We start from the raw sequence: 128974 nt of genomic DNA, 5'->3' as shown, positions 1-128974 counted from the left end.
GAGGAAAGCTGCCAGCAACTGACTCAACCCCCCTCCCTCACCCCGTCAATCCCTCACTCCCTCCCTCCCTCCCTCCCTCACCCCATCAATCCCTCACTCCCTCCCTCCCTCCCTCCCTCGCTCACCCCGTCACTCCCTCCCTCCCTCCCTCTCTCACCCCGTCACTCCCTCCCTCCCTCACCCCGTCACTCCCTCCCTCCCTCACCCCGTCACTCCCTCCCTCCCTCCTTCACCCCGTCACTCCCTCCCTCCCTCCCTCCCTCACCCCGTCACTCCCTCCCTCCCTCACCCCGTCACTCCCTCCCTCCCTCCTTCACCCCGTCACTCCCTCCCTCCCTCCTTCACCCCGTCACTCCCTCCCTCCCTCACCCCGTCACTCCCTCCCTCCCTCCCTCCCTCACCCCATCACTCACTCCCTCCCTCCCTCACCCCGTCACTCCCTCCCTCCCTCTCTCCCTCACCCCCGTCACTCCCTCACTCCCTCCCTCCCTCACCCCCGTCAGTAACATCAGCGAGGAAAGCTGCCAGCAACTGACTCAACCCCACTCCCTCCCTCCCTCCATCCCTCACCCCGTCACTCCCTCCCTCCCTCCGTCACTCCCTCCCTCACCCCGTCACTCCCTCCCTCACCCCGTCACTCACTCACTCCCTCCCTCACCCCGTCACTCCCTCCCTCCCTCCCTCCCTCACCCCGTCACTCACTCCCTCCCTCCCTCACCCCGTCACTCACTCCCTCCCTCCCTCCCTCACCCCGTCACTCACTCACCACGTCACTCACTTCCTCCCTCCCTCACCCCATCACTCCCTCCCTCCCTCCCTCCCTCACCCCGTCACTCACTCCCTCCCTCCCTCACCCCGTCACTCACTCCCTCCCTCCCTTCCTCACCTCATCACTCACTCCCTCCCTCACCCCGTCACTCCCTCCCTCCCTCCCTCACCCCGTCACTCCCTCCCTCCCTCCCTCACCCCGTCACTCACTCCCTCCCTCCCTCCCTCACCCCGTCACTCACTCCCTCCCTCCCTCCCTCCCTCCCTCACACTGTCCCTCCCTCACCATGTTACTCACTCCCTCCCTCCCTCACTCCCTTCCTCCCTCCCTCACCCTGTCACTCACTCACTCCCTCCCTCACTGCTTCCCTCACTCACTCTGTCCCTCCCTCAACCCGTCACTCCCTCCGTCCCTCACTCCCTCCCTCCCTCCCTCACTCATTCTGTCCCTCCCTCACCCCGTCAGTCCCTCCCTCCCTCAGTCACTCATGCCTGCCCTCCCTCACTCCGCCCCTCCCTCACCCCATCCCTCACTCACTCTGTCCCTCCCTCACCACGTCACTCACTCACTCCCTCCCTCACCCTGTCCCTCCCTCACCCCGTCACTCACTCCCGCCTTCACCCCATCCCTCCCTCTCCCTGTCCCTCCCTCACCCGGTCACTCACTCCCCCTGTCCCCCACTCCCCCTGCCCTGAGTCACTGACTCACCCTTGGCCCTCGATCCCACAGCCTGTGTGCCATGGAGGCTGTAGGAGGAGGATCTGCACTTTCAGGCTGGCAACGCTGTGGGCTGCGGGAAGGTAACATGATTGTGGGAAACCAGCATCACCAGGGGGAGGACAGTGCCGAACGACCCGAATCAACTTCCTGGTCACAGGAATGATGTGTGGAGTAAGTCACACAAGGAGCAGCTGAGGACTCAGGGTCAGCAGAGTCATAGAAAACAGCCCCAGCCTATTCAACCTCTCACTGTACGTCAAACCCTCCAACCGTGGCAACGTCTTAGGAAATCTTTTCTGAACCCTTTCAAGTTTAACAACATCTTGCCGAAAGGAGGGAGAATTACACGCAATATTCCAAAAGTGGCCTCACCAATGTCCTATACAGCCGCAACATGACCTCCCAGCTCCTGTACTCAATACTCTGACCCTCCGACAGTGCGGCACTCCCTCAGCACTGACCCTCCGACAGTGCGGCACTCCCTCAGTACTGACCCTCCGACAGTGCGGCACTCCCTCAGTACTGACCCTCCGACAGTGCGGCACTCCCTCAGCACTGACCCTCCGACAGTGCGGCACTCCCTCAGCACTGACCCTCCGACAGTGCGGCACTCCCTCAGTACTGACCCTCCGACAGTGCGGCACTCCCTCAGTACTGACCCTCCGACAGTGCGGCACTCCCTCAGTACTGACCCTCCGACAGTGCGGCACTCCCGCAGCACTGACCCTCCGACAGTGCGGCACTCCCTCAGTACTGACCCTCCGACAGTGCGGCACTCCCTCAGTACTGACCCTCCGACAGTGCGGCACTCCCTCAGTATTGACCCTCTGACAGTGCAGCACTCCCTCAGCACTGACCCTCTGACAGTGCGGCGCTCCCTCAGTACTGACCCTCCGACAGTGTAGCACTCCCTCAGTACTGACCCTCTGACAGTGCTCCACTCCCTCAGCACTGACCCTCTGACAGTGCGGCACTCCCTCAGTACTGACCCTCTGACAGTGCAGCACTCCCTGAGTACTGACCCTCAGACAGTGCTGCACTCCCTCAGCACTGACCCTCTGACAGTGCTGCACTCCCTCAGCACTGACCCTCCGACAGTGCAGCACTCCCTCAGCACTGACCCTCTGACAGTGCAGCACTCCCTCAGCACTGACCCTCTGACAGTGCGGCGCTCCCTCAGTACTGACCCTCCGACAGTGTAGCACTCCCTCAGTACTGACCCTCTGACAGTGCTCCACTCCCTCAGCACTGACCCTCTGACAGTGCGGCACTCCCTCAGTACTGACCCTCTGACAGTGCAGCACTCCCTGAGTACTGACCCTCAGACAGTGCTGCACTCCCTCAGCACTGACCCTCTGACAGTGCTGCACTCCCTCAGCACTGACCCTCCGACAGTGCAGCACTCCCTCAGTACTGACCCTCAGACAGTGCTGCACTCCCTCAGCACTGACCCTCTGACAGTGCTGCACTCCCTCAGCACTGACCCTCTGACAGTGCGGCACTCCCTCAGTACTGACCCTCCGACAGTGCGGCACTCCCTCAGCACTGACCCTCTGACAGTGCTGCACTCCCTCAGCACTGACCCTCTGACAGTGCGGCACTCCCTCAGTACTGACCCTCCGACAGTGCGGCACTCCCTCAGTACTGACCCTCCGACAGTGCGGCACTCCCTCAGCACTGACCCTCTGACAGTGCGGCACTACCTCAGTACTGACCCTCTGACAGTGCGGCACTCCCTGAGTACTGACCCTCCGACAGTGCGGCACTCCCTCAGTACTGACCCTCCGACAGTGCAGCACTCCCTCAGTACTGACCCTCTGACAGTGCGGCACTCCCTCAGTACTGACCCTCTGACAGTGCTCCACTCCCTGAGCATTGACCCTCTGACAGTGCGGCACTCCCTCAGCACTGACCCTCTGACAGTGCAGCACTCCCTGAGTACTGACCCTCCGACGGTGCTGCACTCCCTGAGTACTGACCCTCCGACAGTACCGCACCCCCTCAGTACTGACCCTCTGACAGTGCGGCACTCCCTCAGTACTGACCCTCTGACAGTGCAGCACTCCCTCAGCACTGACCCTCCGACAGTGCGGCACTCCCTCAGTACTGACCCTCCGACAGTGCGGCACTCCCTCAGTACTGACCCTCTGACAGTGCGGCACTCCCTCAGTACTGACCCTCCGACAGTGCGGCACTCCCTCAGTACTGACCCTCTGACAGTGCAGCACTCCCTCAGTACTGACCCTCTGACAGTGCGGCACTCCCTCAGTACTGACCCTCCGACAGTGCGGTACTCCCTCAGTACTGACCCTCTGACAGTGCAGCACTCCCTGAGTACTGACCCTCCGACAGTGCGGCACTCCCTCAGTACTGACCCTCTGACAGTGCAGCACTCCCTCAGTACTGACCCTCTGACAGTGCGGCACTCCCTCAGTACTGACCTTCCGACAGTGCGGCACTCCCTCAGTACAGACCCTCTGACAGTGCAGCACTCCCTGAGTACTGACCCTCCGACAGTGCGGCACTCCCTCAGTACTGACCCTCTGACAGTGCAGCACTCCCTGAGTACTGACCCTCCGACAGTGCAGCATTCCCTCAGTACTGACCCTCTGACAGTGCGGCACTCCCTCAGTACTGACCCTCTGACAGTGCAGCACTCCCTCAGTACTGACCCTCTGACAGTGCGGCACTCCCTCAGTACTGACCCTCCGACAGTGCGGCACTCCCTGAGTACTGACCCTCCGACAGTGCAGCATTCCCTCAGTACTGACCCTCTGACAGTGCTGCACTCCCTCAGTACTGACCCTCCGACAGTGTGGCATTCCCTCAGTACTGACCCGCCGACAGTGCGGCACTCCCTCAGTACTGACCCTCTGACAGTGCGGCACTCCCTCAGTACTGACCCTCTGACAGTGCGGCACTCCCTCAGTACTGACCCTCTGACAGTGCAGCACTCCCTCAGCACTGACCCTCTGACAGTGCTCAACTCCCTCAGCACTGACCCTCTGACAGTGCAGCACTCCCTGAGTACTGACCCTCTGACAGTGCGTCACTCCCTCAGTACTGACCCTCTGATAGTGCAGCACTCCCTCAGTACTGACCCTCCGACAGTGCAGCATTCCCTCAGTACTGACCCTCTGACAGTGCGGCACTCCCTCAGTACTGACCCTCCGACAGTGCGGCACTCCCTCAGTACTGACCCTCTGACAGTGCGGCACTCCCTCAGTACTGACCCTCCGACAATGCGGTGCTCCCTCAGTACTGACCCTCTGACAGTGCGGCGCTCCCTCAGCACTGACCCTCTGACAGTGCGGCACTCCCTCAGTACTGACCCTCCGACAGTGCGGCGCTCCCTCAGCACTGACCCTCCGACAGTGCGGCGCTCCCTCAGCACTAACCGTCCGACAGTGCTGCACTCCCTCAGTACTGACCCTCCGACAGTGCGGCACTCCCTCAGTACTGACCCCCCGACAGTGCGGCACTCCCTCGGTACTGACCCTCCGACAGTGCGGCACTCCCTCAGTACTGACCCTCTGACACTGCGGCACTCCCTCAGTACTGACCCTCCGACAGTGCGGCGCTCCCTCAGCACTGACCCTCCGACAGTGCGGCGCTCCCTCAGTACTGACCCTCCGACAGTGCGGCGCTCCCTCAGTACTGACCCTCCGACAGTGCGGCGCTCCCTCAGTACTGACCCTCTGACAGTGCGGCACTCCTTCAGCACTGACTCTCCGACAGTACCGCACCCCCTCAGTACTGACCCTCTGACAGTGCGGCACTCCCTCAGTACTGACCCTCTGACAGTGCAGCACTCCCTCAGCACTGACCCTCTGACAGTGCGGCGCTCCCTCAGTACTGACCCTCCGACAGTGCGGCGCTCCCTTAGTACTGACCCTCTGACAGTGCGGCACTCCCTCAGTACTGACCCTCCGACAGTGCGGCGCTCCCTCAGCACAGACCCTCTGACAGTGCGGCACTCCCTCAGTACTGACCCTCTGACAGTGCGGCACTCCCTCAGCACTGACCCTCCGACAGTACCGCACCCCCTCAGTACTGACCCTCTGACAGTGCGGCACTCCCTCAGTACTGACCCTCTGACAGTGCAGCACTCCCTCAGCACTGACCCTCTGACAATGCGGCACTCCCTCAGTACTGACCCTCCGACAGTGCGGCGCTCCCTCAGCACTGACCCTCTGACAGTGCGGCACTCCCTGAGTACTGACCCTCCGATAGTGTGGTGCTCCCTCAGCACAGACCCTCCGACAGTGTGGCGCTCCCTCAGTACTGACCCACCGACAGTGCGGCACTCCCTCAGTACTGACCCTCTGACAGTGCAGCACTCCCTCAGCACTGACCCTCTGACAATGCGGCACTCCCTCAGTACTGACCCTCCGACAGTGCGGCGCTCCCTCAGCACTGACCCTCTGACAGTGCGGCACTCCCTCAGTACTGACCCTCCGACAGTGCGGTGCTCCCTCAGTACTGACCCTCCGACAGTGCGGCACTCCCTCAGTACTGACCCTCTGACAGTGCGGGCCTCCCTCAGCACTGACCCTCTGACAGTGCGGCGCTCCCTCAGCACTGACCCTCTGACAGTGCGCCACTCCCTCAGTACTGACCCTCTGTCAGTGCGGGCCTCCCTCAGCACTGACCCTCCGACAGTGCGGCACTCCCTCAGTACTGACCCTCCGACAGTGTGGCACTCCCTCAGTACTGACCCTCCGACAGTGCGGCACTCCCTCAGTACTGGGAGACGGATGCAGTTGAGGGGAGGTGTGGGGTGTTGGGGGATATGGTTGGAGGGAGGTGTGGGGAGATGGGGGACAAAGTTGGAAGGAGGTGTGGGGAGATGGGGGACATGGTTGGAGGGAGGTGTGGGGACTTGGGGAACACGGTTGGAGGGAGGTGTGGGGAGATGGGGAACATGGTTGGAGGGAGGTGTGGGGGGATGGGGGACATGGTTGGAGGAAGGTGTGGGGAGATGGGGACACGGTTGGAGGGAGGTGTGGGGAGATGTGGGACATGGTTGGAGGGAGGTGTGGGGGGATGGGGGACATGGTTGGAGGGAGGTGTGGGGAGATGGGGGACACGGTTGGAGGGAGGTGTGGGGGGATGGGGGACATGGTTGGAGGGAGGTGTGGGGAGATGGGGGACATGGTTGGAGGGAGGTGTGGGGAGATGGGGGACATGGTTGGAGGGAGGTGTGGGGGGATGGGGGACATGGTTGGAGGGATGTGTGGGGAGATGGGGGACATGGTTGGAGGGAGGTGTGGGGAGATGGGGACATGGTTGGAGGGAGGTGTGGGGAGATGGGGGACACGGTTGGAGGGAGGTGTGGGGGGATGGGGGACATGGTTGGAGGGAGGTGTGGGGAGATGGGGGACACGGTTGTGGGTAGGTGTTGGGAGATGGGGACATGGTTGGAGGGAGGTGTGAGGAGATGGGGGACACGTTTGGGGGAGGTGTGGGGAGATGGGGGACAATGTTGGGGAGTGAAGTGAGGGCAGAGGTGGACACGTTTGGAGGGAGGTGTGGGGAGATGGGGGACACAGTTGGAGGGAGGTGTGGGGAGATGGGGGACATGGTTGGAGGGAGGTGTGGGGATATGGGAGACACGGTTGGGGGTAGATGTGGGGAGATGGGGGGACATGGTTGGAGGGAGGTGTGGGGATATGGGAGACACGGTTGGGGGTAGATGTGGGGAGATGGGGGGACATGGTTGGAGGGAGGTGTTGGGAAATGGGGGACACAGTTGGGGGGGCGAGGTGTGGGAAGATGGGGGACACGGTTGAAGGGAGGTGTGGGGAGATAGGGGACACGGTTGGAGGGAGGTGTGGGGAAATGGGGAAAATGGTTGGGGGGATGTGAGTGGAGATGGGGGATATGGTTGGGGGGAGGTGTGGTTAATGGTGTCACGGTTGGGGACTGAGGTGTGGTGGGATGGGAGACACGGTTGGATGGGGGGTGTCAGGAGATGGGGGACAAGGTTGGAGGGAGGTATGGGGAGATGGGGGACATGGTTGGAGGGATGTGTGGGGAGATAGGGGACACGGTTGGAGGGAGGTGTGGGAAAATGGGGAAAATGGTTGGGGGGAGGTGAGTGGAGATGGGGGATATGGTTGGAGGGAGGTGTGGTTAATGGTGTCACGGTTGGGGACTGAGGTGTGGTGGGATGGGAGACACGGTTGGATGGGGGGTGTCAGGAGATGGGGGACAAGGTTGGAGGGAGGTATGGGGAGATGGGGGACATGGTTGGAGGGATGTGTGGGGAGATGGGGGACATGGTTGGAGGGATGTGTGGGGAGATGAGAGACGTGGTTGGAGGGATGTGTGGGGAGATGGGGGAACACAGTTGGAATGAGGTGTGGGGAGGTGGGGGGACACGGTTGGGGGTAGGTGTGGGGAGATGGGGGGACATGGTTGGAGGGAGGTGTGGGGGGATGGGGGACATGGTTGGAGGGATGTGTGGGGATGTGGGGGGACATGGTTGGAGGGAGGTGTGGGGCGATCGTGGAAACGGTTGGCGTGAGGTGTGGGATGTGGGGGACACGGTAGGGGGGAGGTGTGGGGAGAAGGGTGACATGGTTATAGGGAGGTGTGGGGAGATGGGGGACACGGTTGGAATGAGGTGTGGGGAGATGGGTGGACATGGTTGGAGGGAGGTGTGGGGAGATGGGGGACACGGTTGGAGGGAGGTGTGGGGAAATGTGGGACACAGTTGGAGGGAGGTGTGGAGAGATGGGGATAAGGTTGGAGGGAGGTGTGGGACGATGGGGGACACGGTTGGACGGAGGTGTGGGGAGATGGGGGACACGGTTGAGGGAGGTGAGGGGAGATGGGGGACACGGTTGGAGGGAGGTGTGGGGGGATGGGGGACATGGTTGGAGGGAGGTGTGGGGAGATGGGGGACACGGTTGTGGGTAGGTGTTGGGAGATGGGGACATGGTTGGAGGGAGGTGTGAGGAGATGGGGGACACGTTTGGGGGAGGTGTGGGGAGGTGGGGACAGGAAGGAAGGGGCGAGGTGTGGGGAAATGGGGGACAATGTTGGGGAGTGAAGTGAGGGCAGAGGTGGACACGTTTGGAGGGAGGTGTGGGGAGATGGGGGACACAGTTGGAAGGAGGTGTGGGGAGATGGGGGACATGGTTGGGAGGTGGTGTGGGGAGATGGGGGACATGGTTGGAGGGAGGTGCGGGAAGATGGGCGATATGGTTGGGGGAGGTGTGGGGAGATGGGGGACACGGTTGGAGTGAGGTGTGGGGAGATGGGGGACATGGTTGGAGGGAGGTGTGGGGAGATGGGGGACACGGTTGGAGGGAGGTGTGGGGAGGTGGGGACAGGAAGGGAGGGGCGAGGTGTGGGGAAATGGGGGACAATGTTGGGGAGTGAAGTGAGGGCAGAGGTGGACACGTTTGGAGGGAGGTGTGGGGAGATGGGGGACACAGTTGGAAGGAGGTGTGGGGAGATGGGGGACATGGTTGGGAGGTGGTGTGGGGAGATGGGGGACATGGTTGGAGGGAGGTGCGGGAAGATGGGCGATATGGTTGGGGGAGGTGTGGGGAGATGGGGGACACGGTTGGAGTGAGGTGTGGGGAGATGGGGGACATGGTTGGAGGGAGGTGTGGGGAGATGGGGGACACGGTTGGGGGTAGATGTGGGAAGATGGGGGGACATGGTTGGAGGGAAGTGTGGGGAGATGGGGGAATATGGTTGTAGGGAGGTGTGGGGAGACGGGGGACACAGTTGGGGGGCGAGGTGTGGGGAGATGGGGGACACGGTTGAAGGGAATTGTGGGGAGATGTGGGACATGGTTGAGGGGGCGAGGTGTGGGGAGATGGGGGACACGGTTGGGGGGAGGTGTGGGGAGATGGGGACACGGTTGGGTACGAGGTGTGGGGAGATGGGGGACACGGCTGGAGGGAGGTGTGCGGAGATGGGGGACACGGTTGGGGGGAGGTGTGGGAAGATGTGAGACACGGTTGGTGGGAGGTGTGGGGAGATGGGGACACGGTTGGGTACGAAGTGTGGGGAGATGGGGGACACGGCTGGAGGGAGGTGTGCGGAGATGGGGGACACGGTTGGGGGGAGGTGTGGGAAGATGTGAGACACGGTTGGTGGGAGGTATAGGGAGATGGGAGACACAGTTGGAGGGAGGTGTGGGGAGGTGGGAGGCATGGTTGGAGGGAGGTGTGGGCGATGGGGTCACGGTTGGAGGGAGGTGTGGAGAGATGGGCGTACGGTTGAAGGGAGGTGTGGGGAGATGAGGGTATGGTTGGAGGGAGGTGTGGGGAGATGGGGGACATGGTTGGAGGGAGGTATGGGGGGATGGGGGACATGTTTGGGGGGATGTGTGGGGAGATGGGGGACATGGTTTGAGGGAGGTGTGGGGAGATGTGCGACACAGTGGGTGGGAGGTGAGGGGAGATGGGGATATGATTGGGGGGAGATGTGTGGAGATGGAGGATATGGTTGGAGTGCGTGTGGGGAGATGGGGGACACGGTTGGGGGGGGGAAGTGTGGGGAGATGGGGGACATGGTTGGCGGGAGGTGTGGGGAGATGGGCATACGGTTGGAGGGAGGTATGGGGTGATGGGGCACAGGGTTGGAGGGAGGTGTGAGGAGATGGGGACAAGGTTGGAGGGAGGTTTGGGAAGATGAGGGTATGGTTGGAGCGAGGCGTGTGTGGATGGGGGATATGGTTGGAGGGAGGTGTGGGGAGATGGGCGACACGGTGGGTGGGAGGTGAGTGGAGATGGGGGACATGGTTGGAGGGAGGTGTGGGGATATGGGGGACAGGGTTGGAGGGAGGTGTGGGGATATGGGAGACACGGTTGGGGGTAGGTGGGGGGATATGAGGGACATGGTTGGAGGAAGGTGTGGGGAGATGAGGGTATGGTTGGAGGGAGGTGTATGGGGATGGGGGACTTGGTTGGAGGGAGGTGTAGGGAAATGGGGGGGACAGTTGGAAGGAGTTGTGGGGAGATGGCGGACAATGTTGGGGAGTGAAGTGTGGGCAGAGGTGGACACGTTTGGAGGGAGGTGTGGGGAAATGGGGGACACGGTTGGGGGGAGGTGTGGGGAAATGGGGGACACGGTTGGGGGGAGGTGTGGGGGGATGGGGGACATGGTTGGAGGGAGGTGCGGGGAGATGGGCGATATGGTTGGGGGAGGTGTGGGGATATGGGGGACAAGGTTGGGGTGAGGTGTTGGGAGATGGGTGACATGGTTGGAGGGAGGTGTGGGGACATGGGGAACACGGTTGGAGGGAGGTGCGGGGAGATGGGAACACGGTTGGGGGTAGGTGTGGGGAGATGGGGGACATGGTTGGAGGTAGGTGTGGGGAGACGGGGGACACAGTTGGGGGACGAGGTGTGGGGAGATGGGGGACACGGTTGAAGGGAGGTGTGGGGAGATGGGGGACACGGTTGGGTACGAGGTGTGGGGAGATGGGGGACACGGTTGGAGGGAGGTGTGGGGAGATGGGGGACATGGTTGGAGGGAGGTGTAGGGATATGGGACACGGTGGGAATGAGGTGTGGGGAGATGGGGGACATGGTTGGAGGGAGGTGTGGGGAAATGGGGGACACAGTTGGGGGGGCGAGGTGTGGGAAGATGGGGGACACGGTTGAAGGGAGGTGTGGGGAAATGGGGAAAATGGTTGGGGGGAGGTGAGTGGAGATGGGGGATATGGTTGGAGGGAGGTGTGGTTAATGGTGTCACGGTTGGGGACTGAGGTGTGGTGGGATGGGAGACACGGTTGGATGGGGGGTGTCAGGAGATGGGGGACAAGGTTGGAGGGAGGTATGGGGAGATGGGGGACATGGTTGGAAGGATGTGTGGGGCGATGGGGGAACACAGTTGGAATGAGGTGTGGGGAGGTGGGGGGACATGGTTGGAGGGAGGTGTGGGGCGATCGGGGAAACGGTTGGCGTGAGGTGTGGGGATGTGGGGGACACGGTAGGGGGGAGGTGTGGGGAGAAGGGTGACATGGTTATAGGGAGGTGTGGGGAGATGGGGGACACGGTTGGAATGAGGTGTGGGGAGATGGGTGGACATGGTTGGAGGGAGGTGTGGGGAGATGGGGGACACAGTTGGAGGGAGGTGTGGGGAAATGTGGGACACAGTTGGAGGGAGGTGTGGAGAGATGGGGGACACAGTTGGAGGGAGGTGTGGGGAGATGGCGGATATGGTTGGAGGGAGGTGTGGGGACATGGGGGACACGGTTGGGGGTAGGTGTAGGTAGATGGGGACACGGTTGAAGGGAGGTGTGAGGAGATGGGGAAAATGGTTGGAGGGAGGTGTGGAGAGATGGGGGGACATGGTTGGATGGAGGTGTGGGGAGATGGGGGACACGGTTGAGGGAGGTGAGGGGAGATGGGGGACACGGTTGGAGGTAGGTGTGAGGAGATGGAGAAAATGGTTGGAGGTAGGTGTGAGGAGATGGGGAAAATGGCTGGAGGGAGTGTGAGGAGATGGGGGGACATGGTTGGAGGGAGGTGTGGGCAGATGGGGGACATGGTTGGAGGGAGGTGTTGAGAGATGGGGAAAACTGTTGGAGGGAGGTGTGGGGAGATGGGGGACATGGTTGGAGGGAGGTGTTGAGAGATGGGGAAAACTGTTGGAGGGAGGTGTGGGGAGATGGGGGACATGGTTGGAGGGAGGTGTGGGGAGATGGGGGACATGAGTGGAGGGAGGTGTTGAGAGATGGGGAAAACTGTTGGAGGGAGGTGTGGGGAGATAGAGGACATGGTTGGAGGGAGTGTGGGGATATGGGAGATATGGTTGGGGGTAGGTGTGGGTACATGGGGACATGGTTGGAGGGAGGTGTGAGGAGATGGGGAAAATGGTTGGAGGTAGGTGTGGGGAGATGGGGGGACATGGTTGGAGGGAGGTGTGGGGAGATGGGGGACACAGTTGGAGGGAGGTGTGGGGAGATGGCGGATATGGTTGGAGGGAGGTGTGGGGACATGGGGGACACGGTTGGGGGTAGGTGTAGGTAGATGGGGACACGGTTGAAGGGAGGTGTGAGGAGATGGGGAAAATGGTTGGAGGGAGGTGTGGAGAGATGGGGGGACATGGTTGGATGGAGGTGTGGGGAGACGGGGGACACAGTTGGGGGGTGAGGTGTGGGGAGATGGGGAACACGGTTGAAGGGAGGTGTGGGGAGATGGGGACACGGTTGGAGGAACGTGTGGGGAGATGGGGGACACAGTTGGATGGAGGTGTGGGGATATGAGGGACACGGTTGGGGGGAGGTGTTGGGGATATGAGGGACACGGTTGGGGGGAGGTGTGGGGAGATAGGGGACACGGTTGGAGGGAGGTGTGCGGAGATGGGGGACAAGTTTGGAGGGAGGTGTGGGGAGATGGAGACATGGTTGGAGGGAGGTGTGGGGACATGGGGGACACGGTTGGAGGGAGGTGTGGGGAGATGTGGGACACGGTTGGGGGGAGGATTGGGGAGATGGGTGGACATGGTTGGATGGAGGTGTGGGGAGACGGGGGACACAGTTGGGGGGGCAGGTGTGGGAAATGTGGGACACGGTTGGGGGGAGATGTGGGGAAATGGCGGACACGGTTGGATTGAGAATGGGGGACATGGTTGGGGGGAGGTGTGGGGAGATGGGGGACATGGTTGGGGGGAGGTGTGGGGAGATGGGGACACCGTTGGAGGGATCTGTGGGGAGATGGGGAATATGGTTTGAAGGAGGTGTGGGGAAATGGGGGACAAGGTTGGGGGGAGGTGTGGGGAGATGGGGGACACCGTTGGGGGGATGTGTGGGGAGGTGGGGAATATGGTTTGAAGAAGGTGTGGGAAGATGGGGGACAAGGTTGGGGGGAGGTTTGAGGAGATGGGAGACGTGGTTGGAGGGTGGCATGGGGAGATGGGGGACACGGTTGGAATGAGTTGTGGGGAGATGGAGGGACATGGTTGGAGGGAGGTCTGAGGCGATCGTGGACACGGTTGGGGTGAGGTGTGGGGAGATGGGTGACATGGTTGTAGGGAGGTGTGGGGAGATGGGGGACATGGTTGGGAGGGCGAGGTGTGGGGAGATGGGGGACACGGTTGGAGGGAGATGTGGGGAGATGGGGACACGATTGGAGGGAGTTGTGGGGAGACGGGGGCATATTTGGGGGGAGGTGTGCGGAGATGGGGGATATGGGTGGAGAGAGGAGTGGGGAGATGGGGGTCACGGTTGGAGGGAGGTGTGGGGAAATGGGCGACATGGTTGGAGAGAGGTGTGGGGAGATAGGGGACACGGTTGGAGAGAGGTGTGGGGAGATTGGGGATATGGTCGGAGGGAGGTGTGGGGATATGGGAGACACGGTTGGGGGTAGGTGTGGGGAGATGAGGACATGGTTGGAGGGAGGTGTGAGGAGATGGGGAAAATGGTTGGAGGGAGGTGTGGAGAGATGGGGGGACATGGTTGGATGGAGGTGTGGGGAGACGGGGGACACAGTTGGGGGGTGAGGTGTGGGGAGATGGGGAACACGGTTGAAGGGAGGTGTGGGGAGATGGGGACACGGTTGGAGGAACGTGTGGGGAGATGGGGGACACAGTTGGATGGAGGTGTGGGGATATGAGGGACACGGTTGGGGGGAGGTGTTGGGGATATGAGGGACACGGTTGGGGGGAGGTGTGGGGAGATGGGGGACACGGTTGGAGGGAGGTGTGCGGAGATGGGGGACACGGTTGGAGGGAGGTGTGGGGAGATAGGGGACACGGTTGGAGGGAGGTGTGCGGAGATGGGGGACAAGTTTGGAGGGAGGTGTGGGGAGATGGAGACATGGTTGGAGGGAGGTGTGGGGACATGGGGGACACGGTTGGAGGGAGGTGTGGGGACATGGGGGACACGGTTGGAGGGAGGATTGGGGAGATGGGTGGACATGGTTGGATGGAGGTGTGGGGAGACGGGGGACACAGTTGGGGGGGCAGGTGTGGGAAATGTGGGACACGGTTGGGGGGAGATGTGGGGAAATGGCGGACACGGTTGGATTGAGAATGGGGGACATGGTTGGGGGGAGATGTGGGGAGATGGGGGACATGGTTGGGGGGAGGTGTGGGGAGATGGGGACACCGTTGAAGGGATCTGTGGGGAGATGGGGAATATGGTTTGAAGGAGGTGTGGGGAAATGGGGGACAAGGTTGGGGGGAGGTGTGGGGAGATGGGGGACACCGTTGGGGGGATGTGTGGGGAGGTGGGGAATATGGTTTGAAGAAGGTGTGGGAAGATGGGGGACAAGGTTGGGGGGAGGTTTGAGGAGATGGGAGACATGGTTGGAGGGTGGCATGGGGAGATGGGGGACACGGTTGGAATGAGTTGTGGGGAGATGGAGGGACATGGTTGGAGGGAGGTCTGGGGCGATCGTGGACACGGTTGGGGTGAGGTGTGGGGAGATGGGTGACATGGTTGTAGGGAGGTGTGGGGAGATGGGGGACATGGTTGGGAGGGCGAGGTGTGGGGAGATGGGGGACACGGTTGGAGGGAGATGTGGGGAGATGGGGACACGATTGGAGGGAGTTGTGGGGAGACGGGGGCATATTTGGGGGGAGGTGTGCGGAGATGGGGGATATGGGTGGAGAGAGGAGTGGGGAGATGGGGGTCACGGTTGGAGGGAGGTGTGGGGAAATGGGCGACATGGTTGGAGAGAGGTGTGGGGAGATAGGGGACACGGTTGGAGAGAGGTGTGGGGAGATTGGGGACATGGTCGGAGGGAGGTGTGGGGATATGGGAGACACGGTTGGGGGTAGGTGTGGGGAGATGAGGACATGGTTGGAGGGAGGTGTGGGGAGATGGGGAAAATGGTTGGAGGGAGGTGTGGGGAGATGGGGGGACACGGTTGGAGGGAGGTGTGGGGAGATGGGGAAAATGGTTGGAGGGAGGTGTGGGGGAGATGGGGGGACATGGTTGGAGGGAGGTGTGGGGAGATGGGGGACACGGTTGGGGGTAGGTGTGGGGAGATGGGGACATGGTTGGAGGGAGGTGTGGGGAGATGGGGAAAATGGTTGGAGGGAGGTGTGGGGGAGATGGGGGGACATGGTTGGAGGGAGGTGTGGGGAGATGGGGGAACAAGGTTGGAGGGAGGTGTGGGGATACGGGGGACACCTTTGGGGGATGAGGTGTGGGGAGATGGGGGACACGTTTGGGGGATGAGGTGTGGGGAGATGGGTGACACGTTTGGAGGGAGGTGTGGAGAGATGGGGGAAACGGTTGAAGGGAGGTGTGGGGAGATGGGGACAGAGTTGGGGGAGGTATGGGGACATGGGGGACACAGTTGGAGGGCGGTGTGGGGAGATGGGTGACACGGTTGGAGGAAGGTGTGGGGAGATGGGGGATATGGTTGGAGGGAGGTGTGGGGAGATGGGGGACATGGTTGGGAGGGCGAGGTGTGGGGAGATGGGGGACACGGTTGGAGGGAGATGTGGGGAGATGGGGACACGATTGGAGGGAGTTGTGGGGAGACTGGGGCATATTTGGGGGGAGGTGTGCGGAGATGGGGGATATGGGTGGAGAGAGGAGTGGGGAGATGGGGGTCACGGTTGGAGGGAGGTGTGGGGAAATGGGCGACATGGTTGGAGAGAGGTGTGGGGAGATAGGGGACACGGTTGGAGAGAGGTGTGGGGAGATTGGGGATATGGTCGGAGGGAGGTGTGGGGATATGGGAGACACGGTTGGGGGTAGGTGTGGGGAGATGAGGACATGGTTGGAGGGAGGTGTGAGGAGATGGGGAAAATGGTTGGAGGGAGGTGTGGAGAGATGGGGGGACATGGTTGGATGGAGGTGTGGGGAGACGGGGGACACAGTTGGGGGGTGAGGTGTGGGGAGATGGGGAACACGGTTGAAGGGAGGTGTGGGGAGATGGGGACACGGTTGGAGGAACGTGTGGGGAGATGGGGGACACAGTTGGATGGAGGTGTGGGGATATGAGGGACACGGTTGGGGGGAGGTGTTGGGGATATGAGGGACACGGTTGGGGGGAGGTGTGGGGAGATGGGGGACACGGTTGGAGGGAGGTGTGCGGAGATGGGGGACACGGTTGGAGGGAGGTGTGGGGAGATAGGGGACACGGTTGGAGGAAGGTGTGGGGACATGGGGGACACGGTTGGAGGGAGGTGTGGGGAGATGGAGACATGGTTGGAGGGAGGTGTGGGGACATGGGGGACACGGTTGGAGGGAGGTGTGGGGACATGGAGGACACGGTTGGAGGGAGGATTGGGGAGATGGGTGGACATGGTTGGATGGAGGTGTGGGGAGACGGGGGACACAGTTGGGGGGGCAGGTGTGGGAAATGTGGGACACGGTTGGGGGGAGATGTGGGGAAATGGCGGACACGGTTGGATTGAGAATGGGGGACATGGTTGGGGGGAGATGTGGGGAGATGGGGGACATGGTTGGGGGGAGGTGTGGGGAGATGGGGACACCGTTGAAGGGATCTGTGGGGAGATGGGGAATATGGTTTGAAGGAGGTGTGGGGAAATGGGGGACAAGGTTGGGGGGAGGTGTGGGGAGATGGGGGACACCGTTGGGGGGATGTGTGGGGAGGTGGGGAATATGGTTTGAAGAAGGTGTGGGAAGATGGGGGACAAAGTTGGGGGGAGGTTTGAGGAGATGGGAGACATGGTTGGAGGGTGGCATGGGGAGATGGGGGACACGGTTGGAATGAGTTGTGGGGAGATGGAGGGACATGGTTGGAGGGAGGTCTGGGGCGATCGTGGACACGGTTGGGGTGAGGTGTGGGGAGATGGGTGACATGGTTGTAGGGAGGTGTGGGGAGATGGGGGACATGGTTGGGAGGGCGAGGTGTGGGGAGATGGGGGACACGGTTGGAGGGAGATGTGGGGAGATGGGGACACGATTGGAGGGAGTTGTGGGGAGACGGGGGCATATTTGGGGGGAGGTGTGCGGAGATGGGGGATATGGGTGGAGAGAGGAGTGGGGAGATGGGGGTCACGGTTGGAGGGAGGTGTGGGGAAATGGGCGACATGGTTGGAGAGAGGTGTGGGGAGATAGGGGACACGGTTGGAGAGAGGTGTGGGGAGATTGGGGACATGGTCGGAGGGAGGTGTGGGGATATGGGAGACACGGTTGGGGGTAGGTGTGGGGAGATGAGGACATGGTTGGAGGGAGGTGTGGGGAGATGGGGAAAATGGTTGGAGGGAGGTGTGGGGAGATGGGGGGACACGGTTGGAGGGAGGTGTGGGGAGATGGGGAAAATGGTTGGAGGGAGGTGTGGGGGAGATGGGGGGACATGGTTGGAGGGAGGTGTGGGGAGATGGGGGACACGGTTTGGGGGAGATGTGGGGAGATGGGGAATATGGTTGAAGGGAGGTGTGGGGAGATGGGGGACACGGTTTGGGGGAGATGTGGGGAGATGGCGGACACGGTTGGAGGGATGTGTGGGGAGATGTGGGATATGGTTGGGGGCGAGGTGTGGGAAATGCGGGATATGGTTAGGGTGAAGTGTGGAGAGATGGGTGACACGGTTGGAGGAAGGTGTGGGGAGATGGGCACATGGTTGGGGGGAGATGTGGGGAGATGGCGGACACGGTTGGAGGGAGGAGTGGGGAAATGGGGGACACAGTTGGAGGGAGGTGTGGGGAGATGGGGGATAAGGTTGAGGGGAGGTGTGGGGAAATGGGGGACATGGTTGGAGGGAGGTGTGGGAAGATGTGAGACACGGTTGGAGGGAGGTGTGGGGAGATGGGGGACATGGTTGAAGGGAGATGTGGGGACATGGGGGACATGGTTGGAGGGAGGTGTGGGGAGATGGGGTACACAGTTGGAGGGAGGTGTGGGGAGATGAGGTCATCGTTGGAGGGAGGTGTGGGGACATGGGGGACATGGTTGGAGGGAGGTGTGGGAAGATGTGAGACACGGTTGGAGGGAGGTGTGGGGAGATGGGGGACATGGTTGAAGGGAGATGTGGGGACATGGGGGACACAGTTGGAGGCAGGTGTGGAGAGATGGGGGACAAGGTTGGGGTGAGGGGTGGGGAGATGGGGGACATGGTTGGAAGGATGTGTGAGGAAATGGGGACACGGTTCGGGGCGAGATGTGGGAAATGCGGGATATGGTTAGAGGGAGGTGTGGGGAGATGGGGGTCACGGTTGGGGAGAGATGTGGGGAGATGGCGAACTCAGTTGGAGGGAGGTACGGGGAGATGGGGGATACGGTTGGAGGGAGGTGTGGGGAAATGGGGTAATTGGTTGGAGGGAGGTGTGGGGAGATGGGGGACACGGTTGGGGGGAGATGTGGGGAGATGGCGGACTCGGTTGGAGGGAGGTACGGGGAGACGGGGGACATGGTTGGGGGGAGGTGGAGGGAGATGGGGGACACAGTTGGAGGGAGGTGTGGGGAGATAGGGGACACGGTTGGAGGGAGGTGTGCGGAGTTTGGGGATATGGTTAGAGGGAGGTATGGAGAGATAGGTGACACGGTTGGAGGAAGGTGTGGGGAGATGGGGGACACGGTTGGAGGGAGGTGTGGGGAGATGGGGTACACAGTTGGAGGGAGGTGTGGGGAGATGAGGTCATGGTTGGAGGGAGGTGTGGGGACATGGGGGACACAGTTGGAAGGAGGTGTGGGGAGATGGGGGACACAGTTGGGGGGAGGTGTGGGGAGATGGGGGACAAGGTTGGAGGGAGGTGTGGGAAAAATGTGAGACACGCTTGGAGGGAGGTGTGAGGAGATGGGGTACACAGTTGGAGGGAGGTGTGGGGAGATGAGGTCATGGTTGGACGGAGGTGCGGGTGAATGGGGGTCATGGTTGGAGGGAGGTGTGTGGATATGGTAGACATGGTTGGGGGTAGGTGTGTGGAGATGGGGACATGGTTGGAGGGAGGTGTGAGGAGATGTGGAAAATGGTTGGAAGGAGGTGTGGGAGATGGGGGACATGATTGGGGCGAGGTGTGGGGAGATGGGGGACACTGTTGAAAGGAGGTGTTGGGAGATGTGGGACACATGTGGGGGGAGTGTGGGGAGATGCGGGACACGGTTGGGGGGAGGTGTGGGGAGATGCGGGACACGGTTGGGGGGAGGTGTGGGGAGATGGGGGACACGTTTGGAGGGAGGTGTGGGGAGATGGGGGATACAGTTGGAAGGAGGAGTGGGGAGATGCGGGACACAGTTGGGGGGAGGTGTGGGGAGATGGGCGATATGGTTGGGGGAGGTGTGGGGATGTGGGAGATATGGTTGGGGGTAGGTGTGGGGAGATGGGGACATGGTTGGAGGGAGGTGTGAGGAGATAGGGAAAATGGCTGGAGCGAGGTGTGGGAAATGGGGGATATGATTGGGGCGAGGTGTGGGGAGATGGGGGACACGGTTGAAAGGAAGTGTGAGGAGATGTGGGACACGGTTGGGGGGAGGTATGGGGAGATGGGGGACACGGTCGGGGGGGCGAGGTGTGGGGTGTTGGGCGACATGTTTGGAAGGAGGTGTGGGGAAATGGGGGACAATGTTGGGGAGTGAAGTGTGGGCAGAGATGGACACATTGGGAGGGAGGTGTGGGGAGATGGGGAACACAGTTGGGGGAAGGTGTGGGGAGATGGGGGACACGGTTGGAGGAAGGTGTGGGGAGATGGGGGACACGGTTGGAGGGAGGTGTGGGGAAATGGGGGTCACAGTTGGAAGGAGGTGTGGTTAGATGGGGGTATGGTTGGAGGGAGGTGTGGGGAGATGGGCGACATGGTTGGAGTGAGGTGTGGGGGGATAGGGGACATGGTTGGAGGGAGGTGTGGGGACATGGGGGACACGGTTGGAAGGAGACAGGGAGATGGGGGACTGGTTTGGAGGGAGGTGGGGGACACGGTTGGAAGGAGGCAGGGAGATGGGGGACATGTTTGGAGGGAGATGGGGGACACGGTTGGAAGGAGGCAGGGAGATGGGGGACATGTTTGGAGGGAGGCGCGGGGAGATTCGGTACATGGTTGGAGGGAGGTGTGGGAAGATTGGGGACACTGTTGCAGGGAGTTGTGGGAAGATGTGGGATATGGTTGGGGGAATGTGTGGGGAGATGGGGGACACGGTTGTGGGGAGATGGGGAACACTGTTGGGGGGATGTGTGGGGAGGTGTGGGATATGGTTGGGGGGAGATGTGGGGAGATGAGGGACAATGTTGGGGGGAGGTGTGGTGAGATGGGGACACGGTTGGAGGGAGGTGTGGGGAGATGGGGGACACAGTTGGGGTGAGGTTTGGGGAGATGGGGCACATGGTTGGATGGAGGTGTGGGGAGATGTGGGACGCAGTTGGAGGGATATGGTTGGGGGAGGTGTGGGGAGTTCAGGGACACGGTTGGAGGGATGTGTGGGGAGATGGGGAACGTGGTTGGGGTGAGGTGTGGGGAGATGGGGGATATGGTGGGGGGCGCGAGGTGTGGGGAGATGGGGACATGGTTGGGGTGAGGTGTGGGGGGATGGGGGATATGGTGGGGGGCGCGAGGTGTGGGGAGATGGGGATATGGTTGGAGGCAGGTGTGGGGAGATGGGGGACACGGTTGGAGGGAGATGTGGGGAGATGGGGGACACGGTTGGAGGGAGGTGTGGGGAGATGGGGGACAAGGTTGGAGGGACGTGTGGGGAGATGGGGGACACGGTTGGAGGGAGGTGTGGGGAGATGGGGGACAAGGTTGGAGGGACGTGTGGGGAGATGGGGGACATGGTTGGAGGGAGGTGTGGGGAGATGGGGGACATGGTTGGAGGGAGGTGTGGGGAGATGGTGGGTAAGGGGGAAGTCTATGAAGAGGGCCACCCACGATGACTGAATGTATGGACAGACGAGAAGAGAAGAGAAGAGAGCATCGCTCCTGCAGTGAGTTGGGGGAATGGTCCCTCCCCCACCCCCCGGACACTGGCGCTCTAGCTGCCGGGTTGAGGGAGCCCCCAGATGGGGAGCCCCGCTTCAGGCAGCCAGCATGCAGCGTGGAATCTGGGAAGCAGTGGGGGGAGGAGGGTCTTCCCAGAAGCTCTGACTGCACCACTTTAACTTGCTGTCGCCCATCCTGTCTCTCCTGGGGCAGAGCAAGACTGCAGATTCTTCCCTCACAATCTTCATGCCAATTACAGAGAGAGAGAGAGAGAGAGAGAGAGAGAAGAGAATATGCCAGTGTCAGTCCCACCTACCGCAAGTGCCTGTCTGGCAGTCTAAGGTTCACAGAATCATACTTATCCAAAAGTCTTCAAATGTTGCTCTGTGTACCCGCGTCTACCACTTCCTCAGGCAGTTTGTTCCACAGCCTCTGTGTGAAAAAGTTGCCCCTCAGGTCTCCTTTAAATCTTTCGCCCTCCCCCCCTCACCCTTAAACCTCTGCTGGACCGGAGAGTCGGACAGCTTAGAAACAGACCCTGTGAACGTTGCAACTCTTTTGTCATGTTGTAGAACCAGGCTACTGGGCCCATCGTGCTTGCACCTGTTCTGTCCCCCCAGGTGCCATTTCCCAGCACTATCCAAATAGCTAGCCAATGCCCTCAATCAAACCTGCCTCCCCCACATTTCCAGGCAGGCGTCAGGAGGTGGAGATGTCAACGTTTCGGGACCTTGAAGAGGGGTTCTACTCGAAATCTCCACTTCCTGGCTTGCTGTGATCTTCAAGCCTCCTGCTTGTCTACCTTGGATTCCGGCATCTGCAGGTTTTCCTGCTTTCCCCACATTTCCAGGTAGGGCATTCCGCACCCTAACCACTCTCGTGGGAAAAGCCCTTGCTTTGTTTGAAGATCATTGCCCCTCTTTTGTTCTCAATCCCTTTTATGAGCAGGAACAGCTTCACCCTATCTATGCTGTCCAGCACTCGCTCAGATCTCCGCCTCAGCCTTCTTCTGTCAAAGGAGAACAATCCCAGCTTCTTCACCCTATCCTGGTCATCGAAGCTACTCATTCCTGGAACCAGGAACTGTCAATCCTGGCACCTTTCCCTGCCACAGCAGGAAGTGCAAACCCTGCACCCACACCACTCCCCTCACCCCACCATCCAAGGCCCCAAGGGAATCCTTCCACATCCATCAGAAATTTACCTGCACCTCTCCCAATGTCACCTACTGCATCTGTTGCACCCGGTGTTGTCTCCTCTACATCGGGGAGAGAGGACACGTTTTTGCGGATCGTTTCAGTGTACGTCTGTGGGACACCCGCACCCACCAACCCCACTGCCCCGTGGCTGAACACTTCAACTCCCCCTCCCACTCCGCCAAGGACATGCAGGTCCTGGGCCTCCTCCACTGCCAAACCCTTACCACCCGACGCCTGGAGGAAGAACGCCTCATATTCCGCCTTGGGACCCTGCAACCAAACAGGATCAATGTGGATTTCAACAGCTTCCTCATTTCCCTTCCCCCCCAACATTATCCCAGTCCCAAGCCTCCAACTCAGCACTGCCCTCTGGGCCCGTCCATCACTGCCCCCCTCTGACCTATCACCTTCTCCCTCACCTTCATCCACCTATCGCTTTCCCAGCTACCTCCCCCCCAACCCCACTCCCCCCTCCCATTTATCTCTCAGCCCCGGCCCACAAGCCTCATTCCTGAAGAAGGGCTCATGCCCGAAACGTCGATTCTCCTGTTCCTTGGATGCTGCCTGACCTGCTGTGCTTTTCCAGCAACACACTCTCTGATCTCCAGCAGTCCTCACTTTCTCCACAGTCACTTTAAAATCCTTATACTCTGATGATTGAGCTCTCTGCTCAGGGAAATGTGTCCTTCTGAGTCTGACAGAGCCACTCAGAATTTTATACAGCTCCATTAAATCTCCCTCAGTTCCCTGTTCTTCAGAGGAAATCACCTCAGCCTGTCCAACCTACCCTCAAAGGTAAAATTCTCCAGTCCTGGCAATATCTACTCTGTACCCTCTTAGTTCCTGAGCAAAGAGACCTTGGGGTGCGTGGTTCCTTGAAAGTGGAGCCACAAATAGACGGCGTGGTGAAGAAGATATTTGGTACACTTGGTCCATGCTTTGAGTATAGTTGCGATGTCATGTTGCAGCTGTACAGGATATTGGATAGGCCACTTTTGGAAAACTGCATTCAATTCTGGTCTCCCTGCTATAGGAAAGATGTCGTTAAACTTGAGAGGGCGCAGAAAAGATTTACGAGGATGTTGCCAGGGTTGGAGGGTTTGAGCTGTAGGGAGAGGCTGAATACGCTGGGACTGTTTTCCCTGGAGCGTCGGAGGCTGAGGGGTGACCTTATCGAGGTTTATAAAATTGTGAGGGGGCATGGATCAGGTGAATAGCCAAGGACTTTTTCTCAAGGTAGAGGGGTCCAAAGCTAGAGGGCATAGGCTTAAGTTGAGAGGGGAATGAGGGACCTGAGGGGCAACCTTTTCACCCAGAGGGTGGTATGTGTATGGAATGAGCTGCCAGAGGAAGTGGTGGAGGCTGGTACAATGACAACATTTAAAAGGCATCTGGATGGGGACATGAATAGGAAGGGTTTGGAGGGATATGGGCCGGGTAGATATCTGGGATATCCGGTTGGCATGGACCAAGGGGTCTGTTTCCGTGCTGGACAACTCTAGGCGTCAACTTCATTACTGTGGGTCTGGGGTCCCATGTAGGCCAGAACAGGTAAGGACAACAGTTTCCTTCCCTAAAGAGCATTAGGGAACCAGTTTGGAATCCCTCCCCCCCCAGTTTCGTGATCATCATTCATCCCAGATTTTTATTGAATTCAAATTCCATCATGTACCAGGACAGGATTTGAACCCAGGTCTCTGGATTAATAGTCCAGTGATAATTCTACAAAGCCACCAATTTGGAAAGATCCTTCTGATGTCTGCCTTTTAGCATTTAGTGAGAGCAGCAGAGATTCTTTGTAGATCATGTAGGGTCTGGCCACATTGGTGTGGAGGGTGGAGTACCCAGTTATTTGCCCTTCTTCTACGGTTATATCAACACTCGGGTGCCCTACTGGCACGACAGAGGACTTTCGAGACTGATTTTGGGGTGTATCATAGCCCTGGAGTAGGTTATTCTGATTGGATAACTTCTGTGCATTTGAAATTGACTGTCAGATCTTTTGTTACAAAGCCCCACTAGTTTAACTTATTGTTTTAAAACAGTAGAAAGAATATTGGAGTTACTGCCTTCAGGAATCATAACTTGTCGGCTACAACATGTACGTGCAATGCATGTTGCTACAGCATCACAGACTCTCTGAGGGAACTAACATGCAATCTATTAGAGTTTCATATATTTACAACAGGAGATAAACAGGGCGGCATGGTGGCTCAGTGGGTTAGCACTGCTGCCTCCCAGCGCCAGGGACCTGGGTTCGATCCCATAGTGCCCAGGGACGTGCAAGTTAGGGTGGATTGGCCGTGCTAAAATGTCCCATAGCGCCAGGGATGTGCAGGTTAGGGTGGATTGGCCGTGCTAAATTGTCCCATAGTGCCCAAGGATGTGCAGGTTAGGGTGGATTGGCTGTGCTAAATTGTCCCATAGTGCCCAGGGATGTGCAGGTTAGGGTGGATTGGCCGTGCTAAATTGTCCCATAGTGCCCAAGGATGTGCAGGTTAGGGTGGATTGGCCATGCTAAATTGTCCCATAGTGCCCAAGGATGTGCAGGTTAGGGTGGATTGGCTGTGCTAAATTGTCCCATAGTGCCCAGGGATGTGCGGGTTAGGGTGGATTGGCCGTGCTAAATTATCCCATAGTGCCCAAGGATGTGCAGGTTAGGGTGGATTGGCCGTGCTAAATTGTCCCATAGTGCCCAAGGATGTGCAGGTTAGGGTGGATTGGCCGTGCTAAATTGTCCCATAGTGCCCAGGGATGTGCAGGTTAGGGTGGATTGGCCGTGCTAAATTGTCCCCATAGTGCCCAGGGATGTACAGGTTAGGGTGGATTGGCCGCGCTAAATTGTCCCATAGTGCCCAGGGATGTGCAGGTTAGGGTGGATTGGCCGTGCTAAATTGTCCCATAGTGCCCAGGGATGTGCAGGTTAGGGTAGATTGGCCGTGCTAAATTGTCCCATAGTGCCCAGGGATGTGCAGGTTAGGGTGGATTGGCCGTGCTAAATTGTCCCCATAGTGCCCAGGGATGTACAGGTTAGGGTGGATTGGCCGCGCTAAATTGTCCCATAGTGCCCAGGGATGTGCAGGTTAGGGTGGATTGGCCGTGCTAAATTGTCCCATAGTGCCCAGGGATGTGCAGGTTAGGGTGGATTGGCCGTGCTAAATTGTCCCATAGTGTCCAGGGATGTGCAGGTTAGGGTGGATTGGCCGTGCTAAATTGTCCCATAGTGCCCAGGGATGTGCAGGTTAGGGTGGATTGTCCGTGCTAAATTCCCCCATAGTGTCCAGGGATGTGCAGGTTAGGGTGGATTGGACGTGCTAAATTTTCCCGTAGTGCCCAGGGATGTGCAGGTTAGGGTGGATTGGCCGTGCTAAATTGTCCCATAGTGCCCAGGGATGTGCAGGTTAGGGTGGATTGGCCGTGCTAAATTGTCCCATAGTGCCCAGGGATGTGTAGGTTAGGGTGGATTGGCCGTGCTAAATTGTCCCATAGTGCCCAGGGATGTGCAGGTTAGGGTGGATTGTCCGTGCTAAATTCCCCCATAGTGTCCAGGGATGTGCAGGTTAGGATGGATTGGCCGTGCTAAATTGTCCCATAGTGCCCAGGGATGTACAGGTTAGGATGGATTGGCCGTGCTAAATTGTCCCATAGTGCCCAGGGATGTGCAGGTTAGGGTGGATTGGCCGTGCTAAATTGCCTATAGTGTTAGGTGCATTAGTCAGGGGTAAATGTGGGGAGATGGGTCTGGGTGGGTTACTCTTCAAAGGGTCGATGTGGACTTGATGGGCCGAAGTTCCTGTTTCCACACTGTAGGGAATCTAATCTAAGAAGAGTAGGCCATTCAGCCCTTTGAACCTGCTGCGGGGTAGTGGCATCAAGTGGTCAAACTAGATGGAGTCCTCCTGCACTGATTTGCTGCAGAAAAACTGTGATGTTTGTCTTCTTAACTTTGTTTCTTGTTTTTTCTGATCTATGGTCATTTTGTGTGCATCTTACATTAACATTTCTTTCTTAATTTCTCTATTCTGGAACTAAGGATTGCACCTTTGTACCAAAAATTGCACTATAAGTCGCAACTGGTAAACCTTTCACTGTTAGCAATTAGCACATTTGAGAAACGTGGAGAAATACGGGGAGCAGGACAAATGTGTCAGAATTTTCTTAATTAGGTTCAAATTAATTAGGTACAGAATTAGCTTTACTGGACTAATACCTGGACTAAGTGGATTGCTTCATGAGGACAGGCTAGAGCTGCATCCTCTGGGGTTTACAAGAGGTAGACGTGACTGAATTGAAACATAGAAGATCCAGGGGGAACTGGACTAGCTGGATGTCATAGTCATAGAGTTGACAGCACAGAAACAGATCCATCGGTCTAACTCATCCTAAATTGATCCATTTCTGTTTGCCAGCATTTGGCCTTTATCCCTCGAAATGTTTCCTATTCAAATGCCTTTTAAATGTTGCAATAAAACCAGCCTCCACCACTTCCTCTGGCAGCTTATTCCATACACACACCAGCCTCTGCATGAGAAAGTTGCCCTGTGGATCCCTTTTAAATCTTTCCCCTCCCATCTTAAACCTATGCCCTCTCGTTAAGGATATCTGGTTAGATTAGATTACTTACAGTGTGGAAAAACAGGCCCTTCGGGCCAACAAGTCCACACCGACCCGCCACCCACCCGAACCCCATTCCCCTACACCTAACGCTACATGCGATTCACCTAATCTGCACATTTTTGGACTGTGGGAGGAAACCGGAGCACCCAGAAGAAACCCACACAGACATGGGGAGAATGTGCAAACTCCACACAGACAGTCGCCTGAGGCGGGAATTGAACCCGGGTCCCTGGTGCTGTGAGGCAGCAGTGCTAACCACTGAGCCACCATGGACAGTTGGACCAAAGAGTCTATATCCGTGATGTACAACTCTATGTTTCTTTGAGATAGATTTCTGATCACCAGTGACATACTAGATTGGGTAAAAGCCATGCTTGTATTGAACAGTGAACCGATTGATCCGCTTCTGCTCCTGTGGATATTTTTTGTTTATTTACTAAAAAAATCATAAAAAATCTATTTCAGTAAAACAAAGATTGGTGGATGCTGGAAATGAATCAAACAAAAACTAATCTTGCTGGAGAAACCTATCAGGGTCTGGCAGCATCTGGGGAGAAAGACAACAGTTAACAATTTTAAATCCTTTATCACTTTTCTTCAGAAATAATATATATTCATGCTACTCCTGCCCCCCAACTCCACCCCTTCTCCTTTGAGGTATACAAGATCATGAGAAGAATGGATAGAGTCAATAGCCAGAGACTTTTCCCCAGGACAGGATTGACTGGCACGAGGAGTCATAGTTTGAAGATATTATGAGAAAGGTATAAAGGAGACATTAGAGGTAGGTTCTTTACCCAGGGAGTTGTGAACGCATGGAATGCGTTGCCAGCGGTGGTGGTGGAAGCAGAGTCATTAGGGACATTTAAGTGACTGCCGTACATGCACATGGAGAGCAGTGGATTGAGGGGTGTGTAGGTTAAGTTATTTTGTTTTATTTCAGGATTAATCCTCGGCACAACATCGTGGGCCGAAGGGCCTGTTCTGTGCTGTACTTTTCTATGTTCTATAATCTAACTGCTGTAAGTAATCTAATCTAATCTAATCTAATCTAACTATATTCCCCACACACTTCCTTCCTACATGTCCCTTCCACCATCTCTACCCCATGCCCTTCCCCATCTCTACCCCATGCCCTTCCCCATCTCCTCCCCATCTCTACCCCATGCCCTTCCCCATCTCCTCCCCATCTCTACCCCATGCCCTTCCCCATCTCCTCCCCATCTCTACCCCATGCCCTTCCCCATCTCCACCCCATGCCCCTCCCCATCTCCACCCCATGCCCTTCCCCATCTCCACCCCATGCCCCTCCCCATCTCCACCCCATGCCCCTCCCCATCTCCACCCCATGCCCCTCCCCATCTCCACCCCATGCCCTTCCCCATCTCTACCACATGCGCCTCTCCATCTCTCCCCCATGCCCCTCCCCATCTCTACCCCATGGGCCTCTCCCTCCGCTGACCCTTTAGCCCATCACTACCCCATTGCCCATCCCACATCCCAGCTCAACGCCCCGCCCCCATTCCATCCCATGACCTCCACTGACCCTTCCACTCGCCCCACCCACTTCCAGAAAGCGGTGGTTCCCAAGACCCCCTCCCTGTGACGTCGGGCGATCGCCCCGCCCCCTCTCGCTCCCTCCCTCTCTCCGTGACGTTGGGTCGCACCGAGCGACGTGGGGCGGGGCAGGGGAAACGGCGCGCGCGCACGCGGACGCAGACGAACGGAGGCGTCCTCGCGACGTGGGCGCGCGCACGCACGCTCGTTGGGTCGACGCACGCACGTACGTACGTACGGCGCCGCCCGGGCTTTCAGCGGGCGAGCTCGCGCGGGCGCCGATTGTCCGTTGGTGAGGCGCCATCGCACGTTACCGTCGGACGGCGTGTGGTGTGTGTGGGGGGAGGGGAGAGAGTTCGTTAGAGAGAGAGAGAGAGGAAACAAAACAAAACCGAGCGATCGATCGATCGGGATATCGCTCGGTATTGACCGAGGTTGTTATTTTGTGAAAGAGTCGGCAGCCAGTCCCCACGGCACCCCCTCCCCCGCCCCGAACCTTGAGGAGCTGGGAGTGGGGGGGAGAGAGAGAATTACTGACCGGCACCGGCACCGGTACCGGGAGCGGGAGATGTCGGAGGACGGGCGGCACTACAGCGGTAAGGAGCGAGGGCGGTTCAACCGACCCCGGGGGTTCGCAGCGTCTGACACCCCCCCCCCCCCCCCCACACACACACACACACACAGACAGAGACAGAGCGGGAAGGGCCTGGAGTTAGGCCCGGCATTGAGAATCTCAACCTGTTACCCACACCCCCACCCCCAACACCACCCCCAACACACCACCCACACACACACACACCCACACACAACCCACACACACACACACAACCCACACACACAAACACACAGGCAGAGACAGAGCTGGAAGGGCCTGGAGTTAGGCCCGGCATTGAGAATCTCAACCTGTTACCCACACCCCCACCCCCAACACACCACCCCCAACACACCACCCACACACACACACACCACCCACACACACACACACCACCCACACACACACAAACACACAGGCAGAGACAGAGCTGGAAGGGCCTGGAGTTAGGCCCGGCATTGAGAATCTCAACCTGTTACCCACACCCCCCGCACACGCACACCCCCACCCCCACACACACACACCCCCCCACACACACACACACACACCCCATACACACAGGCAGAGACAGAGCGGGAAGGGCCTGGAGTTGGGCCCGGCATTGAGAATCTCAACCTGTTACCCACACGCACCCCCCACACCACCCCCCGCCCCCACACACCACACCACCCCCCGCCCCCACACACCACACCACCCCCCGCCCCCACACACACACAGGCAGAGTCAGAGCTGGAAGGGCCTGGAGTTAGGCCCGGCATTGAGAATCTCAACCTGTTACCCACTCCCCACCCACACCCACACACCCCACCACCCCCCCCCCCATGCACACAGGCAGAGACAGAGCGGGAAGGGCCTGGAGTTAGGCCCGGCATTGAGAATCTCAACCTGTTACCCACACACACACCCACGCATCCCCCACACACAACCCCCCCACATCTCTTCCCCCACAGCCCCCCTCAATGCTGGGCCTAACTCCAGGCCCTTTCCGCTGTGTGGTGGTGTGGGTGGGGGGGGAGTTGGGGTGTGTGGGTGGGGGTGAGCGGGGGGTGGGTGGGGGGATGGCCGGGGGCGCGGGTGGTGTGTGTGGGGGGTAGGGGTGTGTGTGTGGGTGAGGTGGTTGTGCGGGGGGGGCGTATGTGTGGGGTGTGTGCGCGCCGCCACTGCATCCCCTCGCACCCCTCCCATGCGCACCCCTCCCACGCGCACCCCTGCTACGCACACCAACCCACACGCACCCCCCCCCCTCACGCACCCACACGCACCGAGACAAAGCGGGAGGGGCCTGGAGTTAGGCCTGGCATTGAGAATCTCAACCTGTTACCCACTCCACACACCCACACACACCCAGGTAGAGACAGAGCGGGAAAGGCCTGGAGTTAGGCCCGACATTGAGAATCTCAACCTATTTCCCATTCTGATATGGATCCCCGGACAACCTTAACGTCTTCTGCAAGCCCGTGCAGTTTTTTCCAAGCCTTCAGTCATGTTTACTAGCTTTTCATAGGCATTTAGTTTCATTTTAGTGCTTTAACGTTTTATATTGGTTGCATCTGCCATAAATCATTTCATCTTGTCACTTCTCAGTCTTTATTTCATTTGAATTTAGAGTGCTCATTCTGCTATTGCACCACTGCAGGCAGATTTTGAAATAATGAGGCATAGTAGCGTGCTGGTTATGTTACTGTTACTGGTCTAGTAATCCAATAACTGAATTAATGATCGAGTAATCAGTAGAACCAAGGGAATTAAAATTCAGTTAATCAAATAAATCTGTCAATATTGGTAATTGAATGTGTTAAATTTGTGACCCTCTGTTATTAACATCTCTGCTAAGAGTATAATTCCTTCCAATCTACTCAAGGGCCCTCAATTTTAATAACTCAGTTAGAGCTCCCCTCGGTGTCCTCTGTTCCAAGAGCACAATCCTGTCTATCTCATCCTCCCTGAAATGTTGCAGTCTTGGCAGGATTCTGATAAATTTCCTATTCCCACTCTGCATCCTTCTGGGAATGTGGTGACGAGTATTGTGCACAGTAATCTAGCTGACATCTAACAAGTGTTATACATTTTTGACATAATTTCCATGCTGTTGTTTTCTCTCCCTCGGATCATGTCTAATATGTCTGTTTAACCACCCTGTTATCTGTCATGTTAACTTCAGAGTTCTCTCTGATCCTCTACAATTTCATTTATTGTGTACTGAATTGTCTTGTTACTCTCCCCAAGTGCATCATTCACACTTCTGCACTTGAATTCTGTTTGACACTCTACCCACCTGGCCAGTCTGCAAGTCTTTCTGTGTAATTTTCTTCCCATCAATGATGGTTCCTTTTTTGTATCATCTGCAAATAATTTAATCATATCCCTTAGGTTAGATTAGATTTGATTCCATACAGTATGGAAACAAGCCCTTTCGCCCAACAAGTCCACACTGACCCTCCGAAGAGTAACCCAACCAGACCCAGTCAGCTACCCTGACTAATGCATCTAACGCTATGGGCAATTTAGCATGGCCAATTCACTTGACCTGCACAACTTTCGATTGTGGGAGGAATGCTTCTTTATCTAACACAGCAGTCTCTTGTGCAGCACCTTGTCAAAGGCCTTTTGGAAATCTAGGTAGACCACATCTACTGGGTCCCTGCTGTCCACCATTTTTGTGATTTCTTCATAGAATTCCAAAAGATTAGTTAAGCATGACCTGCCCAACAGAACAATTTTGATCTAGATGCTCTGCTATTTCTTTGATAATAGACTCAAACATCTTCCCCACTACAGATGTTAAGCTTATTGGTCTATAATTCCCATCTTCCGTATCCATGAACACCAACTAGCCACAAAACGACACGACCAGCTATCCTTAGTAGCCACACACGCAGATGACAAGCAACATGAGTTTGACTGGGACAACACTACTATTATAGGACAAGCCAAACAGAGAACAGCCAGGGAATTCCTAGAGGCATGGCACTCATCCACAGATCCTGTCAACAAACGCATCGACCTGGACCCAATATACCGGCCACTGCAGCGGACAGCTGGAACTGACAGCCAGAAGCGGCAGAGACAAACCACTATAAATGCCGGAGGAAACAACACAGAAGCACTTCACAGGAGGCTCCCAAGCACGGAGGATGTCACCTAGACAGGGGACGAAACGTCTGCAACACAAATTCCCAGCTCGGCGAACAGAACCACAACAACGAGCACCTGAGCTACAAATCTTCTCACAAACTTTGATTCCCATCTTTTGTCTGTGACACTTTTAAAGAGTGGCGCGCATTTGCTGTTTTCCAAGTAGCTGGAATTGGCTCAGTCCTGCGAAGTTAGCAAAAAATTACCAGAAGTGCACTTGCTATTTCTCCCGCCATCTCTTTTAGTACCTTGGGATGCATTCTTTTGGGGCCAGGAGACTTGTATATCCTTAGCTCCATTTTCTTGCCCAACACTGTCTCTTCCGTGATAATGATTGTTTCCAGGTCCTCACCTACCTTTGTCTCTGTCAATTACTGGCATGTTATTTGTGTCGAGAGTATAGTGCTGGAAAAGCACAGCAGGTCAGGCAGCATCCGGGGAGGAAAAAGCCTTTCATCATGATTCCTGGTGAAGGGCTTTTGGCCGAAACATCGATTTTCCTGCTTCTCGGATGCTGCCTGACCTACACCTGCTTTTCCAGCATCACATTCTTGACTCTAATCTCCAATATCTGCAGTCCTCACTTTCACCTATGCTATTTGTGTCCCTCATGTGAAGTCTGACACAGTGAAAAGCAAAGCGTGAAGTGTGGAATGTTCTGAAATCTGTTAGTTTGATATTTGGCATGTGTGGTTGCGATATTAATCTCTCTCAATTGTCTCTGGAGTCTTTTAGATACAACTTATTCAGGGGCTACAATATTGAGAAATTCCTCCATCCGCTTTTTCTGAAGAGCCAATAGGTTTCGTCCAAACTCAACAATAAGGGTTTCTTTTCAAAAGTAGGAGAGATGAGTGCACAGTCCTTCTTTGCAGGTTTCTTGAGCCCCAACTGAAGACCAGATACTGATATACTCTGCATCTAAGCACTTTTAGGTTTACAGCAAAACAAAGCTGCAATATTTTTATCACTGTTCCAGTCTGAATTCTGATTAGTGGTAACTCCTCAGATATAGTTAGTAGAATATTCATTGAGGTAATGCCATTGAATGTCACGGGGCGATGATTAGATTCTCTCCGAATGGAGGTCGTCATTTCCTGGCATTTGTCACAAATGTTGCCTGTCACTTAGCAACACAAGCCTGAATATTATTCTGATGTTACTTCAAATCGACAAAGGTTGCTTCAGATGGTGCTGAAGATTTTAGAATCACCAGCAGACATCTCCACTTCTGACACAATTATGGAACGAAGGTCACTGCAGTAGATGAAAGTGGTTAAGCCTAGGATGCTACCCTGACGAACTCCTGAAGAGGTGGCCTGGGCCTGAGATGATTGACCGTTCTCAACCACAACCATCTTCCTTTGTTAGCTCTGACTCTAACCCACAAGTTTCCCCTGATTCCCATTGACTTCACTTTTGCTAAAAGTTGTTGATACTACACTTAAAGTCATAGAGCTGTACAGCACGGAAACAGACCCTTTGGTCCAACTTGTCTGTGCTGACCAGATATCCTAAATTAATTGCCAGAATTTGGCCTTTATCTCTGTAAACCCTTCCTGTCCATGTACCCATCCAGATGCCTTTTAAATGTTGTAATTGTACCAACCTCCTCCACTTGTGCTCATTCTATATACTCACCACCCTGTGTGTGAAAACGTTGCCCCTTGGGTCCCCTTTAAGTCTTTCCTCTCTCACCTTAAACCTATGCCCTCTAGTTTTGGACTATGCTACCCTAGGAAAAAGATGTTGGCTAATCGCCCTTTCCATGCCTCTCATGGTTTCATAAACATCTGAAAGGTCAACCCTCAGTCTCTGACGTGCCACGGAAAACAGTCCCAGCTTATTCAGCCTCTTCCTTTAGCTCGAACCCTCCAATTCTAACAACATCCTTGTAAATCTTTTCTGAGCCCTTTCAAGTTTCCCAACATTCTTCCTATAGCAGGGAGACCAGAATGGAACTCAATACTCCAACAGTGGCCCAGCCAATGTCCTGCACAGCCACAACATGACCTCCCAGCTCCTGTACTTAATGCACTGACCAATGAAGGTAAACATACCAAATGCCTTCCTCACTATCCTATCTACCTGTGACTCTACTTTCAAGGAACTATGAACCTGCACTCCAAGGTCTCTTTGTTAAGCAACACTTCACAGGATCTTACCATTAGTGTATAAGTCCTGCCTTGATTTGCCTTTCTAAAGTGTAGCACCTCACATTTATCTAAATTAAACTCCATCTGATCAAGATTCTGTTGTACTCTGAGGTAACCTTCTTGGCTGTCCACTACACTACCAATTGTTTTGTCATCTACAAACTTACTAACCATTCCTTTGTATTCACATCCAAACCATTTACATAAATGACAAAAAGCGGTGGACCCAGCACTGATCCTTGTGGCACACCGCTGGTCGCAGGCCTCCAATCTGAAAAGCAGCCCTCCACCATCACTTACTTGCTTTTTGTAAGTATCCAAATGGCTAGTTCTCCCTGTATTCCATATGTTCTAACCTTGCGAACCAGTCTACCATGCAGAGCCTTGTCAAAACCTTACTGAAGCTCATGCTGAATTGATAAAGGGCAGTCACTCTGCTTTTATTGCTGGAATCAAAGCTCTTTTGTCTATCTTTTGACCAAGGCCATTATGAGGTCAGATCCATAGCATTTGCAGTGGCCAGTGTCTTCAACTGTTTCTTGGTATCTTGATATCACTCGAGGTCAGACAAGTTAATGCAGCTGCTGTTTTATAGACATGTTCAGTCATTAATCTCCCCTACGCACCAAACTAGTAGCCTTAGATGTCTGTATTCAATCTTTTTGTGATTTTGGGGATCTCTGGAGTAAGCTGAGATGGATCGTCTGGTAAGCATTTCTAGCTGAAGATGGATACACTTTCTCCAGCCTCTTCTTTTGCACTGATGGATTGGCCTGCCCCCAGTTATTGGAGATGAGAATATTTGTGGAGTCTCCTTCCTCTGTCAGTTTCCCTGTTGATATTCTTCAATTTTACATTAGGTGCTTTATTTTCCGACACTTGTTTATGAATTAAAAATGTCAGAATGGGCAAAAGTGAATCAAAATTTGTTTTCTGGAGCCAAGCGAAATATTGAAGAGAATAACTGGAAATGTTAGACAAGAGGTTGCTGACAGAATCTGGTGACTTGAGGATGGTTGAATTCTTCCCAAGTCTTGTTTTATGCGTGATTATATTATTTACATTTTTCAGACTTCTACATAAGCACTAGTCTGAGCCCTGCAGATTTCAGAAAGCGTGAGAAGTGTACCATGCAACAAACCTGTTTGCTTCTGTTTTTTGGAAAAGGCAGGTTGAACTCATATTGCAATGCAAAAAGTATTTCGGTGTACTTTTGTGATGCCAAGGCATTCAAGCCTCTTGGCCAAATAATGGGCAGCATGGTGGCTCTATGGTTAGCACTGCTGCCTCACAGTGCCAGGGACCTGGGTTTGATTCCCACCTTGGGCGACTGTCTGCGTGGAGTTTGCCCATTCTCCCTGTGTGGGTTTCCTCCCACAATCTAAAGATGTTCAGGTTAGGTGAATTGGCCGTGCTAAGTTGCCCATAGAGTTAGGTACATTAGTCAGGGGTAAACATAGGGGAATGGATCTGGGTGGGCTACTCTTCAGAGGGTCAGTGTGGACTTGTTGGGCAAAAGGCCTGTTTCCATACTGTAGGGAATTAATTTAATCTAACCATCTAATGGAAAATGGGATGCTTGGTTTTGACCGGTACAAACTCAGTGGGCCAAGGTGCCTTTTTCTCGTGCTGTTGACCTCTATGTCTATGACGCTAACGCTGACTCTGACTCCTTCATCATAATTGCCAGGATCTGTTTGTCTGATGTGCACATCTTCAGTGTACCTAAGCTTGTTTGAATTGAAGTGGAAGCAGGGTCTTTTAAACAAATGTTTGGGTACCAATGGAGTTCAGCCCCATAAACTAGAGACTGGCAGCTGAGTGTTGTATAGCTTTAGTAATATGGAGAGGATGAACAATTCTTGTAATTCACCATCATAGCAAGTCCATGTGTTTGGGAATCATCACATTGCATCAGCTTGTCAGTTAGAGTTTGTGTGATCACGTATTTTCTTTTGAGGTTTAACTATATCTGTTCACCGGCTTTCCATGCGGTATTGGGCGACTGAGGCTATTGTTTGAGGCTTTGTCCAGCCTTTTTAAGGCTCCTGATCAAGTGCTTACATAGGATTAATGGCTGTGAAAATTTCTATAAAGCAACAGCTGCTTGCTGTTGTCCTGCAGAGCAGCTTGCTTGTTCAAGGTCAGGTGAACGAAAACAGGAATGCGCTGGTCAGTGTGACTTTTTTGGTATTTTGTGTGAAAGTCTTAGCTTCCATTAACTACAAGAAATTGAGATTAAGTGTTGCAGTGTGATGATGAAAACATGGTTGGGCAGTTAGGTGCTCCCCTCCTGAAGATGCTGCTTTGATAGTTATTATGTTTATGTTGAAAAATGTGTTGCTGGAAAAGCGCAGCAGGTCAGGCAGCATCCAAGGAGCAGGAGAATCAACATTTCGAGCATAAGCCCTTCTTCAGGAATGCTGCTCCGCTCTTTGGATGCTGCCTGACCTGCTGCGCTTTTCCAGCAACACATTTTTTTAGCTCTGATCTCCAGCATCTGCAATCCTCACTTTCTCCATTATGTTTATTTTCTCAACTTGACTGCTTTCATGATTGTTCTAAGGGTTTTCTAACCATAAATTGAATAGAGAAACGTAACACTTTTTTTTGTCACTATGGAGATTTTTATGCAATATATTATCGATGTATCACCTGCAGCTTGGTACTGATCCACAGTGATCAGATTATGGAGAGGTATTCAGTTGCCCCACACACACCTCGAGCAGAAGGAGTTTTGAACTTGCTTAGGTTTACTAAATGAGAACTGATTTGTGAGTGACAAATTGAAATTGACTTCCAATATGGCTTCTTAGTAAATGGGAGAGGTTTCAGTTGTGATCCACTATTGGTTGCCATCTAGCATAATTCTTATTAGCATCTCTATCCTTTCCAAGTCAAACACTTTCACATTGCCTTGATATTAAAGTTACTTCTATTTCTGCACACAGTGACTGTCGTATCTTATACTGCAGTCTATCTTGTCAGAGCTGATCTTAAATGAGTTTTGTTGTGATAGGTATCCATAGCAGTGACACCACTCAGGAGCAGAGTAGCAGTTGCCAAAGTCTTGCTCATGGTGTCTCAACATGGCTCAGCAAAGTCAGAGGTGGATATTTCTTTACTGTGACCAGATTGTATGATTTAAAGTACTCTGGGATTGCAATAAAGCCGTTCTCCCAAATAGTTAGGCCCTGTTCAAGCCTGGAACTAAACATGAATTATTTGACACTAAATTGCTTCCCTGACTCTGTTCAGCCCCCCAGCAATCAGGAATCGAGCATAATGGATTCCGGGGGGATGGAAGAAAGCCAGGAAGACGGAAATGGAGACTGAGAAAAAGAGGCACATATAGAGGTAAGAGGGAGAGAAAGGCAGAAAACCACATCTGAACAGATTAGGAAGGGGTGTAATGTACACAGCTTGCCACCTCCAACCCCCAGTCAACTGAATGAGCTTTTCCAACTTGAAGGTTGAACTTTGGGACTGCAGAATGCCATGGTCTATTAGGAAAGAATGCAGTAGCCACTTGGGGAGAGCTGGGCAACAAAGTTGAACTTGCATTTCTTTTCTCAACTGCTGCAATCTTTTTCTGTATCTTAACTCTGCTCTGTTATTACACCTTTTACTTTAAAGCCTGTCTGTGCCCCAAACTGGCTCTCCTCTTGTCTGCACTTGTAATGTACTTCATTTTGTTAGTTTTGGATTCCTTGCTGTTTTCGATGAAGAAATGTTGACTTGTTTTCCCCATTGAGTTGTTTTTGGCGAAGGCCATATAACAGTTGCAATGGTAGTGACAAGATTTGGTATGCCATCGGTTTCCACAAATTCACTCTACAGCATTTTCAAGCTCATTCGGCCTCTGTCTTTACAGCTGACATCTGTAGATGAATGTTGTCATTGGCTCCCTTCCAAACTCTCCTACAATCACTCCTGGCATCTTGCCAAAACTGTGTCTGTCTCAATGTTTAGCGTTTTTCTTTTCCTTTCTAGCTGCCTTCAACGCAGTGGTATATTTGCTCGCTCATGGCTGAGAAAAGTACTGTTCCAGTTCTCTTCAATTTTAATCTTGATGTGAAGTGGTGAAATTAAATAGCCAGAAAAGTCTTCCTCCAAACCTAACTTTGATAAAGAGCTTTCATCGGTTGCTCAGGTCTATTCTGCTATTACGACCAGGGCCACTTTCTTATTCCTGACACATTTGTTGGATCCTCAGCTATAATAAAATTTCATGTCTTGTAGATATTCCTTGTGATACTTGTAGTACATTCTTCAGGACTTACCCTGTAGTCCTTGCAGGCAGTCCACACTCCTTTCTTGGATATTAGTCACATTCATCTATCCCTCTTGCCTTTTCAGCCTTTGTTATGTTATCCTTAGATGGTTTTTTTTAAAGTTATAGATTATCACTTATCTATCACCTTGAAAGTTGTAGCTTGATGTATGTTTGATGGTACCACCATTTCATTAGCAGATGGGTTGTCTGCTATTGTGCACCTCTGGGGTTTTGGTAGTTTGTCACTGGCGTAAAGCTGGTCAAAATCTTTTTTATTTGGTCTGCCACTTTCTAAATATAACTTTTACAGGCACTAACTTCTGTTCCTAGTCTCTATTTTCCTTTTGGTTTATTTCTTTTTATGTCTCTTTTAACTCTGCCTACCTCTGAAACACATCTTTTGTCACTCAAATTACAAGGGCACTGCATCCTTTTGCAATCCTTTATTTTATTCACTCATGGGATGTGGATCTTGCTGACTGGACCAACATTTTAGGTCTTGATCTTCCAGTCTTTCCTGTCATCAATGATGTTGGACACCCAAACTTAATTTCACTTCACCACTGGCTAACATGTTTGTTTCAGATATAATTATCAGGAAAGGGTAAACATGCTGTTGTGGAGAGTGGTGGAAAAAAGGCAACTGAGGATGACTGAATAAATTTAAAGTTTTGCTAGATTTCGAAACCCACGATCTGTCTTGTTGCTGCATATTGTTTATAAAAGCCTTAATGATGTATTTTAAAAATTCTGACACTGGCATTTGAAAGTGTGAAAGGTGCAGCCTGCTTGCTGCAGCAATGAGCTGTTTCTCTGCTGTAAACATAAATGCTTAATCGCAATGATGCAAAGTCTGAAGCTCGTGGAGAGTGAAGTATTAAACTGATCTTGTTATGGTAAGCAACATTCTGGCATCCACCAGCTCAGTTGATGCAGGCAGTGTGTACCCAGGACATGCGTGACAGAAGTTTCCTGGTTGAATTTTCATGTTTACTTTAGGTTTGTACCTCAGGTGCCAATTGTCATGGTTTTGGGTATATTTGCCAAGCTGGGGAGTTGTTTTGCAGGCGTTTTATCCCTTATCTAGGTGATGTCTTCAGTGCTCACCAAGTCAAAAGACCCTATACCCATCATGTGCAGGACTAACGCATTTTACAGGATTCCAAGCAAACACTGTACGAAACACTATAAAGGACAAACAGGTAACTAGCAATCTGCATCCACAAACACCAACTAGCCACGAAATGCCATGACCAGCTGTACCTAGTAGCCATACATACTGATGACAAGGACCACAAATTTGAGTGGGATAACTTAATGATCATAGGACAAGCTAAGCTTAGGACAGCCAGATAATTTCTAGAAACATAGCACTCATCCACGGACTCCATCAAAAAGCACATTGATGTAGACCAGCCAATATACCGGCCACTACAACAAGCAGCTGGAAGCAGCAGAAATGGAACCAAATAAATTTCGGAAGAGACTGTACAGCAGTGCTTCACAGGAGGCTCCAAAGCTCTAAAGATGTCACCTAGACTAGGGACAAAATTTCTGCAAATCAACTTCCCAGCATGGCGAACACATCCGTTTCACATTTAATCCCCTTAGAGGTTGGAAAGGCATTGCCAGTATCCATTGGTGTTTAGAAGAATGAGAGATGATCTTTCTTCAACATATAAGATCCTGGATGATCATAAATGTGGGTTAGGGACCCACTTTCAAAAATAAGGGTTTTTTTTTCAGATGGCGAGGCAAATTTTTTTTATCTCAGGTTTGTTGATCTGTTGAACTCTTTTACCCAGACAAGAATGGAGGCAGGGTCGTTGAATAATGCTAGGTTAGCTAGATTTTTGCTTCTGATGGGGAGTAAGACTATGGGGTTGACAGAAAGGTCGCGTTGAGACTACGATCTGACCATCGATGATCTTATCAAATAGAGGAGCAGATCTGAGGCTCTAATTCGTAGGCTTGTAACTGAGCCAAGGTAACAATGAAACCTCTGCGAGTAGTTAGATCTCAGGAAAAAAAAACAATGTTTTTGGGAGCTTCATTATCTAGGTCAGCGTTTATTGCATATCTCTATTTGCCCTGGAGAAAGTGGTGCTAAACTGTCATCCTGAACTGCTGTTCCTGTGTTGGAGAGACCCACTGTGGTGTTAGGAAGGGATTTCCAGGATTTTGTTCCAGTGACTGCGAAGAAACGGTCATGTCATTGTATGGTTTGGAGGGGAACTTGCAGTGGTGGTATTCCCATGCGTCTGCTGCCTTTGTCCTTCTAGATGGCAGTGTTCACAGGTTTGGAAGGTGCTGCCAGAGGAGCATTGCCTACTGCAGTGCATCTTGTAAATGATCCACCGTGAGTGCTGGTGGTGGCGAATGAGATGCAAGTGAAGTGGGCTGCTCTATCCTGGATTGTGTCAAGCTTTTTGAGTGTTGTTGGAGCTGCACCCCTCCAGGCAAGTGGGGGAGAATTCCATCACACTCCTGTGTCTTGTAGACAGTGGATAGGCTATGGGGATACAGGTGAATCATGCTTTTGCAGCCACAGTATGCATGTGTGAACCAGTTCAAGTCTGGTCGATGTCATCCTTTAGAATGTTGACAGTGAGGGTGATTCAGTGATCCTATTGTATTTGAATATCAAGGAGTGGTTAATAGATTTTTTTCTTGTTGGAGGTGATCATTGCCTTGCACTTGTATCTCATAAATGTTACTTGCCACTTGTGCAATACTGGATATTGTCTGGGTTTTATGTATTGTGAATGGTGCATTGAATTGAACATTGGATAAACATCAACAAACGTACCCACGTCTGACGTTATAGTATAGTCATTTATTAAAAAACTAAAGGTGGTAGGGCTGAGCAGTTAACCTGAGGAACTCGTGCAGAGAAATCTAGCAGCTGAGATGATTGAACTCCAACAACTATAACTATCTTCTATTATGCCAGATATGATTCTAACCAACAAGGAGCTTTCCCTTTGATTTGCATTGATGCTAGCTTTGCTGGAATTCCTTTATGCCATATGCAGTCTTAAAGTATAGAAGTCAGGAATTAAGTGAACCTGAAGGACCCAGGCTAAGCATCATTGAGCAAGGTTTTCTTTCGCAAGTTGCTGCTTGATAGCACTGTTGATGAACCCTTCCCTCACCTAGATGATTGAGAGTCTGGTAATTGGCCAGTTGAAATTGCCCTGCTTATTGTGTACAATGTCACAGTGGTTAGCACTGCTGCCTCACAGCACCAGAGACCTGGGTTCAATTCCTGCCTCAGGCGACTGTGCAAACTCCAGACAGACATTCTCCCCATGTCTGCGTGGGTTTCCTCCGGGTGCTCCGGTTTCCTCCCACAGTCCAAAAATGTGCAGGTCAGGTGAATTAGCCATGCTAAATTGTCCGTAGTGTTAGATGCAGGGGTAAATGTAGGGGAATGGGTCTGGGTGGGTCGGTGTGGACTTGTTGGGCCGAAGGGCCTGTTTCCACACTAAGTAATCTAGTAATCTAATATACATGGGCAATTTTCCCCCTTATTAGGTAAATGCCACTGGACTGAAATGGCTGGGTTGGGGTGCAGCTGTTTGTTGAGCGCAAGTCTTTAGTTCTATTGCTGTATCTTCTCAGGGTCCACAGCCATTGCAGTATCAAATGCTTTGAGCGATTTCTTGATATCACATGGCCTGAATTGAATTGGTTGAAGACCCGAATCCGTGATACTAGGGGCTTCAGGTGGAAGTTGACACGAATCTTTCATTTGCCACTTCAGTCGCAAATGTTCCAACCTTGTCTTTTATACTGAAGTGTGGTTTCCCCATTGCTCGGGATTGAGATATTTGTGGGGCCTCTGTCTCCTATTACTTGTTTAATTATCAAGCATCATCCATGATTCGGATGTGGCAGGACTGCAGAGCTTAAATTTGATCTGTTAGTTGTAGAAGTGCTGTCAATTGCATGCTGCTTTCACTTTCTGTCATGAAAATACATTATGTTGTTTCTTCGTCAGATTGATGCTGCACTTTTAGATATGCTGGTTCTGCTCTTTGCCTGCCCTCCTGCATGCTTCATTGAACCAAAGTTGATTTCCCATCTTGATGCAATAGAATGAGAGAATGCCCGACTGGCCATAAAGTTACAAGTTGTGGCTAGGTATCCATGAGGCATTGTGGACCATGATTTGTTAAATCTATTAGCCTGTCTCATTTAGCATAGTGATAGTGCCACAGAGCATAGTGGAAGCTATTCTCATTGTGAGGTCAGGATTTAGTCTCGAGTATATCCTGTATCTTTGCCACTCTTAGTGCTTCTTCCGGGGCGGGGGGGGGGGGGGTGCTGATTCCTCCGCCAACGGGATGGATTTCCATGGTCATGCTTGACCTGATGCAGTGAGACTTGGTTCTCAAATGTTGAGGATTCCCAGACAATTCTCTTCCCAAATGTATGCCATTAAGTTGCCACCATCTGCTGGGTTGATGGTGCCTATGTCGAGGTCTTGTGGTCTGTCTGTCTGATTTAATTTATTTTCTTTAGACTTTGTAGCAGTTACAACTGAGTGGCTTGCCAGAGATTTCAGAGAGCAGTTAAGTAATTGCTGTGGGTCTGGAATCACGTGGTCAGGCTGGATCAGCGTGACAGATTTGTTTCCCAAAGAATATCATTGAATCAGATATGTATTAAAGGCTGCATGGCTCCTATTAGATTTTCATTTCAGATTTTGAATTCAAATTACATCATTTGCGAAACTAACAAACTTCCCTTTTCTTTTCAAACTAATTCAGCTTGTTTTGTGAGGCTGCTTACAGTTTTAAGAAATGAAATGTTGCTAACTCTTCAAAATACCTGGATGTAAGATATAATTGAGCAAATTCTAATGTCGAAACATCTGGTCACTGTCATGAGACTCCATAATTTTGTTTGCTTCAGCTTTGTGCCTTCACCTCTTTTGGGAGTGCTATGTCACAATGCAGTGATGCTCTTTAAACTTAGCAACCCTTTTTTCTATTGTCTGTACTTCCCTCTCTAAGTCTGGATCAGAAATGATGGCTGGTTATTGCACTGCAGAGGAGTCGATACAAACATTTTAACCTTAGCTAATGGCCACAGGTATCCTTCCAACATGGTCTATTGGTTGCTAATAAGAATGGCTTACCATTTTGTTATCTTCATGAAGTAGATGGGTAGTACATGTAGCATGAAAGCAGGAAAAATTGTTTCTGTGTGGTTAAGACTGCAATGCCTTCCTATATCATCCACTTCTGTTTTTATCCAAACACTTTGAACTCCTTGTCACTGTTTTATTAATTGTGATTGGTGATAGATTCTTCAGGTCTGCTGTGTTAAATTTATGTACTAGTGCGTTACTGGATGTGCCATTTTTTTGGTTTAGGAATTAAACTCCTTTTATACCCTCCATTCATACCAAAGCGCACTCAGCTAGTGAAATGTTTTTGTAGTGTAGTCACTATTGCAATGCAATGAAATGAACAACTAATTTGTATACACCAAGCAGCAATAAGTTAAAAGACTAGCTAACGTGTGAGGGATAAATATTGACTGAAAAGACAGACAGCATCCTGTTTTGGTGTTAGACTGCGTTGTACAAAGTTAAAAATCACACAACACCAGATTATAGTCCAACAGGTTTATTTGGAAGCACCCCTTCTTCCCACCACTAAACCTCATTTCAAAACTGCATGTGCAGCAGGTACTGCCTTTGTGTGTGACATCACATGTAAATCCTACATTAAAAACACCTGAAGAAGGAGCGGCGCTCTGAAAGCTAGAGCTTTCAAATAAACTTGTTTATTTCATCCTGTTTCTCCTCTTGTTGTATTGTGATATCTTTTACTGGCAGCTTATGTCACTTTGGTTTAATCCTTGAATCAAAAATGGCACTTCAGGTAAGGCAGTTCGGGTCAGATGCGTTGAAACACCAAACTTGTCACCAATCACAATTAATAAAACTGACGATGGCCCAAGTCATGTGTTATGATTGCAGTGGGTCCTGATAACCCAACTTTGTGGCTTAGAGAGGAGAGGGCTCCAACTAACCCTTATTCCCATCTAAAAATAACAAGACGTACAGATCATCAGACTAACTGGTAACCTTGCTGGTGTGTATGTGAAAAGGATGAATTCAGTAGTGAACATGAAGGCAATCAATTGGAGGTCACTTTAAATCTGAATATTCATGGCTTTTGAAAGATAATGCAAATCATTTGAAAGTTGTAAGTTAACTTCAGTCAACTCTGTAACTGTTCAAGCACATAGACTGGCTTATGACATTAGATGATAATTTCATTGGTTTGTGTTTGATTAGTATTTCCGAAAAGGTAAAATATTGAACTCTATATATGTTTCTCCTCTTTTTCCCCGTTAAGACTTTGGTGACAAACTGGTCCCCATTAGTTGCTTTTATATAATATTTGTATTAAATCCACATTTTTCTTTTACAAATCCTTTCCAATGCCAGACTTGTTCTTGAGTTGTAGCCTTCTGCTTCAGAACCAGGTATTGTTGGTTGCTGGCCCTGTCATAGGGATTTACACAGTTTAAAAGCAGACCTGAAATTACTGCTGGAATGCCCCTAGAACTACTTGGAGATACTGGCCCCTGCTGGGGATTTCTACAACAATGGGATCACAAAGCTGACTGCACACATCTCTCTTCCTTTCTGGTGATGAATGAAAGTTCTGCGTTATTGTATGTACTACTTCTGATTATATAGTTGACCTATTGCTACATAAACTAATATAATTGCGTTTGCTGATTCTATGCTACCACCATAATTTTAGGCATCCTCTCCTTCCTGTCATGAGGGGTTTCTGACTGTTGGTTGGATTTTAGTTTGGTAATAACCTTCCGGTGTTGAGTAACATTTTTTGCTGGTAAACACTAAGCCGATCTATTGTTTAGACGATCTGAGCCACGCACCCTCATACTTTCTTGTGATAGCTAAACAAAAGGTATTTTCTGGCAATCTGCTAACAGAGCAATCTACCTGATTTTCTTCTGAAGCCTTCAGTTGTAAAATCTAGTGTATTGCCCAGCTTCAGATCAGCTATTGAATGCTTTTAGGTAAGTTGCTGTTTTGCAGACCTAGCACAAATAAAGGACCAAGTGGCTGTTTTATAGCCATTCTGTGGTTCTGAGCACAGAAACTAAGTCCTCCTTGATTTTTAGAATTGAAGGCCATTAAGGACATGCAGGAAAGCTGTTTTTGTCAGTTCAAGTTACGTTTGAGGGTTTTTTGAGCATTTTTGGAGAAATTCTATTAAGGGCACGAGACAGAATAGCTGCTGCTAAAGTGACATAATTAGAAAACTTAAACAATCCAGACCACCCTTTGAATAATAATTTTTCATAAAATCCCGACAGTGTGGATGCAGGCCCATCGAGTTCACACCAACCTTCTGAACAACATCCTACCAGACCCACCTGTAACTCTGCATTTCTCATGGCTAACCAACCCAGCCTAAACATCTCTGGAGACCATGGGCAACTTAACATGGCCAATCCACCTAACCTGCACATCTTTGGACTGTGGGAGGAAACCGGAGCACCCGGAAGAAACCCATGCAGACACTTGGTGAATGTGCAAACTTCACATAGTTATTTGAGAGTGAAAGTGAACTCAGGTCCCTGGCGCTTTGAGGCAGCAGTGCTGATGACAAAACCACCGTATCTCCCAGGTAATGCATTTGTACTTAAAAGTTTGCCTGTTTTATTCCAGAACATGACGACCGAGTTGGGGGTGGTTTTCCATTTCGGAAAAAGAAAGGACGCGGTCCATTCCGGGGTAAGATGTACAGCGAGGGAAGTCACAAATCTAGGAATCGAGGCAGTGGAGGACCCAACCCACGGTCGCGGTTCGAGGATGATGATGGCGATGTGACTATGAATGATCATGAGTCGCCACGGTCACGATTGTGAGTAGCAATCTGCATTTATTACACTGTTAATGATACCATGAGGGGCTTGCCATTTCACAGCCGAGTCTGCTCCACTACTGAGTGTGATCCTGGCTGATCTGATGATCCTCAAATTCACTTTGGAATAAGAGGAGTTATCTTCAGCTTAATGTTAGCACCAAAAATGTTTTGGCTTGAGAATTTCACAAGCATTGTTTCCATTATTTCCACCAATGGGGACTAAGAGACCATGTTGAAGTTTAGTCATTTATCTTTATGTTGGGATTGGTAGGAGGTTTACACATCGTTACAAACAGACTTTCTTTATTATCTCTATTATTACCGTGAAACAAAAAATCTAAAGCTAAAATTTCAACTGTACAAAATTAATGATGCATTGCTATATCTTCCTCAGCCCTCCCCTCCTGGTCTCTGGCCGTCCATTATTCTGTGCTTGTTTATGCATAATTCCATTTACCCAGATCACCTTTCCCTGTACTTTGCAATGGATGCTCGCAGACGTGGCTGCAGAAGTCTTGGCAGATCTGACATTTGAGTGACTAGTTGTGGGTGCGGGTGCCAAGCCAAGGCTGTACCCTGTCTTTGCTCTACGTCCTCTGTCCTCTGTGAAACACGTCGAAGACACCCAGGCTGAATTTGTTCCTTCCATAAGACAACCACTTAAAATCCTTCTATTGCATTGCTCCGCACAGTCAGGAGAGGGAGCAGCCTTTAACTTTGCATGAGGCTAGTGAAACAGATTATGGAAATTTGCCTGGACTATCAAGACTTCCAGGACTTGGAGGCAAGGTTAAGGTCCAGACAAACAAATCCACATTACAGATCACTCAATAAGGCCACATACTTGTGGGGCTGGGTGATTGATCTGCTTCCTTCAGTTTGAAACTTGGGCAGTGCTTGGGCCTGCAAAACCAATTTACTCTGGGGTATCTCGAAACTAAAGATGGCCAAGCTCTTTTGTTTAGCTTCCTGCCACCCAAATGCAGGTCACCATTGACACCAGTCAGGAAGGAAATGTAGTCTCGAATGTCCATGCTGTTTTCTTGAAGATTGCCCAGAATGCTAACTGGTCATATGTTGAGCAAATTTAGTAGTTTTGCCCAAGATGCACGTATAATTAATGTTCTGCAAAGGCAAACAGTTTTGAAATCTTTCTGACTTCCAGACTGTTGTGTCAACAGTAATTAACAGTGGCTGATTTCGATAGTATAAGATTGTACCTAAGGAGGTGCTAATAGTGAGTTTGGATAAGGTGATAAAGAGAACAATGGAAAATTCGATGAGTAAGGAGAGAGTCCAGGGTGACTCATCCATGTAGCACATCTGTGAAGATTACTGATTTGCTGGTAAACTGGAGGATATAACAGTAGCTAGAATTTAAAGTTGCTGCTTTTGCCAGATCAATTATGGCATTTTAGATATAATACTAAAACTGTTTTGGATAGTCTGAGGTGCTGTACAACTTTCAGGTTTTCTTGCCAGAAAATCTACCATTTAAAATTATTAGGAGGAATTTAGCAAACAAACTACATCAATGACAAATTCACTCGTTTTCTTTTGCCAAAATTAGATCAGGACATGAGCAGGAGAATTGGCCTTTGTTCCATTAGAGATTGTCTGGGAATCATAAAACATGGTCTCATAGCGCCAGGGATCTGGGTTCGATTGCACCCTTGGGCTACTGTCTGTGTAGAGTTTGCACATTCTCCCCATGTCTGTGTGCGTTTTCTCTGGACGCTCCAGCTTCCTCCTCCAATCCAAAAATGTGCAGATAAGGTGGATTGGCAGTAATAAATTGCCCATTGTGCCTAGGGATGTACAAGCTAGGTGAATTAGCCCCTGGGAAATGCAGGGTTAGGGATGGGATAGAGTGGTGGGTTTAAGTGGGCACAATGGGCCGAATGGTCTGTTTCCAAACTGTAGGGATTCTATGATTTATCGTACAGGAGGAAACCACTTGGCCTATTTGTGTCAGCCAAGAAAAGAGCTATCTATCTGATCTCACATGCTAGTTCCTAACCATTAGTTGCATATCCTAATAAATTTTGTGTCTTGAGGGTTCCAGCCCTAAGGACTTTGGAAAAGAAAGGGAGAGGTCTTACTTAAACGAAAGAGGAATCACTTTACCCTAATTACACGTAAAATCGCAGCTGCAATGCTGCTATACAGAAGCTGCAAGTGCTGGACAAACTCAGGAGGTCTTCGAGCAAATGTGGAGTGGAAGTTAAAGTTTCAAGTCTAAATATGACTTGTAAAGGAGAGTCATTGGATTCAGAGCATTAACTCTGTTTCCTTGTCCACAGATGCTGCCAGACTTTGTTTCATTTCAGATCTCCAGCAGCTGTAGTAGTGTGCCTTTATTTGAATGGTTCTACGTATAATAAAACAATCACAATTATTAGGGCAAGGAAGGAGGCCATTAAGCCCATTGTGTGCATGTTGGCTCTCTATTCTCCTCCAGTTGTTTCTCTTCAAATAATCGTCTTGAAATAATTCATGCCTTGACTGAACTTACTTCCATTGTACTTGCCTCCACCACACAAGTCATTTCACCTGATGAAGGAGCAGCACTCTGAAAGCTTGTGATTTAAAATAAACCTGTTGGACCTGGTGGAGTATAGAGAGGGGGAGCAGGTTAATATCTTGAGCCCTGTATGACTCTCATTCAAAGCTCCAGTGCTTAGTGTTTATTCCCCATAGTAGTGTCCTGGGCTGCCTCAGTTGCTAGTCCAGTAGCATTACTTCTATATCATTAGCTCCCCCATGCTCTAATTCTATTACACCAAAGGCTAACGGGGCATTTGCATTCCTTGCTTAGTGCAGCTGCATGCTCACTTTGTGCTCCTTGTACTCCGAAGTTTAGAAGTGTCAACATTTAAAAGAAAATCTGTCCATACTGTCAAACGGAGACCAAATCTGCAAACCTCAAGATGGACATAAATGATTCCACCATGGTATTGGGAGGTGATGAGAGAAGTTCTCCCTTGTGTCCTGGGCCAGTCTGTCAGTCAACATCACAAATAGATGATGTGGCCATTATCGCATTGCTGTTTGTGGGAGCAGCTTGTGTGCAATCTGCACTTCCTATATTACAGCAGTGAGTAGACATCAGAAGTATGCTTTAAAAGGTGTTGGGGCATCCTCAGGAAGTGAAAGGCAATGTATAAATTCAAGTCTGTTAGTTTTCAACCAATTCCACTGCAATTTGCCAGTTTATTCATCTTGCTTGTCTAGGTACTGACAATATTGCAGTACATGTCTGACTCATGGCACGTACTGTATTACTATCTGTTAATGACAGAATAATCTGAGCTGCACATAAAGCCAGTACCTGACCAATTATAACTGTCCTCTGCTACTCTGCCTGTTATAAATAGGCAAATCCAGGTAATTGTAGCTATTTAAAACAGTGGCTTTATTAGCATCCGAAAGGGTAGCAGTTAATCATCACGGTCACGTGGGGTTAACGGTAATACAGATCCGATGATTCAATCATTTCCTGGTACATGTTAAGCATGCAGATACACAGATGCTGAAATTCTTTTGCCTGGCAGGTAAATGACAATGTTAAATGTCATCACTGCTGAGCTTACCATGCTGGCTATAATCATTGGGTAAAGATCTAATGGCCCAGCATTCTAAAAAGTTTTCTTTGCTCATTTGTGAGGTGTGAATGTCATTGGCCAGGTCCTTTATTGGAGGAGAAAGTGAGGTCTGCAGATGCTGGAGATCAAAGTTGAAACTTTATTGCTGGAACAGCACAGCAGGTCAGGCAGCATCCCTGCTGTGCTGTTCCAGCAATAAAGTTTCAACCCAGGTCCTTTATTGTCCATCCCGAATTGCTGAGGAGGGGGCAGCACTGAGCTATCTTCTTGACTGGTTACAGTCCTTGGTGTGTACAGTGTCACTAGGGCAGGAGTTCTGAGATTTTGACCAGTATTTGGAAAGGCAAGGACTGATTAGGGATAGCCAACATGGTTTTGTGCGTGGGAAATCATGTCTCAGGAACTTGATTGAGTTTTTTGAAAAAGTAACAGAGGATTGATGAGGACAGAGCGGTGGATGTGATCTATATGGACTTCAGTAAGATATTTGATAAGGGTTCCCAATGGGAGACTGGTTAGTAAGATTAGATCTCATGGAATACAGGGAGAACTAGCCATTTGGATACAGAACTGACTGAAAGATAGAAGACAGAGGATGGTGGTGGAAGGTTATTTTTCAGACTGGAGGCCTGTGACCAGTGGAGTGCCACAAGGATCAGTGCTGCGTCCACTGCTTTTCGTCATTTGTATAAATGATTTGGATGTGAACATAGGAGGTATAGTTAGTGGCAGGTGGAGTTTAATTTAGATAAATGTGTGGTGCTGTATTTTGGGAAAGCAAATCTTAGCAGGACTTATACACTTAATGGTAAGGTCCTCGGCAGTGTTGCTGAGCAAAGAGACCTTGGAGTGCAGGTTCATAGCTCCTTGAAAGTAGAATCGCAGGTGGATAGGATAGTGAAGAAGGTGTTTGGTATGCTTTCCTTTATTGGTCAGAGTATCGAGTAAAGAAGTGGGAGGTTATGTTGCAGCTGTACAGGACTATGGTTAGGCCACTTTTGGAATATTGCGTACAATTCTGGTCTCCTTCCTATCGAAAGGATGTTGTGAAACTTGAAAGTGTTCAACAAAGATTTACAAGAATGTTGCCATGGTTGGAGGAGTTGAGCTATAGGGGGAAGCTGAATAGACTGGGGCTGTTTTCCCTGAGGTGTCAAAGGCTGAGGGGTCACCTCATACAGGTTTTTAAAATCATGAGGGGCATGGATAGGATAAATAAACAAGGTCTTTTCTCTGGGGTGGGGGAATCCAGAACTAGATGGCATAGGTTTAGGGTGAGAGGGGAAAGATATAAAATAGACCTAAGGGGCAACTTTTTCAAGCAGAGGGTAGTGCATGTATGGAATGAGCTGCCAGAGGAAGTGGTGGAGGCTGGTACAATTGCAACATTTAAAAGGCATCTGGATGGGAATATGAATAGGAAGAGTTTGGAGGGATATGGGCCGGGTGCTGGCAGGTGGGACTGGATTAGGTTAGGATATTTGGTCAGCATGGATGGGTTGGACCAAACTGTTTCTGTGCTGTACATCTCTCTGACTCTGTGACTCAACGACTGTGAAGAGGTGGTGATCTAGTTCTGCGTCAGGATGGTGAGTGGCTTGGAGGGGAACTTGCTGGTAACTTCCCAAGCAGTTGCGTGCTTTGTCCTTTTGAGATGGTAGAGATTGCAGATTTGGAAGGTGCTTCACTTGAGATCTGCAATATCACAGATGCTAGTCTTCAGCCAATTCAAATCATATGATATCAAATGGCTGAAAGCACTTAAAAACAACATTCCAGCAATAGTACTCAAGACTAGTGCTCCAAAACTAGCTGTGTCTCTAGCCACGCTGTTTCAGTACAATGGCAACACTGGCATCTACCCGACAATGTGGAAACCTGCCCCAGTCTATCCTCTACACAAAACAGGGGCATAAGAGCTGAATTCCAAAGGTGAGATGAGTGTGACTGCCCTTGATATCAAGGCAGTATTCGAAGAGTATGGCATCGTGGGCCTAAACAAAATTAGAGCTGATGGAAATCTGAGGGAAATCTCTGCTGGTTGAAGTCTTGCCTCGCACAAAGTAAAATGGATGTGGTTGTTGGAGGTCAATAATTTCCACTCCAGAGCAACTCTTCAGGAGGTTCCTCAGGGTAAGTGTCCTATGCCCATCCATCTTTAGCTGCATCATCGATGACCTTCTGTCCAACATAAGATCAGAAATGGGGATGTTTGCTGATGCTTGCACAATGTTCAGCTTAAGTTCTGATTCTTCAGATATTGAAGCAGTCCAAATCCGTGTGGAAAATGTGGACCATGTCTAGTTCAGGATAACCGGCAAGTAACATTGCCTGGCATTTGTGTGATGCCAATGACCAGCTCCATAAAAGAAAATCTAATCATCTAACCTCGATATTCAATGACGTTGCCATCAGTGACTCCTCCACTATCATTATCCTAAGGATTGTCTTGACCAGAAACTAAACTGGACCAGCCCCATATAAATACTGTTCCAAGAACACGTCAGAGGCTCAGCATACAGATTTGCAGGCATAAATATCCTGCAATGAATTTGCACCAGCAGTGTCGTTACCTCCATGCTGACACAAACTGTTTAGCTACCAACTGCATTCTTTATTCACTCACAAGATGAGGGTGTGTGGTGAACCACACAGTCCCAGCATGTCAAATGGGCCCACGACAGAAATTGTTTGTCAGGTTGCTTTAATTTATCCAGAAGGTGGGACCTGATTGCACTGGACACATTAGCATGAATTATGAGGTCAGATCTAATGAATTGGGGCTTGAACTCTCAATCTTCTGACTGTGAAGTGAGGGGGTGGCAGATCAGCCAGAAGCAGACAACCTCCCATGCCCCAAATGGTTGATAGAAATACTACGGTACAGAGTACAAGTTTCAGCAGCAGTCAGTCAGTGCTGTGTATTATCTGTGTTATCATACTGTAACTGAAATGTAAACTGAACACTCAGTTTGGCAGTAATCTGTTAAGCACAGCATATTTTTCTCTGTTTTGAAATGTTCTATGTTCATGTGACGGTACTGTGATAAAGTAAGCAATCTCCGATTAGGTTGATTTTAAATGTTTGTAATTTTTAAAAATCTGTCTTTTAATCCTCAGTACACCGTATGGTGCAAGACCATCTCGTCGCCTGGACAGTTGGCATGATCGTGATGGAGGGCCCTCAAGCATTCAAGTTACAGTGAAGCAAAATTCAGAGAGAAATGCAAGCGCCAATGCACGCCGATCCTGGTTTAAAATCACTGTAGGACTTTATTTTCTCGTCTTTATTTTTCTGTCGTGTGTGTGTTTGATACTGGGCTGCTGTGTGGATCACCGTGTAGGTGTACGAGAATGGAGGCCTTTTGTTCATAAGTCTGGTTCCTTTTGAGAACTTGTAACAGTTTTCCTGTTTTCTATCTTGCTGCTTGCTCCCAGAATCTTTCTCTCACGATCTTTGCTCCCTGCTACCCGACTCCTGACAGAGGGAAAGCCCCAGCCCATTCAACTCTGTTCCCATGTAAACTGTGCCAGAAAGAGATACACTTAACACAACCAATGTGCGCCCTGTTCTGTGCTTTACTAATGCAGTATGGATTAGAACTGAAACTGAGTAACTCTATGCATTTAAGTTATACACAGTATACAACATTATGAAGTGCATTTAACTACCAAGTCATTGGAGAATGGTGTCATTACTTTACTGCATTCATTCCATGCTGAACTCTATGCCTTGTCAAGTTCAAACTTTGGTATAATACAATAGCTTGAGTCTTTGTGTTATTATCCGAATATATTTATCCAAGTGTTAATTTAGAAAGTTTTTGCAAATGGATTTTGTAAAGTTAAATATTAGGTATGAAAATGACAAAATATTTTTGTTCTCTCTTTAGATTCCTTTTGGAAAGAAATATGATAAATCCTGGCTTTTGTCAAACATGCATAATATGTGCAGTGTTCCCTTTACTCCTGTTCAGGTAGGAGTGATGGCACTTATGATGTTGTTGTGAGAAATGTTAAAATATTGTCAGTAAAATTAGATTTTTCTCAGACTGATTCACTACACTCAAAATGTGGAGTTAAGAACCAAGGCGAGTGGTTTACAGTCCAAATCTGTTCAGAAGCTTCTGTTGGAAACTGGGTGTTTGGAATTTGGAGCAGAGCATAGATTGAGCTTGACTCTGTATCCCAAGGTCAATGAGCAGGCTGTCAGAAACATGGTATCCTGGCACAGCTTGGTGGCTTCAGATGAACTTAAGTCTCATGTATTTAATGTAGCGTAGATGTTTGTTTTTGTTTTTAAAATTAATTTGTGGGTGATGACTGGTTGGGCCAACCTTTATCGCCCATACCTAGTTGAGAAGGTGATGGCGAGCTCCGGCCTTGAACTGCCAGAATCTGTGTGCTGTCGGGACAATCTTAATATTACTAGAGAGGGAGTTCCAAAATTATGACCCAGTGACACTCAAGCAATAGCAATATATTTCCAAGTTAGGATGGTGAGAGGCTTGGAGGGGAGCCTGCAAGAGGTAGGTATTCATATGTCTGGTGGTGGTATTCTATTGCTCTTCTCCTTCCACATGGGAATGGTTGTGGGTTTAGAAGGTCAAAGAAGCTCTGGTGAATTTCTGCTGTGCATCTTGTAGGTGGTACACACTGCTGCTGCTCATCATTGATGATTGAGGGAATGGCTTTCTGTGGTTCTGATGCTAATCAAACAGGCTGCTTTGTCCTGAATGGTGTCAAGCTTTGAGAGTGGTTTTGGAGATGCATTCATCCAGGGAAGCGGGGAGTATTCCATCACACTCCTGACTTGTCCTTTGGACAGGCTTTGGGGAGTCAGGAGGTAAGTTAGTGAACGAGGATTTGGGAGGTCATGTTGCGGTTATGCAGGACATTGGTTAGGCCACTTTCAGAATATTGTGACACTTCTGGTCGTCTTCCTGTTGGAAGGATGTTCTGAAAGTTGAAACAGTTCAGAAAAGATTTACAAGGATGTTGCCAGGGTTGGAGGGTTTGAGCTACAGGGAGAGGCTAAACAGGCTGGGACTGTTTTCCCTGGAGTGTCGGAGGCTGAGGGGTGACCCTATAGAGGTTTATAAAATCATGAGGGGTATGTATAGTATGAATAGACAAGGTCTTTTCCTTGGGGTGGGGGGAGTCTAGAACTAGAGGCCATAGGTTTAGGGTGAGAGGGAAAAGATTTAAAAGTGACCTAAGGGGTCACTTTTCATGCAGTGGGTGGTGTGTGTATGGAATGAACTGCCAAAGGAAGTGGTGGAGGCTGGTACAATGACAACATTTTAAAAGGCCTCTGAATGGATATATGAATAGGAAGGGTTTAGAAGGATATGGTCTAAGTGCTGGCAAATGGGACTTGATTAGCTTAGGATATCTGGTCGGCATGGACGAGTTGGACCAAAGGGTCTGTTTCTGTGCTGTACATCTCTATGACTCTATGATTCCTAAACTCTTACTTGCTCTTGTAGCCGCTATATTAATGTAGCTCGTCCAGTTTTGTTATATAATTTATATAGCATCATACAGTAAACTCTTGTCACTAGAGTCTGACCCGATTAACTGAATTTTGGTTAGAGATCCATTGATCTGTTCTAGTGCTGATCAAAATATGCCAAAACAGTACAGCATAACTAATTGTACCATTCTGGGGCAATTTAAACAACTTGCTTTAAATATTAGTTGTACTGACAGTAGGAATGTTTGGGGTGTTGCGGGCAGAGTTTGAATTCCCATGAAAGGTATCCTGAGTAAATTAGATAAAGCGTGTATTCTCTGAAGAGATGGTACATTTGGAGCATGTAAGATGCTTTAAGGGGCTTGACTGGGTGAATGCTGAGTGATTTTATTCTGGACACAGGCGAAGGGTTAGTAACAGTCTCTGTATGAATGACTCATTATTTAAGACTGAAATTCTTCACCCAGAGGATTATGAATCTTTGGACCTTGCTGTCCTAGAGACTTGTGGATATGCAATGTATTTGAGCGCTGAACAGATCTTTGGACCCTGAAGGAATGTAGGGATAGCACAGGAAGTTGCGGCTGGGCTATTAGATCAGTAATGATCTTGTTGACTGACTGAGCTGGGGGGTGGGGAGCAGTTTTGGCAATGTTTGTTGATTTATTTAGTTAGTAAACACGTACGACAGGAACCTTTATTGCCATGTGCAGCATGTGCAGTTCATGGTCAGTCTTGGATTAGTTAAAATAGTGTATACCCAATTTCTGATTGGGTTCCCTTAGAGGTAATGATTAATCATCAAGTTGTCATTCACAAATGGGGCTGTCCCTACTGGTTATAGTGTTTTGTCCCCCATCATTTCATTGAATTTTAAAGCTTACCACTGAGATAAGGAAACATTTTCTATCATCTTCCCCCATACATTTTGAATATAGGTCTTATGCCATCATGTTCTCATGAATGATATTTTGAGCTCATTGTCTCAGATCTTGCTCAACTGATACAATTTGCACCTTTCAATGACTTTGTTTTAAAGGTTCTCTTGCTTCTCCCCTCTCTAGCTGTTAGTGTTAGCAACCACTTACTTTAAAATAAAGAATATACTGAAAAAGTTGTTTGTAACTATACATCGTAAATGTAAGACAGAAAATTGCAAAGTATTATTGCATCAAATCTCAGAACAGATTATTGAATCATCGTAGAATCCCTACCATGTGGAAACAGGCCATTTGACCCAACAAGTCCACCCCAACCCTCCGAAGACCCATCTCACGTAGACCCATTTCCCTACCCTATTACTCTAAATTTCCCCTGACTAATGTACCTAATTATCCTTGACTTACACAGTGTGTGCAAAATATAAATGCAAAATAAACAACGCATGAGAGGTCAGAGTGAGACGTCCTTTTACATTAAGTCAATATATAGCTAAAGTGATAACAACCTTGAAGAATTGTACTGTTTACAAAACACCCAAGATAACTCGATACTTACAGTAAAAATGTGATTGTTTTTCTCAGCAAAATGCTGCACATTAAAACAACACAGCTGTTGTCCTCGTCCTTCTGGTAATGCTAGTTCCTCAACAACAAATGTGAAGGAATGCAGCTCCACACATTCAACCAAAGGAGTTTGCCACTTTTTGTTTTGGTGTGTTTGCTGACGCCGGTGACAGTGGTCAACTACGCATGTTTGCTCATTTGAGAAATCTTGCACGCATGGTTCCAAATGCAATATGTTTTTATGTAGGATTTGGAGTTGCTGGTGTTGGACTGGGGTGTACAAAGTTAAAAATTTCACAACGCCAGGTTGTAGTACAACAGGTTTATTTGGAAGCGCTAGTTTTTCTGTAGCATTTACATTTGACGTCATGCACAAAGGCAGTATCTGCTTTGAAATGAGGTTCAGTGATGGGAAGAAGGTGTGCATCTCCCCTTTGAGGAGTAAAATTCCTTAACCTTGGGAAGCTAGCCCTGCTGGAGAAAAATCATTCTGCATTGTGTTTGGTGTGGCATTGGTTTACTTAAATCGATTGATCTATGACCTGCAGATTCAGAGCCACATGTTTGTCATTAACAACTTATTGGCAACGTATGTTTTCCAGTTGAAAAGAAAGTTGAAAATTTAAGAGTGGAGTGTTTTTTATATGGATACAAAAGATGAATTCCTATACTGCATTTTATGGTTTTAAATGATTATTTTAATGACGTGTATCATTGTGCTCTTTGTAATCCAGTTCAAATTATGTTGCTACACCATGGTTATAGATAATTTCCTTGGTTTATTGAAGAGTTATTTGGTTGTGACCATTATTGTTTCTAATACAGCTTGGATGAATTATATTAGAGCTTTTTTTGAGAGCCAATAGCTGAAAAATTGCCTGAATTCTCTATCTGGAGTTAATTTGTTTTGCTGGCTTTACTGATAAAGTTATAACTTTTGAAGAGCTGAAAGATATTCAGAGTTTTGTACATTTTAATGTGATTTCTTAAGATGCACATATTTATCTTCTAAGCAAATTGTGCATTCTCCTAGAGAAGTTTGTCATTTTACAAACTTTTGAATATCATTTGTGGTTCCCAAAAGTTTTCATTTTTGGCCACTTAAGGGAAAAAGTTCTTCAGGCTGCTTCTTATCATTTTTAAAAGAGAAGTGGGCATTACCAGCAAGGCCATTATTTCCCATCTTTAATTACTTGAATGAATGGCTTATTCGGCCATTTTAAGGAGGCAGTTGAAAGTCAGCATGTTGCTATGTGTCTGGAGCCATATGTACATTCATAGACATGACATAGAAAGCCTACAGTGTAGAAGCAGGCCATTTTGCTCATTGAGCCCACACTAACCTTCCGAAGAGTATCCCTAGTCTATCCCTGCATTTCTCATGGCTAATCCATCTAGCCTGCACTTTGCTGGACACTGTGGGCAATTTAGCTTGGCCAACCCACCTAACCTGCACATCTTTGGACTGTGGAAAGAAACCCCACGCAGACACTGGGAGAATATGCAAACTCCACACACTCTCCCAAGGCTGGAATCGAACCTGGGTCCTTGGCGCTGTGAGGCAGCAATGCTAACCACTGAGCCACAATGCTGTCCCACCATGTAGATAGTGCCTGGTAATATATGGCAGGTTTCCTTCCTAAAGGACATTAGTGAGCTAGATGAGTCCTTAAGACAGTTGATAGTTTTATGGTATCATTACAGACACCAGATTTTGAATCTAGTTGTTTTTATTATTAATCACACTTAAATGCCATCAGCTATCATGGTGGGATTGAACCTGTGTACCCAGGCCACTAGCCTGGCTTCTGGATTACTAGTGCAGTGGCCTTATTATTACACCCTATTATGAAATCAGTTGTTCATCCCTCACTTAACACATCTACCAAAGATAGTGTTCCTACCTGTGAACCAAGAGACCTGGGTTCAAGTCTAACCTACTACAGGAGGTGTATAATAATATCTTGGAACAGGTTGCTCAGAAGTTACCTACCACTAGGACTCTGTATACGAGCTGTCAGTGTAAGACTGTCCTCCTTTTTTAAAAAACTTCCTATTACCGTCTGAGCTTTGCACCCCTGCCCCATCCAGATGTAAAGTATGTTCAATTTTGCCAATTCTAGCTGAAAATGGGAAGGGAATGAATGAATTTTTAAACTTAGTCCAGGTAGTTTATCAAAAGTCACTTGGAAATCCTGAGTGCTGCTGCCGTCATGACTTTAGTTCTCATGACTGATTAGTTGCCTTGCGTTGAAATCAATTCAAATGGTCACTACCTGTTGTAAAAAATCTATTAATATAGGCAGATTTCATTTTTAAAATTTACTCGCAGGATGTGGATGCTGCTGGCTGGCCAGCATCCATTGCCCAACCCCAGCTGCTCCCTGGAGAAGGTGGTGGTGAGCTGCCCCCTTGAACCGCTGCAACCCATGTGCTTCAGGCAGACACAATGCAGAGGGAATCTGATTGCTTTTTAACATTGGTGATGTCACAGTAAAGGCTGCACTACCAAATGCTCTGTAAAAGAGTTTTAATCTTTATCATCAGCCAGATATTGAGGCAACCAATTAAAATCACTTAAACAATGAAGCAACAGCCAGAGGCAACAACTGAAACCAATTATATCGAGCCAATGCTCACTTTTCAGCGCCAGTCTCATGTCATCATCCAGGCTGAATTTCTCCACATTACCATACATCAGCATAGCTAACTATGCAAAATGGATATGGAATATTATCTGTGGCTCAGAACAGCAGCAGGGTAGGTATTGGAGTGTCAGGGGATTGATTGGGATGTAACTGAATGAGGTGAGCAGTTTTCTCTTTTGGAGTTGTCGAGTATCTGGTCAGCATTGACATTTAACTTGTCAGTGTCCCCTCCCCACCACCACCACCACCACTGGCAGTCCCACTGCTTGAGGTTTTCACTCAACAACTCCTATAAATGGCCTTGTTTAGGAGAGGCCAGATAGTTATGGAAAATCTTAAGCTATCACTAATTATGCCTTGGTGAGTTATAATAATCTGAGATGCCATTCCTTAAAAGAATTAGGTTATTGGGGTAGGTTGGATTGTGGAATTGGGCTTACTCACAGGTCAGCCGTGATGTTATGAAATGGCTGTGCAGGCTTGAGAAACTGAAGGGTTTATTCCTGCTCCTGTATTGTATTTTTCTATGTCCATAATTTAGAAGTCCATTGAAATAGAAATTTGTGGGGCTGCAGGGAACGAACAGGGGAGTGAGAACAGAAATGGGCCGAATCGCCCCTCTCTTTGTATTTTTCTGACATATATCACTCAATGACTTTCTGTTCTCTTCTACATTTATGAAAGAGACTTATTTGTACTTGATAATTCGACGACAGTAATGAAATCTATCTTTCCACAGTTTCACTATGATGGCAACAAGGCAGTATTCTATGTTGAAGATTCTACAGCTGCAAATGCTTTAAAGCAGATATCGAGAAGAATTGTTGATAAGGATTTGTACAGGGTATGTGGCTATATAGATATATATCTGACAGTAACGTGTTGTGCCCGTGGTTTAAAAAAAAATTCCTTTTGATGTAACAAAACCAAATTTGCTGTGTTTTGTCCTAACCACATCTGGATCCACAGCAGGAGTACCAAGAATTGCCATTGTTTTAAAATTGACCCCTCCAGACATCAGGTCATTCCCCTGGGGTACCAGGTCCAGACAGTTGGGTCTCACTAAGCTGGACCACGGTGGAGGTCAGCCCAACCATGTCCCAGTCCTGTCCTCAAACTGCACAGTGATGTGAAGCAGAAGCTTTTCTGTTTTCCAGCAGAGAATCCAGAAGGGGGCGGGTGGATGCTGAGAAAATTTGAGCTGACTGGGGAGTCTAAAATGGCTTCATGACAGGGTGGTGATCATTTAGGGCTGAACTTAAGAAATGTCTGCACTCAAAGGTTTGTGAATCTTTGGAATTCTCTACCCAAGAGGGTTGTGGGCAATGCACTGTTGAGTTTATTTAAGGAGAGGGCGCACAGATCTTTGAGCTTCCCGAGAGTGGCAAAATCCTAAATTTGATTGCAAGCAAGCATTTTGATTTCCTTCAGGTGGCCATCATCATTAGTTCTTCGGTGCCGCCATCTTCCGTTTCAAATGAGCTCAAATCAGAGGAGATTGAACACATAAAGGTAAGGAAAGCTTTCTTGGACTTTGATTTAAAAATACATTTCAGCTGCTGCTGGCCAATGACCAACTAGTTGTTAATAAATCCAAATTTATGAAGAAAAAGAGAAGTTTTGCTGAGGAAGTTGCTAGTTTTGTTTTGAGCCTTTATTTTCAATGCACTTAAAAACAGAAGTAAGATGTAATAGACAAGACCAGGAAGAGTTATCTATTATACCAGAAAGCAACACAAGGATTGCAGACAAGGAGCTTGCATTTATACAGCATCTTGCACTCCATCCAATCACTTCATAACTAATGTGCTACTTTTGAGGTGATGCTGTTACAGGCGTTAATGGCAGTTAAGATTTGAGCGTAAACTGCAGTGTCGGATGTTGAGCTGTGAGTCTTTTGTGTTGAAAGGATGATCAAGTTGTATTTGATTGAGGGATGCATGCTAGCATACATCAGGAAAGTGTTCTCATCTTCAAACATTGAGAGGCAATGGTGGGGTGCAGAGTCTATTTCCTGGGGTTGAAATGTCAAATACTAGGTTCAAGGTGAGAAGGGGAAAGTTTAAAGGAGATATGCAAGGCAAGTTTTTTTTAAACAGAGTGTAGTTGATGTCTGGAACTTGCTGTCAACAGGGGAGGTAGAAGCAGATACGGTAACAAAGGTTAAGAGACATTGAGACAGACAGGCAGAGAATAGAGGGATATTGATCATATTCAGACCCATGAGATTAACTTAGAGTGGCATTAAGGTCAGTGCAGACGTGGTGGGCGAAAGTGCCTGTTCCTCTGCGAAACTGTTCTGTTCTGTGTTCACTTCTTGTCGTGTTGCAGTGTCAGTTGGTGTCGTTGAGAGGAAAGGTAAGGCCTTGGTTTAGCATCTCATTTAAAGAAAAGTATCTCTAACCATGTCCTATCCCTTGCTACTGTACTAGAGTGACAGTTTAGATTATAGGTTCACTCCAACATGATGCAGAAAGAGGCAGGATTAGTGTTGCTTTGGCCAGGAATTGACACCTTTGGAAGAAAACATCTTGCATGACTTTGTAACTTCGGGCTAAGCAAAAAGTGGTCAGTTGATCTATCTAAGACTGTTCCTTCATTTCATTGACATATCACCATTTAATTTGCAGCAGTGTATGAGTAAACGTTACGATGGATCACAGCAAGCCCTAGATCTAAACAGCATACGTAGTGACCCAGGTATGAATTTGAGGTTTGTTTGTCATCTGTTAGGTTCCATGTTTTTTATGGCTATGAAGCTGCCTGAGATAGTTAAGAAAAACTTACATGAAAAACATTGCAATCTACCCAATTTTCTTCCCCTACTTCTTACCTTCTATTCACCCAGTTCTCACATTTTCTGAGTTCTATTGCAGGTGAAACCGGGCACTTGAGAAATAATTTTACTTCTCTCTCTTGCCCCTATCCCCCAAATCGAAACGTGATATTTTGAGTTTTTCAAAAGACCTCAGCTCTGACTCGTTTTTTTTATTCATTTGTGGGATGTGGGCATTGCTGGCTGGCAGCATTTATTGCCCGTCCCTTGTTGCCCTTGAATGGAGGTGGCCAGCCAACTCATTTCCAGGTGACCATTTAGTCATTTCAGTATTGCAACGACATCTTGTGTTTTGAATTAACTCAGCCTAATGGGTTTTCTCAAGCTCTGGAAACTCACCTCATGGAGTCCTGGGCTAATTATTTCATGGAAAGGGCTAGTGTTTTTGCAGCAGTATCGGTGGGCTTGGAAGAGACAAGAATGCTTCCATCCAGTTTGCCTGTTTTAGACCCACCCGCCCTTGTATCGAAAGACACCTCACTCGTGAACTGAGGACTGTTCGATGAATTGCTGATGCTGTGGAGATTGAGACCCTTTCACCCAGCACAGACCACGAATTGTGTGGCTGGGTGACACAATGACTAGGTAGTAGAAGCACTTACCGAGGCCCCCCCCCCACCCCTCCTTAAGCTGGGTGGCAATTTGCATCATTGCGTATAGGCCTTGGATGAATTGTAATAACTGCTTCTGATTCCTAACAATTATTGTTTGGTTGCTCAGATCTCGTCTCTCAGAATATTGAAGTGGTGTTAAACAGAAGGAGTTCCATGAACGCAGTCATCAAAATCATAGAGGAGAACATTCCAGAGGTATGCAGGGTATAAATTGTGGGAGGAGGAACACTTCATTCGTATTTTCTATAACAATGGAAAGGTTGAAGCAGCCAACCTCTGGTGTTTGCAAAATCCTGCAGAGGAACTTTCTGTAGCTTTGTGTATACTGTAATGCATAGCTAACTGGGGACTGTAACAATACTGTAGAACTAACAGGCCACTGCTGATTGTTTCATTAAAATGGCTAGTTCTGCCCACTAGCCCTCCTATTCAGAATTCTGCCCTTGTCTGTTTGACAATTGTAAGCTGTGACTCCTCTTGTTTTACAGTTACTCTCGCTCAACCTGGGCAATAACAGGCTCTACCGACTGGATGACCTGGCAGACCTGATCACCAAAGCGCCCAGTTTGAAAATTTTAAACCTTTCCAGAAACGAGGTGAGTATCTGTTTGCACCAATGACGAGAAGCTTAGTTGTTGTTGTTATATGAACTGTGATCAAAATATATCACCCCATTCTACCTCCAAACCACCACCACTACTCTGCCGAGGGCTGTTTTTGAGATTTCTCAAAGAATTCTTTTGTATTCCCATTAATTCCTTCATCAGATGAGATGCAGTCACATAGTAACGATGCTTTCTGTACTTGCATTGACGTATTGGGTTATTTGGACTTGCAGAGAAGCAGAGTTAGAGGAATTCATCAATATTCTCAATTACCAACCTTCCCTGGTAGTTTTTAAAGTTCACTGGTTTTGACTGTTGCTTTTTATTAGGAACAATAAAAATTCTAAATAATGGAGGATCACTTTGTCAATGTCATCTTCGTACATCATCACTATATTCCTTAATGTTTTTAGTCTCCAGAAACCTATTGATTTCTGTCTTAAACCTGCTTAATGATTAGCTTCCATAGCCCTCTGATAGAGAATTTCAAAGAATCACCGATTTCTTTTCAAAAATGTTCTTTCTTTTCAATTATAAATGGCCTGCCCCTTTATCATGAAATGATGTCCTCTCGATTCACCAACCAGGGGAAAGATCCTTTATATATTTAACCTGTCAAGCCCTGTAAGGATTTTATAAGTTTCAGTGGAGTCACTTTTTTAAAATCCCAGAGAATAGAGATCCACTTTCCTTGATCTCTCCTCAAAGCAATCCTGCCATCTGAGGGCTTAATCTCTGCTGCAGTGACTCTGGGGCAAATAAATTTTAACTTTTATCAACTTTGGGTTCTTGAGAGACTAATAGAAAAAGACACTAGAAGATTTTTTCAAAATGTGCTTCTGTAAGAGATGGATGCACGCACTATTACTCCTGGATACAGCTGTGCAATTTTACGGAGCATCTACGAGAAAATTAATTGATGTAACTCATGAGTGCCTGTATCGCTTTGTATTATGGAAAATGAAGGTCGCATACTTCAAGAAAGGACTTTTGGCCGCGATGCACTCATTTTGTAAAATAGTTTATTTATTCTTGGAAAATGATCTCAAGTTGAAATTTCTGGTTCATAGGTAGCACAGGCATTTTGAGTGAGGTTGCAAAGGCAAGGTTTTATTTTCATATCAGTGAAATCATTGTGGTCACCTTAAGGAACATGCAACTTAAATCTCTGTTCAGCTCAAATCCGAAAGAGATCTGGACAAAATAAAAGGCTTCAAGCTGGAAGAGCTGTGGTTGGATGGGAACCCTCTGTGTGACAGCTTCCGGGATCAGGCTACATATGTCAGGTCAGTGGAAGGACCCCTTGCTGTGGTTTTGTACCAGGGAGCCCCTCAAATGACAGACAATATAATTTTCTTAAACTTACTTCTATTTAAAAATATTCTAATTTTCTCATTAATTTCTTTGAATATCAGTAATATTGGGAGATAACAAAATTATTTTTTGCATAACCATTAATATAGATGTGGTGTTGATATTTCATGTATAAATATATGCTCTAAGTGAGTATCTTTCCCCATAGGCAAGCTGTTAATAACCTATTCTGTTTGTAATAGCTTTACCAAAACCCTGTAGACCCAACTCTTGTTGTGAAAGACCATGGATTCATTTCTAATCAGTCTCCTTTAGGGTCTCAGAATGTGAGGGCCGTAGTCCAAAGACCACCTAGTTGTATAGTTTTTCCTGTTCAAATTTGCAACAGGTAAATTTGTGCTTTTTATGCTGTGGTTAGCGGTTGTGAAGTGCGATATGCCTCAAGACTCAAGAAACTATTGTTTACCCAAAAGATTCCCAGCCAGCATCTTGTATTCCTAAAAAGCTTTGATTGGTCTCAAAAGCCACTGATCACAGTAATAAGCCAGTTGCTCTTTACCCGATGAAGTTTGAATTGCAAACCTACAGTAGCAGTTTGCTTGGCATCAAATTTTGAAGAAACAAAGAAAATCTGAACCACTGCCTGTGTCCGTCCTTATGTCTGCGAAGTGGATGTGGATTTTTGTTGGTCAGTGAAGAAGACTGGTTAGCCAGTGACGGGTAAGATTCCTCGAGCGAGGAACAACCTAAGACAGGCACAGTCGTGCATTGGCCTTCAAAGTAGTGGCCTGTGGTCATGTGGCTTTGGCAGATCCCTGGCTTTTGCATCTGTATTGGGAATCTAGCTGAGTTTCTGGCTGGCAAAGCAGCTTGATGGAAGGAAAATCGTGCACCCAATACATTGTATTCACTGTATTTTTGACAAAGGAAAATGCCAATTTTGTGGGCATGTTGAAATATCTTTCAGAACCGATTTAACAACAAACCTTTGGGAAGGAAGGAAAGCTCATTGAATCCTGTCACAAAAGATTTGACAAGACATCAGTAGTTTAAAAATTATTTTAAGATGTCATGATATAATACGACCAATTTTAATGAGTGGTTGTATAATTAGGTGTTCTTTGGACAACAGCCCTTCAGTCTACTCTCATCCTAACTCATCCACTGTGTTTTCCCCTAGTTCTCTTCCCTTGCCTTTGTTATCATTCTCTGTTTCACTGGCTTTTGCCTCGTTTTGTTACTCTTGAGATCTACTTATGAGACCTTTCTTGTAGGTTTTTAAAAAAAAAAATCTAGATTTGCCAACCAATTGTTAATTTTTGTTTGTTCCCTCCGGATGTCCGGTAATAATTTGGGTGGAGTTGATAGCTAGCACCTCTGTGATATCACACTGGTTTAATCCTTCTCCCCACCCAATTCCAACTAACCAGAGTGTTGGTATTCTTTTCCCAACATTGATCCTGTTAAATGTCGCCTCTGCGCAGGTGAGTGATAGCTTGGTAAGTAAACGGAAACTGAATATGCGGGAGAATGAAGGCACTGTTGCTTTTAGTTGACCTTCTAAGGCTTTTTAAGAGTAAACACCCATGCATCCCAGATTTAGCTTTGCTGTTATTCACGTGAGCTGATGACTCCCAAGATAGTTTGTGTCCTCGTTTCGTAAATGAATGAATTCCAGTCCCTCAGTATTCAGTGTGGCTGCTGGAATGTGGTGTGGACTAGTGCCAAGTTGCTGTAAATTCCACATTATTAAAATTGTTTGGGCAGTTTAGTTATTCCAGGCACTTGCTTTAAAAAGAAATGAGTCTGCTGCACCCATATCCAGAAGCAGATGAAAATGAAATGAGATTCTTTAGTAACAGACAATGTGGTGCAGCGATATGAAAGATAACTTCACTTTACACTGAAACTTTGTGTGAGTGCCTGTCTAGAGACCCTTTCTCGTCCTGCTTCCAGAAGTAATTTACCTCAACAATTGCTGTAAGTTTGGCCGCATTTAGCTTTTGTAAGTGTTTTTAATGTTGCTAAATAGGACTAACAAAAAGCTTGCTGCTCCAGTAGACTTAATTGTTGACCTAAAACCAATTAATGCTTGATTTTTCCAGCATTTCAAAACATTCTGATCTTTTAGATGCATTTATGGCAATTACTAGACATAATTATGACCGATGTCCAGACGCAAAGCAGCAGAATCACTTCCAATAACACATCCTAGACCGTGCCATCTCCTACAAAACATGGAACCTGAATCACCCCTACATGCACTCTGCCACTGTGAAGGTGAAAGTGAGGACTGCCGATGCTGGAGATCAGAGCTGAAAATGTGTTGCTGGAAAAGCGCAGCAGGTCAGGCAGCATCCAAGGAGCAGGAGAATCGACGTTTCAGGCATGAGCCCTTCTTCAGGAATGCTTTTCCAGCAACACATTTTCAGCACTGTGAAGATGAACCAAGTTTCTGTTAGGCTACAAATGCAAGTATGCATTATCCCACGCCAGCTTTATATTCTCAAGGGAATTATGCAGTTTCACAAACTGTTGTGGCAAACAGTGATTCCAGAGCAGCACTTAAAAGGCCATCACTGGTCTGTTGCTACTGAGTAGTGAGTGCATTGCAGATGTGAGAGAGTAATCCTATTGAGTTGTTTATGGGGCCTGCTGCTGACTGACCGTGTTCCATTCAAACATTTGGCAGCTATTGATAAGAGTGTTCCACTTGTGCAATGCCAGGCCAGGACAAAAGGTGTGGAATGTGGGTTAAAGTTCTCATCACAAACCAGCATGACCTTTATTTCAACTGAAACGCCAGCTTCCTGAAAAATCGATTCTAAAGGCAGCACTATTCAAAATGTTAAATGTTATCCTTTTGGTTCTATTTCATTTTACTTCCAAAAATTTCGCACTCTCCCCCATTTTTATCAAAATAGATCCTACCTCTTTTTGAGGCTCCTTTCCTGGTGAGGGACTGTTTAGAAAATGTCCTTGTGGCTGGGAAAGGAACTTCTCTGGACTTCAGCGTCCAGATTTAACATTGATTAGATTAGCGAAGATTCGAGAATCAGGTTGGTTTTGTTTTAGTCCGTCTCGTGGGGGTGGCGGGAAGGCAAATGTGGGGCCACTTTCTTCATCTGTGGAAGTTTTCTCATGTTTTTCCCTTTTATTTGTTTCACCTCTCTCCCTCTTTGCAATGTTTGACAGTGCTGTCAGGGAAAAATTTCCAAAGTTACTCAGACTGGTAAGTACATCACTCACTGGTTTCTCGAAATTAATACGGTGTTTGTAGTATCCCTGAGAGCTGGGTGCGGTAATTGAATTGAAATAAAGATACTGGTGGGATGGGGGTGGGCGTGGGGTGCAATTGTGAAACAGGTCTTTTTGAATTTACTGTAATGTGATTATTTATATTTCCCACTTGTCTTCATTGATTTAATTTAGAACTATTGGATTGTAATTCACCTTTCAATGCAAGATTGGCAGGATCACAGACTTCATAGAACTGGTTTTACAAAGCCAATATCAAAGCCTTTTGTTTAATTTTGGGTGGGTTGGCAATGGAAAGGACTGAATTATACTGCGATCTCCTGATGCTCAGTGGTTTTCTACCTATAGGACGGTCATGAACTCCCACCTCCCATTTCCTTTGACGTTGAGACTCCAACTACGCTTCCTTCGTGCAAGGTATGGTAGGAATAGACTGCTTTGGTAGAAGTGGATATCTTGTACTGAAAATGACCTTGTTGTGGAAGATCTGGTGGATGCAGGTTGAGACAGTGAGACTGTTAATGACACAGCACCTCTGGGTAGATTGCAGATTTGATCAAGTGCACAAAGGCCAAAAGGTAATGCTGAGTCGATTTCATGACCCAGTTGGGGTATGGTGTTAGATTCTACAATCTAGGAGCAACACAAGGGCTTTGGATAGAGTACTTCACAGACTCTATAGTATTTTGCCTGAAATGAAGCAATGACAAATTTGAGCATCAAGCAAGACTTGAGCATTGGGATCATAATGCATACAGATCACATGGTGAGGTGGCAGGAATGTTACAGGGCAGACAGGAGTCAGTTGCTGCAAGTACCAGAGAAGCCATCTATCATATATTGGTTGCAGTATCAAAGGGAGCCATTTGGCCTGTCATGTTCATGCAAGCTCTCTGCAAGAACACTTTGACTAACTCTAACTGAGATCGCCAGCACACTTTCAGACAGTGCATTCAAATCCTAACCACTCTCAACATTTAAAATGTCTTTTTTTACACTCATGTTGCAGTTACTTCTTTTGCTAGTCAGTTAAAGTCTGTTCCTGACTTCTCTGCCAATGGGTACATTTTCTGTCCATTTCCTTTGTTTAAACCCCTTTCAATTTATCAAAGCTCCATCCTCCTCAACCTCTCACGCTCACCAGTCTATCTGTGAAACAGAAATTCCTTATCCTTGGAACTAATTTGGCAGATCTATTCTGTATCTTTATGAAAGCCTTAACATCCTTCCCGAAAGTGTGATCTTGAGAAAGCGCTTTCTTTTTGTTATTCGGTCTTGGATGTGAGTGACTCTGGCAAAGCCAGTTTTTTTTTTGTTGTTGTCTATTGCCTCTTCCCCTCGGGCAGTTAGTGGTCAGAGCTCTATGTCTCAGGGGCTTTGCAAACTGTTTCAAAGGGCACTTGAGAGTAAACCACATGGATGTGGGTTTGGAGTCACATGCAGGCCAGACTGAGTAAGGGCAATAGGTTTCCTGTTCTGAAGAACTTTGAACTGGATGCTATTTTGAGACAATGCAGTGGTCCCCTGATCACTTTTCATGAGCTGAGCGTTTTATTTCAGTTTAAATTAATTGAATTTAAAACCCTTCAGCTAGCCTAGTGGAATTTGAATTTGTTGCGACTGAGTATGAGACCAGACCAAACAAAATCAGGCACACTCCTCCACACTGTGAGCTAGTGTTTCAATTTGAATTTATCGTAACTCCTTTGCCTTTGTAGCTACGCATAACCTCAGTTTAAACCCAGAATCTTGTATGCAGTATTACTCACTACCTTAATATTTAAGTCTATCCTGTTGTTCTGGCATTCAACTGATGGAGCGCTGTACTGTCAGGCGTCCTGGATTGGATGTGATGTTAACCTAAACACCACCTCCTTATTGAGATCTTAAAGGCACTATGTAAGAAGTTGAAGATATGCTGTGTTCAAAGTTCTTTTGAGCAAGTTTGTCAGGTATGCAAGAATCACGGTGATTATTAGCGCTAGGTAAAGTGTGGATATAGTGTTTAATGCGCTATTTGTTTTCTTTTAACAGGCTAGTTACTTTGGTACAGATGAAATCAAAGTGCTCGTATCACGATTCATACAGCAGTAAGTACCTGTGCAATCAGATGTGTGTCAATCTTTATACATAAAGAAAAAGGAACTTTTTAAAAACAGATTTTTTTGTTGTCAGATACATATATAATTCTGTCCTTTCGACCAATTCCAGGCCATCCTTTGCTTTAAAACAGTGAATCTCAGATTTGAACTGGATGCAATAGTCCATTAAAAGTTGTGTCATCCGCTTGTCTATTCACTGTAACCCAGCACATTCTTCTATTCCCAACTTGTTCTTGGAGCCAATTTCACCAAAAGCAAGGGGAAATTGTTTTTTTTTAAAAAAAAGCTAGAAATCTGAAATTAAAAACAACAAAGGTTAACCTGCTGTGCCGGTATTTTGTCATTCCATGATCGTTTGTTCTGTCTTCTGTTTGTCCACCTGACTGTGGTGTGATATCTATTTATATGTGTCCATTAGATTTCATTCTCCTGATGTTCTCTGGGTGTTGCTGAGCCAGCGTGGCTTATGCTTGGAGGTTTTCCTCTTTCAGCTAAGGCTTTTGAGCCAAACGTCTGGTCACCTTGTGCTTCAGTAACTTCCAGTGATGATTTGTAATGTGACACCACCAAAGTGTGTTGACAGTATTTTGCCTAGTTGCTGTTAGCTTCCACTGCCATAACAGTGTCAGGCCTTGCCCTATTTCTGTACTTATACTGCTAAAGGAGCTCATCTGTGCCTTAGTTGTCTATAGACTTGACAATTCCAACTTTCCCTTGACCTCTGCCCTCTAGGCTGCAGGACTTGAGCTTGTCCCAGGCTACAACCTTTCCCTCCAAGTCCTTTTCACCCATCAGGCCTACAGTCGTCATGACTACATTGACTCCCAGTTTGACCACGCCTGGATTTTAAAGTATGCACCCTAATTCTCAAATCTCTCCATGGCCTTTCCCCTTTGCATTATCTCTAAAAGTTCCTCCAAGCTCTCTGAGCTCTCGGTTCTGTCAACAGTTGTAACTCTGACTTTGGCAGCCATGCCTTTGCTGTGAGCTTTTGAAACGTCAGCCTGAAACCTCTCTATCTCTATCACTTCTGACTCTGTACATTTGCAACCTCCTCCCAAAGCTGTCCTTAAAACCTGTTTCTGGCCAAACTTGTGGTGGCCTGTCCTTTTATCTCTTTATGGGGCGTAGTGTCAGATCATGTTTCACAATATGCCTATCAAGAGACAATTACGCAACACTTCAGTGTTAAAGGAGCTGTTAACTTCTAAGTCATGACTGAAGCTAAAGGAATAGCACCCTTGTTTCTTTTAAACAGGAAAAGACCGGGTAGATAATAAACCACTTCCACTGTTGGGGGGTTCCAGAACTAGGGGCATACTCGGAGAATTGGGGCCAGACCACTGAGGAGAGATGTTAGGAAATACTTGTCCACAGAAAGAGTGGTAGATGTTTGGCACTCTTCCACAAACAGTAGTGAAGGAAAGATCAGTTGTTAATTTTAAATCTGACACAGCTATAGGAAGGATGTGGAAGCTTTGGAATAGTTCAGAGGAGATTTACTAGAATGTTGGTATGAAGGGATGATCTTATGAGGAAAGGCTGAGGGACTTGGGGTTGTTTTCATTAGAGAGAAGGAGGTGGAGAGGTGACTTAATTGAGACATATAATCAAAGGGTTACAAAGGGTGGACAGTGAGAGCCTTTTTCCTCTGATGGTGATGCCTAGCACGAGGGGACATAGCTATAGATTGAGGGGTGGTAGATATAGAACAGATGTCAGAGGCAGTTTCTTCACTCAGAGTAGTGGGGTGTGGGACGCACTGCCTGCCAACTTTAAGGGCATTTAAGTGGTCATTGGATAAAGATATGGATGAAAATGGAATAATGTAGGCTAGATAGGCTTCAATTTGGTTTCACAGACTGGTGCAACATCAAGGGTCAAAGGGCCGATACAGCGCTGTAATGTTCTATGTTCTAGCTGCATTTTTGTAAAGTTAAGGTCATAAGGGATATGGGCCAAAGATCGTATCTGGAGTTGGGCTAGAGATCATCAGTGATCTCATCGAATGGTTGAACGGGCTTGAAGGGCTGAATGGCCTCCTGCTCCCCTTAAAGGAAAACAGAAGGCAACACGTGCATGCTGAGTAGAGCAGTTAAAAATAGTTTGCAGTCTGGAGAATTACTGAGCAACAAAACAAAGGTCTGAACTCTGTCTAGTCTCTTCTGTGTTTGAAGTCTTTCAGGTGGTCTGTCTCCCTTTGTGGAAAATAAATAAAATATAAGAAAGGGATCAAAGTCCCAGAAGAAGAAATGTTTTTCATAAAATGATTTATGGATTCATGTATCTTTAGAGTTGATATATCAGGTTAAATAGAGTCATAGAGACGTACAGCACAGAGACCGTCCAACTCGTCCATGCCGACCAGATATCCCAATCTAATCTAGTCCCATTTGCCAACAATTGGCTCATATCCCCCTAAACCCTTCCTATCCATGTACCCATCCAGATGCCTTTTAAATGTTGCAATTGTACCAGCCTCCGCCACTTCCTCTGGCAGCTCATTCCATACACGTACCACCCTCTACATGAAAATATTGCCCCTTAGGTCCCTTCTATATCTTTCCCCTCTCACCCTAAACCTATGCTCTCTAGTTCTGGACTCCCCAACCCCAGGGAAAAGACTTTGTCTATTTATCCCATCCATGCCCTCATGATTTTATAAACCTCTATAAGGTCACCCCTCAGCCTCCGATGCTCCAGGGAGAACAGCCCCAGCCTATTCAGCTTCCCTCTATAGCTGAAACCCTCCAACCCTGGCAACCTCCTTGTAAATCTTTTCTGAACCCTTTCAAGTTTCACAACATCCTTCCAAAAGTGGCTTGTCTATCAAGAGTAGGTACTCCTTGTGTTGGAGAGTTTATTACAATTGATTGCTCTGTCTGCCCAGCTCCTGATACAAAGTAGTCTGCAGACAAGTCAGCCTCCTGTCTCTCATTCATTTAGCACCTCATTTTAGACCAAAGAATGAGTGAGACAGCAGCTAGTGTGAACTGTTCACTGTCACTTTGGGATATCAGAGACTTCAATAATCCAAACCAAGCTGACTGACCAAGGGAAAGACCTTTGTTGCCACTCCCTGACTTTGTTGTTCTTCCCTTTGTAGGTACTATTCGGTTTATGATTCAACAGACCGGCAAGGGCTGCTGGATGCCTACCACGATACAGCTTGCTGCTCGCTCAGTATTCCCTTTTCTCCACAGAACCCTGCCAGGTTTGTGACCTTCAGGCAAACTCAGAGTGATACAGGGCTTGAATGCAAGCACACATTTGCAGGTTCATAAGCACCTTACATTACCTGCACCTGGCACTTGCAACCCTGTACATGCCCTGGGCCCACACCCACTTACACACCCCACGACCTCCATGCATCCCTGCACATGCTGTCCACATGTGTCACCCATACCCCAAACATGCACCTTTGCACGAGAACCCCGGGTACGTATTTGCGCACTCACATACATGCGCACAGACATACACATGTGCTGCCTTCCCTCTTTTCCTCCCCTCCGCACCCCCCACAAATACACAGTGACCCCTACAGCCCACACACAGACCTTCTCCTGCTCTGCCCCTCACACACTTGCACCCCCTGGAAAGGAAGATGAGTCCCTCTTCATGGATGCTGGGGGAGGGGGGGGAGGAGGGAGGGAATGTACCCTTCTATGCACCTTTCTGGGATGATAAAACTGATTACAGAGGAACTTTGATTATCTGGCATTTGATTATCCAAATATCAGATTGTCTGGCAAGATCAAGCTGTTATCCGGCATTCGGTTATCTGAAGGAAATACTCCCCGCCTGTGTGCTTTGGATAATTCAGGTTCCTCTGTACTGAACTCGATCACATTGTGTTACAACAGTGAGCTCTGGTCCTTCCCAGTGGCGCTGGAAGCTTTGTGAGAATCCTGCTGGCTGGACGTGGGAACAATAAGATTGCCTATGCCAAGCCAACACTGTTTGGGTGAGGCATTTAAAGCAAGCATTATGGATGCTTGAGACACTGCCCCTTTGATTAGGCAGAAAATATTCTGTACCTGGAATGTGCATTATCGCAGCAAACAGAACTGAAAGGAGAGCATGAAGATTCTTGAGTGAATTTTTTTAAATGGTTATTCTTACATAACATTTTACTGTGGCGTTGTGAAGGAAACAACTTGGGGCAGCTATTACCTCACCTTGCAAGAGCTGCACTTCTTCACTGTCCTGAAAATAATGTGTTGTGTCCAAGCAGGAGCAGTCTGGGAGAGTATTTCAAGGAGAGCAGAAACGTGAGGAGACTGAAGGACCCAAGTAAGTCAAATGCCATTTGATTTTTGATTTCATATGCAGCATTCTGTCCTTTAAAAGAACACTGTGGGTGGCCTTCTAGAGGTTTACCAAATTATGAGGGGCACGGATAGGGTAAGTAGGCAAAGTCTTTTCCCTGGAGTCGGGAATCCAAAGCTAGAGGGCATAGGTTTAGGGTGAGAGGGGAAAGATATAAAAGAGACCTACGAGGCAACCTTTTCACACAGAGGGTGGTGTGTGTATGGAATGAGCTGCCACAGGATGTGGTCGAGGTTAGTACAATTGCACCATTTAAGGGGCATTTGGATGGGTATATGAATAGGAAGAGTTTGGAGGGATATGAGCCGGGTGCTGGCAGGTGGGACTAGATTGGGTTGGGATATCTGGTCGACATGGACAGGTTGGACCGAAGGGTCTGTTTCCATGCTGTATATCTCTATGACCGTTGCTCTGTTTCCATCTAAAGTGAATCGCAAATCAATCAATATCAGAAGATATTAAAATCCGTTTTGCTTTGTGATTTTTAAAACAAAACTATGGAAAATTCCTCTGGGCTCAGACCGGACGCTCAGGACTCAAACGAGGGCGTTTCTTTTAAACAGATTAGCTTCTGATCCAGCTGAAAGATCTGGTGTAGACTCTTGCGATCGATCATGTGATGATCGGTGTCATAAACAAAATGGCATTTATTTGAAAAGTACTGAAAGCCAACTTTGCATTAGGTTATCACTCCATGTTTGATTTTTTTAAAATGAGTCATTCAGTTTCAAAGCACCCAGATGATCGGGGAAGCAGGTGATAAAGTCCAGTACAATCCTATTGTATAGCACATCCGTGTACTTGTGCCTGCTGGATTTCATATTAACTGCTGTATCTTGCACCACTTTCCAAACCCAGGCTCTGTGTACTTTTTGAGATGTTGCATTGTTTTTGCTGGAATCCTCGTCTTACAGGATATATTTGTATTCTGTCAATTGCAATCTTATCTGTCTTTTCTACCTGTGATAAAATAATCTGCCGTCTGATAAGAGTAATATTGAAAACAACTCAAGCTTTTATTTTGACTTCGCTCCGTACTATCCGGAAATCGCTGAATCAGGCTCCTCTCTTATTCCAGCTATGTGGAACCTCACTAGAGAGGCTGACCTTGTATGAACGTTCTTCTGCCATTGGGGTATTGTAATTGTTATCTAGCACCCACATTCACAGGGTCTCTGACAGTAATGAGAAATGATGACTCCAGTGTCATGTTCTTTGAGCCCATGGTCACAGCCCTGGATAGGATCTGCTAGCTCCGTACAGACCAGGGATTCAACCTTAACCTGTGCAGTTTGTGTCTCTCATTACTGCACCACCTAGCCATTCGTGCAACCGATTTCAGCCCTGCGCACCCTCCCATGCGTTGTGCAGGATAGAATGTTCCCAGCTTTCATGATTGCTGATCTCTTGGGCAGGAATCTGCTGTGAGAAGCTGAACGTTAGCCCAGTTTCTAGTTGACCATCTGCTGAGCCTGTGAATGTGGAGTGAGAGTAGAATTAGGCTCCACTGTTATGGCTAGCGCTGTTTAATTGCTGGCAGTACCTCACATTTGTACACCTTGCTATACCATGTAAGGTGTACAAATGCACTCTGAGATAGGAGGAAGAAGCAGGATGATTGTACCTGGCAGGGGGTGAGTTTAGGAACAGGAGTGGTTGCTGGTATTAGCGGGGGAATGGATTTGAAGTTTTTAGAGGGGCAGAGAGCAGTTAAGGGAAGGACTTCTTCACAGTACAAATTTCCCCTGACAAGAATTGTGGAAGAAAGAGATTCTCGAGATGAAAGGATAGGGTGGAGGCAGCTAAGGAGAAAGTGAGGACTCCAGATGCTGGCGATCAGAGTCGAGATAGTGTGGTGCTGGAAAAGCACAGCAGGTCAGGTAGCATCTCGGATACTGCCTGACCTGCTGTGCTTTTCCAGCACCACATTCAGGAGGCAGCAAATGCAGCCAGATTGCAAGGTTGCAAGTGTGAAGAGTAGATGATGAGCAGTATAAACCTGACAGCATTATCAGATGGGCATTACACTGGAACATTGCCTCTTGAACTGCATCGGGGCAAATGCCCAGTGACCCTTGGCTGCGCTGGCTGTAGAGAACTCCGCTTGAGGCCTCATGTCACAAACCTTCAGCTGCCCCATCCATTTCAGAGAGCATTGAAACACCAGTATACTGCTTTTGCTTTATCTCAGCTATTTAAAATTGTAGTACTGCTCTTTTCAAAAACAAAAACCTTGTAGAGTATTCCAAATTAGATTTAAGTATATTGCTCAATAATACTAGGGTTCAAGTCAGGATTGAGTGGCCACACTGAAGATCATCGTCAAATATCAGTGCAGGTTTAGACAGGCAAAGGGTACCATGAAAAACAAATTCGCGGAATGCATCAGGGATTGTTTCTTAGAGCAGTACATTGCAGAACCTAATCAGGAACTGACTCTTTTAGATCTTCTAATATCGCCTTCAATTAATATTCAGGAAGAACACCTCCATCTCAAACCAACTTAAACAGGATAGTTACAGAGGTGTGAAGAAAGAGTTGTCCAAAGCAGGCTTGGACAATAAGCAAAGAGGAGAGTGAGTGGAAGGCATTGAAGCAGATACTTCATAACACTAATGGACTTTATTCAGAAGAATCGAAAGGAAGACTCCTATTTAAATGAAGGGATACCCCAAAAATGCAGTGCAGTGAGATCTGTATGTTCTTGTGCATGAAATATCAAATGTTAGCATGTAAGTGCAGCAAGAAATTAAGAATGCAAATGGAATTTTAACATTTATTACAAGGGGTTTGGAATTTAATAACCGGGAAGTCTTGTTACAACTGAGCAGCATGTTGGTGAGGTGCATCCAGAGTACTGTGTGCAGTTTTGATCCCCATTTTTAAGAAAGGCTGTTTGAAAGACATTCACTAGGCTTATTCCTGAGGTGAAGGGATTGATTTTTCAAGAATGACTAAACAGATTGGGTCTATTTTCATTAGTGGGGGGGGTTGAGGTCTATGAGGATTAATCATGAAAGAGGCATTGAAGCTTGTCATGTTGAATGGTGTGATGGCGCACGAGGGGTAAATGGCCTCCTACTGCTTCGGTTTTGTATGTTGTGCTACAGCAAGAATATCCAGACATTGGGTTGGGACAGGAAGGGCACTGCATGAAGGAGCTAATAAACAGCTTGCAGTGCCTGAGCTCAGAGGCTTTCCTGCAGAAGGGAATGCTGAAGGGAGATTCTGAAGACATCTCGAGGATTCAATCATTTGAGCCCCAATAATTGGGGTTTGTCATTTGTCACCGTTTCTGAAGCCTGGGGTTTGACTTAGAAAAGGGAAAGTGCACAGTTTAGGTTTTGGCTGCAGTGCAACCAAGGTCAGGTACACTGTGCTAATGAATGCTTTTACTGCCTGCTGCAATCTGAAATCCTTATTGTACAGTCTTGAGACACTGGAGGCCAAAGTTTACCACACTGAGTGTGTCAACATATTGAGATATGAGAAGACAGCCAGGAAGATAATTTTTAAAAACCATGTGTTGAAACACAAATCAATGCTTCCCCTTGCATGAAGCAAGTGAGAAATGTTGTTTCTGCAAAATGTTTCCATGTTGTCGCGGCCGCGTTCAGTGGCACAAGCAGAGAATGTGACAGGGCCCTGTTTTTATTGCTCTGCAGCAATAAACATTGGAGGCACAGTGCTTGGACAGCATATACCTTAGTCCAAATAAGGCCTTCATTAGTCAAGAGTTAGTATGTGTTTTTTTTTTGTAATTCCTGCTGGAGTCCCTTCTTTGGGTATTTTTGCTTTCAACTAATTATCTCCCTTTGTTTTGTTTTGCTCATAGCACTTCGGGCGAAGCTGCTGAAACACACCAGACTGAATGTTGTCGCCTTTCTCAACGAACTCCCAAAGACACAGCATGACATAGCCTCCTTTGTGGTGGATGTGAGCACTCAAACAGTAAGTGGAAGGGCTGATTGTTTTCTGTGACTGTCCTGTTGACTCACTTCCTTGTGCAACCTTCTGCAGCCTTCCTCTCTCTCCCCCTTCATCCTGGAGACACTCAGTTCAGATTTCAAAATGATGACTGGGCGGAGGGGGTGGAAAAATGCATTGCCTATGTGTCCACTCCTCATGGATCAGTCTATATTTTGAGTGTCAGCAAACTGTTGGGCTTACAGGTGTCCCATATCTGAACCTGCCTGGGATTTCCAGCAATGTTCGTACTGCTGGAGTAGGTTCGAGGGGCCAAATCATGTCCTTCTGCTCCTAATTCCTCTGCAGGGGGAACTGCGCAGCTTGGACATCCATACTTCCCTTCTTTATGACTCCGTCACGCAATGGCAGTTGTGGGCATGGAACATGTCAAGCCCTCAAAAGCTAAGTCTCCTTGTCTTTTGACCAGTTCCATGCCCCTATTTTGCCTCCATGCCCCTATTCAGCTGATGTGGCACTGTGTTAGCCGTTCCTTCACTACAGGAGAGTTAGAATCGTGGACCTCCCTCCCTCAGCTGCACTGACTGCAGCATTTTAACAAGGCAACTCACCACCTACTTCTCAAATGGTTGAACGATAAATACCAGTACCTGCACCCTGTGAACAAATTTTGAAGAAAGTGAAGACTCAACCTTCTTTTTCTTTATTCAGTCAAATCTGGAGATGTGAGCATTTTCCTGTAAAAGCTGCTTTAGTTAACTGTTCTGAATTGGCTCTTGAGAAGGTGGTTGGTGAGTTTTCTCCTTGATTTGCTGGATGGCATAAGGTGAAGGTGCTTCACGAGTGTTGTTAGGCAGGCCATTGCAGAACTATGGCCCAGGGATGATGAAGGAATAACTGTGCGGCATGGCAAAAACGTAGACTGCACCTGCTGTTTACCTTTCTCTCTCTCGAGTTTTTTTGCATGTCTTCCTTTTACTTATCCCTATCTTCTGTTGGTGCACGTGTTCTGCCTTTTGGTGATGATCTGTTATATGCTGTATGGGAAGACCCGATCGTCTTATGTTTTGTCACAGAAATGAAATGGGCCCATGAATGTAGCAATTAGCAGTATGTGGCACAGCTTATGGTGCAGTAAACCAGTGAGGTTATTCTCTAAATGCACCGCTCCCTGTATTTTCCACTGTAAACAAGTACAGCTCAAGTATTACCCTTCCTTCACTTGGCCTGCCAGCATGGGAATCTTTCCCAGTGGAGTATATCCGTCCAACATGCGAACGCTTTATCTGAATTTCTTCTTGTAACTCATTCATGGGGTGGTTGCAATCCTTTATTGCCCACCCCAGGATTTTGACCGAGCAATAGTGAAGGAATGACAGTATAATTCCAAGTTAGGGTGGTGTGTAACTTGGAGATGGTGTTGCTCCCTGAATCTACTGTCCCCATCCTTCCAAGAGGTTTGAAACGTGCTGTTGGAGGAGCCTTGATGAGTTGTTGCAGTGGATCTTGTAGATAGTGTTACTGAGTGTCAATGTGGAAAGAATGATTGTGTGTGTTGGTTGGAATTCTGGTAAAGTGGCTGTGTTGTCCTGGCTGATGTCAAATAGGTACAGTTGCATAGTGCTCGCAGATCCTCAGATAATCCATCATTAAACAACCCCACTTCTGATCTTGGAGTCAATGTTTGCAGGTCTATGAAGGTAGAATGACCGGTAGATACTTCAGTTAGGATTGGCAGATTAGGTGGATTGACCATACTAAATTGTCCCATAGTTTTCAGGGATGTGGAGATCAGGGTGGATTGACTATGCTAAATTGTCCCACAGTGCAAGTGAGGGTGGATTGGCCGTGCTAAATTGTCTCATAGTGTTCAGGGATGTGCAGGTTAGGGTGGATTGGCCGTGCTAAATTGTCCCATAGTATTCAGGGATGTACAGGTTAGGGTCGATTGGTCATGCTAAATTGTTCCATAGTGTTCAGGGATGTACAGGTTAGGGTGGATTGGCCGTGCTAAATTGTCCCATAGTATTCAGGGATGTACAGGTTAGGGTGGATTGGCCGTGCTAAATTGTTCCATAGTGTTCAGGGATGTACAGGTTAGGGTGGATTGGCCGTGCTAAATTGTCCTGTAGTGCTCAGGCATATGTAGTTAGGTGCATTAGTCAGGGCAAATTTAGAGTAATAGGAGAATAGGTATCAGTGGGTCCCTGTTTTGGAGGGTTGGTGTGGACTTGTTGGGTGAAATGGCCTGCTTCCACACTGTAGGGATTCTATAAAAACAAAAAAGAAATCATGTAGAAACTGGAAGTAAAAGAAGCCACTCAGTCCTTCGAGCCTAATCCATCATTCGGTAGGTTGATGGATCCTCTTAGTGCATTATCCCCACGTATGGAAGAGGCGAGAAGTTATGCTGAATATATAATTAGTCCATACTTCTGAGTATTGTATGCTGTTCTGGCCACTTCATTACAGTCAGTATGTGTTTACGCTGGAGAAGGTACAGAGAATAATTTGAGCTGGAAAATGCAGCTTTGAGGGAAGATTGAATAGACTGGTGTTTTTTCTGCAACACGATGTGGAGGTGCGTGTGTTGGACTGGGGCAGACAAGGTCAGAAGTCACCCTACACCAGGTTCTAGTCCAACAGGTTTATTTGAAATCTCAAGCTTTCGGAGCGCTGCTTCTCCGTCAGGTGGAGTGACGAAGCTTGTGATTTCAAATAAACCTGTTGGACTGTAACCTGGTTTTGTGTGTGGCTTCTGACCTCCTTGCAACTGAGGAGGCTGAGGGGAGATTTGCTTGAGATTTATAAAGTTATCAAGGGCCTGAAACAGGAAGAACGTATTTCCCTTGGCAAGAAAGACCGTGGATGAGGATAGGTTTAAAATAATTGATGGAAAGAGTTGGGCGTGAGGTAAGAAAACCTTTTACACCCAGAGTGTGGTGTAGTGTCTGAAACACTCTGCCTGCAGTAATGAAAAGATGAATGGAAGCATTCAAAGAAGGTTTACCAGCCCAATTCCTGGATTGGCCGTGTTGTCTCATGAAGGGCAGACACGGTTGTATCTGTCGGAGTTTAGAACAGTAAGAAGTGACTTGATTGAAACAAAAGATCCAGAGGGGTCTGGACAAGGTAGGTGTGGAGAGGATGTTTCTGCTTGTGGGAGAATCTCGACCAGGAATCTTGCTTTAAAAATAAAGTAAGACTTGATTGAACTTTTCAAGGAGACGAAGATAATCAATGAGGATGGAGCAGTGGATGTTGTCTACGTGGATCTTAATAAGACTTTTGACAAGGTCTCTCATGGTAGGCTCATCCAGAAGATTAAGTTGCATGGGATGCACAGTGACCTGGCCACATGGATTCAGAATTGGCTTGCCCATAGAAGGCAGAGGATATTGATGAAAGGGTGTTTTTCTGGCTGGACATCTGTGACTAGTGGTATTCCTCAGGGATCTGTACTGGGACCTCTGCTGTTTGTGATATATCTAAATGTCTTGGATGAAAGTATAGATGGGTGGATTAGTACGTTTGCAGACACCACAGATTGGTGGAGTTGTGGATGATGTAGAAGGTTGTCAAAGGGTACAGCAGGATAGAGATCAGTTGTAGATACGGGGGAGAAATGGCAGGTGGAGTTTAATCTGGCTAAGTGTGAGGTGCTGAACTTGGGGAGATCAAATGTTAAGGAAAAGTATACAGTTAATGACAAGACCCTGAACAGCATTGATGTACAGTGGGGTGTTGGGGTTCAAGTCCATAGCTCCCTGAAAGTAGCCCCGTGAGTAGATAGGGTGGTAAAGAAGGCGTATGGCCTTTACTGGTCAGCGAATTGAGTATGAAAGTCAGGATATCATGGTGCAGCTTCATAAGATTTTGGTGAGGCCACAGTCCGAGTATTGAGTTCAATCCTGGTTGACGCATTACAGGAAGGATGTGGAGGCTTTGGAGAGGGTGCAGAAGAGGTTTACCGGGATATTGCCTGGATTAGAGGGAATGAGCTATAAGGAGAGGCTGGAAAAACTCTTGTTGTTTTCTCTGGAACAGTAGAGGCTGAGGGGAGACTTGATAGCAGTCTCTAAAATTGAGATGCATAGGTAAGGTTGACAGTCTTTTCCCAGAGTTGAATGTCTAATACCAGGGGGCATGCATTTCAGGTGAGCGGGGAAAGTTCAAAGGAGATGCGAGGGGCAAGTTTTTTTCAGCGCTGAAAATGTGTTGCTGGAACAGCGCAGCAGGTCAGACAGCATCCAGGGAACAGGAGAATCGACGTTTCCTGAAGAAGGACTTATGCCTGAAACGTCGATTCTCCTGTTCCCTGGATGCTGTCTGACCTGCTGCGCTGTTCCAGCAACACATTTTCAGCTCTGATCTCCAGCATCTGCAGACCTCACTTTCTCCGCAAGTTTTTTTCAGTATAGTAGGAGTTTGGAGCCCGTTGCCAGCGGTGGTAGTTTATGCAGATACAATTGGGGCATTTAAGGGGCTTTTAGGTAAAAGCACGAATATGCAAGGATATGGGCCAAGAGCAGAATTGGTTTAATTTGGCGTCCTGTTCGGCACAGCATCGTGGGGGCTGAAGAGCCTCTTCCTATGCTGTGCTGTTCTATGTTGACTATTTAAAACAGGATTCCGATGGTAATGTTAAATTGGGGGCCATGCTGTGCCATGAAATTACATGATTTGGAGATGCCGGTGTTGAACTGGGGTGTACAAAGTTAAAAATCACACAACACCAGATTATAGTCCAACAGGTTTAATTGGAAGCACACTAGCTTTCGGAGCGACGCTCCTTCATCAGGTGATTGTGGAGGGCTCAATCGTAACATAGAATTTATAGCAAAAATTTACAGTGTGATGTAACTGAAGTTATACATTGAAACATTGATTGTCAACATATTGTCTGGCTATCACCATTGTTAACAGCTAACCCGAGAATGCAACTTTAAAAAAAAGTTTTGTGATTTACACATGAAAGAAATGAAACTATCACTGTATTCTAACAGATGAAAGGCTTAACAGACAATCAGTGTTTCAATGTATAATTTCAGTTACATCACACTGTAAATTTTTGCTATAAATTCTGTGTTACGATCAAGCCCTCCGCTATCACCTGATGAAGGCTAGTGTGCTTCCAATTAAACCTGTTGGACTATAACCTGGTGTTGTGTGATTTTAAACATGAAATTACAGATTGCGATTGCATACAGTTCTGCTGGTGGCCCATAATGATCACCATCATGGACTGAAATTTGACGGCATGGTGAAACGGGCATTTCCCCTCTTGTTGGTTGCTTCCGGCCCAGTCTGGCACCTGTGTTTCTACAACTTGACCATAACAGTAGCAGTGATGCTAACAAGCTACTGTTGGTGGTAGGTGTTAAAGTCCATTTCTGTGCAGAGTCCATTTTGTGCCCTTGTTCCTTGGGTTGGTGCTAATGATGTCTGCAAGGTGTGATTCAGTGAGTGTGACTCTGCGAGGCTGTTGTACAACTCATGTCTATTGTCCCAATGCCTAAAAATATAAGTGGTGTTAGTGAGGAGGGCTTGGTTGTGCCTTAGTCAAATGTGGGCCTTTCAATTAGCTTGATTTTCATTTGGCTTTTCAGTCATTGTATGATACTGTTGTATGGATTATTGCATCATTTCAGAGTCTACTACATTGCCAAGGGCTGGGGAATACATATAGGTCAGGCCAAGCAAGGACAGCAAATCTCCTTCCCTAGAGACCGTTAGTGAACCTGATGTGTTTCTAGACTGATGGCTTGAATTGTTGAGATTAGCTTTTTATCCCTGATGTTTTATTCATGAGTCGATTTTACATTCCACCAGCTGTAGTGGTGAGATTTGACTGCTCATGTCCAGACGTTAATCCAGGCTTCTGTTAACAAAAATTGCCATGATGTCTCTGTTGTTATTTACCTTATAGCCTGGGGGTCCTGTTATGCAACTCCCCATGACAAAGCAAGCATCCTGGCTGAGATCTGCTGACTTGCTTGAGTAACTCATGGACTATCTGCCTTGTTTGCCTCAATATCACACTGATAATGACCACACATGATAGAAGTGGTTGTGGCGGTTTCATTAACATTTAAAAGATGTTTGGACAAATGCAGGGATAGAGAAGGTTTAGAAGGTTATGGGCCAAGTGCAGGGAAATGGGGTTTACGTGGATGGACATTTTGGTCAGCATGGACCAGTGGCCTGTCTCTGTGCTGTAGAACTCTGACTCTGTGACTTCATTAGTACTGTGACATTTGACTGCACATAATGATTCCTCAATGCCATGTAAAGAAGTTAAAAACTAGGATTTAGCTGTGACTTTCACAAGGTCTTTAGGCTAATTTTGAAGTGTAACCCCTGTTATAACATTGGAAACATTTATTTGGACGCAGTTAAAAATCACACCGAACCTGGTTATAGTCCAACAGGTTTATTCGGAAGCACAAGCTTTCAGAGCTTCCAAATAGAGCTGTTGGACTATAACCTGGTGATGAGAAAGTGAGGTCTGCAGATGCTGGAGATCAGAGCTGAAAATGTGTTGCTGGAAAAGCGCAGCAGGTCAGGCAGCATCCAGGGAACAGGAGAATCGACGTTTCGGGCATAAGCCCTTCTTCAGGATTCCTGAAACGTCGATTCTCCTGTTCCCTGTATGCTGCCTGACCTGCTGCGCTTTTCCAGCAACACATTTTCAGCTATTACCTGGTGTTGTGTGATTTTTAACTTTGTACACCCCAGTCCAACAACGGCATCTCCAAATCTTATTTGGACACAGCATGCTCCCAATGCCGTGACTGCAGTAATGGGCAGATAACTTGTTTTCAGTGATGGCAGATGAGAGGGAAATATTGGCCCCAGGACACCAGGAAGATATTGGCTGAGAGATCGTCTACACCCACCCAAAAGGGGCAGAAGGGTCTTCAGTTTACTGCTCTGTCAGAAAGATGGCAGTGCAGCACTCCTCAGTACAGTCCTGAGAGTGTCAGCCCAGAATCTGTGCCCAACTCTCTAAAATGGGACTTGAGTACATTAATGCTCTGACAATTGTCCCGTGCTTTAATAAACATGTAATATAAGACGTTTGGTTTCTGTTTCAGAATACATTACTCTGTTTTAATGTACATGGAGTTTTCAAAGAAGGTGCGTAAACTAAATCAATTTACTTTTAAGCTTTAAAAAGTAAAGTTATTGTTTAAGTTCCTGGAAGCTAATCCTTCACAAATCTTAATTTTGTCACAGTGGATAGTAAATCCAGGGAGTCTGTGAGGGCGTTCTCAAGAGTGTTCATTGCTGTACCTGCTGGGAATGCAGGGTAAGTTATTTTTTCATTTTCATACACAACTGTGTAGTTTGGGCTCGCACATGGTTTCTCAAGGCTGGAGTCGGGTTGGTTTAAAAGGGTGGGTGCAGTACCGATGTCAGTCTGGAGTCTGCAGAAAGTATGCAGCATCTGGATTAGTGGTGCTGGAAGAACACAGCAGTTCAGGCAGCATCCGAGGAGCAGTAAAATTGACGTTTCAGGCAAAAGCCCTTCATCAGGAATACCGAAACGTCAATTTTACTGCTCCTTGGATGCTGCCTGAACTGCTGTGTTCTTCCAGCACCACTAATCCAGAATCTGGTTTCCAGCGTCTGCAGTCATTGTTTTTACTTAGAAAGTATGCAGCAGTCTGGTAGGCTTGTGGGAGAGCAGACATGTGGGTTAATGCTTCTTGAGCCATCACTGACATTAGAAGCAAGCTCTCTGGCCCCTCACCTGTTCCAGCTGCTCAGGTTATCATTTTCAATGCTTGTTTTTTTCCTGATTTTTCAATATCGTTGCTTTTAGTCGGGTAGCGATGCAGATAGTTGTTTGCCTTGATGCTACTTTAGCTGTTTCCCTCCTCTGAACAGGCTCTGCATTGTGAATGACCAGCTGTTTATCAGGAATGCCACCACTGAGGAGATCCGCAAGGCCTTCGTGACGCCAGCACCCACACCGTCAAGCAGTCCGGTGCCCACCCTCACAGCGCCCCAGCAGGAAATGCTGCAGGCCTTCTCCCAGCAGTCAGGCATGAACATAGAGTGGTCGCAAAAGTGAGTGTTACTGACTGCGACGGAGTCAAAAACTCTCCATTTGCTTTGCTTGACCCCTCTCCATTTAGTCTCTCCGTATTCAAAGACACACTGGCATTGGAGGCAACTCAGTGGGCTGATTCTTGGGATGATCTATCAAAAATGGCTAAATGGGTTAGGCTTTATTCATTATGGTTTAGAAGAGTTGGGGGTGATCTTACTGAAATATACAAGATTCTGAGGGGGCTTGACAAGAGTCATAGAATCCCTCCATTTGGCCCAACAAATCCACACCGATCCTCTGAAGAGTATCCCATGCAGACCCATTCCCCCACCCTATTGCTCTGATTTACTCCTAATGACTAATCCACCTAACCTACACATCCCTGGACAATGGGCAATTTAGCATGGCTAATCCACCCTAACCTGTACATCTTTGGATTGTGGGAGGAAACCAGAGCACCCAGAGGAAACCCACGCAGGCACGGTGGACAGAATATGCAAACTTCACACAGGCAGTCACCCAAAACTGGAATCCAACTCTGGTCCCTGATACTGTGAGGCAGCAGTGCTAACCACTGAGTCCATATGCTGAGTCAACATTGACAAAGTGTTTCCACTAGTGAGTGACATGTCAAACTAGTTGCGGAATAAGAGGACACTTGTTTAAAACTGAGAGACAGGGGAGTTTCCTCTCCCAGAGGGTAGTAGATGTCTGGAATAGTTTTGTGGAGTCTCCGTCATTGACTCCACATTTAGCACTCAGGAGTGGTGAGTCTATGACAGATGTTTTTGCTCATTGCTTTACATCTGAAGCCCTCCCCGTTGGATTCACAGATGCCCTGGGAGTCTTGCTGAAAGGTAATTGATGAGCAATGGCAGCACTGTTTCTTTCATAGGAGTGTAGCACCTAGGAGCAGGGGAAAGCTGTTCAGCCTGCTCCACCACTTAATATGAGCACAGCTGATTTACCCCTCTCCACTCTTGATTGCCTTGTCCATCAAAAATCTATCTTGATTCCACTTTGACTAAATTTCAAGACCCAGTCTTAATAACCTTCTGGGAAGAGAATTCCACACTCTGAAAATCCTTTAAACAGGTAGCAAAAAACTTCACTTTTAATTTAAGAGAGACTTCTTATTCTTAAGCTGTATGCCCCAGTTTTAGTCTTCACCCAGAGGAGGAGCCCTCCCTACAGATGCTGCCTGACACGTGTATTTCCAGCATTTTCTGATTTTGATTTGTTTGGGTGATATTTTACTTCTGTGCCTCATTTTTGCTACAGAGCCAGTTAGTTAAATTTGATCTCCACCTAACATCCTCTCTCAAACTGTTGTTTGCACATCCTGCTTCAGAGGCAGACGGGTAATCTCTCGGAGTACTGCTCTGCAGAGGTGTAAATTGTACCATTTAGAACAAATTGCATTTTGAACCACTAGTACACTTCACTGAACCAGCTGACTCAAGGACTGTAAATGATAGCTGTGTTATTTTAGGTCTGGAGCTAGGGGCGGCTAGCGCAGTGATCACAAGTAATGTTCTTGCATTGCCATGAATTGTCTTTTTCAAGCAGAAGGAAGGAGAGTTGCATTTCAAATTAGAAATTTTCAGCAGCCTCTGGGCTTCTGGTGCATTTACAGTTCCCTCCCACAGGCCCCCAGTGCTAATTGTCCTTAAGCTAGAATTTATCAGCAAATGAATTAAGAGTGCTGAATCTTCAGATCCATGAAATTCAAGTGAAACTAAAGGGTGAATGGGTAAGTCTAGGACAACTGACACTGGGTGGCCTGAATTATATTGGAGTGTATATGTGTGTATCAGGAAAAGCCCATCAGTTCTTCAGAGAGCCACCTAAACTCTTCAGAGTTGCCCCTAAATGTCTCAGCGAATGTGGCGGATGTGCCCACGTGTGCTTCAGACAAATGTTTTGAATTGGAAACGTGTAACTTTTCGGTCTTAATGGTGCTGGACCAGAACAGAGCAGCCCTTGAACCCCACAGCTCAACCTTGCCAGGACCAACACAGGACTGACGGGCTCTGACCCTGGCCCGATTCTCCTACTCCTCAGATGCTGCCTGACCTGCTATGCTTTTCCAGTGCCCACACTCGACCCAGCACAGGACTGTCAACCTTAGGAAGCGATATAAAGAATGAGAGCAATTATTGACCACCTCAAAGTGAATGAGGTTTTGTTTATCTGGAGTGTGGTCCATCAATTATAGATTACATTTTTAAACTGAGACTGATGAGACTTGGTGTGCCTAATAATTAACAGGGTGTTAAATCAACCAAGATCTTCCACTTTGAAGTCTTTGAAGGATGAGTTCAGAATCGGCACCAGTGTGAATGGAAGCTGGCTCAGTGGTATCTCTAACAGCTGATAGATATTGAGTATCATGTTTGCTGCTGCTTGTCTAAGCTTATCAATCTGTGCAGCCCTTGTATAACAAGGAACGGGAGCTATTTCAATATCTCCCCAGCTATATTGGACCTCAACCCCAATTCGCTGAGGTCAGTACGAACCATTGAATCCCCAACAGCCGTGTGCTTGTTGCAAGCTGAGGGCAGAATGTTTGTGTTAGGCTTTGGTTCAAAATGCTGAAGGTCAGAACATTGAACTGCTGCAGGGAGTGGGGATGTCAGTCAGAGGGATCTAACTGCGGCACGGTGGCTCAGTGCGTTAACACTGCTGCCTCACAGTGCCAGGGACCCAGGTTCGATTCCAGCCTCAGGCGACTGTCTCTGTGGAGTTTGCACATTCTCCTCCGTGTCTACGTTGGTTTCCTCCCACAGTCCAAAGATGTACAGGTCAGGTGAATTATGTTCAGGAATGTATAAGTTTAGGTGCATTAGTCAGGGGATGTGTAGAGTAATAGGGTAGGGGAATGCGTCTGGGTGGGTTACTCTTCAGAGGGTTGGTGTGGACTTGTTGGGCCGAATGGCCTATTTTCCCACTGTAGGGATTCTATGAAACTCTAACCCTAATGACTCAGGAGGGGAGTGGAAGTAGGAGCGAATACAGAAAAGCCAGGGCACAAGGAAAGTGGCAAGAGGTCAAACAGTGAGATAGATCAACTTGACCAGTTGTAGCTTGATACTTGGGGTGAGGTGTAATATAGGTGGGTGGGAGGAATCAGACTGGGGTGCCATGGAAAGGGAAGACCATGAAGGGACATGATTGACATCTGTGAGCACGTAGGATAGGGAATGTGTAAAGAAGATGTCTCTACTCACAAAGGAATCTAAACAAGGGGCCATAAAATTAAAACAACAGGAACAAATGAGAAATTACATTATCCAGAGTATAGGGCATTGTGAATTTGCTGCTACAGAGACTGGTTGAGGCATTTTAGCGGGAGGTGAATGAGGGCGAAGGCAGTAGAGAAATGTGCTGACATGGAGGGAAAAGGCTTTTATAGAGCATTCATGCTGGCACGGACCAGTTGGGGCCGAATGGTATGTTTCCATGCTGTACACAATTGCAGAGGATCCTATTACTCAAATGAATCAGCCAGCTCCATATAAGATGACACTGGATTAAAACGCCATGCGTTTTGTCATGGATGGAGCTGTGTCGTGGAGCAGCCTGCTAAAGTAAAGTCACAACAGTGTGTTCAGAGCAATTGTGAACCTGGTCTTGTAGTACCTGGTCAAAGCTAAAGCTCTTTCAATCACAAAGGTTTGCAGTGGGGACAAAGTTCAAATTAAAGTTCATGTAGTTGAAGGCACAAATGTTGATTTGGTTAAAGGATTGCTTCGTTGGTGGAGAGCAGAGTTGCCTTCTCCAGTTGGAAGAACGTGGCTAGCAAGGGTTTGCGCTAAGACTCCAACTATCAAAATGTTTATTAATGACTTGGGTGATAAGGAAATGGGCCTTTTATACACGTTTGCTGGTGACATTGTAAACAAGAACAAATGCATTGGAATAAGTGAATGAACAAAACTGTGACATGTGGATTTTTAGCCCAGGTCATGCATTTTGTATCAAAAAAAAGATAGATCTGATTTTTCTTTTTTGGAAAGTAAGGAATATTGGCACACAACCATATTGGGTCTGAGAACTTAGTCCATCCCAAACAAAGTTCTAAAAGGCTCATGAAATATGAGCCCTTACATTTGGAGGTCTATAGCATCATACAAAGCCCTGATCAGACCACCTCATGGAAACGATATTCTCTATGTTGGAGGGAATGCGCAATAGATTGACCAAGATGTTTCCTGGATGTTGGAGGGTTAAATTAGAGATTGTACAAACTAGGCTCACATTCTCTGTTATGGAAAAGGTTGAGAGTTATTTTGTTTGAAGCTTCTGGGCTTTAGAAAGGAAATTTCTGTTGTAGGGAAGAGGTGTGATGTAACCTTCAGGTCAGAGTCAGGCAGAGGGTGGTGGAGAAAGTGGAGTGGAACATGGATCCACAAAGGTAGAAAGTGCTCAGCTGATGATGTTCACTGTGAGGTTGATATGTTTTTGTCAGCCAAGAGCATGAAGAGTCAAGGTAGGCGGAGTGATCACAAAATAGCTGTGATCTCCCTTCATGGCCTCTTCCTTTTCCAGCAACAACTGGCTGTTTTCCCCCGATATCTTGCCAGTACCTGTGCCTTCAGAGTTTTCTCCATTCCTGCTTCCCCTGTCTTTTCCGTAACTGGACTCCAAAATCTTGTTTTCCTCTTGTCTTCCTGCAGGTGTCTCCAAGACAACGAGTGGGACTTCAATCAAGCTGCCCAAATCTTCACACAACTTAAGGTAAGTTTATTAAAATATTTTAGTGCGAGGATTAGAAGGCCAAAAAGTCCTGAAAAGATCCTTGTGTCCAGTGGGATAATCCAGTTGAGCCATTTTGAAGGTAAAACGCAGGGTTTAATGCAGCTTCCCCTGAGCCTGTGCCTGATAAATTGCTCTCTGCTTACCTACTTAATAAGGATGAATATTTTCCTTCAAGTGAAATAAGTCCTTCCAATGTATTTTCTATGCATACTGTTGGACATCCATCTTCATTGAAGTGGTATTTTAGGCCTAAAGGCCTTTCTAGGTGACCTGCTTAATGATACTTTAAGACTCCACACCACTTCTCAGAGATTGGAATACAGCCTGTGGAAAGGATAGTACTCTTTCGACAGGTCTCCAGTGATTTCCCACAATCTCCAGCAAGCGACTCCATCGATAGGAGGAGGCAGCTTGTAAATGGTGTGGAGCTGTGTCCGATAATGCAGTGTAATCCATGAGTTACTGTGGATGTTGAAGAAGGCTTTGAAAATCCCCTCCAAAATGGGAATGGGGGGGGGGGGGGGAGGAGGGGGGGCGGGGGGATGCTGTGGCAAGTGCAAATATTAGATGGTCTCCCATCTTTGTCATTCGTTCCACATGACCGTGTCTTGGATTTTTGCAACGCAGCCCATACGGCCTGGTTTAGTCCCTTGCATGCAGTTTGAAAGTGCTGGCCAGGAAAGGATCCGTTTGAGAATTGGGAAACTGAGGCTGGCTCCTAATGGGAGTAAAACCTGTCATAGCCAAAGAGGGTTGGGTGGAAGTTGTTGATATGTACTTCTGGTATTTGCAAAAACACATCTTTTTGGGGTCCCATCATTTTATGGTTGACTCATATGCTGCAATCTATGTTTACCAACTGGGTAGAGATTGGCTAACCTTCCCAGAACCAAAGAGGTGGCATAGGAAAAAACTGATGAACGTCTAAGTCGCTGCATGATTTTAGTGTCTTTTTGAGCTGTGGTACGGTGAACAGAGTTGTCGGTGATTCATTACTTTTTTTGTGGTTTTAACTCTGTCTTTTTGCAGGCTGAAGGAAAAATTCCTGAAATAGCATTTGTGAAGCAGTTATGAAGAAAGCACGAGTTACACTACCCCTTCAGACCCGAGGCTTTTAAAGCCATCAGAGCCGGGTCTCTGGATGATTTTTTTTTAAGAAGAGCTAAATGTTGGTATAAATGATATATGTTAAGTATAATGTGAATTTTTCTTGTCAATAAGACTCATGATTTTTTAAAAACTAATGCACTGCAGTTAGTGTTTCTAAGTCAGATTGTGTAAGTATTTTCCTGAGTCCTTGTAGCTTTGACTTATGTGTATTGTCTGTGCCAGTGTTTTTCCAACAGATTTTTTGGGGGGTGGGGGGGGGTATAGAAATGGGGATAGTTTTGTTGAGCTTCACGAGAAATTTGGAGGTAGAAATCTTCCTTACCTGCTGAGTGATAATCGGGCTTTCTAAGGGTTGGGGGTTGTACAGGACTCTGGGCTTGTCGACTCCAGTAGTATGTGGTGAGTGGAGGTGATCGGGTGAACCTGTTGCCTGTTCTCGACTTGCCATCATACTACAGTGGAGCAGCGACCTTTCACCCCACTCCCATGGCTGCTTTTGTCATTTTTTTTAAAGAAGTAGGCGTTGTTAAACCACATCGCTTGGAGTGCTATGGAATCTCCGGTGAGTTTGCACATTAGTCTGGGAAGTAGGTGGCACTTCACCACCACCTTAGACTGACTGGACTCCCCTAAATTTGTTCAGCAGTCGTCTTTATGACATCTAGCGACTCAAAGCAGCAAACCGTCCACTTGGTTCCCTACTAAGCAAATGTTGTATTTGCTTAACTTTTCTGAGCTTTAAATCCTGGCTGCTTATCTTCAGTTGTTCCACTCAGGCAAACTGGGCTCTTATCCCAGGATCCAGGGAACCCCCCCAACCGAGAATGGTAAACAACCAGGAACTCATCACCCCCATTGATCAGATTATCACAGCTTTCACCTCCGTTTCCCTTGCCCATTTTGGACGCCTTTTTAAAAAAAATCGCCCTTTATTCACATAGTGAAAGCTTTTAAATGCAGTCTTGTCTTGACAAATAGCCATCCCCATTCTAGTTCCTGCCTGGAGCTGGTTCATGTCTCCAGCGTTTAGCATTCAGCCACAATCCTTCCACTGTCAAGGGGGAAGGGGCTGGCTTTGTGACCCAGGCTGAAGAAGTTACCCCACCAGTAAAAGGGAATGTCAAAATGGTGAAATGTGGGTGCATGCTTTTTAAAAAAAAAATAGACTCTAGTGGCTGCAGGTCTGTGTTTTGCATCTCTACCATTAGGCCCCAACCACTTGGACCATCTCCCTTGCATTTCAAGCAGCCCTCCCCAGCCCCATTTCATTCATGTAAAGCCACTCAGAGGTGATAACCTAGCTGTGCACCATTACGTAATGCTGTCTCTCCTTCATGCACTTTCATGTACAAGTTGCTCCCTAGTTGGTGAACCAGGTTTTTAGGCCAAATATTAGGCCAGATCAATAGTTGAGAGGTTTAGTATCCATCTGTTTGTATGGGTCTGTACATCCAGCTTCTCAACTTGGCTCAGTTACCACAACACACTGTAGAGCCCTTTGATCGCCTGTCTCGTGCTGAATTCCTGCTCTTCTGAGAGCAGAGCCTGGGCGCTTCCTGTTCTGAAAAGGAGAGAAAGAGTTGGCAGCTTCTTGCAGATAGTCTTAGAGTTGGGGGCAAGTTATACAGGGGCAGGAATATTTTCAGGTGGGCGGAGGGATAGCTGTTCGGCTGGGTAAGGGTTGTTGGATTTGGGGATGGTGGGGAGCTGTTAGGCTGGGGAAAGGTGGGTGGGTAGGTTGGGTGGGGTTAGTTTGGCTGGGGAAGGGTTGTTGGGTTTAGGGATGGTGGGGAGCTGTTAGGCTGGGGAAAGGTGGGTTGGGGGGGCTTAGTTGTTTGGTTGGGGAAGGGTTGTTGGGTTTGGGGATGGTGGGGATTTGTTTGGCTCGGGAAAGGGGATGGGTTGGGGGGGCTGGGGGTGGGGGGGGGTTAGTTGGTAGGCTAAAAGGTGGTTGAGGGGGCAATACATGGCTAGGATTTCCATGTTTGATCGCGATGTGGTGTGAGCATCGAGTGAAGTGAAAACCAGGCTCGACAGCTTCAGTAACCCCAGTGATTGGCCAGATTGCTCATACTCATTGTCCAGGGATTGGAGGCCTTTGTTCCAGGTCCTTTAGTACCTGGGTTGAGCACTGGGCCTACGTACAGTATGAAAGGCCTTAGAATGAAAACTCCGATTCCAGTGACACTGAGTTTCACCCAGGCGTGGAGCAAGCCCAGGTTGATAGATCTTCAGCCTAACCAAGAGTTAGCTGATGTTTTATTAGCCAGCAACACCAGGGAAAGTCTCTCAGGCATGTCACAGTAGCTCTTGCGTATGTGTGTGTTGGGGCTGGGGGGGTCGTTTGGGTTGGATCGTGCAGCTCTCATTTCTAATGCTTGCCTGTGGAGTTGTGGAAATTTTCATGGGGCTGTGAAAGTGGATTCGTGTGTGTGTGTGTGTGTGTGTGTGTGTGTGTGTGTGTGTGTGTGTGTGTGTGTGTGTGTGTGTGTGTGTGTGTGTGTGTGTGTGTGTGTGTGTGTGTGAGTGAGGGATTGAACGACAATCTCTGTTATTCAGAGCTATTGTGTTTTCCGATCCTGTATCATCTGTAACGGCCTTTTTGAGCCTGATAAAGAGATGTGGTATTGCAGGCTGCAGCACATGGAGTCTCTCCACACTTCCCAGGTGCCACTGAAAGGTCACCTTCCGTCTTTCCTTCCGTCTATCCTGAGAATCTCTCATCACTTCATTTGGTTGAAGGTTTACCAACAGAACTTTGACCCTTATCCACCAAGTGGTGCACTCTTGTTATTAAACTCTTTCTAAATCCAATTGCCCTTCTGAAAATCCCACTGAACTACCCCAGCACCTAATACTTTTCATATTCTGGTGTAAGAGCAAAATTGAATGTTTTTCTTGTTTGGGTGTTGTACCATATCTCCAGTGGGTTATTCATGGGAAAACCAAGAATGAAGGAGCTCTTTTTGTATTGCGGGCAGGTGTTGAATTGCCTGTGTGGGCACAGGGGTTGGCACTAGCATTGTCTCTGACCTGCTTGGATGCAGTCATGAGCCACCTCTCGCAAGCAGATGTGGAACCTACCAGCTGCTGCTCACTCAGTCCTCCATGCGACCGGCAGGATTTGGTTTTAACCCACACATTGAGCGACTAACTCGAGGAAAGAGGAGCACAAGAGCCGTAAGGAGCCAGCCCGTTAGCTCACCAGTCGGACGCTAGATTTGTGCTCTCAGCCCAGATGATGTGCCTTGAGGATTTACAGTGCAGTTCGGTGTTTGTTGGCACAGCCCAGCTTCTGTTCCATAATGCCCTCCATGATCGCCGATGCTTTATATATTTATTTTAAACAATGTATACCAAAAAAGTGAAAAGCTCATCCTCCCTCCATCTCTCTCTGTGCCTCAGCTCCCTCATTGGTTGACAGCAGGTTCTTGCCATTTGTGAACTATAAATTTGGGAAGGTTTGAGCCGATGTGGAGAGAGGCGAGAATTTCAAACTGTTGAGTTGTATTGATTTATGGATATTGTGCGCCTTCCCTCCTGTTGGCTAACGGTTATCCTATTTCATGGCAATTGGGGGAAAAAGTCCTTGTTGAAATTTGCCCTCCCATCCCTCAGTGCATCGAGTCCCCCGATTGGAAGTCCATTACCCTTCCGCACTCGCCGTCATGAAGGCTGAGCGACTTTTAATTTAAAAAAAAATCCAATGTCCTGCAGTTCACACTATCCAATATCTGTCAGTCTAACCACGCGCTGCCTCTTCTCGCGGAATAGCCGCCTGCCGGGCAAGAGGAACTGTCTGTGACTCGTGCCTTGTGAGGGTTGCCACAGTGTGTTTCTTGGCAGGTTCTGTACTTATTCCTGAAAAACCTCACAGACCGCAGTTTGTCACAATTCCAGCCGAGCCGATGCCACGCAGTCATCCCTCAAGGCATCTTCTCTCAAATGCAGCATCCAGCGCTTGTAATTGATTACCTCTTGGCACCAGAGGAGGACCAGAGGTGTCTGAACCTTGACCCCGCAGTGAAATCTGGCAAGCCACTTTTCATGAAAATGCAGACCTTAAACGTCGAGGAAATAGTCTGGAGGAGGGACTTTACATTGTTCAGGACTCATAGCCTGGGTTCTTGCCTAACACAACAGGAAATGGCATGGCATTCTCCAAAGCAGTATTTTTTTTTCTTTCACATCTAGTTTATCTGACTAAATGAGCGTTACACTGTTTATTATCTAAAGTTTGTGTCCTACGCCAGCCATCCATACTATGCTGTCACTTCAGTGATTGCACACACCCCCCTCCCCCACCCTTTGCATATGATAGCTGGCCAGTCACTTGTGACCGAGTGCCGCTGCGCGCACTATGTCGCTTTTGGTTGGTGTCTGCGCCCCTGCCCCATGCTGACTTTGCCATCTCATTTCAAAAATGCATTGGGCAGGGGCCTGACCCAGAGCGATGGAAGATGACACTGCCTTGCCCTTGCCTGCCCCAAGAACGGGGAGATTCCTGGGGCAGGTTTCTTCCCACTGCTTTGATCAGGGCGGTGTGTGCAACACTGATTTTCAGAAAGAAGTGAGTCAAGGAAGGCTTGGGGTGGTGGGGAGTTGGGGTAGAAATGTCGATTTTTGATGGTCTGCTAGCCAACAGAACGGAATGCTTTAATGCCTGTTATTGTGTAGGTGACACACATTGGACTGTTGTGATTTGTTGTTTATCCTGGGGGGGGGGGGGGTGAACGGAAGGACTGTTTTGGAATTTAATTCCTCACCTTGCACCTTTTTGGGTTTTTTTGGTTTTTTTTTTGGTCCTGCCCAGATCAGACACCTTGCAGTTTGAATGATAGCATCAGGTTGCTAACTATGTGCCTCACTTCGGCACGAACTGCTCGAAGCTGCTGGGGACTGATGCAGCCATTGGCTCACCGACTTCTGCTACCCCTGAATAGCTCACAGTGCGAGATGCCATGGTCTCTACTTTGGATGTCTTACACTGTGAGCTGGCAACGGGAGAAAGCTGAATTGGTTTTGGCATGCTGGCACTCCCATACTTGGTGCAATTTTACCGTCCTTTGAGTTCTCATGGTGAAATGCCCTAGACTACCAGTTAGTCGACTGCCAGAGTTTTCAATGATTTGAGAATCGGTTGAGGTGCAGAGGGGGAGAAAGTTGCTGACAGTGTCTTGTATGGAGGAAGGTTGCTAATAATCTTACATTGCTTTGAGCTTTGCTGCATACCTAACCCGACTGCACCTGAGACCCACGGGGGGGAAAAAAAAGGTTTTTTAAAAAGTCCATTGAATTTTGTTTTGAGATTATTGGAAGGTGACAGCTAAAGGAAGCAAAGGCTGGAATTGCTTTGCTGCTGAAACACTGAAAATGCACATCATCTTCCAGCAGCGGCAGGCAAAACTGTAGCCTCCTACAAGTTACTCCTTAAACACAGTCTCATGATGTCGGTCAGTTTCCAGATTGCGCTGTTCAGAGTTGGATCCTGTGTTGGTGCCTCGAGGGTGAAGATTGAGTTGCTTATCCAGAGCTGGGGGAGCTTCGTGGTTGGACCTTCCGTTACCCTCACCCGCCCCCCGGTCACGGGCCTCCATTCGTTGACATGCCTGAGTCGCGTTTGAAGCTACCCCTTCTCGATGAGGGAACTTCTTGAGAGTTGCATGGCTGCAGCCGACCAGAACGGCCTCCTGAGTACTCTGCCTGTCCTTGGGCGATGTCCTGCCCTGAGCTTCCTGCTGTTCACCTTCCATTGCCAGCATGCCACCGTCCCACAGCCTGTGTCTGAACCTTGACCCTGCAGTGAAATCTTACATATCATGAAAATGCAGTCCTTAATGTAACAGTCCAGTATGGGTCCCTCTCCTTTTTGTCAATTTTGCGACTTTGTTTATGTTAGAGCATCTTGCAGTAAAATACATATAGTTAATATACTATTATAAGAGTCTGCTTTTACAGTGTGGTCCAATTTGCTGTAAAATTTCATTTTACTACATTGTAATATTCTCATTTCTTTGAAAAACAAGGATTAATCATCAGTTTGTAAATAAAGTTTTTCTTTCAGAAACGGCCGAATGCTGTATTTATTTGTCCAACTGAAGTGTTTCGGGTGTCCTGGGAGGATAAGAACACAGAAACATGTAAACAGAAAAATGCTAATAATACCCCTGGCAGTACAGAACCCTGGAAGAGAAAATGAGGTCTGCAGATGCTGGAGATCAGAGATGGAAATGTGTTGCTGGAGAAGCGCAGCAGGTCAGGCAGCATCTAGGGAACAGGAGAATCGACGTTTCGGGCATTAGCCCTTCTTCAGGAATGATTCCTGAAGAAGGGCTAATGCCCGAAACGTCGATTCTCCTGTTCCCTAGATGCTGCCTGACCTGCTGCGCTTCTCCAGCAACACATTTCCAGTACAGAACCCTGGAACAGGCTGATCTGCTGGGCACAATTCACTTCAAATGAACTGCTCACTGAGGGGGTGATCATAGCAGATTGCTATCAGACTGCTGTCTGTGTGTGAGGGTTAATACAGCACACTGTTATCAGACTGCTTACAGTGTGTGAGGGTTAATACAAAACGCTGCTGTCAGAATGCTGGCACTTTGAGGGTTAAGAGCTGAAAATGTGTTGCTGGAAAAGCGCAGCAGGTCAGGCAGCATCCAAGGAGCAGGAGAATCGACGTTTCGGGCATGAGCCCTTCTTCAGGAATGAGGAAAGTGTGTCCAGCAGGCTAAGATAAAAGGTAGGGAGGAGGGACTTGGGGGAGGGGTGTTGGAAATGCGATAGGTGGAAGGAGGTTAAGGTGACGGTGATAGACCGGAGAGGGGGTGGGGGCGGAGAGGTCAGGAAGAAGATTGCAGGTTAGGAAGGCGGTGCTGAGTTTGAGGGATTTGACTGAGACAAGGTGGGGGGAGGGGAAATGAGGAAACTGGTGAAATCCGAGTTCATCCCTTGTGGTTGGAGGGTTCCTAGGCGGAAGATGAGGCGCTCTTCCTCCAACCGTCGTGTTGCTATGGTCTGGCAATGGAGGAGTCCAAGAACCTGCATGTCCTTGGTGGTGTGGGAGGGGGAGTTGAAGTGTTGAGCCACGGGGTGGTTGGGTTGGTTGGTCCGGGTGTCCCAGAGGTGTTCCCTGAAACATTCCGCAAGTAGTCGGCCTGTCTCCCCAATATAGAGGAGGCCACAGCGGATGCAATAAATGATATGTGTGGAGGTGCAGGTGAATTTGTGGCGGATATGGAAGGATCCCTTGGGGCCTTGGAGGGAAGTAAGGGGGGAGGTGTGGGCGCAAGTTTTGCATTTCTTGCGGTTGCAGGAAAAGGTACCGGGAGTGGAGGTTGGGTTGGTGGGGAGTGTGGACCTGACGAGGGAGTCACGGAGGGTGTGGTCTTTTCGGAACGCTGATAGGGGAGGGAAATATATCCCTGGTGGTGGTGTCCGTTTGGAGGTGGCGGAAATGACGACGGATGATACGCTGTATATGGAGGTTGGTGGGGTGGTAGGTGAGGAGCAGTGGGGTTCTGTCCTGGTGGCGATTGGAGGGGCGGGGCTCAAGGGTGGAGGAGCGGGAAGTGGAGGAGATGCGGTGGAGGGCATCATCGATCACGTCTGGGGGGAAATTGTGGTCTTTGAAGAAGGAGGCCATCTGGGTTGTACGGTATTGGAACTGGTCCTCCTGGGAGCAAATGCGGCGGAGATGAAGGAATTGGGAATATGGGATGGCGTTTTTACAGGGGGCAGGGTGGGAGGAAGTGTAGTCTAAGTAGCTGTGGCAGTGGGTTGGTTTATAGTAAATGTCCGTGTTGATTTGGTTGCCCGAGATAGAAATGGAAAGGTCTAGGAAGGGGAGGGAGGAGTTTGAGACGGTCCAGGTGAATTTGAGGTCGGGGTGGAAGGTGTTGGTAAAGTGGATGAACTGTTCAACCTCCTTGTGGGAGCACGAGGCGGCGCCGATACAGTCATCGATGTAGCGGAGGAAAAGGTGGGGGGGTGGGGCCAGTGTAGTTGTGGAAGATGGACTGTTCCACATATCCTACGAAGAGGCAGGCATAGCTGGGGCTCATGCGGGTGCCCATGGCTACTCCTTTGGTTTGGAGGAAGTGAGAGGATTGGAAAGAGAAGTTGTTCAGGGTGAAGGAGGGTGTCAGTCAGTCGAAGGAGGGTGTCAGTGGAAGGGTACTGGTTTGTACGGCAGGAAAGGAAGAAGTGGAGGGCTTTGAGTCCTTCGTGATGGGGGATGGAGGTGTACAGGGACTGGATGTCCATGGTGAAGATAAGGCGTTGGGGACCGGGGAAGCGAAAATCATGGAGGAAGTGGAGGGCGTGGGTGGTGTCCCGAATGTAGGTGGAGAGTTCTTGGACTAAGGGGGACAGGACGGTGTCGAGGTATGCAGAGATGAGTTTGGTGGGGCAGGAGCAGGCTGAGATGGGGCAGTCAGGTTTGTGGATTTTGGGCAGGAGGGAGAAGCGGGTGGTGTGGGATTGTGGGACTATGAGGTTGGAGGCGGTGGGTGGGAGGTCCCCTGAGGTAATGAGGTTATGGATGGTCTGGGAGGTGATGGTTTGGTGATGGGGGTGGGGTCATGGTCAAGGGGGCAGTAGGAGGAGGTATCTGCGAGCTGGCGTTTGGCCTCAGCGGTGTAAAGGTCGGTGCGCCAAACTACTACCGCGCCTCCCTTGTCTGCCGGTTTGATAGGTTGGGGTTGGAACGGAGGGAGTGGAGGGCTGCATGTTCCGAGGGTGATAGGTTGGAGTGGGTGAGAGGGGTGGAGAGGTTGAGGCGGTTAATGTCGTGGCGGCAGTTGGCTATGAAGAGATCGAGGGAGGGTAAGACGCCAGCACGGGGTGTCCAGGTGGATGGAGTGTGTTGGAGGCAGGAGAAGGGGTCGTCAGAGGGTGGGCGAGAGTCTTGGTTGAAGACGTAGGCGTGGAGGCGAAGTCGGCGGAAAAATTGTTCGATGTCACGCCGTGTGTTGAACTCATTAATCCGGGAGCCTAGGGGAATGAAGGTGAGGCCTCTGCTGAGGACTATTGCGGGTCCTTGGACTCCTCCATCGCCAGACCATAGCAACACGACGGTTGGAGGAAGAGCACCTCATCTTCCACCTAGGAACCCTCCAACCACAAGGGATGAACTCCGATTTCTCCAGTTGCCTCATTTCCCCTCCCCCCACCTTGTCTCAGTCAAATCCCTCGAACTCCGCACCACCTTCCTAACCTGCAATCTTCTTCCTGACCTCTCCGCCCCCACCCCCTCTCCGGTCTATCACCCTCACCTTAACCTCCTTCCATCTATCGCATTTCCAACGCCCCTCCCCCAAGTCCCTCCTCCCTACCTTTTATCTTAGCCTGCTGGGCACACTTTCCTCATTCCTGAAGAAGGGCTTATGCCCGAAACGTTGATTCTCCTGCTCCTTGGATGCTGCCTGACCTGCTGCGCTTTTCCAGCAACACATTTTCAGCTCTGCTACGCCAGCATCTGCAGTCCTCACTTTCTCCACTTTGAGGGTTAATGCAACACACTGCTATCAGACTGCTGACTGTGTGTGAGGGTTAATACAGCACACTGCTATCAGACTGCTGACTGTGTGTGAGTGTTAATACAGCACACTGCTCTCAGACTGCTGACTGTGTGTGAGGGTTAATACAGCACACTGCTATCAGACTGCTGACTGTGTGTGAGGGTTAATACAGCACCCTGCTATCAGCCTGCTGACTGTGTGTGAGTGTTAATACAGCACACTGCTATCAGACTGCTGTCTGTGTGAGGGTTAATACAGCACACTGCTATCAGACTGCTGTCTGTGTGTGAGGGTTAATACAGCACACTGCTATCAGACTGCTGTCTGTGTGTGTGTTAATACAGCACACTGCTATCAGACTGCTGACTGTGTGTGAGGGTTAATACAGCACACTGCTATCAGACTGCTGTCTGTGTGAGGGTTAATGCAGCACACTGCTATCAGACTGCTGACTGTGTGTGAGTGTTAATACAGCACACTGCTATCAGACTGCTGTCTGTGTGTGAGAGTTAATACAGCACACTGCTATCAGGCTGCTGACTGTGTGTGAGTGTTAATACAGCACACTGCTATCAGACTGATGACTGTGTGTGAGGGTTAATGCAGCACACTGCTATCAAACTGCTGTCTGTGTGTGAGGGTTAATACCGCACACTGCTATGAGACTGCTGTCTGTGTGTGAGGGTTAATACAGCACACTGCTATCAGGCTGCTGACTGTGTGTGAGGGTTAATACAGCACACTGCTGTCTGTGTGTGAGGGTTAATACAGCACACTGCTATCAGGCTGCTGTCTGTGTGTGAGGGTTAATACAGCACACTGCTATCAGACTGATGACTGTGTGTGAGGGTTAATGCAGCACACTGCTATCAGACTGCTGTCTGTGTGTGAGAGTTAATACAGCACACTGCTATCAGGCTGCTGACTGTGTGTGAGGGTTAATACAGCACACTGCTATCAGACTGCTGTCTGTGTGTGAGTGTTAATACAGCACACTGCTATCAGACTGCTGACTGTGTGAGTGTTAATACAGCACACTGCTATCAGACTGCTGACTGTGTGAGGGTTAATACAGCACACTGCTATCAGGCTGCTGACTGTGTGTGAGTGGTATTACAGCACACTGCTATCAGACTGATGACTGTGTGTGAGGGTTAATACAGCACACTGCTATCAGACTGCTGTCTGTGTGTGAGTGTTAATACAGCACACTGCTATCAGACTGCTGACTGTGTGAGTGTTAATACAGCACACTGCGATCAGACTGCTGACTGTGTGAGGGTTAATACAGCACACTGCTATCAGACTGCTGTCTGTGTGTGAGGGTTAATACAGCACACTGCTATCAGACTGCTGACTGTGTGAGTGTTAATACAGCACACTGCTATCAGACCGCTGTCTGTGTGTGAGGGTTAATACAGCACACTGCTATCAGACTGCTGTCTGTGTGTGAGGGTTAATACAGCACACTGCTATCAGGCTGCTGACTGTGTGTGAGTGTTAATACAGCACACTGCTATCAGACTGATGACTGTGTGTGAGGGTTAATGCAGCACACTGCTATCAAACTGCTGTCTGTGTGTGAGGGTTAATACCGCACACTGCTATGAGACTGCTGTCTGTGTGTGAGGGTTAATACAGCACACTGCTATCAGACTGCTGACTGTGTGAGGGTTAATACAGCACACTGCTATCAGACTGCTGACTGTGTGTGAGGGTTAATACAGCACACTGCTATCAGACTGCTGTCTGTGTGTGAGGGTTAATACAGCACACTGCTATCAGACCGCTGTCTGTGTGTGAGAGTTAATACAGCACACTGCGATCAGACTGCTGTCTGTGTGTGAGGGTTAATACAGCACACTGCTATCAGACTGCTGTCTGTGTGTGAGGGCTAATACAGCACACTGCTATCAGACTGCTGTCTGTGTGTGAGGGTTAATACAGCACACTGCTATCAGACTGCTGTCTGCGTGTGATGGTTAATACAGCACACTGCGATCAGACTGCTGTCTGTGTGTGAGGGTTAATACAGCACACTGCTATCAGACTGCTGACTGTGTGTGAGGGTTAATACAGCACACTGATATCAGACTGCTGTCTGTGTGTGATGGTTAATACAGCACACTGCTATCAGACTGCTGACTGTGTGTGAGGGTTAATACAGCACACTGCTATCAGACTGCTGTCTGTGTGTGAGGGTTAATACAGCACACTGCTATCAGACTGCTGTCTGTGTGTGAGGGTTAATACAGCACACTGCTATCAGACTGCTGTCTGTGTGTGAGGGTTAATACAGCACACTGCTATCAGACTGCTGTCTGTGTGTGAGGGTTAATACAGCACACTGCTATCAGACTGCTGTCTGTGTGTGAGGGTTAATACAGCACACTGCAATCAGACTGCTGTCTGTGTGTGAGGGTTAATACAGCACACTGCTATCAGACTGCTGACTGTGTGTGAGAGTTAATACAGCACACTGCTATCAGACTGCTGACTGTGTGTGAGGGTTAATACAGCACACTGCTATCAGACTGCTGTCGGTGTGTGAGGGTTAATACAGCACACTGCTCTCAGACTGCTGTCTGTGTGTGAGGGTTAATACAGCACACTGCTATCAGACTGCTGTCTGTGTGTGAGGGTTAATACAGCACACTGCTATCAGACTGCTGTCTGTGTGTGAGGGTTAATACAGCACACTGCTATCAGACTGCTGTCTGTGTGTGAGGGTTAATACAGCACACTGCTATCAGACTGCTGTCTGTGTGTGAGAGTTAATACAGCACACTGCTATCAGACTGCTGACTGTGTGTGATGGTTAATACAGCACACTGCTATCAGACTGCTGTCGGTGTGTGAGGGTTAATACAGCACACTGCTCTCAGACTGCTGTCTGTGTGTGAGGGTTAATACAGCACACTGCTATCAGACTGCTGTCGGTGTGTGAGGGTTAATACAGCACACTGCTATCAGACTGCTGTCTGTGTGTGAGGGTTAATACAGCATACTGCTATCAGACTGCTGACTGTGTGTGAGGGTTAATACAGCATACTGCTATCAGACTGCTGTCTGTGTGTGAGGGTTAATACAGCATACTGCTATCAGACTGCTGACTGTGTGAGATGGTTAATACAGCACACTGCTATCAGACTGCTGACTGTGTGTGAGGGTTAATACAGCACACTGCTATCAGACTGCTGACTGTGTGTGAGGGTAAATACAGCACACTGCTATCAGACTGCTGACTGTGTGTGAGGGTTAATACAGCACACTGCTATCAGACTGTTGTCTGTGTGTGAGTGTTAATACAGCACAATGCTATCAGACTGCTGACTGTGTGTGAGGGCTAATACAGCACACTGCTATCAGACTGCTGTCTGTGTGTGAGGGTTAATACAGCACACTGCTATCAGACTGCTGTCTGTGTGTGAGGGCTAATACAGCACACTGCTATCAGACTGCTGACTGTGTGTGAGGGTTAATACAGCACACTGCTATCAGACTGCTGTCTGTGTGTGAGCGTTAATACAGCATACTGCTATCAGACTGCTGACTGTGTGTGAGGGTTAATACAGCACACTGCTGTCAGACTGCTGACTGTGTGTGAGAGTTAATACAGCACACTGCTATCAGACTGCTGTCTGTGTGTGAGGGTTAATACAGCACACTGCTATCAGACTGCTGTCTGTGTGTGAGGGTTAAAACAGCACACTGCTATCAGACTGCTGTCTGCGTGTGATGGTTAATACAGCACACTGCTATCAGACTGCTGTCGGTGTGTGAGGGTTAATACAGCACACTGCTAAGAGACTGCTGTCTGCGTGTGATGGTTAATACAGCACACTGCTATCAGACAGCTGTCTGTGTGTGAGGGTTAATACAGCACACTGCTGTCAGACTGCTGTCTGTGTGAGGGTTAATACAGCACACTGCTATCAGACTGCTGTCTGTGTGTGAGGGTTAATACAGCATACTGCTATCAGACTGCTGACTGTGTGAGATGGTTAATACAGCATACTGCTATCAGACTGCTGACTGTGTGTGAGGGTTAATACAGCACACTGCAATCAGACTGCTGTCTGTGTGTGAGGGTTAATACAGCATACTGCTATCAGACTGATGACTGTGTGTGAGGGTTAATACAGCATACTGCTATCAGACTGCTGTCTGTGTGTGAGGGTTAATACAGCATACTGCTATCAGACTGCTGACTGTGTGAGATGGTGAATACAGCATACTGCTATCAGACTGCTGACTGTGTGTGAGGGTTAATACAGCACACTGCTATCAGACTGCTGACTGTGTGAGGGTTAATACAGCACACTGCTATCAGGCTGCTGACTGTGTGTGAGTGGTATTACAGCACACTGCTATCAGACTGATGACTGTGTGTGAGGGTTAATACAGCACACTGCTATCAGACTGCTGTCTGTGTGTGAGTGTTAATACAGCACACTGCTATCAGACTGCTGACTGTGTGAGTGTTAATACAGCACACTGCTATCAGACTGCTGACTGTGTGAGGGTTAATACAGCACACTGCTATCAGACTGCTGTCTGTGTGTGAGGGTTAATACAGCACACTGCTATCAGACTGCTGACTGTGTGAGTGTTAATACAGCACACTGCTATCAGACTGCTGACTGTGTGAGGGTTAATACAGCACACTGCTATCAGACTGCTGTCTGTGTGTGAGGGTTAATACAGCACACTGCTATCAGACCGCTGTCTGTGTGTGAGGGTTAATACAGCACACTGCTATCAGACTGCTGTCTGTGTGTGAGGGTTAATACAGCACACTGCTATCAGGCTGCTGACTGTGTGTGAGTGTTAATACAGCACACTGCTATCAGACTGATGACTGTGTGTGAGGGTTAATGCAGCACACTGCTATCAAACTGCTGTCTGTGTGTGAGGGTTAATACCGCACACTGCTATGAGACTGCTGTCTGTGTGTGAGGGTTAATACAGCACACTGCTATCAGACTGCTGACTGTGTGAGGGTTAATACAGCACACTGCTATCAGACTGCTGACTGTGTGTGAGGGTTAATACAGCACACTGCTATCAGACTGCTGTCTGTGTGTGAGGGTTAATACAGCACACTGCTATCAGACCGCTGTCTGTGTGTGAGAGTTAATACAGCACACTGCGATCAGACTGCTGTCTGTGTGTGAGGGTTAATACAGCACACTGCTATCAGACTGCTGTCTGTGTGTGAGGGTTAATACAGCACACTGCTATCAGACTGCTGTCTGTGTGTGAGGGCTAATACAGCACACTGCTATCAGACTGCTGTCTGTGTGTGAGGGTTAATACAGCACACTGCTATCAGACTGCTGTCTGCGTGTGATGGTTAATACAGCACACTGCGATCAGACTGCTGTCTGTGTGTGAGGGTTAATACAGCACACTGCTATCAGACTGCTGACTGTGTGTGAGGGTTAATACAGCACACTGATATCAGACTGCTGTCTGTGTGTGATGGTTAATACAGCACACTGCTATCAGACTGCTGTCTGTGTGTGAGGGTTAATACAGCACACTGCTATCAGACTGCTGTCTGTGTGTGAGGGTTAATACAGCACACTGCTATCAGACTGCTGTCTGTGTGTGAGGGTTAATACAGCACACTGCTATCAGACTGCTGTCTGTGTGTGAGGGTTAATACAGCACACTGCTATCAGACTGCTGTCTGTGTGTGAGGGTTAATACAGCACACTGCTATCAGACTGCTGACTGTGTGTGAGGGTTAATACAGCACACTGCTATCAGACTGCTGTCTGTGTGTGAGGGTTAATACAGCACACTGCTATCAGACTGCTGACTGTGTGTGAGGGTTAATACAGCACACTGCTATCAGACTGCTGACTGTGTGTGAGGGTTAATACAGCACACTGCTATCAGACTGCTGGCTGTGTGTAAGGGTTAATACAGCACACTGCTATCAGACTGCTGTCTGTGTGTGAGGGTTAATACAGCACACTGCTATCAGACTGCTGTCTGTGTGTGAGGGTTAATACAGCACACTGCTATCAGACTGCTGTCTGTGTGTGAGGGTTAATACAGCACACTGCTATCAGACTGCTGTCTGCGTGTGAGGGTTAATACAGCACACTGCTATCAGACTGCTGACTGTGTGTGAGGGTTAATACAGCACACTGCTATCAGACTGCTGTCTGTGTGTGAGGGTTAATACAGCACACTGCTATCAGACTGCTGTCTGTGTGTGAGGGTTAATACAGCACACTGCAATCAGACTGCTGTCTGTGTGTGAGGGTTAATACAGCACATTGCTATCAGACTGCTGACTGTGTGTGAGCGTTAATACAGCACACTGCTATCAGACAGCTGTCTGTGTGTGAGGGTTAATACAGCACACTGCTATCAGACTGCTGACTGTGTGTGAGGGTTAATACAGCACACTGCTATCAGACTGCTGTCTGTGTGTGAGGGTTAATACAGCACACTGCTATCAGACTGCTGACTGTGTGTGAGGGTTAATACAGCACACTGCTATCAGACTGCTGACTGTGTGTGAGGGTTAATACAGCACACTGCTATCAGACTGCTGACTGTGTGTGAGAGTTAATACAGCACACTGCTATCAGACTGCTGACTGTGTGTGAGGGTTAATACAGCACACTGCTATCAGACTGCTGTCTGTGTGTGAGGGTTAATACAGCACACTGCAATCAGACTGCTGTCTGTGTGTGAGGGTTAATACAGCACACTGCTATCAGACTGCTGACTGTGTGTGAGAGTTAATACAGCACACTGCTATCAGACTGCTGACTGTGTGTGAGGGTTAATACAGCACACTGCTATCAGACTGCTGTCGGTGTGTGAGGGTTAATACAGCACACTGCTCTCAGACTGCTGTCTGTGTGTGAGGGTTAATACAGCACACTGCTATCAGACTGCTGTCTGTGTGTGAGGGTTAATACAGCACACTGCTATCAGACTGCTGTCTGTGTGTGAGGGTTAATACAGCACACTGCTATCAGACTGCTGTCTGTGTGTGAGGGTTAATACAGCACACTGCTATCAGACTGCTGACTGTGTGTGAGAGTTAATACAGCACACTGCTATCAGACTGCTGACTGTGTGTGAGGGTTAATACAGCACACTGCTATCAGACTGCTGTCGGTGTGTGAGGGTTAATACAGCACACTGCTCTCAGACTGCTGTCTGTGTGTGAGGGTTAATACAGCACACTGCTATCAGACTGCTGTCGGTGTGTGAGGGTTAATACAGCACACTGCTATCAGACTGCTGTCTGTGTGTGAGGGTTAATACAGCATACTGCTATCAGACTGCTGACTGTGTGTGAGGGTTAATACAGCATACTGCTATCAGACTGCTGTCTGTGTGTGAGGGTTAATACAGCATACTGCTATCAGACTGCTGACTGTGTGAGATGGTTAATACAGCATACTGCTATCAGACTGCTGACTGTGTGTGAGGGTTAATACAGCACACTGCTATCAGACTGCTGTCTGTGTGTGAGGGTAAATACAGCACACTGCTATCAGACTGCTGACTGTGTGTGAGGGTTAATACAGCACACTGCTATCAGACTGTTGTCTGTGTGTGAGTGTTAATACAGCACAATGCTATCAGACTGCTGACTGTGTGTGAGGGCTAATACAGCACACTGCTATCAGACTGCTGTCTGTGTGTGAGGGTTAATACAGCACACTGCTATCAGACTGCTGTCTGTGTGTGAGGGCTAATACAGCACACTGCTATCAGACTGCTGACTGTGTGTGAGGGTTAATACAGCACACTGCTATCAGACTGCTGTCTGTGTGTGAGGGTTAATACAGCACACTGCTATCAGACTGCTGACTGTGTGTGAGGGTTAACACAGCACACTGCTGTCAGACTGCTGACTGTGTGTGAGAGTTAATGCAGCACACTGCTATCAGACTGCTGTCTGTGTGTGAGGGTTAATACAGCACACTGCTATCAGACTGCTGTCTGTGTGTGAGGGTTAAAACAGCACACTGCTATCAGACTGCTGTCTGCGTGTGATGGTTAATACAGCACACTGCTATCAGACTGCTGTCGGTGTGTGAGGGTTAATACAGCACACTGCTAAGAGACTGCTGTCTGCGTGTGATGGTTAATACAGCACACTGCGATCAGACTGCTGTCTGTGTGTGAGGGTTAATACAGCATACTGCTATCAGACTGCTGACTGTGTGAGATGGTTAATACAGCACACTGCTATCAGACTGCTGTCTGTGTGTGAGGGTTAATACAGCACACTGCTATCAGACTGCTGTCTGCGTGTGAGGGTTAATACAGCACACTGCTATCAGACTGCTGACTGTGTGTGAGGGTTAATACAGCACACTGCTATCAGACTGCTGTCTGTGTGTGAGGGTTAATACAGCACACTGCTATCAGACTGCTGTCTGTGTGTGAGGGTTAATACAGCACACTGCAATCAGACTGCTGTCTGTGTGTGAGGGTTAATACAGCACATTGCTATCAGACTGCTGACTGTGTGTGAGCGTTAATACAGCACACTGCTATCAGACAGCTGTCTGTGTGTGAGGGTTAATACAGCACACTGCTATCAGACTGCTGACTGTGTGTGAGCGTTAATACAGCACACTGCTATCAGACTGCTGACTGTGTGTGAGGGTTAATACAGCACACTGCTATCAGACTGCTGACTGTGTGTGAGCGTTAATACAGCACACTGCTATCAGACTGCTGACTGTGTGTGAGCGTTAATACAGCACACTGCTATCAGACTGCTGACTGTGTGTGAGGGTTAATACAGCACACTGCTATCAGACTGCTGACTGTGTGTGAGGGTTAATACAGCACACTGCTATCAGACTGCTGTCTGTGTGTGAGGGTTAATACAGCACACTGCTATCAGACTGCTGACTGTGTGTGAGGGTTAATACAACACACTGCTATCAGACTGCTGTCTGTGTGTGAGGGTTAATACAGCACACTGCTATCAGACTGCTGACTGTGTGTGAGGGTTAATACAGCACACTGCTATCAGACTGCTGACTGTGTGTGAGGGTTAATACAGCACACTGCTATCAGACTGCTGACTGTGTGTGAGAGTTAATACAGCACACTGCTATCAGACTGCTGACTGTGTGTGAGGGTTAATACAGCACACTGCAATCAGACTGCTGTCTGTGTGTGAGGGTTAATACAGCACACTGCAATCAGACTGCTGTCTGTGTGTGAGGGTTAATACAGCACACTGCTATCAGACTGCTGACTGTGTGTGAGAGTTAATACAGCACACTGCTATCAGACTGCTGACTGTGTGTGAGGGTTAATACAGCACACTGCTATCAGACTGCTGTCGGTGTGTGAGGGTTAATACAGCACACTGCTCTCAGACTGCTGTCTGTGTGTGAGGGTTAATACAGCACACTGCTATCAGACTGCTGTCTGTGTGTGAGGGTTAATACAGCACACTGCTATCAGACTGCTGTCTGTGTGTGAGGGTTAATACAGCACACTGCTATCAGACTGCTGTCTGTGTGTGAGGGTTAATACAGCACACTGCTATCAGACTGCTGACTGTGTGTGAGAGTTAATACAGCACACTGCTATCAGACTGCTGACTGTGTGTGAGGGTTAATACAGCACACTGCTATCAGACTGCTGTCGGTGTGTGAGGGTTAATACAGCACACTGCTCTCAGACTGCTGTCTGTGTGTGAGGGTTAATACAGCACACTGCTATCAGACTGCTGTCGGTGTGTGAGGGTTAATACAGCACACTGCTATCAGACTGCTGTCTGTGTGTGAGGGTTAATACAGCATACTGCTATCAGACTGCTGTCTGCGTGTGAGGGTTAATACAGCACACTGCTATCAGACTGCTGACTGTGTGTGAGGGTTAATACAGCACACTGCTATCAGACTGCTGTCTGTGTGTGAGGGTTAATACAGCACACTGCTATCAGACTGCTGTCTGTGTGTGAGGGTTAATACAGCACACTGCAATCAGACTGCTGTCTGTGTGTGAGGGTTAATACAGCACATTGCTATCAGACTGCTGACTGTGTGTGAGCGTTAATACAGCACACTGCTATCAGACAGGTGTCTGTGTGTGAGGGTTAATACAGCACACTGCTATCAGACTGCTGACTGTGTGTGAGCGTTAATACAGCACACTGCTATCAGACTGCTGACTGTGTGTGAGGGTTAATACAGCACACTGCTATCAGACTGCTGACTGTGTGTGAGCGTTAATACAGCACACTGCTATCAGACTGCTGACTGTGTGTGAGCGTTAATACAGCACACTGCTATCAGACTGCTGACTGTGTGTGAGGGTTAATACAGCACACTGCTATCAGACTGCTGACTGTGTGTGAGGGTTAATACAGCACACTGCTATCAGACTGCTGTCTGTGTGTGAGGGTTAATACAGCACACTGCTATCAGACTGCTGACTGTGTGTGAGGGTTAATACAGCACACTGCTATCAGACTGCTGTCTGTGTGTGAGGGTTAATACAGCACACTGCTATCAGACTGCTGACTGTGTGTGAGGGTTAATACAGCACACTGCTATCAGACTGCTGACTGTGTGTGAGGGTTAATACAGCACACTGCTATCAGACTGCTGACTGTGTGTGAGAGTTAATACAGCACACTGCTATCAGACTGCTGACTGTGTGTGAGGGTTAATACAGCACACTGCAATCAGACTGCTGTCTGTGTGTGAGGGTTAATACAGCACACTGCAATCAGACTGCTGTCTGTGTGTGAGGGTTAATACAGCACACTGCTATCAGACTGCTGACTGTGTGTGAGAGTTAATACAGCACACTGCTATCAGACTGCTGACTGTGTGTGAGGGTTAATACAGCACACTGCTATCAGACTGCTGTCGGTGTGTGAGGGTTAATACAGCACACTGCTCTCAGACTGCTGTCTGTGTGTGAGGGTTAATACAGCACACTGCTATCAGACTGCTGTCTGTGTGTGAGGGTTAATACAGCACACTGCTATCAGACTGCTGTCTGTGTGTGAGGGTTAATACAGCACACTGCTATCAGACTGCTGTCTGTGTGTGAGGGTTAATACAGCACACTGCTATCAGACTGCTGACTGTGTGTGAGAGTTAATACAGCACACTGCTATCAGACTGCTGACTGTGTGTGAGGGTTAATACAGCACACTGCTATCAGACTGCTGTCGGTGTGTGAGGGTTAATACAGCACACTGCTCTCAGACTGCTGTCTGTGTGTGAGGGTTAATACAGCACACTGCTATCAGACTGCTGTCGGTGTGTGAGGGTTAATACAGCACACTGCTATCAGACTGCTGTCTGTGTGTGAGGGTTAATACAGCATACTGCTATCAGACTGCTGACTGTGTGTGAGGGTTAATACAGCATACTGCTATCAGACTGCTGTCTGTGTGTGAGGGTTAATACAGCATACTGCTATCAGACTGCTGACTGTGTGAGATGGTTAATACAGCATACTGCTATCAGACTGCTGACTGTGTGTGAGGGTTAATACAGCACACTGCTATCAGACTGCTGTCTGTGTGTGAGGGTAAATACAGCACACTGCTATCAGACTGCTGACTGTGTGTGAGGGTTAATACAGCACACTGCTATCAGACTGTTGTCTGTGTGTGAGTGTTAATACAGCACAATGCTATCAGACTGCTGACTGTGTGTGAGGGCTAATACAGCACACTGCTATCAGACTGCTGTCTGTGTGTGAGGGTTAATACAGCACACTGCTATCAGACTGCTGTCTGTGTGTGAGGGCTAATACAGCACACTGCTATCAGACTGCTGACTGTGTGTGAGGGTTAATACAGCACACTGCTATCAGACTGCTGTCTGTGTGTGAGGGTTAATACAGCACACTGCTATCAGACTGCTGACTGTGTGTGAGGGTTAATACAGCACACTGCTGTCAGACTGCTGACTGTGTGTGAGAGTTAATACAGCACACTGCTATCAGACTGCTGTCTGTGTGTGAGGGTTAATACAGCACACTGCTATCAGACTGCTGTCTGTGTGTGAGGGTTAAAACAGCACACTGCTATCAGACTGCTGTCTGCGTGTGATGGTTAATACAGCACACTGCTATCAGACTGCTGTCGGTGTGTGAGGGTTAATACAGCACACTGCTAAGAGACTGCTGTCTGCGTGTGATGGTTAATACAGCACACTGCTATCAGACTGCTGTCTGTGTGTGAGGGTTAATACAGCACACTGCTATCAGACTGCTGTCTGTGTGAGGGTTAATACAGCACACTGCTGTCAGACTGCTGTCTGTGTGAGGGTTAATACAGCACACTGCTATCAGACTGCTGTCTGTGTGTGAGGGTTAATACAGCATACTGCTATCAGACTGCTGACTGTGTGAGATGGTTAATACAGCATACTGCTATCAGACTGCTGACTGTGTGTGAGGGTTAATACAGCACACTGCAATCAGACTGCTGTCTGTGTGTGAGGGTTAATACAGCATACTGCTATCAGACTGCTGACTGTGTGTGAGGGTTAATACAGCATACTGCTATCAGACTGCTGTCTGTGTGTGAGGGTTAATACAGCATACTGCTATCAGACTGCTGACTGTGTGAGATGGTTAATACAGCATACTGCTATCAGACTGCTGACTGTGTGTGATGGTTAATACAGCACACTGCTATCAGACTGCTGTCTGTGTGTGAGGGTAAATACAGCACACTGCTATCAGACTGCTGACTGTGTGTGAGGGTTAATACAGCACACTGCTATCAGACTGTTGTCTGTGTGTGAGTGTTAATACAGCACAATGCTATCAGACTGCTGACTGTGTGTGAGGGTAAATACAGCACACTGATATCAGACTGCTGTCTGTGTGTGAGGGTTAATACAACACACTGCTGACTGAGGGTTAATGCAGCACACTGCCATCGGATTGCTGACTGTGTGAGGGTTAATACAGCACACTGCTATCAGACTGCTGACTGTGTCTGAGGGTTAATACAGCACACTGCTATCAGACTGCTGTCTGTGTGTAAGGGTTAATACAGCACACTGCTATCAGACTGCTGTCTGTGTGTGAGGGTTAATACAGCACACTGCTATCAGACTGCTGTCTGTGTGTGAGGGTTAATACAGCACACTGCTATCAGACTGCTGTCTGTGTGTGAGGGTTAATACAGCACACTGCTATCAGACTGCTGTCTGCGTGTGAGGGTTAATACAGCACACTGCTATCAGACTGCTGACTGCGTGTGAGGGTTAATACAGCACACTGCTATCAGACTGCTGTCTGTGTGTGAGGGTTAATACAGCACACTGCTATCAGACTGCTGACTGTGTGTGAGGGTTAATACAGCACACTGCTATCAGACTGCTGACTGTGTGTGAGGGTTAATACAGCACACTGCTATCAGACTGCTGTCTGTGTGTGAGGGTTAATACAGCACACTGCTATCAGACTGCTGTCTGTGTGTGAGGGTTAATACAGCACACTGCTATCAGACTGCTGTCTGTGTGTGAGGGTTAATACAGCACACTGCAATCAGACTGCTGTCTGTGTGTGAGGGTTAATACAGCACATTGCTATCAGACTGCTGACTGTGTGTGAGCGTTAATACAGCACACTGCTATCAGACAGCTGTCTGTGTGTGAGGGTTAATACAGCACACTGCTATGAGACTGCTGACTGTGTGTGAGCGTTAATACAGCACACTGCTATCAGACTGCTGACTGTGTGTGAGGGTTAATACAGCACACTGCTATCAGACTGCTGACTGTGTGTGAGCGTTAATACAGCACACTGCTATCAGACTGCTGACTGTGTGTGAGCGTTAATACAGCATACTGCTATCAGACTGCTGACTGTGTGTGAGGGTTAATACAGCACACTGCTATCAGACTGCTGTCTGTGGGTGAGGGTTAATACAGCACACTGCTATCAGACTGCTGACTGTGTGTGAGGGTTAATACAGCACACTGCTATCAGACTGCTGTCTGTGTGTGAGCGTTAATACAGCACACTGCTATCAGACTGCTGACTGTGTGTGAGGGTTAATACAGCACACTGCTATCAGACTGCTGACTGTGTGTGAGGGTTAATACAGCACACTGCTATCAGACTGCTGTCTGTGTGTGAGGGTTAATACAGCACACTGCTATCAGACTGCTGTCTGTGGGTGAGGGTTAATACAGCACACTGCTATCAGACTGCTGTCTGTGTGTGAGAGTTAATACAGCACACTGCTATCAGACTGCTGTCTGTGTATGAGGGTTAATACAGCACACTGCAATCAGACTGCTGTCTGTGTGTGAGGGTTAATACAGCACACTGCTATCAGACTGCTGTCTGTGTGTGTAAGGGTTAATACAGCACACTGCTATCAGACTGCTGACTGTGTGTGAGGGTTAATACAGCACACTGCTATCAGACTGCTGACTGTGTGTGAGGGTTAATACAGCACACTGCTATCAGACTGCTGTCTGTGTGTGTAAGGGTTAATACAGCACACTGCTATCAGACTGCTGTCTGTCTGTGTAAGGGTTAATACAGCACACTGCTATCAGACTGCTGTCTGCGTGTGAGGGTTAATACAGCACACTGCTATCAGACTGCTGACTGTGTGTGAGGGTTAATACAGCATACTGCTATCAGACTGCTGTCTGTGTGTGAGGGTTAATACAGCATACTGCTATCAGACTGCTGACTGTGTGAGATGGTTAATACAGCATACTGCTATCAGACTGCTGACTGTGTGTGAGGGTTAATACAGCACACTGCTATCAGACTGCTGTCTGTGTGTGAGGGTAAATACAGCACACTGCTATCAGACTGCTGACTGTGTGTGAGGGTTAATACAGCACACTGCTATCAGACTGTTGTCTGTGTGTGAGTGTTAATACAGCACAATGCTATCAGACTGCTGACTGTGTGTGAGGGCTAATACAGCACACTGCTATCAGACTGCTGTCTGTGTGTGAGGGTTAATACAGCACACTGCTATCAGACTGCTGTCTGTGTGTGAGGGCTAATACAGCACACTGCTATCAGACTGCTGACTGTGTGTGAGGGTTAATACAGCACACTGCTATCAGACTGCTGTCTGTGTGTGAGGGTTAATACAGCACACTGCTATCAGACTGCTGACTGTGTGTGAGGGTTAATACAGCACACTGCTGTCAGACTGCTGACTGTGTGTGAGAGTTAATGCAGCACACTGCTATCAGACTGCTGTCTGTGTGTGAGGGTTAATACAGCACACTGCTATCAGACTGCTGTCTGTGTGTGAGGGTTAAAACAGCACACTGCTATCAGACTGCTGTCTGCGTGTGATGGTTAATACAACACACTGCTATCAGACTGCTGTCGGTGTGTGAGGGTTAATACAGCACACTGCTAAGAGACTTCTGTCTGCGTGTGATGGTTAATACAGCACACTGCTATCAGACTGCTGACTGTGTGAGATGGTTAATACAGCACACTGCTATCAGACTGCTGTCTGTGTGTGAGGGTTAATACAGCACACTGCTATCAGACTGCTGTCTGCGTGTGAGGGTTAATACAGCACACTGCTATCAGACTGCTGTCTGTGTGTGAGGGTTAATACAGCACACTGCTATCAGACTGCTGTCTGTGTGTGAGGGTTAATACAGCACACTGCAATCAGACTGCTGTCTGTGTGTGAGGGTTAATACAGCACATTGCTATCAGACTGCTGACTGTGTGTGAGCGTTAATACAGCACACTGCTATCAGACAGCTGTCTGTGTGTGAGGGTTAATACAGCACACTGCTATCAGACTGCTGACTGTGTGTGAGCGTTAATACAGCACACTGCTATCAGACTGCTGACTGTGTGTGAGGGTTAATACAGCACACTGCTATCAGACTGCTGACTGTGTGTGAGCGTTAATACAGCACACTGCTATCAGACTGCTGACTGTGTGTGAGCGTTAATACAGCACACTGCTATCAGACTGCTGACTGTGTGTGAGGGTTAATACAGCACACTGCTATCAGACTGCTGACTGTGTGTGAGGGTTAATACAGCACACTGCTATCAGACTGCTGTCTGTGTGTGAGGGTTAATACAGCACACTGCTATCAGACTGCTGACTGTGTGTGAGGGTTAATACAGCACACTGCTATCAGACTGCTGTCTGTGTGTGAGGGTTAATACAGCACACTGCTATCAGACTGCTGACTGTGTGTGAGGGTTAATACAGCACACTGCTATCAGACTGCTGACTGTGTGTGAGGGTTAATACAGCACACTGCTATGAGACTGCTGACTGTGTGTGAGAGTTAATACAGCACACTGCTATCAGACTGCTGACTGTGTGTGAGGGTTAATACAGCACACTGCAATCAGACTGCTGTCTGTGTGTGAGGGTTAATACAGCACACTGCAATCAGACTGCTGTCTGTGTGTGAGGGTTAATACAGCACACTGCTATCAGACTGCTGACTGTGTGTGAGAGTTAATACAGCACACTGCTATCAGACTGCTGACTGTGTGTGAGGGTTAATACAGCACACTGCTATCAGACTGCTGTCGGTGTGTGAGGGTTAATACAGCACACTGCTCTCAGACTGCTGTCTGTGTGTGAGGGTTAATACAGCACACTGCTATCAGACTGCTGTCTGTGTGTGAGGGTTAATACAGCACACTGCTATCAGACTGCTGTCTGTGTGTGAGGGTTAATACAGCACACTGCTATCAGACTGCTGTCTGTGTGTGAGGGTTAATACAGCACACTGCTATCAGACTGCTGACTGTGTGTGAGAGTTAATACAGCACACTGCTATCAGACTGCTGACTGTGTGTGAGGGTTAATACAGCACACTGCTATCAGACTGCTGTCGGTGTGTGAGGGTTAATACAGCACACTGCTCTCAGACTGCTGTCTGTGTGTGAGGGTTAATACAGCACACTGCTATCAGACTGCTGTCGGTGTGTGAGGGTTAATACAGCACACTGCTATCAGACTGCTGTCTGTGTGTGAGGTTTAATACAGCATACTGCTATCAGACTGCTGACTGTGTGTGAGGGTTAATACAGCATACTGCTATCAGACTGCTGTCTGTGTGTGAGGGTTAATACAGCATACTGCTATCAGACTGCTGACTGTGTGAGATGGTTAATACAGCATACTGCTATCAGACTGCTGACTGTGTGTGAGGGTTAATACAGCACACTGCTATCAGACTGCTGTCTGTGTGTGAGGGTAAATACAGCACACTGCTATCAGACTGCTGACTGTGTGTGAGGGTTAATACAGCACACTGCTATCAGACTGTTGTCTGTGTGTGAGTGTTAATACAGCACAATGCTATCAGACTGCTGACTGTGTGTGAGGGCTAATACAGCACACTGCTATCAGACTGCTGTCTGTGTGTGAGGGTTAATACAGCACACTGCTATCAGACTGCTGTCTGTGTGTGAGGGCTAATACAGCACACTGCTATCAGACTGCTGACTGTGTGTGAGGGTTAATACAGCACACTGCTATCAGACTGCTGTCTGTGTGTGAGGGTTAATACAGCACACTGCTATCAGACTGCTGACTGTGTGTGAGGGTTAATACAGCACACTGCTGTCAGACTGCTGACTGTGTGTGAGGGTTAATACAGCACACTGCTATCAGACTGCTGTCTGTGTGTGAGGGTTAATACAGCACACTGCTATCAGACTGCTGTCTGTGTGTGAGGGTTAAAACAGCACACTGCTATCAGACTGCTGTCTGCGTGTGATGGTTAATACAGCACACTGCTATCAGACTGCTGTCGGTGTGTGAGGGTTAATACAGCACACTGCTAAGAGACTGCTGTCTGCGTGTGATGGTTAATACAGCACACTGCTATCAGACTGCTGTCTGTGTGTGAGGGTTAATACAGCACACTGCTATCAGACTGCTGTCTGTGTGAGGGTTAATACAGCACACTGCTGTCAGACTGCTGTCTGTGTGAGGGTTAATACAGCACACTGCTATCAGACTGCTGTCTGTGTGTGAGGGTTAATACAGCATACTGCTATCAGACCGCTGACTGTGTGAGATGGTTAATACAGCATACTGCTATCAGACTGCTGACTGTGTGTGAGGGTTAATACAGCACACTGCAATCAGACTGCTGTCTGTGTGTGAGGGTTAATACAGCATTCTGCTATCAGACTGCTGACTGTGTGTGAGGGTTAATACAGCATACTGCTATCAGACTGCTGTCTGTGTGTGAGGGTTAATACAGCATACTGCTATCAGACTGCTGACTGTGTGAGATGGTTAATACAGCATACTGCTATCAGACTGCTGACTGTGTGTGAGGGTTAATACAGCACACTGCTATCAGACTGCTGTCTGTGTGTGAGGGTAAATACAGCACACTGCTATCAGACTGCTGACTGTGTGTGAGGGTTAATACAGCACACTGCTATCAGACTGTTGTCTGTGTGTGAGTGTTAATACAGCACAATGCTATCAGACTGCTGACTGTGTGTGAGGGTAAATACAGCACACTGATATCAGACTGCTGTCTGTGTGTGAGGGTTAATACAACACACTGCTGACTGAGGGTTAATGCAGCACACTGCCATCGGATTGCTGACTGTGTGAGGGTTAATACAGCACACTGCTATCAGACTGCTGACTGTGTGTGAGGGTTAATACAGCACACTGCTATCAGACTGCTGTCTGTGTGTAAGGGTTAATACAGCACACTGCTATCAGACTGCTGACTGTGTGTGAGGGTTAATACAGCACACTGCTATCAGACTGCTGTCTGTGTGTGAGGGTTAATACAGCACACTGCTATCAGACTGCTGTCTGCGTGTGAGGGTTAATACAGCATACTGCTATCAGACTGCTGACTGTGTGAGATGGTGAATACAGCATACTGCTATCAGACTGCTGACTGTGTGTGAGGGTTAATACAGCACACTGCTATCAGACTGATGACTGTGTGTGAGGGTTAATACAGCATACTGCTATCAGACTGCTGTCTGTGTGTGAGGGTTAATACAGCATACTGCTATCAGACTGCTGACTGTGTGAGATGGTGAATACAGCATACTGCTATCAGACTGCTGACTGTGTGTGAGGGTTAATACAGCACACTGCTATCAGACTGCTGACTGTGTGAGGGTTAATACAGCACACTGCTATCAGGCTGCTGACTGTGTGTGAGTGGTATTACAGCACACTGCTATCAGACTGATGACTGTGTGTGAGGGTTAATACAGCACACTGCTATCAGACTGCTGTCTGTGTGTGAGTGTTAATACAGCACACTGCTATCAGACTGCTGACTGTGTGAGTGTTAATACAGCACACTGCTATCAGACTGCTGACTGTGTGAGGGTTAATACAGCACACTGCTATCAGACTGCTGTCTGTGTGTGAGGGTTAATACAGCACACTGCTATCAGACTGCTGACTGTGTGAGTGTTAATACAGCACACTGCTATCAGACTGCTGACTGTGTGAGGGTTAATACAGCACACTGCTATCAGACTGCTGTCTGTGTGTGAGGGTTAATACAGCACACTGCTATCAGACCGCTGTCTGTGTGTGAGGGTTAATACAGCACACTGCTATCAGACTGCTGTCTGTGTGTGAGGGTTAATACAGCACACTGCTATCAGGCTGCTGACTGTGTGTGAGTGTTAATACAGCACACTGCTATCAGACTGATGACTGTGTGTGAGGGTTAATGCAGCACACTGCTATCAAACTGCTGTCTGTGTGTGAGGGTTAATACCGCACACTGCTATGAGACTGCTGTCTGTGTGTGAGGGTTAATACAGCACACTGCTATCAGACTGCTGACTGTGTGAGGGTTAATACAGCACACTGCTATCAGACTGCTGACTGTGTGTGAGGGTTAATACAGCACACTGCTATCAGACTGCTGTCTGTGTGTGAGGGTTAATACAGCACACTGCTATCAGACCGCTGTCTGTGTGTGAGAGTTAATACAGCACACTGCGATCAGACTGCTGTCTGTGTGTGAGGGTTAATACAGCACACTGCTATCAGACTGCTGTCTGTGTGTGAGGGTTAATACAGCACACTGCTATCAGACTGCTGTCTGTGTGTGAGGGCTAATACAGCACACTGCTATCAGACTGCTGTCTGTGTGTGAGGGTTAATACAGCACACTGCTATCAGACTGCTGTCTGCGTGTGATGGTTAATACAGCACACTGCGATCAGACTGCTGTCTGTGTGTGAGGGTTAATACAGCACACTGCTATCAGACTGCTGACTGTGTGTGAGGGTTAATACAGCACACTGATATCAGACTGCTGTCTGTGTGTGATGGTTAATACAGCACACTGCTATCAGACTGCTGTCTGTGTGTGAGGGTTAATACAGCACACTGCTATCAGACTGCTGTCTGTGTGTGAGGGTTAATACAGCACACTGCTATCAGACTGCTGTCTGTGTGTGAGGGTTAATACAGCACACTGCTATCAGACTGCTGTCTGTGTGTGAGGGTTAATACAGCACACTGCTATCAGACTGCTGTCTGTGTGTGAGGGTTAATACAGCACACTGCTATCAGACTGCTGACTGTGTGTGAGGGTTAATACAGCACACTGCTATCAGACTGCTGTCTGTGTGTGAGGGTTAATACAGCACACTGCTATCAGACTGCTGGCTGTGTGTGAGGGTTAATACAGCACACTGCTATCAGACTGCTGACTGTGTGTGAGGGTTAATACAGCACACTGCTATCAGACTGCTGGCTGTGTGTAAGGGTTAATACAGCACACTGCTATCAGACTGCTGTCTGTGTGTGAGGGTTAATACAGCACACTGCTATCAGACTGCTGTCTGTGTGTGAGGGTTAATACAGCACACTGCTATCAGACTGCTGTCTGTGTGTGAGGGTTAATACAGCACACTGCTATCAGACTGCTGTCTGCGTGTGAGGGTTAATACAGCACACTGCTATCAGACTGCTGACTGTGTGTGAGGGTTAATACAGCACACTGCTATCAGACTGCTGTCTGTGTGTGAGGGTTAATACAGCACACTGCTATCAGACTGCTGTCTGTGTGTGAGGGTGAATACAGCACACTGCAATCAGACTGCTGTCTGTGTGTGAGGGTTAATACAGCACATTGCTATCAGACTGCTGACTGTGTGTGAGCGTTAATACAGCACACTGCTATCAGACAGCTGTCTGTGTGTGAGGGTTAATACAGCACACTGCTATCAGACTGCTGACTGTGTGTGAGGGTTAATACAGCACACTGCTATCAGACTGCTGTCTGTGTGTGAGGGTTAATACAGCACACTGCTATCAGACTGCTGACTGTGTGTGAGGGTTAATACAGCACACTGCTATCAGACTGCTGACTGTGTGTGAGGGTTAATACAGCACACTGCTATCAGACTGCTGACTGTGTGTGAGAGTTAATACAGCACACTGCTATCAGACTGCTGACTGTGTGTGAGGGTTAATACAGCACACTGCTATCAGACTGCTGTCTGTGTGTGAGGGTTAATACAGCACACTGCAATCAGACTGCTGTCTGTGTGTGAGGGTTAATACAGCACACTGCTATCAGACTGCTGACTGTGTGTGAGAGTTAATACAGCACACTGCTATCAGACTGCTGACTGTGTGTGAGGGTTAATACAGCACACTGCTATCAGACTGCTGTCGGTGTGTGAGGGTTAATACAGCACACTGCTCTCAGACTGCTGTCTGTGTGTGAGGGTTAATACAGCACACTGCTATCAGACTGCTGTCTGTGTGTGAGGGTTAATACAGCACACTGCTATCAGACTGCTGTCTGTGTGTGAGGGTTAATACAGCACACTGCTATCAGACTGCTGTCTGTGTGTGAGGGTTAATACAGCACACTGCTATCAGACTGCTGACTGTGTGTGAGGGTTAATACAGCACACTGCTATCAGACTGCTGACTGTGTGTGAGGGTTAATACAGCACACTGCTATCAGACTGCTGTCGGTGTGTGAGGGTTAATACAGCACACTGCTCTCAGACTGCTGTCTGTGTGTGAGGGTTAATACAGCACACTGCTATCAGACTGCTGTCGGTGTGTGAGGGTTAATACAGCACACTGCTATCAGACTGCTGTCTGTGTGTGAGGGTTAATACAGCATACTGCTATCAGACTGCTGACTGTGTGTGAGGGTTAATACAGCATACTGCTATCAGACTGCTGTCTGTGTGTGAGGGTTAATACAGCATACTGCTATCAGACTGCTGACTGTGTGAGATGGTTAATACAGCATACTGCTATCAGACTGCTGACTGTGTGTGAGGGTTAATACAGCACACTGCTATCAGACTGCTGTCTGTGTGTGAGGGTAAATACAGCACACTGCTATCAGACTGCTGACTGTGTGTGAGGGTTAATACAGCACACTGCTATCAGACTGTTGTCTGTGTGTGAGTGTTAATACAGCACAATGCTATCAGACTGCTGACTGTGTGTGAGGGCTAATACAGCACACTGCTATCAGACTGCTGTCTGTGTGTGAGGGTTAATACAGCACACTGCTATCAGACTGCTGTCTGTGTGTGAGGGCTAATACAGCACACTGCTATCAGACTGCTGACTGTGTGTGAGGGTTAATACAGCACACTGCTATCAGACTGCTGTCTGTGTGTGAGGGTTAATACAGCACACTGCTATCAGACTGCTGACTGTGTGTGAGGGTTAATACAGCACACTGCTGTCAGACTGCTGACTGTGTGTGAGAGTTAATGCAGCACACTGCTATCAGACTGCTGTCTGTGTGTGAGGGTTAATACAGCACACTGCTATCAGACTGCTGTCTGTGTGTGAGGGTTAAAACAGCACACTGCTATCAGACTGCTGTCTGCGTGTGATGGTTAATACAGCACACTGCTATCAGACTGCTGTCGGTGTGTGAGGGTTAATACAGCACACTGCTAAGAGACTGCTGTCTGCGTGTGATGGTTAATACAGCACACTGCGATCAGACTGCTGTCTGTGTGTGAGGGTTAATACAGCATACTGCTATCAGACTGCTGACTGTGTGAGATGGTTAATACAGCACACTGCTATCAGACTGCTGTCTGTGTGTGAGGGTTAATACAGCACACTGCTATCAGACTGCTGTCTGCGTGTGAGGGTTAATACAGCACACTGCTATCAGACTGCTGACTGTGTGTGAGGGTTAATACAGCACACTGCTATCAGACTGCTGTCTGTGTGTGAGGGTTAATACAGCACACTGCTATCAGACTGCTGTCTGTGTGTGAGGGTTAATACAGCACACTGCAATCAGACTGCTGTCTGTGTGTGAGGGTTAATACAGCACATTGCTATCAGACTGCTGACTGTGTGTGAGCGTTAATACAGCACACTGCTATCAGACAGCTGTCTGTGTGTGAGGGTTAATACAGCACACTGCTATCAGACTGCTGACTGTGTGTGAGCGTTAATACAGCACACTGCTATCAGACTGCTGACTGTGTGTGAGGGTTAATACAGCACACTGCTATCAGACTGCTGACTGTGTGTGAGCGTTAATACAGCACACTGCTATCAGACTGCTGACTGTGTGTGAGCGTTAATACAGCACACTGCTATCAGACTGCTGACTGTGTGTGAGGGTTAATACAGCACACTGCTATCAGACTGCTGACTGTGTGTGAGGGTTAATACAGCACACTGCTATCAGACTGCTGTCTGTGTGTGAGGGTTAATACAGCACACTGCTATCAGACTGCTGACTGTGTGTGAGGGTTAATACAGCACACTGCTATCAGACTGCTGTCTGTGTGTGAGGGTTAATACAGCACACTGCTATCAGACTGCTGACTGTGTGTGAGGGTTAATACAGCACACTGCTATCAGACTGCTGACTGTGTGTGAGGGTTAATACAGCACACTGCTATCAGACTGCTGACTGTGTGTGAGAGTTAATACAGCACACTGCTATCAGACTGCTGACTGTGTGTGAGGGTTAATACAGCACACTGCTATCAGACTGCTGTCGGTGTGTGAGGGTTAATACAGCACACTGCTCTCAGACTGCTGTCTGTGTGTGAGGGTTAATACAGCACACTGCTATCAGACTGCTGTCTGTGTGTGAGGGTTAATACAGCACACTGCTATCAGACTGCTGTCTGTGTGTGAGGGTTAATACAGCACACTGCTATCAGACTGCTGTCTGTGTGTGAGGGTTAATACAGCACACTGCTATCAGACTGCTGACTGTGTGTGAGAGTTAATACAGCACACTGCTATCAGACTGCTGACTGTGTGTGAGGGTTAATACAGCACACTGCTATCAGACTGCTGTCGGTGTGTGAGGGTTAATACAGCACACTGCTCTCAGACTGCTGTCTGTGTGTGAGGGTTAATACAGCACACTGCTATCAGACTGCTGTCGGTGTGTGAGGGTTAATACAGCACACTGCTATCAGACTGCTGTCTGTGTGTGAGGGTTAATACAGCATACTGCTATCAGACTGCTGTCTGCGTGTGAGGGTTAATACAGCACACTGCTATCAGACTGCTGACTGTGTGTGAGGGTTAATACAGCACACTGCTATCAGACTGCTGTCTGTGTGTGAGGGTTAATACAGCACACTGCTATCAGACTGCTGTCTGTGTGTGAGGGTTAATACAGCACACTGCAATCAGACTGCTGTCTGTGTGTGAGGGTTAATACAGCACATTGCTATCAGACTGCTGACTGTGTGTGAGCGTTAATACAGCACACTGCTATCAGACAGCTGTCTGTGTGTGAGGGTTAATACAGCACACTGCTATCAGACTGCTGACTGTGTGTGAGCGTTAATACAGCACACTGCTATCAGACTGCTGACTGTGTGTGAGGGTTAATACAGCACACTGCTATCAGACTGCTGACTGTGTGTGAGCGTTAATACAGCACACTGCTATCAGACTGCTGACTGTGTGTGAGCGTTAATACAGCACACTGCTATCAGACTGCTGACTGTGTGTGAGGGTTAATACAGCACACTGCTATCAGACTGCTGACTGTGTGTGAGGGTTAATACAGCACACTGCTATCAGACTGCTGTCTGTGTGTGAGGGTTAATACAGCACACTGCTATCAGACTGCTGACTGTGTGTGAGGGTTAATACAGCACACTGCTATCAGACTGCTGTCTGTGTGTGAGGGTTAATACAGCACACTGCTATCAGACTGCTGACTGTGTGTGAGGGTTAATACAGCACACTGCTATCAGACTGCTGACTGTGTGTGAGGGTTAATACAGCACACTGCTATCAGACTGCTGACTGTGTGTGAGAGTTAATACAGCACACTGCTATCAGACTGCTGACTGTGTGTGAGGGTTAATACAGCACACTGCAATCAGACTGCTGTCTGTGTGTGAGGGTTAATACAGCACACTGCAATCAGACTGCTGTCTGTGTGTGAGGGTTAATACAGCACACTGCTATCAGACTGCTGACTGTGTGTGAGAGTTAATACAGCACACTGCTATCAGACTGCTGACTGTGTGTGAGGGTTAATACAGCACACTGCTATCAGACTGCTGTCGGTGTGTGAGGGTTAATACAGCACACTGCTCTCAGACTGCTGTCTGTGTGTGAGGGTTAATACAGCACACTGCTATCAGACTGCTGTCTGTGTGTGAGGGTTAATACAGCACACTGCTATCAGACTGCTGTCTGTGTGTGAGGGTTAATACAGCACACTGCTATCAGACTGCTGTCTGTGTGTGAGGGTTAATACAGCACACTGCTATCAGACTGCTGACTGTGTGTGAGAGTTAATACAGCACACTGCTATCAGACTGCTGACTGTGTGTGAGGGTTAATACAGCACACTGCTATCAGACTGCTGTCGGTGTGTGAGGGTTAATACAGCACACTGCTCTCAGACTGCTGTCTGTGTGTGAGGGTTAATACAGCACACTGCTATCAGACTGCTGTCGGTGTGTGAGGGTTAATACAGCACACTGCTATCAGACTGCTGTCTGTGTGTGAGGGTTAATACAGCATACTGCTATCAGACTGCTGACTGTGTGTGAGGGTTAATACAGCATACTGCTATCAGACTGCTGTCTGTGTGTGAGGGTTAATACAGCATACTGCTATCAGACTGCTGACTGTGTGAGATGGTTAATACAGCATACTGCTATCAGACTGCTGACTGTGTGTGAGGGTTAATACAGCACACTGCTATCAGACTGCTGTCTGTGTGTGAGGGTAAATACAGCACACTGCTATCAGACTGCTGACTGTGTGTGAGGGTTAATACAGCACACTGCTATCAGACTGTTGTCTGTGTGTGAGTGTTAATACAGCACAATGCTATCAGACTGCTGACTGTGTGTGAGGGCTAATACAGCACACTGCTATCAGACTGCTGTCTGTGTGTGAGGGTTAATACAGCACACTGCTATCAGACTGCTGTCTGTGTGTGAGGGCTAATACAGCACACTGCTATCAGACTGCTGACTGTGTGTGAGGGTTAATACAGCACACTGCTATCAGACTGCTGTCTGTGTGTGAGGGTTAATACAGCACACTGCTATCAGACTGCTGACTGTGTGTG

At 48.1% G+C, this 128974-nt stretch overlaps 1 protein-coding gene and 1 long non-coding RNA gene across 3 annotated transcripts; one reads left to right on the top strand and one right to left on the bottom strand.

Annotated features, from left to right (window-relative positions):
- Nucleotides 1–27525: 27525 nt before the first annotated feature.
- LOC122543875 (uncharacterized) lies at nucleotides 27526–57492 on the bottom strand. Its single transcript, XR_006310170.2, has 3 exons — nucleotides 57331–57492; nucleotides 31533–31599; nucleotides 27526–27655 (listed from the first exon to the last, which is right to left on the bottom strand). It is a non-coding gene; the product is annotated as an uncharacterized LOC122543875 (long non-coding RNA).
- On the top strand, nucleotides 28936–94590 carry LOC122543874 (nuclear RNA export factor 1). Of its 2 annotated transcripts, XM_087983791.1 has the most exons (22): nucleotides 28936–29261; nucleotides 37807–37905; nucleotides 46554–46749; nucleotides 53478–53622; nucleotides 54251–54334; nucleotides 60726–60830; nucleotides 61418–61498; nucleotides 62617–62686; nucleotides 63543–63631; nucleotides 63925–64032; nucleotides 65218–65327; nucleotides 68551–68587; nucleotides 68962–69030; nucleotides 70648–70703; nucleotides 73822–73929; nucleotides 74950–75008; nucleotides 78880–78995; nucleotides 86069–86111; nucleotides 86211–86283; nucleotides 86865–87047; nucleotides 91710–91770; nucleotides 92821–94590. In XM_087983791.1, the coding sequence occupies exons 1-22, from the start codon at nucleotides 29234–29236 to the stop codon at nucleotides 92863–92865; spliced, it is 1965 nt and encodes a 654-aa protein (XP_087839917.1). In that variant the 5' UTR covers nucleotides 28936–29233; the 3' UTR covers nucleotides 92866–94590. The 2 variants fall into 2 exon arrangements, with proteins under 2 accessions (XP_087839917.1, XP_087839918.1); XM_087983792.1 differs by lacking the exon at nucleotides 37807–37905 and having other exon boundaries at nucleotides 28938–29261.
- Nucleotides 94591–128974: the final 34384 nt, after the last annotated feature.

Source organism: Chiloscyllium plagiosum, unplaced genomic scaffold (assembly GCF_037043375.1).
Source record: "Chiloscyllium plagiosum isolate Xiang-an unplaced genomic scaffold, Cpla_swu_hap1 HiC_scaffold_46, whole genome shotgun sequence".
NCBI classification, from domain to species: Eukaryota; Metazoa; Chordata; class Chondrichthyes; order Orectolobiformes; family Hemiscylliidae; genus Chiloscyllium; species Chiloscyllium plagiosum.
This window is presented reverse-complemented; position numbering and strand designations above follow the sequence as displayed.

Coding starts and splice junctions, on each gene's coding strand:
- LOC122543874 (XM_087983791.1), top strand. CDS start 29,234: ATGTCGGAGGACGGGCGGCACTACAGCG. Junction 62,687..63,542: donor CAGCATACGTAGTGACCCAG/GTATGAATTTGA, acceptor TTGGTTGCTCAG/ATCTCGTCTCTCAGAATATT. Junction 86,284..86,864: donor GTACCTGCTGGGAATGCAGG/GTAAGTTATTTT, acceptor TCCTCTGAACAG/GCTCTGCATTGTGAATGACC.